The following is a 144,179-nucleotide window of genomic DNA, read 5'->3' as shown; positions in this document are numbered from 1 at the left end:
GGTAGCAACGAACAGTGTTTAAAGGCTAAGTCAACATTTATTTTGATTTGGATTGGTGTAGTACTATGGGTTCACTATCTTTTTGTGAATGCTATCTGCAAATGAGTGACAAAACACTGGAAAATCCAGTGCAACAAATAAAACGACGACAAGCCACCCTATTTCACAGAGCTTATATAGGATCACTTGAGTCTTGGTAGTCACTACGCAGAAATATTTTTCCATATTTCAACATTTTGGTGACAAAAATAGGTAACCATAGTTTCTTTTTCTTTCTCTGACAGAATATACTGTATGATCTGTAATATGAATATAATAAACAAGTGCATTGCCAAAATATAATTATAATCTGATTTGGAACATTTCTACAATACTGTTTACTTGAATACTAGAAATATACTCATAATGTTTTTGTTTTCATGGTAAAATATAATGTTCCGAATCCATATATATATTCCCAAATAATGGGAAGGTCACACTCATAGATTCGCAAACCTTAACATCCCGATCTTTCACCCCATTATAGGAAGTCTGAAATCTGCCTTTCACCATGATACTGCTAGTATGCAATTTCCTCATATTTTTTTGCAACTATCTTGCTAAAAAAATATCCAGCTCTTCTTTTCTCATTTAGAAAGAAGCCAACTAAGAGTACAGTTTAGGTTCAAAATGTAATTTTAGTGTCTTTCCTAATTTTAGTTAGGAAATAAAGAGCTTTTTTCCATTCCTGTGTCACCCTGTTGAGCATTGTGAATTTAAATTTAATGGCTAATCCAAATACAGCATCCCAAAACATAACAATGTGAACATGGCAGGTCAGACTCCTTAGTATGGTATTTGACCAGGTATATAGATAGCACTACCTTATTATTGGACGTTTGTATATTCCATACTGAATAGTGTTTATTTACTTGTGTGACTCCAGACACTGCTGTGTGCTTTGGCTGCTGTTTCTTTGGCACAAATGCAGAGTATCGACAATGCCACTCCCCCACGTATGTATTTGTACCACCATGGTCTAATCTATGCCAGGAAACAAGATTGATAAGCCCACTTTAAACTTATGTATTTGGTTAGCCAGTTACATGAAATTCTTTAAAAAAAAGCACATGGGACATGACAAGCTTTACCCCACATTTTCTTATGCTGATAATTGTCCTGTTTAAATACAAATATATATTTAATTTACATGAATTTCCTTTTTCTCTTAATAGCCATCTGCACTGAATCTGGATGCATGGAAAACATCAGTAAGTACCTTTTAAGCATTCAGAATGTCACTGTGTGTGTCAAAAATGGTGTGTGCGTGTATGTGTGCGGTGTGAATTTTGTACCAAAGATTCTGGAGCTCCACTCTGTGCATTTTTGTCATTGTGTTATTTGTTCTCCATTAGAGTGCTGGACAGACTGGATGACTGGACCGTGACAACCCAACTGGAACTGGAGACTGGGAGACTGTCAGTGACCTGAAGACGGAGTACCCCAACGCTATGTGCCCCAATGCCACTGCCATCGAGGTGGCAACTGTGGATGGCATCAGCCTGAATGATGCAGGCAATGTGTTTCATGTGTGAGTGTTTACCGCAACTATCATGTATTACAAATTAATTTCTCATGAGACTTCACTCCAAATGGTTAAGAATAGTTGGAAGACAATATCAAGTGTGCTGCATAGATAACTGGAGTGGAATCGAAATTAGCCCATTAGGGTATTTCTATGACATTAGCCAATGGAAGTTATTCCCATTGGTGAGGGAATTGTCATGCCTATGAGGTTGCTGTATAGGGTTAGTGTTATCAACTAATTATCTTAGGCAGGACACGGTTTTGCAGCGAGATCTGCCTTTTTTATGTTGTTTCATATGCGTAGTAAGTGTTTTGTGCACGGCTTATGCGCCCACAGTGCCTCTTGTTTTGTGTGCCTGCTGCGCCTTGCGTTTCTGCAGAGGCACCCTGAGCGCCTCGAATTGAAAGAAGTTCAATGAAAACATAGTGCACCTCGCGTTTTACAAGTGGCAAAGCGTGTCCTGTCTGATCGCACCCCAGATTATTCAAAAGGGAATCTAGTCTGACCAATAGAGGTGGTGATAGTGTTTTTACTAAGCTCACACTATGAAAACACACACACACACACACACACACACACACACACAAACACAAGTACTTGACATTGATTTAAGGATGCTATGCAGCTATTGTCCACTAGAGTGTAGTATAACTTATAACCCACTTGTTGAACACTACGTAGAGTGTAACAGCAGCTATATCACTACAAACAGTGCAGCATGCAAGACTATCGTTATTTTTTCCTCATATGAAACAAGGGTACACCTTTGGAACTTCCGGGAGACTTGGGATGTCTGCTCATAGCAGTGCAATATTAGTGTAGGCTATTATATGAATGTAATCACATAGTGTTACACGGTAAACCTTTAAGTTACAAGATCATGCATAATGTCTCAGGAACAGCATGCTGGACGATAATAGAGGTTTTTTTCTGTCACAGGAATGATCACATCACTGGGCTCATCTGTAATGAACGCAGATCAGGAGAAATGCTTCTGCCGGGACTACAAAGTCCGTTTCCTCTGCCACCCTCCATACTGGGCTGACCTGCAAAACAGTATGTGAATCTGCAGTCATTTCTTCACATTAGTGATTTTTTTATTTTTCAAAAGATTTTTAATAAAGGTAGACAAGTGTTCATGGATTCAAGGTTAATTAACTCTATTAATTCACTTCACATCCCAGAGTTCTGTTTTCCCAAGGCGCCTGCCTGTATGTGAACCAGACGTGAACGGTATTGTGTTTCTTTTTAATAAACTTTACATGTAGAGACCCTCATTATGCTACCGTGTAAGTGTGGTGCTATTTTGAGCCTTGTTAGTGGTATAGAAATAGCAATTACTTTTTACTGTACGTCTGCCCCGAAGGCTAGCGTTAAACGTTAATTAGCGGTTTGCAATAAAACTGGTCACATTCGACTAGCATGAAAATAAATCCCAGCGAACGGTCGAACTCGGTACACGTGTTACTAACCCCTAGGTTCATTTTGCGCCAGAATTGTCCTTTAATATTGTGTTGTCAATGTGGTGCAAACAAACAAGGCTAGAGTAGGCCTATCAGCCGTATCCTTTGTGAGCAATAACTGGCAAAAGGATGTTATGAGAACCGTTTAGACTCTCTTAAAGTGACAATGCACCATTTATCAATACTTCAAGTTAAACATCAAATTGGCAGCATTTCTTTAAAATATACATATATATTATACACACTAATGCACAGTAATAGTGTGAATTATTGGCCTTTTGTTTTGCTTTAGTTGTTTTTTTGTTTTTTTGGGGGGGGGGGGGCGGGGGGGCAATATTGTTGTTGCATAAAAAATGGGTAGCTGTGCCCCTGCTCGTACCTATGGCCAAATTACAGCTGTGGCGATATCCTTTACCAAACCCACTCTCACTCATGTCTTCTGGCTTAAATAGAACATGTCGATTTATATGTTGATATGTTTATATGTGTAGCCTAGGCCAAGATAAAAAAACAGTTTCAACCCCTGGCAGTAAGGTAAATTCAAATAAAAAACAGTTTCAACCCCTGGCAGTAAGGTAAATTATTATTTGGCATCTGTTTTTATTATTTTGCCCACGTGCAGTGTGCTGGACACCGTGGTTTGACCGTGACAATCCCGGCGGTTACGGGGACTGGGAGACGCTGACGGAACTGTGGAAAGAACACCCTGGTCAGATCTGCGCCAATCCCATCGCCATCGAGAGCAGGACTGTGGACACAGACACTCCTGCGACCATTACTGGTCAAGACTTCTCACAGTGAGTAGTGTTATTTTTCTTATTTTCATACAGTGAGTAGTCTTACTTTTCTCTTCAATTTTCTTCTCAAGTTACACATGTTTACTCCCCCCTCCCCCATACACACACACCATTTCATCATCCCAAACAAAGAACATACCCCCTCCCCACACACACACACAGGTACACCCCTCTCCCCCACACAAACATACACACACACCAACCCCCTCCCCTCCACACACACACACACACACACACACACACAAACAATAATACCTTTTTAATACTACTTTGAAGTTATTCTTTAAAGTTGAGCTGGCTCTTGATCACAAGAATTTCATTACTTATTGAACTTGAACTTGTTCCCAGCTTTAATCAGCAATGACTGTAGATGGCAGAGATGGGTCTTCAAATGACTTTTGATAAACATTTGAAGACATTTGAACAACAACAGTTGTTTTGGCCTATGAAGAAGAGGGCAAAGATATTGACATTATGACTTTTTAATTACAATATAAGGTTGAACGCATAGAAATGGAGTTCATCACAATACATCATTTACAGAGCTGCCAACTCTCACACATTGAGAGTGAGATTCATTCATTTGATTGGCTCAACACGCTTTTACACCAATCAAATGCGTGAGGGTTGGCAGCTCTGCATTTACGTCTTTCCTCCCTGTAGCTACTCTCTGACGGTCGGGTTTGTTTGCAAGAACGGGCCCAACCAACGCTGCCAGGATTACAAAGTCCGTTTTAGGTGTCCTTGTGTCTTTGGAAAACTGGCTCTTGAGAAGGACGATTCTGTATCCATTAGAGACCCATAAGGGCATGACTGCATGTTACAACATGTAAAAAATGGTGAAGCAATGATACGTGTTGATAAGGTTAGTTTTTTTTGTAAAAGCACTGACAGCTGTTGTTGTTGATGTCTCTTCAATTTTGCTGCTGTGATGGTTTAAACCTATGCAGAGAATAAAACTAACAAAATAAAACTGACACCCTGTTTTCATTTTCTTCCGGTTGCTCTTATTGAAATGATGTATTGGACAAGAGACTAGTAGTTGAATAGGATGCACTAGAAGTGTATGAACAATGCTATTTGACAAGTCAGACGTCCACTTGCAGTTTGGACACAGGCTGACTGCACATTTCTGATTGATAGAATGGGAGCAGAGTGTTTTATTTCACAAAAGACTTTGACCACCAATGAATGTGGATATTCCAGATGTCTTTGGTGTTGGAGTAATCACACCTGACTCTACTGAGGTCAACCAACTGAATCATGAGCTGTCTAGTTGGCGGTCTAACCTGTTCAGGTGAAGACGTTGCCCTTGGCAAAAAGACATGGATCATCGTCAGAGTGAGGAGTTTGTTTTTTTCCAAAATGACAGGGGAGTGCCCAAAAGAAAATGTCTTGTCTTGAAAATGTCTTTATTTTGTCTCACAACAAATAAATCAGCCCTTACTGATATCTCACCTGTTATTCCTAAATCCCCTTTAGGAGAAATGAGGAGCAATAAGAATAGATTGAGAGGAAAAACGGAGGAAAAAAGGAGTACTTCATGGCTGAAAAATCTCAAAATACCCCTTTGTTCTTCTCAATCTGTTTTTATTGCTCTTTAATTCTCCTAAGGTGGGTTTTTGAGAAACAAGTCAGATCTTATTTTGAAGTTTTTTTCCCTAAGGGATTATCAAAACAACGGCAAAAAAATTCACATACACCAAAAGCAAAGTCTATGTCTGTCTATTATGCAAAACCAAGAGTTGTGCCAGACCTTTGTGGAAAGTCCCAGGAGAGGCGCTGGGAGTTTAAGACGTTCAGAGCTTTAAGGGGGGATCCAGGGGCATCTTCCCCCAAGGAAATGTTTGAAATTCATTTTTACACGGTTTGAGACAGAAAGGGCAAGTCTAAAGTCAATCAATGAAAGAACAGTTAGCAATAGAGCAGAAAGATTGTTGATATTTGAACTCAACAGCCAAAATAGATCCCTCCCTTCAATGCTCCATAGGTTTGTGGGTGCAACACTGACTTAAGTTACCCTCAAATTTGCACTGAATGTAGAGAAACCATTTTGAGAGTTTTTAGACAGACATTTTGTGTAAATCAGTCTTGTGCAAAATTCCAGAATTTAATTGAAACTGGCTCTTAAATTCCAATTCAATTCTTGCATTTCAATTGAGGTAGCAAACAGGAAGCAGAATTGAAATTTGAATTGTGCACAACCCTGGTGTAAATGTCATTACATTTGAATATAAGAAAACATCAAAGTCATTGAGTCACACATCAAGTCAAGTTATTGCCTTTTCTGATTGATAAAGCAGGTTTGTAGATGTGAGGAGTGCTGCCTAGAGGACAGAGGTCAACTGAGACATATTAAAGTGAAGTGTAATCTGCTCCAATCATTTCTTACACCTTGTTCCCCAAATGATCAGCAGCAGGAGACAACCTTTCCTCCACACCCTCTAGCCTTGGGTTGGGCATATTTGGTGAGGGGCACAAAGGCCACATGTCAGGGCACCAAGGCCAAAGTTACCTATACAGTAGTAGCATATAAAAATGATCAAAGTTGTATTTAGCCTATTCACTGCAGTAGACCTGCATCACTGTATGAAACGTTACAAAAACATGAAACATGACATATTACATAGAACTGTAAATCATCTGATCATCTAATAATTACAGATATCTAGGCTATATATAACATTTATTCTATATTTGGCCTGCTAATCATGTATTGAACAATTTAAGCACAGCTCAGCTTTAAGAAACTCAAATAGCCTAAATGCATGCTTAGCATTTTGTGATCATTAAGGCTACTTTCACAAACTCTTAGTCAGCTGTCCTCTGATTTACCAATATCTAGGCGATATTTGTAACATTTATTTTGTATTTGGCCTGTTATGAAATCATGTGGAAAAAATTTAAACACATTGTAAAACTTCAAGCCCAAATTTGGAGACATCCATGCATGTCGAAATTTACTGCAAAAACGGCTAACTGTACAGGGGACTGCTTTACACCTTTGTGTTCGGTAAGGTCTGCTGTTTATTCTGATATATGGTTTGTCGTGTTAAAAGAAGGGTTCGTGAAGTATTCCACCGAGATGAATGGGTAGGGAGATCATGGACGCAAAACCTTCGGTAGAATGTATGATTAAATTGAATTATATTATTTACTTTTCTCACGAACCGTTCAACACAGCAATTATCGGCTAACATCATTTAAAAGCTGAGAAAAAGCTCTTTCATGTGATACTTGTGATGTCTGTGTGATGATGAGTAGGCTAGGCTACTTCGCGAGTAGTTCAACTGAGAAGAATGGTGGACGCACTTTCTTTCTTGCCTGTCACTTTCTCCACTGCTAAAAGACTACCCAGCTAGCACCGTTACATTGCCAGTACGTTGCTGCAATGTAACTGAATGACCCAAAATACATTGCCACAACGTCGTATCCAACGTTGCCACAACATGCATAGTGAAAGGTGAGAATTCGTAACCGCAACGTCACTCCCCAACGTTGCGAATCCGTAACTGCAACATTAAGTTACGTTGCAGCAACGTGGAATTGAAAGGTGCCGTTTCGTAACCGTAACGTAAGTTACCGACGCCACCAGTCCTGTTTAGCAACGTTGCCACAACATGAAAGTGAAAGGTGACAATTCGTAACCGCAACGTAACTCCCCAACGTCGCCACTCCGTAACCACAACATCAGGTGACGTTGCAGCAACGTGGAGTTGAAAGGTGCCGTTTCGTAACCGCAACGTAAGCTACCGACGCCACCAGTCCTGTTTAGCAACGTTGCCACAACATGCAAAGTGAAAGGTGACAATTCGTAACTGCTCTTTCATGTGATACTTGTGAAATGGTTTAAGGTATTGACAACAGACTGAACAATTAGCTAAATGAGTTCAAGCATCTGAGAACTTTCTTCAGCCAATGGAGTTTAGTGTTTTAGCAACTGAGAAAAACTGTAAGTACTCATATATTTTAGATGTTACATGTAATGTACATATACTGTATATATCACCACATATGTATTGTGCATACATTGTATGTGCATGGTCTCATATATACATATATATTGTAACATATATTGTGCATATATGTTACAATATATATGTACATATATCTTTACAAATATTACCAATACATTTCCCCATATACATCTGAATACATTATGGTGGATATTTCTAACTAATTTGGGGCAGTCATGGCCTACTGGTCAGGACTTGAAACCGAAGGGTTGCTGGTTCGATCCCCTACCAATAGGTAAAATGCTGACATGATCACGATGTTGTGGCACCATTCTTCATGGCACCAAATGGTAACGTCATCAGCTGACCAGTTCACAACGTTGGGTCAACATCACTCACGGTACTACATGGCAACGTCATCGGCTGATGTCGTGGTGACGTTTCCCACGGCATCAAATGGTAACGTCATCAGCTGACCAGTTCACAACGTTGGGTCAACATCACTCACGGTACTACATGGCAACGTCATCGGCTGATGTCGTGGTGATGTTTCCCACGGCATCAAATGGCAACGTCATCAGCAGACCCGTTTACAACGTTGTGGTAACATCACTCCAAATACTACATGGCAACGTCATCGGCTGACATCGCCGGTACATTTCCCACGGCATCAAATGGCAACGTCATCGGCTGACCTAATCACGATGTTGTGGCAACATCGCTCCAAATACTACATGGCAACATCATCGACTGACGTCGCCGGTACATTTCCCACAGCACCAAATGGCAACGTCATCGGCTGACCTAATCACGATGTTGTGGCAACATCGCTCCAAATACTACATGGCAACATCATCGGCTGACGTCGCGGGGACGTTTCCCACGGAACCAAATGTCAACGTCATCAGCTGACTCGTTTACAACGTCGTGGCAACATCACTCCAAATACTACATGTCAACGTTATTGGCTGACGTCGCGGGGACATTTCCTGATACTAAATGGCAACGTCATCAGCTGACCTGATCATGATGTTGTGGCAACATCACTCACAATACTACATGGCAACGTCATAGGCAGATGTCGCGGAAACGTTTCCCACAGCACCAAATGGCAATGTCACCAGCTGACCTAATCACAATGTTGTGGCATCAGCTGACCAGGTCACGACGTCGCTGCAATGTCACTAATGGTACCAAGTGACAACATTGTCTTGTAAAGTATCTGTGACGTTGCAACAACGTAGCCAGAAGGTAATGTCGCGGTGACCAAATGACAACTTTATGGCTGCAACGTCATGTGTTAGCTGGGTAAATTAATTTGCGCTGTGAATGCTAAGATTATTTTGACAGGCCACAGGCTAAATAAAAATCGCTATTAGTAGGACGGAAAGCAGAATATTGAAAGAAGGGGGCACCAAGGCCACCGTGGCCTGTAAACCTCTGATTTTCAAAGGGGCATCACGGCCAACGCAAGGGGCTACGACGGCCAAATTCCTACCCTGGCTATAAATAAATATTGTTGTCGTTAATATGAATGATGACGTTCACACATAAACTATAACGATAACGACATGAAGAACGATATCGTTGGGGATCACTTTCAGAGCGATTTTCAGAACGATAAAAAGCTACTAGCCAATCAGAACCCATTGAATTTTAACCGTCACATTCATTAACACAAGGAGACTTTGTTTATCGTTGTTCAGTGTGAACGCTTTTATCGTTATGGTTATAGTTATAGGGCTGTATTTTGGGTCACCAGCGCATGGCGTAATACTCGTTATTCACGCGCAAAGTTGAATTCGGTATTTTGCACGTTTATTGCGCCCAGGGGTGTGGCAATTAACAACCTAGGGAGGGGCCTAGTGCGTTGTCTAAAAATCGCTATCATACACCACCTAAACCTGGTCAGAAGTCAATGGCGAGTTGTTCATATGCTATTTTAAGAGCGCATGTCACCAGTCATATTGGCAGGTGCCCGCTCCATCCTTCTATCATTCATGAATGCACACCAGTGCACATCCATGCAAAGCATTACAAATTGCACGATTACAATGGGAAACATAATTAGAATAAAGATATTACGAAATACTGTACATCTCATAATGAGTAGTTATTCACCATCATTTGCAAATTGGTAATGATGGTTAAAAGTGATTAGGGGAGAGGCGAGAGACACGTATGGAGCACAGCTGAAGACGAACTGTCACGAGATATAAGCAACTCCTCTGCAGGATAAATGTTGTTTTATTCAGTCATTTGAGCAATATTGGTAAGTGTTGCTTTTTCCAGCCAATGTTTTCGGTGGTAACCCATTGTCAGTCAATAGTGAAAGTAACTGCATATAACTGTCTTGTCGTTGACTGACTCCTTGGTGAAGTTAGTTTCACTTTGCCAATGAGTTCAATTAATAGACGAGTGCAAATGCGTGAAGGCTATGCTAGGTTTTTAGTAAAGCATGGTTTTAGAATGACTATTCCATACGGTCTCGCAAGCAGCCTCCTTCAAATGCACCGTTGAATGCCAAATTACCGATGCATTTATTTGACATATTGCGCGTTGCGCCGTTAAAGGGAATGACAGATGTCATTCTCATTGGTTTAAAATGATGTTACACCCCAAACACACCCATATGCCTGATTAAAAAACCTAGGAACACCTTGTTGCGCCATGCGCTCCACGTTTGATGACGAAACCCCTCCCAATGTAAAATGGACATCCTACTAAATTTGAATAGACTTTTGACGAGTGACGATGCACTTTAGAATGTCATGATAAGGCCCATAGTTATTGTTCTTGGTGTGAATAGGACTTAATGCTCCTTTTGGCCATGTGGGGTCCTCAGTGTGCAGGTTGACTTTGTTTTGGACTGTAATGCCTCTTTTGCCCATGTGGGTAACTCTGTGTGCGTGCTTGATTAGTCACATGTCTAATTTTCAATTAGGGAATTATGTCCACCTGAGTCTTGTTTACCTTCCTATATAAGCTGCCTGAGCCTTTGTGTTTTGCTCAGTCTTGAATTGATACTCGATGACGGCACCGTGTAAGTTGAACGCTAGTTAAAGCGATCTGACTTCTGAGCTGTGGCCACTTACTAGGGATGGGCAGAACGAGGCTTTGTGAAACAACGAAACGTTCGAAGCAATTGCGCCGGAATGTGTCGAGGTTTCGAAACAATCCGACACACGTAACTCCATGGTGACATCTAGTGGCCAGTTTTGCTAACATTACATTTTGACCGTGAAGCACAACTGCTTCAGACGAAGAATATAAATAGCCAACATGGAACGCAAGATTTCGTCCACAGGTGTAGGCTATGCTTATGGCCCAGGGTTTTTTTTTGGAACATGTTGTAGGGAAATAAAGGATACATGTGAAGCAGGTTAGACTAATCAGGTACAACATGGGAAAAATAAACAACACATTTTTTGTATGTCAACATACATTTTTATTATAACAGTTGTTCTGCCGTCTTGGCATTTAATCTGTTTCTTGTTTTTGAATAAACCTCCCCAGCCTTGGAAAAAATTCTTTCACAAGGCACACTTGTTGCTGGCATGCACAAATATTTTTTTGCCATCACAGTTAGGTTTGGATAAACCACTCTCCTCTCCTGCCAGTATTTCAAAGGGTCAGCTGTTCTTGAAATAAAGGCATCAGTCATATATTTTTTTTACTTCTGCTACTATCTAAATATTAACGTCACTAGACTATCTATCTAAACTATCGCTCACTGTCTGTCTAGCCTGTCAATTAATCTATATCACTAACCTATAAATCGCTATATCTTTATATGTCTCTATGTCGCTATATCTCTCAAAATCTCTCTCCTCACAAAAAACCCACAAAGATAGGATGTGTTTGAATGACTTTTAAGCATTCTGGGACTGTAATTTAGATCAAACAGGTGTTTAGGCTATTCGGGTAATTGGCTCACGCAGCAAGTGTGCCACCTGTCCAAACCAAATTGAAACACCACGAAGCCTCACTAAGCCATGGTCACGTGACATGGGCATTTTGAACCACACTTCGACACACTGTTCGAAACACGTTTCGGAAGCTCGACACTGTTTCGAAACGTCAGCTTCGAGCGTCACATCCCTACCACTTACCTTTTTTCCCCCGTACCTTTTTGCTACTTCTCTGTTGGATTTGAGTGATTGATTGACTGCCTGGATTTTTTTCCCCTTTGTGCCTGGATTACTCTTACTTGTTTTTGGATACCTCTGCATAGCCTTAAAGTAAAGAACGTTTGAACGTAAAGAACTCAACTGAATTTGTCTCTGCACTTGAGTCTTCCAGTCACTTGTAGCCTAGGGGTAAGGTTCCTGACTCTCACGCAGGAGACCCAAATTCAATTTCCCAGAAATCCTTACAGAATAGACAAAGGAAGATCTTATTTAGACATTTTATTTCCTATGGGACAGAGCATGGGTGTTTTGATAATATATCATACGTGTTGTTTCCTCTGATTCAGTTGATATTAGGTAATTTTAAAATGTTTTAAACAAAAAAACAATCGCAACGACTTTGGGAAAAAATCCACTGCCATTGATGAAAAAAAATCAGCCAATTAAAAAAAATAAAACTCTGGCAATTGGCATTGAAGGACTTTGAATATAGTTCATATAAATGAAAAGACAGCTATACAAATAGTCCAAATTTCTAATAAAAAACAAATGTATTTTAACATGTTTTTTTTTCCTGATGTGCCTGTCAGATGACAATCTTCTCTTTACAATGTGAGTACTTTCCAGCGTCAACTTTTTGTCCCTTGCTTAACAGAGGATGGGTGGGGCTTACATAGCAGGGACAAGACATACTGTATAAGATTTGCATAGATCCAGCTCGCCTGGGGGTGTCCTGGCCTGGGGAATCTGGGGTTCAAATAACTCCAAGTAATTCAGCAGCTAAAATGTCTAAACTGGTCCAACTCCCCTAATGGGAGGGTAGTGTGACAAAGGGTTTTTATAAACAAACCTGCCCTGAGATATCCCATATACCAGAGTTGACCAAAATTCCCACAGGCCTCTGCAACATTACCGTAATTACACAACAGAATCCCCTACCAGAATCCCCTGTTTTGACTGTATTGGCATAGTCTTACAGGTACACAGTCCTTTTGTGAATGATAGTCTCAAATGGCTGGTGAAACAAAACAATCTTGAGTTATAATATCCCAGTCTATTCAGAATCGCAGGGTCTTACAGAGGGTTAGAGTGTCCTTCCCATGTCTCAGATTTCCCTATAGCATACTGTATGCACGCAGTCAAGGGCAGCTTTTAGTGTGTTGGTATTTTTGTGTGTCTGTGTTTGTCTTACAGTATGTTCAAACAAACAAGTAAACAAAATGTCCGAATGCATTTTTGTTACTAATCTCTGACTGGGTCACATGTGGATTCCTTTTACCTGAGTATTTTAAAATATCCTGCCTATCGCCTGGGGTGCGTATGTGTGTGCGTGTTATGTGTGTTATGTGTGTTATGTGTGTTATGTGTGTGTGTGTGTGTGTGTCTGCAGCATATAAAAAAGAACGGCAGTCCACTCCATTTCACAAATACAGGGTGTCTTGGGCAGTACATGTCCACACAGTGTCCTTATTCTGACTTACAGGTAAGCAATTTTCTTTCTTATATAAAAGAAAATTAATAGAATAGAATAGCATAACATAGAATAGAACAGAATAGCATACATATAATATAATAGAACAGAATAGAATGTCTTTAATGTCAGTGCACAAATAATACAACCTAATTCGCAGTGCAGTGGTGTAGACAAGGGTTAGATATATAATTGATATTAGGTAAATAAATAATTGATATTAAAGATGATAACTAGCTAAATGAATAAACATGGATCTTTTAACACTGATGAGTGTTAAACACATTATTGCACTTGGGAGTCCCTTATTGTACACTAAGAGCACAATAAAAAAAAATCTGTTATTTTGTCATTGCTCATTTGTTAAGCTCAAGTAAGGGTAGTGTAAAAGCCTTAATACTCTAGAGTGTACCAGAATATTACTCATAGACTGATATATTTACAATGTAACAAGAACAGTAATGTAGTGTAATTTTACTTCTGTTACTTGTGTTTCATATACCAGCATCTCAAATGATCAGGCCTAAATAATCGTGCAAAGCCCAGTTCTTTCCATATATTAGAAAGACCATTCTTATAGATTACTTTTATCTCCCCCACAGAGTAACTGAGATTTCACCTGCCTTTCACCATGATCCTGCTGGTATGAAATCCATCCCCTCTTTTTCCAATAGTCTTGCATTACACCAGTAGAAATGTATTTTAAGTCCGGCAAGTTATTTTCATTATTACAATAATCGGTAACGCTTTAGAATAACATGTGCTTATTAGGCGTTAACAGTGCATAATAAGCAGTTAACAATTCATAACTAACAGCTAGCTAACTGTTCATAACATTAAGTAACTGTTAACATGCAGCTTGTAAGTGTTTATAAGCAGCCTTTTAAGTTACTTACAAGCATATTTGTTAACAGTTGACGTGCAGCCTGTAACTGTTAACAAGCAGCATGTTAATGCTAGTTAATGGTGTATAAGATAAAAGGGTGGATAACTAATACGCTTATAAGACCTTTCTTAACCTTTTGTAGTAAATTTTGCAGCCCCCCAATCTAAAGCGAGGTCCACGTAGCCTATAGTTCCACAAGCCCAACCTTCTATCTCTATATATTTACTGTATCTATCTATCTAACTCGGTTAAGCTGTGAGAAATGCACCTTCAAAATTGCTGCAGCGAGCAGGATTTGAACCCCGATCTCCTGCGTCGTGAATTGCCGCGCTACTTACTGAGCCACATTCCTACCTATTATAACGACGAAATTGTTAATGTTGATTCTATATTCCGATAATGTTCTATATCATACAAGTTATGTTTTTTACAAATATGTTTCTGATGGAAAAGTGGTGTTTCATTTCCATAATCTTTATTGAGCGAACGCATAAAACAGTCAGTTTGTCAGCAGTCTAAAGATATTATGCCAGATTTGTATAGTTTGGTTACCTAGCAACCGAGGCTTATAGACGACAAGTGGGTGCGTTCAAAGTCTTGTAACGTTTGTGGAGAACTACGTTCGCAGACATTCATGGAAAACTGAAGGCAAACTGAAACATGTTTCAAATCCATCGCGAACGTTCGCCTAATGTTTGCGACTTTGAACGCACCCACTTGTCGTCTATAAGCCTCGGTTGCTAGGTAACCAAACTATACAAATCTGGCATAATATCTTTAGACGTCGTTCGAATAAACTAATTAGCTCTATCTCTTTTTCTCATCGTCAGTGTCGGTCAGAAAACTGTGTTGCCTTCTTAGCCTGACCGTCTCATGCAACCTAAGCACACGTATGCATCACATGACTTAGGCTACTTAGCAAATCCCAGTGCACCTCTCCCCTGATGGATGAACTGACGAATATAATTAAAGCACTTAATAAAAGTATTGTAGCGGACCGCTCCATATTCTTTATAATAAAAATGTATTACTTTAGGCTTATCCAACCGGGTTGCTTAAACGCCAATTAGGTTAACTTCACGCAGTCAGCTGACGATAAAAGGCTGCTTGGCCTAACCTGCGGGGAGAGAGCGCTAATTACAGGAAGCTCTATCGGAGAGAGTAGTTACCGAGGGCATGTGAGACATGGCGGGAGCATTTTAAAACAGAACATTCACACTGGATAAGTTACATTGGATTCCTTGGATCGTACCCTTGTGGATTAATCCCTTTGAGGAATTACTATGAAGCAGTGCGGATCCTGAGCAAAATAGGACCGGCTCAAACTACTTTGTGTTGCGCACGACGGAATGGATCGGCAGCATGGCAAGATGTTTTCCTTTCTCTTGTCGCGGTGTTGCGAAGATCCCTGGTTCAAGTCGTAGGCCTACTCTGTAGCTCCCCTGGCTAGTCTCCCGCTGGTAACTCAACACTCATCTCCGAGTTCACGTTTCCCTTCCACCAGTATACAACTAATTCAACATATTCCACAACTCACTTTCCTTCAGTGACTCAGACTCTCTCATACTTTCCCTTTTTGTTTAAATAGCATTTTTGTTTTTGATTGTATGGAGGGATATCGATTATTTAAGTTGTGTATGAATATTTTTGGTTTAATTTAAACTATCACAATATATGATTTGAAACTTATAAAACGTGTTTGGTGTTTGATTTGTGTGATAGTTTCGCTCTAACGGTGACTACATTTGAATTGGCAGCAAATACTGCCTGGCACCCCAGAGACAATTGAATCTCTAAATTTAAAAATAAAAGATTCAGATTAGTCACGTTACAGTATAATTATACACAACTTAAATGAAGAATTTACAGTAGGTAAATACAATATTGTAATTAACAAACAAATAATAATTTGCAACAAATAATAAACTCAAATTGGCTCTTACAGTAGAGTTTTTGTTACACGTCACATAGACAATGTATTGTATTTTGTATTTCAACCAATCCAAATACAGCATAGCATCCCAAAACAAATCATTGTGACCATAGCAGGCCAAATAAGCTTTTTACTATGGTATTGGTGAAGATGGTACTGCTTGGTTTTGTCCCACACTGAATGTTGTTTTAAACTCAGGTGATGATTTTGTTTGGTTCCAGGTAGTGTGTGCGTTGGTTGCCGTTTCTTTGGCACAAATAAAACCTCTGCCGGAACTGACCAAGCCTTCATGTATGTATCGTATACCACCATGGTATGATCTATGCCTAAAAGAAAGTTGGTCTGCAATGTGGTCCTGCTGAAAGTAGTAAAAAGAAAATGACTGTTTCATTTTACTTTTGGATATGTAGTCAATTAATGAATGCCTTTTCACATATATAATGGGTTATTAAATTACATAAAGTACTTCAAATGGAACCATGGAGAACACCAAAAATGTATTCTCAACCTACCAATCATTCCACGGTTAGTGTTGTTTATATTTGTGTTAACATTCATTTCTTTTCTTTCATCTTCACAGACAATGAACACATCAGTAAGTGATAAAACATGCAGTATGTGTGTGTGTGTGTGTGTGTGTGTGTGTGTGTGTGTGTTTGTGTAAAGTTCCACTCTCTGAGTGTATGCACACTACACAGTGCGTAAAACATATACAAGAGATGTGCATTTTTGTCATTGTGTGTTATTATGACCGCCGCGCAGCGAAGCGGCGGTCATATACTGTAGGTTTAGTCTGATTTTTCTTTTTTTTCGCATGCCCAAATTTCCGTCAATGATTCCCGGGACACTGAATGACCGGGGTACACGAAACTTGGTGGGCATGTAACCCCACATGGATAGCATGGAACCATCGTTTTTCGTTTTGATCTGTAGCCCCCCCGCTGGACTGGACCCCCCGAAAGGAGGATAGGGCAGACACAGTTTTCTGTGAATATCTCGAAAACCGTAGGGTTTAGGAGGACCATTTTTTTTTGTATGTTGATCTCAAGGGGCCATGTCAACCCATTCCATAACCACTCATTTCATGTATAGCGCCACCTAGTTAAACACAAAAAAGTAAAAATGAGGTGTTGTTATTAAGTATCTGTGACCTAACATAGTCAAAACTGCACGAAATTGGAAGTGTAGGATCATTATGACACCCTCTGTATGCACGCCAAGTTTTGTGGAATTCCGTTCATGGGGGGCCACACAATAAATTAATTTATGTTACTATACACCAACTGGCCTGTAGGTGGCCGGAGACAGTTTTCTGTGAATATCTCGAGAACCGTAGGGCCTAGGAGGTCCACCTTCTAGGAGGTCTTAAGGGGGCATGTCAACCCATCCCATTACCACTTATTTCATGTATAGCGCCACCTAGTTAAAAATTAAAAAGCAAAAAATTAGGTGTTTTCATCACAATATCTCTGGCTGACAAGGTCAAAACTGCACGAAATTAAAAGTGTAGGATCATTATGACACCCTCTGAATGCATGCCCCCACCCCGCCCCCCCCCCTGTGCTGGGCCCCCCCGAACCGCAAAAAAAAAACAGTTTTTCCTAAATAACTACCTGAACCGTGGCACTGAGGATGAAGAATCTTTTATGGTATGTTGGTCTCCCCCCGGTAAAAAATGAAAATGCAATATTATTCTGCTTTAATCGTCCCTATCTTCAGTTAAGATGTTCAGAACTGCACCAAATTTTATGTGTATGATTGACCTGGCATTCTCTGGAGGTCTGGGGGTATGCCAAGTTTCGTAGAATTTCATCCATGGGGGGGTCTAAAAAAATTAGGTTATGTGTACATTGTAATGGCGGTGCACACATATACACATGCACACACACAGGCACCCACATACTATCGGTATTAGAACAGCCGATACATAATTACAAATTCAGTAGGATTAAAAGAAAGCCAAAATAAATATTCATCATCATCATGGCTGCATTTTCAGTATTGGCGATAAGTAGTCGTTTGTCCACTAGATGGCGCATCGTTGCAGTGAGACGTAATTTTGTTGGAAGTTAAAAGTGGGTTGGAAAAACAATGGACGCTTCCTACAAGGACTGTAATTTACCGCAGCGAACATCTAATAAGGATAGGACGATGTTCACATGAAGTGTAATTCCCATTTCTTCTTGAAGCCGAAATAAATCTGAGGATGTTTATCGGACATGCTTGGTTTTTACTGCAGGTATGTTAATCTTGTAATATCAATAAGGACCTAGGTAATGTTACCGTTAGCGTTGGTTGAGTGATGGAGGCCTATTTGATTGCTTGCATTTGTAGAAAACTATAAATGCGGTTATACCAAGCAAATTGATAGCAGCACTGTTTGTATCTTTCGACTGTCATTTATTGCACGTGCTACAAAATCATTCTGTGCAATGGAAGATTTACCAACGTTACAGTCTGATACAGTTTTGCCTATACATGCGTGAGACTGAGACGCCTGTTTATTTTGTTTTAAGTGTGTGCAGGGTGTGAGAGGGGAATCGATGTGCTTTGATTCCAGCTTGGTAGTTGTAGTCTGTGAAATTAAAAAGCACGTGTGTGTCAAGTATCCAAACAATGACACCTTCATTTCATTATGGCTGCTTTAGCAACACACCTTAAGCTACTGTGTAGTGGGTCCCATTTAGAAGTGGCTACTTCATTCGCGCTTTCCTTGACTCATGGAGCTGCGTGAATGTTATTACAACTTTTCGCCACGATATGGCAGTTTAAGTCCGCTTGATACTGTAAGGCGTAAGCCATTGGTTTCCCAAGGAGATTCCCAATTTATGTTGTAAATAGGCCTACCTTATAATCCTACCTGTAGCTTAGGGAAGCTAACAGCTTTCTATTAGGATCTAGTTTGTTAGTTACAGTTTTGTCATAACTCCCTGATGCATTTTTGCATTTAGAATAGCCAGAGCGTGTATATCTCAATCGGAAAATTAAACGATATCGGGTGCCTATGGACTAGGCTGGGTGAACCCAGCCTGATCTGCCCGCTATTTATTTTTTGATTTCTTAAAAGATTGAGCTTGGTCTGATGAAAGCCAGACTAGCCATGGACCTGGAATGCAAGGGAACATGAATCAGCCTATATTTGCACGAACAATAGCGGACAAAAGCTCTTCAACTTTGGCCCGTTAAAATGTGTATTCAGTCTAGCGACGCATTTCATCAAGGCCCATTTGGACATGTCAGTTATTTGCACCACTGGTTAGATGTAAAACAGCATTTCGTTTCAGACTACTGTTACTTAATTTGTGCATTGACAATAAAGTATTACATGAACTAAAGATGACTAAAATCTTATGTAGAAGAAGAAACATTCACAAAAAATCCATCCAAAAATGACCTTTGTTTTTGATAGCTGTTGAAAACGGCATGGAACTGACAGAGATGTTTTTGTTTATAAATACATAAAAAATAAATAAATAAATAAATAACATTATGCTGATACCTTTTGCTTTTCCCAAATACAATGTAGCCTACAGGTGTAAGTGACCTTTCATCAATCCAGTTGCAATGGATGAACTGTGATGAACTGCCCTACTTGTGATTGTTCAGAGATTTTAAAGGTTTTATAACAATGCTACATCTTCTTTGGCTATTCTACAATCTATCCACCTTTTCAGCACCAGTAGGCTACTTTCTGTGCAGCCGCACACACACACTCAGGCAAGCCAAACAAGCATACAAAAGTTTCAAGAGTGGGGGATGGAGTAAAATATGGAGACAAATTGAAGTGTGATTTATTTTCACGGAACGGATGTACAGGACTGAGCGGCTGTCATATTTTGTACCGCTATGCGGTACATCTAGTTTGTTATGGTGTGTTATGGTTATGGGATTTGACAGACGCTTTGGTCTCCATTAGAGTGCTGGACAGACTGGATGGACCATGATGACCCAACTGGAACTGGAGACTCGGAGACTGTCAGTGACCTGAAGACGGAGTACCCCAAGACCATGTGCCCCAACCCCACCGCCATCGAGGTGGCAAGTGTGGATGGCATCAGCCTGGCTGATGCAGGCAACGTGTTTTATGCGTGAGTGTTTACAAGAGCATTGTAATACAATATATAATATAATGTAATGTAAGCATATGTATTCAAAAATAATACAATAATTTTCTTCGTACACCCCACCACAAATGGTTTGCTGAAAAGGGCAATGCCTTGTCTCAATTAAAAAACTATCGGAACTCCCCCTATTACCGTCGATCCTGTATTTCCGCCGTCTTTGTTGTATAGAAATGGATATTAAGTGCCACATACACGCAAGACGGCGGAAATACAGGATCGACGGTAAACGGACTCCTAAAGAAACGCAACCACCCACACCATAAGCGTATCTAAATTAGCTATGTACCAAAAAACAACATTTTACCGTAACATGAAGAGCTGTAAACAGTGTTGTAAGGCTGTGTGTACACAACCGCTTGGAGCTCCAGTGGCATTTTAATTTCATGGCTACAATTCTCGGTCTAACCGTTCATGTGCCATTGAAACGGCGTAAGTAGGCGACCCATCAGGCCAGCACTATAACTCAGAGCATGGTAAACAAAATCGGATATTTCAGGCAGTAAATGCTCCCGTTAAGAACCAAAGCAGATATTGTTAAAATCTACACATAGACAGGTGATATTTTTGAGATATGTGCTTCCTAGAGGCATTTTTTTAGTAAAAGTTGGGAACAGGACTTTTTAACATAATTAAGGTGTGCTGAATCCAGCTAGCCCTGTTCCCAAGCTGAATTTTGAGTTTATGACCATCGAATTAGCATATACAAAATGGTTGCCAAAATGGCGATTTTGGGCACTTTCATTGGGCGGATGTCATACCATGTAAATTAATTCATATTGTTCACAGAAATCTCCCTTGGCCAATAGATCAAGGATACAGGCTGTGAAAAAAAGAAAAAAAATCTAGTATTATGCCTATGTTAATTACCTGAAAAAACCTTTGAAAAATGTAATTGTTAAAATGTTATAACTGAGCAGGCACACGGTATTTGACGAATGAGACTTATGTTTTTTGAGGGTCAAGAAAGATGTGTAGTGATGATATGTAAAGTTTAAAATTGTGGCCTACTGGTTAGGTCTTCAGGCTTGAAACCAAAGGGTTGCCGGTTCGATCCCCGACCAGTAGGAAATATGTGGGTGGTGGAAAGGTTGAGCACTAGTCTCCCATGCCCACATCCACGGCTGAAGTGCCCTTGAGCAAGGCACCTAACCCCTCACTGCTCCCCGGGCATCACTGTAGCAAGGCAGCTCACTGCTCCAGGTTAATGTGTGCTTTAATGTGTGACCTGTGTGTTCACTAATTCACGGATGGGATACATGCAGAGACAAATTCCTTGTATACCCAAGTATACTTGGCCATAAAACCTGATTTACATTACATTTTACATAATTGAAGCGAATTTCTTGAATTTCCCCTGGGGATCAATAAAGTATCTATCTATCTATCTATCTATCTATCTATCTATCTAATTAGGTTGGTAATGTATGTAGGCTCGGATTAAGTTACACAGGCCTTTACCCATTTCGGTAACACTTTACGATAAGGATACATGAAGTAATTCATGATTTATGTATTACTTCATTCATTAATATCTAATTAATCATCAGGAATTTACTGAGTCCATAGTTTGTCATTTGTGACCTCATACATGAACACATTACTAAAGTATTAGGTACGATGGGCACATCATTATGAATTAAGATGTATTAACCATGATCATGACTTTATTTTTCTACCAAAAATGTGGTCATCACTGCTCAAATTCTCATAACTGGAGTTCTCTAAACACATGTCATTATTCACTACTTTAGTTGAGGGGCCACAGACATGATGAATGCATGAGCAATTATCCTAAAATTCATGTAATCATGATGATCATGCTTAAGAAATCATAAATCACAATGATATACCCATCACACCTAATGCTTTAGTTGATGTGTTGTTCATACGTGAGGTCATCATGAATGAGAGTATGTGAATTCATGTCAATTCCTGATGATTAATAGGATATAAAGGATAAAGGAAGTAATGCATAAATCATGAATTAATTCATGCATGAATTCATGATAATTCATGTACCTTTACCATAAAGTGTTACCCATATTTCTTCATAACCTTTGTGTTAGTAAAATGATTGAATGTCCTGTGAATTAATAGCTAGATTAATAACTTTATAACTAGTGCAAGTTCAAGTTCAAGTTACTTTATTTGTACCCAGAGGTAGATTTTGTTTGCAGTATAGAGTGCTTCAAGAGAATTTGCCAGAACAGGAGCACAGAGGATGCCATCTTTACATCATAACAGACCAAATAGAAAATAAATGTTAAATATACAGTAGCCTACATATGTATACATATTAAAATCAGATTATGTGCTACACAGTATAGATCAAGTTGGACAGTAGCACATTTTAATCATGGGTAGTTGGACAGTAGCACATTTTAATCATTTTATATATCTATAGTGGCTGGTGAAAGAGTTGAGTGGCTTTTCCTTTTTTTTCGGGGGGATTAGTGGGTAGTGTCCCCACCAAAGCTCAGACGAAAGCTACGCCCTTGGAGGTGTCCATGTCGATGGCAACCTTCACAGGGACAACAAGGAGGCGAACATTTTGCCCCTATCCCACCCATAGTATTCTATTTATATTTATAAATGTACACACTTTATTACACTTAAACATAGCGATATTCTACTGATATTTATACTGTTCATACTGCACATACACTTATATATTTTCAGTACTCTGCACAATGACAATGAAGTTGAATCTAAGATAATCTAATCAAATGAAACATGTGACTGCTGGCCATCTTTCCCATTTGGAATCAAGGATATGATGCTAGCTTGTTAGTTAACGGTTGTTCATGATTAGTTCAAAGGAACTCCAATGATTTTAAACTCCAAACATGTGTCTCCCCACGACAAAGAAGATGTTTACCAATGAAGTCAGGCCACACTCTTTGCCAAAGAGGACCGTAAACATAGTCAAGAGTATAATCAGGTGATAATAAGGTTAATTAGCATAATACTAGTTTTTTTTGCATTTTTATATTTTTCATAGCCTTTACTTTTTATTTATTGCCCACGGGAGATTTCTGAGATGCACAGATGTGAACAATATTAATTTATTTACATGGTATAATGATGCCCGTCCGAAGAAAGTGCCCAAAATCGCCATTTTGGCAGCATTTTGGCAGCCATTTTGTTTATGCTAATTAGATGGTCAAACACTCAAAATTCTGCTTGGGAACAGGGCTAGTTGGATTCAGCAGTTAATTATGATAAAAAGTCCTGTTCCCAACTTTTACTAAGAAATGCCTCTAGACCATATACAAGGACTTTTTCTTGAAATAGCACTTGTCTAACACCTATGGCTACTGAAAAATGTAAGGTTCATTAGCAAATGTTATTTTGAAGTGTTAAAAAACATCGTTGTTTCAGAATTTCTGAACAAAAGTGGTGATAATTGGGGGTGTTACGATTTATTAGTTGTTGCATATATTAGCTGGTATGGGTATTCAAAATTATAAACATAAAACATAATAAACACAGTAAAAATGTTCCTTATAATATATGTGGGAAGTGGGACTGGGGAAACGCTGCCATCACTAGGCACGTGTAGGAATAACAGGCCAACTAGGTAGGGGGGAAGTGATTGGCAACTAATCACCAGACACTGATGAATTAGGTAATTGATAGATTAGTTAATTGGCATGTCTATTTATACATCGGGGCCTTTACGTGCGGACTGTTTACTTCCGGTAGTAAGGAGCAGAGAATCAGAACGCTGGTGCTGCAGTGTGTCGGGTCCTAGGTTTGCGATAGCCTGGCTAGCGCCACCACTTCTCAAAGAGACGTGGTCTGGGAACCAAACGTTCATTTTCTCGTTTTTGAAAAAAATGCCCAGATCCATTTATTGGGTGCCACGGATGTCTATCAAATGCGTCTGTGCATAGCTCATCATCGTCTTGCTTTCCCACCTGTTCTGTGATTGGTTCCCTATCTCAGGCGAAAATTTGCTCCATGGTCTCCAGGCTGCCTTAGCAGCGTGAATCAAATCGCGCGCAATGCAGCATGGGAACACCCAGGCTAGGTTTGCGAGGCGACATTATAAATCAAGAGGTAACGTCTCACTGATCTCTCATATTGGGCCGCATCGCTTCTAAAAGAGGCTGGCTGCATGTACAAGTTACTTATGTGCAAATAAATCTCCCACAGCCTGAACCGAGTCAGCATTCCGTCTGGGAACGAGGTGTAGGTGGCGATCACAGCGGGGACATTTGAGGTGGATTGTGGACACTGATACAGACCCTTGGGCTGCAGCTCTGTGTAGCCACTGTTTTTCTCCTATTGAGTTCATGAGGGATTCCTGTATACTGTTTAGCGACTGTGCATGTGTGCGTATTTATATGGGATTGTGAGGGGGGATGTGGGTAATTTATTGGGCAACGTGCAATTGGTCAGTTACCAGCTATTGACTGGGGTTTCCTTGCGTTGGCATATAACATTCCATGCTCTATTCATATCATCGCTAGTTTCCTATTTAGGCGATATCTATTTATACTAACTCTTCTCCAGGTTCGTGGTTGGAGTAGGTCAGATAGGCTACTGGTATTCTGTTGCTGATAGGCTTTAGTAACTTGGTCCATTGTTGATTTGCAGTGCAAATTGCCTCTGGTGTGATATTGGTGTTGTTTAACCTATTTGATTAATTATTTTTATTTCTTTAATTTCTTTCTGGTTTAGGCCTAGTTTGATTTGATACCGGTGTGCTGTGCATGACTAATGTTATTTCACCTGTTAGTATTGATTACTATTTGGCCTATATTCCTCTCCTCCCATTCGCTGGGGAGTGTGGACGGTATTTAGGATTGCCTTTGCCTGTTTAGTCCAAGAATTGCCCATTCGCTACCACACGCTTGTATGGGCGCAAATGATGTTTTAAGCTTTTGTCTAAGAATATAATAAATTAAATTTTGTATCATCATCACCTGTGCCTCCTGATACCCTGTCTTGAACATTAGCCTACAGCTGGGGGGCTGAGTGGGTAGCTCCAGGGGTTCCTCTCTAGATATAGGGGGGTGGCGTAGTCACTATCATAGTCAGTAAGGACATATATAACAAATGTTTGCTGAGCTGGCAACGATACAGTTTAATGGTGGTTTATTTTTGGCACAGGAATGATCACATCACTGGTCTCATCTGTAAGAACGCAGATCAGGAGAGATGCTTCTGCCGGGACTACAAAGTCCGTTTCATCTGCCACCCTCCATTCTGTGGCACAGAGAAAAGTATGTGAACCTGTAGACAACCATTCCTATTAGTCCCAGTCTGTGATTTTAATATAGTACACCATTTGTCAAATTCTACATTCATCTGTGTTGTCCTTGTGGTCCTCTAGCTACCTGTCTCCTGCGTGTAGATGGGACATTAGACCAAATAAGTCACATACCATTCTAGCCAATCAACATGTTGCTCTACAGGTCTAACCATTGAGGAGTGTATTTTAACTGGCTATTGGAAACCTTTTTTCTGAATAGTGGATTATAACAGAAATCTTTATTTGTCCAAGGATTCTTTAAAGGGAAACTTGGCAGGATTAGCTATATTTCCCCCTGTGCTGGAGAAGTTGTGCATTATGCTATTTCAAACTCTGGAAAAAAAATAACAATAAAGCACATGGATTTGTTTACATTGTAGAACAATGTGGATGTTACAAGGTAAGAAACACGAGTTTAAAGGGACACCAGGCAAGCCTGATGCTTTTTCTCTACGAAACTTGCCCTCGCTCGGTCTGAAGCTCTTTTCCTTTTCTTTGCGTCTTCCGTCAAGGGTTTTTGCTGCTTCTTCGCCGGCTCTGCCATTATAGACACGTTTGCAACAATCTCTAGCGTTTCGTTAGCCTGCCTCTGTGCTGTAAACTGATCCTGCTTCGGTCGGCGGGTAGGATACACCGAACTTGCAAGTGGGATATTCTTCCAACAGGCAGTAGGGGCGGGCGAGAGAGCCTTCATTCGCCCCGTAATGAGTCATTTAACCATATACCAACTTCCGAAGATGATTAATTAACACAAAAACGTTGCCTGGTGTCCCTTTAAAACGAGTTTCTTGTTTCTCACTTCTCTTACTAGGACGGTAGTCCCAAAGTTGCAAGGTTGGTTTTCTGCCTGGGGACGCTAGGGGGAGCGGGGAAAGTCACCATTTTCACCGGAACGGGTCATTTAACCATCCAAATGATTTCTAAACGGGTTTATTAAGTTGAAATAGTTGCCAAGTTCCACTTTAAAGGGCGGATGTTTGCATTGATTCAGGGTCAATTGTTCAATTTCTTCACTGTTTTCTCGCATTTTGCTCGTAGTTTCTCTACAGAGCTCCCTCTACAGCTTCAGAATACACATTTTACGACACACCTCGCTAGGTCAGTCTGTCGTTTCCTCTTACCCAGTTCCTCCAACAACGGTGTACTCGCTTTGTGCTTCTATTCGCCAGCCAAGGGTGTCGTAGTGGGGAGACGAGTGGGAATAAATTACCCGGGCCCCAAGTGGGGGGAGGGCCCCTAAGGAGTTGAATTTTATTTTCCTTAATAATAAATAATTTCCTTAATTTAAAGATCTTAATAAATGTTATTAACTAATATAGATGCAAATATTTCGGGTAAATGCATCAGTTGATTGATGTATTAAATTGTGTTTCCAAGCCAACATTGTTTGAGGGCAGGCTCCCTCTCCCTTGCACGAAATGGTTCAGTCCGCCTTCCCCTGCTAGGCGCATTTTTGAAGTAACGTTCTGCCGAAGCGGCAATGCAGACGGTCACTGTGTGAAGATGTCTAAGTCTAAGAAAGCTAAATCCGGTTCCCAGAAAAGAAAAGAGAGGCAAGAAAGGGAGAAAAAAAGAAATGAGGGAAAACAAGTGTTAACAGCCTTCTTGGCCACCACTTGTGCATAGGGCCCAGAATTTGGTGCTACGCCCCTGTCGCCAGCTCTGCCATGACGAATGTCTGAGAAACTCTATCACTACCTTGTTATAGTGCCTGGCGTGTATGTGTGTAGTGCTGTAAAGCAATTTGTTACATCGAGAGATCACGAGACTTCTGACTCTGAGGTTGGCGGCCAGTCAGATGAAAGTTGCAAGGCTGATTTTTCCGCACACACCAGTGTCCTCCTCCAAGCTGTCTAAGGTCTCTCACATGAAGCCATAAAGATGTTTTTACTATCATCTGCCCCCTCATTTTAGCCATAGTCATAGCTCCCTAGCAAAGGGAGTGGTCCCCTCTAGCTTTAAGCATGCTATTGTCCAACCGCTGCTAAAGAAGCCCAGCCGTGACCCTGCTGACTTTAAAAATTACAGGCCAATCTATGCTACCCTTCATTTCCAAGATCCTAGAAAAAGTGGTATTTGAACAGCTCTCGTCTTTCTTGAACAATTTTAATATTCTGGATACATTTCTGTCTGGTTTCAGGGCTCCGCACAGCACAGAGTTTGCCCTGCTAAAGGTGCATAGGTGATTCTGGCTCCTGCACTCTGCTGGTCTTGCTTGATCTCAGTGCTGCCTTTGACCCGATTGACCACGTCATCTTACTAAAACGCCTGGAACATACAGTTGGCCTGGGGGGCCCGGTGTTAAGCTGGTTCACCTCTTATCTTGAAAAATCAAAAAAAGCGAAAATCTTGCAGGAAAGCAGAGCGCAAATGGAAAAAAGAGAAGCTTCAGGTCTTCTATGACCTTTTCAGAGATTCTCTAAAGACCTACCAAAACTCTGTTAAGGCAGCAAAGGTTGAGTATTATGCTCAGCTTATCAACAATAATGCTCATAGGCCAAAAGTTTTATTTAATACCATTAACTCTATTATAAATCCTGCCTCTGCGTCATCTACTCTTGCTTCTTCAACAGAAATCTGTGAGAAGTTCCTCAACTTCTTCATCGATAAAATTGACAAAATAAAATCTCAAATCTCACCTCCAGATTCGGATCCCTCAGTGATAGAACTTTCACCTAGCTGCCTCCAACAGTTTCAGGCTATATCTTCCTCCCAGCTTTCTGAGGTTGTCTCCCATATGAAATCTACATCCTGCCACTTAGATGTTTTACCTGCACACCTTTTTAAAGAAGTTTTTACCATCATCTGCCCTCTTGTATTGGCCATAATTAGTCACTCACTAACCAATGGAGTGGTCCCCTCAGGTTTTAAACGTGCAATTGTGCAACCTTTACTTAAGAAACCTAACCTTGAGCCCAGTGACCTGAAGAATTATAGGCCTATTTCTAAATTACCTTTTCTGTCAAAGATACTAGAAAAGGTTGTCCTCTCTCAGGTTTCTTCTTATCTGAGTGAGTTCAATATATGTGATAAATTCCAATCAGGTTTTAGATCTCTGCACAGCACTGAATCGGCCTTGCTTAAAGTCCAAAACGACATTCTCTTAGCAGTTGATTCTGGATCTTGCGCCCTCTTGGTGCTTCTTGATCTGAGTGCAGCATTTGACACCATTGACCATAACATCCTATTAAAACGCTTGGAGGATGAAGTTGGTCTCCAGGGTTCTGTTTTGCAATGGTTCTATTCTTATCTTAGTGATAGATCATTTTCAGTTAGTTTAGGCAATTTCTCCTCTTCCTCTGCCCTTATAAAGTGTGGTGTTCCTCAGGGTTCCATTTTGGGCCCTCTTTTATTCTCTCTTTATATGCTACCCCTTGGCTCAATTTTTAAAAAGTATAACATTCAGTATCACTGCTATTCAGATGACACTCAGTTTTACCTGCCTGTTAACACTAATGGCATTTGTTCTTTGGAGAATATTTTTAACTGTCTCAGTGACATCAAATGCTGGATGGCAAGAAATTTTCTTCAACTGAACGAAAGTAAAACTGATATAATTATTTTTGGTCCTCCAAGTGATGTTTCTATCTTGAAAAATGCACTAGGACCTCTCTCTGCAAACTGCCACAGTGAAGAATCTTGGGGTTTTCTTTGACTCCTCTTTAAATTTTAATAAGCAAATAAATAGTGTGGTCAAAGGCAGCTTTTTCCATTTAAGAACCATTGCAAAACTGAAGCCCTTTTTGTCCTTCTCCGATCTTGAAACTCTTATACATGCTTTCATAACATCTAGACTAGATTATTGTAATTCATTATATGCAGGCCTGACCAACTCCACTCTCAACAGACTTCAGCTAGTTCAAAATGCAGCAGCTAGATTATTAAGTGGCTCTAAGAAACGTGAGCATATAACTCCTGTGTTGGCTAAGCTGCACTGGTTACCTGTGGAGCACAGAGTTAAGTTTAAAATTTTACTTTTTGTCTTCAAAGCCCTCAGTGGTTTGGCACCTAGTTACATAGGTGACCTACTAATTCCTTACAGCACTCCAAGATCACTTAGGTCTTCATCTCAGAATCTTCTCTATATCCCCAAAACACGCCTTAAGACTAAGGGTGATAGAGCCTTCTCTGTTGTTGCCCCCCAACTCTGGAATAGTCTACCTGTACATATTAAGTCCTCTCCAACCATTGACTGCTTTAAGTCTAACTTAAAGACTTTCATTTTATCCCAAGCTTTTAATCTACCTTAATACCCCCCCCCCCCCCCACACACACACACATACACACTCTTTATTCTTTATTTTATTTTTGACCAATTTGTTTATTATTTCAATTATTTATTTATTTTCCCCCCCATGTTATATTGTTGTTGTACCATTGTCATTGTTTTATGTTTGTTTGTAAGCACTTTGGTTCAACTCGGTTGTTTTTAAATGTGCTATAGAAATAAAGTTGACTTGACTTGACTTATTTGAAAGATAGAACCTTCTCAGTCAAATTAGATGGTGTCCCTCAAGGATCAATTTTAGGTCCTCTTTTATTCTCTCTCTACATACTGCCACTTGGTTCTATCCTGCAGAAGCATAATATTCAATATAACTGCTATGCAGACGACACACAGTTGTACTTACCACTCACATCTGATGTAACCGGTTCACTAAAGATACTGTTTACGGTTTCTTCAACTAAACGGTAGTAAAACCAAAGTAATTTTATTTGGCTCTGTCACCAGTCTAAGTAATGGACTTGGTCCCCTGTCTGCCAGCCTGCAGTGTGGTCAGAAATCAGTGTGGAAAGAAGTTTTATTGGACAACTCACTTAATTTCAACAAACAAACCAGTAGTGTGGTTAAAAGCAGTTTTTATCAGCTCAGAACCATAGCTAAGGTAAAGTCCTTTTTAATCTCACAATGACCTTGAAATTCTTATCCATGCTTTTATCACCTCAAGGCTTGACTATTGTAACTCCTTATACACTGGCATGACCCAATCTAACATTGCCAGATTACAAATGGTACAAAACACAGCTGCTAGACTCAGGGCCGGGGTAAGGCAATCCTGCGCCCTGGGCGAAATAGGAATATGTCGCCCCCATATTCATAGACTGTGTGCCACTTTCGACTGTGTGCTACCTTCGCAGAAGCCCCTGGCTGCAGCGTGCAGATCGGTGCTGGTCTCAATGTATGTAGTTTACCTTTAATATTCAACGAGCTAAGTTGCTTGACTGTAATTGGCAAACAGCTAGTCGGTTTTGTCCATAACATTTCTGCATTCTGTAGCCATTTTCAGCTTCCGCGACAGGCAGTTTACACTTTTACCTCAGTGCGGCCTGTTTGTACATACCTGGCAATGATTATGCACGCATGCACGCACGCAAAAGTGTTCGTACATCTGGCCCTGAATATATTGTTTCTGCCCAACAGGGCAACTCTTTATTCAACTGTGATACATGTGAAAAACCTTCACATGCACATCTTAACATGTTCATCCAACCGGGTCCGTATAGGTACACTAAAACAATAACTGCTACAACACATCTGACGTTCTATTTAAACCAGATTTCCTTTCTTGTGCTCTCGTGCAGTGTGCTGGACAAAGTGGTACGATCGTGACGATCCCTCCGGTACGGGTGACTGGGAGTTACTCACCAACCTGCAAAATGCGAACCCTGGAGAGATCTGCGCCAATCCCATCGCCATTGAGAGCAGAACTGTGGACACAAACAAGCCCGCGACCTTGACTGGCGAAGACTTCCTCCAGTAAGGGATTTTTTTTATTTTCAAAATATAGTTATTTATGTATTTTACTACAATGTACTTCCCTTGTATATGTCAGCAAGAGTGTGAGTATTAATGTAAAATATATCTTGGAGTTTGAGTTTAAAACAGACAAACAAATAGTTGATTTTACCTAAGAAAGGCTTTTCAGGGCTGTAAGTGTAAAAATGGGAAATCCCATTACATAGGGTAAGATTAATGTCTCGCTCTATAAGTACGATGACTGGCACATGTCTATACCCCCACCCCTCTCTGTACAGCTACTCTCCGACGACTGGGCTTGTATGCCAGAACGGGCCCAAACAAGACTGCCGGGACTACAAAGTCCGGTTTGGGTGTCCTTGTTGAGGAAGAACTGGCTGTTGGAAGGATGAGTCTCCCACTGAGGACCCAAGGGTTTGATTGACCATTAGTACATGCATTAAAGTGGACTTCCCACACTGGTGTAGCAGTGATCTGTGTTGATGAGATGTATTTCTGTAACAGCAATGACAGCTGTTGTTATTGTGCTGTCTTGATCATTTAAAAGTCAACAAGCATGTGAAGTAAAAATAAAAGTAGCATGAAAAAAAAAAAACACGTTTGTAAACCTGTTTGTTTGTTGTGTTGTGTTCAAACTTCTCAAAGAAGGCGTGTTTAATATCAGAAAGGAAACATGTATATCATCTGTATTACGTGCGTGTAACAAGATATCAGTTGCTGTTGTGTGCATAAGTGTTAAGGGCTGTTCACACCAGGAACAGTAAAGATAACTATGGTGATAAAAGCTTCCACACTGACCAACGATAGGGAAAGTCTCTCCTCGTGTTGATGAATGTGATGGCTAAAATTTGATAGATTCTGATTGGCTGTCAGCTTTTATCATTCTCAAATCGCTCTGAAAGTGATCCCTAACTATATCGTTCTTCATGTTGTTATAGTTATAGTTTATCTGTGGACATCGTCATTCATATTAGCTAGAATGATAATTATTTTGCCGTTATTGTTATAGTTAGCGTTCTTGGTGTGAACGGCCCTTAAAGATGCCCTGCCACACAATCATTTTTACTTGTATTTTTAAAAATACATTATAGGTCCATATGTGTTTGTGCTACAGTATGTCGTGAATGTGAAAATGAACAGCTACCTCCTCTGTCAGCTCTAGCCACTGAAAAGAAATAAGCGGAGACATCAGACCAATTGCAATAGCTCTTCAGTTTGACGTGGTTGATAAAATTGAGTTGAGGATCAAATGGCTTCAGTTTATTTTTTGGAACAATACCACAGGCTTTGCAAAAACGTTGCTGCTGAAGCCTGGAGCAGTATAGGCTACCATCACGGCAGTCTACGACCAGTGCCCAGTCGTAAGTAAAACGTTATTGTCAACTCAAGTAAGTGCTATTGTTGTAAGAAAAATTGAGTGCAAACAGACAGAGGCAGGTTTGAAAACATGGTGAAACGTTTATTGGTTAACAATGGTGTTAGAACTACGAGCTCAGAGGCCAGCATAGCTCATCGCTTATGGCGGTGGCCAACTGAACCTCTAGAGCTGCGTCTTCCCTCTGCATTTAAAGCGTAGCCCACCCTCTTTGATTGTGTCAAGAGGAAAGGACTCATCATCAAATGATTAATAGAGTGGTGAAGTCCCGCCCCTTATACTTCCGGTCCATGGGACCTATCTTTCAAAAAATTATGAACGGGAGTTAATGGAGAGATTACAATTATTTTTTGGTCCAGTTTGAATTGTGCCACAAATTTCACATATGATGTGTGTGAATTTAAAAGATAATTTTTCACGTCAAGAAAGTACTGTTGTTCGATAGACTTCAAAAGTTATGTTGGTTTTGTGCGATTCCACTCAGTGGACTACATCTCTCGTCTCGAACGATGTACGTCACCAACGTAATGAAATGATAAGAGCTGTTATGCTAGTTAACGGTTGCATCTTGCTGCCTGCTATGTCACTTAACAGTATGTAATGTACAGTCTATGGACGAATACAACTTACTTAATTAATTAATCCTCTGACTCGTGGTATTTTCTTCGGCAAGGAAAGCCCAATTAAGACCTGTTGCTGGTATGCTTGTACAATCTAGTGTGGCTGTGAATGAGCTAACGTCACTAGCGCGACTGATGGGTTTGTAGTTGTTGGAATTACGATCTTTCACAATGTTGTAATTCAATAGTTACGAAACAAACTGCAAATGTCTTTACATGAAAAATTGTCTTTAAAATTGACAAACATCATATGGGTAATTCAAGGCACAAGTCAACCGGGACCAGAAAATAATTTCTTTTTCGCCATAGACTGCCGTTCAAATTTTTTTGAAAGATAGGTCCCATGGAGGCAAACGGAAGGGGCGGGACTTCACCACTCTATTGTCGTCATGTGTCCTCATGCGGTTCTCATGATCGTCTAGTAACAATGGGTCACGTGAGCATTTGATTGACAAAGGTCACAAGAGCAGTTTGGTCGACAAAGGGTTTGGCATAATCAAAGACTAGGGTGATGATTAAAATGAATGTTAAAATACAGTACATACACTCTGGAATTTCTCACTACACTATGTTATACAGGTTTAATAGACTTGCTAGCCTAGCAGGTTTTATGCCTATTTGGACAAGGCTAGCACTCGCAAGCCAAGTTCATGCAATAAAGCTAAAATTAGTTGATAACAGCTACCATCGCGGCAGTCTACGACCAGTGCCCAGTCCGTAAGTAAAACGATATTGTAAACTCAAGGAAGTGTTATTATGTTTAATGCACTTGCTAGCCTAGCAGGTTTTATGCCCATTTGGACAATGCTAGCACTCGCTAGCCAAGCTAAGTTCATGCCAAATTAGTTGATAGCTGTCATGTTATGGACAAAACCGACTAGCTGTTTGCCAATTACAGTCAAGCAACTTAGCTCGTTGAATATTAATGAGAAGTGGCGTAAATCAAGCGGGGTCTTCCTGCAGGCTTTCTATACAGCTAGAATGGCGTTAAACAAGGTAACCAAGGCATGTTTTTCACAAAAAATGTTACAGAATCTATGGTAGAACTTCAGACATTACCACAAAGTAATGAAATAAGTGTGGCAGGTGGCAGGGCACCTTTAATACATGCCGACTCTAGCGTGGAAACAGGAAAGGGAGGCCACACACAGAATTTAAATCATAAGTAAATTTATTAAAGAATAAAAATGTTAAAGGAACCATATGTCCCCCCCCCCCCCCCTACATACACAGCACATTGTCTTCAGGATCTTCTCCAACACACATCCTCTACATACTTACAGCACACTGCCCCCACCTACCCACACACACACTACACACACACACCACACACAGTCACTGCTCCACTCCCCTCCCGCCCACACACACATCTTCACTATCATCACTCACATACATCATACATACAGTACTCTGCTTGCAATAGTAAGTCCCTTCACCATACTTGCAGTACACTGCCCCCCCATCCCCTACATACACAGCACATTATTTCATCAGGAAGCTTCTCCAACACACATCCCCAACATACTTACAGCACACTTTCTTATCCCCCCCCCCCCATTAATGCACAAATAGGCTGACACCAGACATAATTTCACTGCATTTCTTACTTCCAGTAACTATATGCATGTGACAATAAACTTCCTTGTATCCTTGTATATGTAAGATTGTGGCCAAAACTGGTACTGCAATCACTTTCAAATTACTGTAGAGCGGTGTATGCCCTCCCCCTCCCCCCTGATTTGAGGTTGCCAACCCGGATGCTGAAACACAACTGACTTTGTGATTAGTAGATAGGTGGAGGGTGGCGCATCAGGCCAAAACACATGACATGACAAAACACAACATCAACATGAGTTGAGGGTTGCAACTTCACTTTTTAAATGACAATATCCTGGCCGGACTACTGTTGTCAGTGATATAAGTATTTGAAATTAGCATGATTTCTTAATGTCTAGTGACATATCAGGGCCATTTTATGATTAATTGAAATACATTTCTTACATATGGTTCCTTTAACCCTTTAGGCGCCAGAGGTTTTTTTTTTCGAAACGTTCGATTTTAGGCTATATCTTAAAAGTGATAAGAGATAGAGACTTTCTGTAAATTAGAGAAATATTAAGGATGACCCAAAGTTTATGTAGAGATTAAATGTTTATATCTAATTTGCATATTATGACGTCATATGGTGGCGGCCATCTTGGATTATAGAATTTTCGTGAAAAGTTGCATGTTTGAATGATAAAATGCACCACTTCTTTTCCCCCAAATGTCCCTCACCTTCTGTATGCTATATTGCACAATACTGAATGCTCAGGTAAATAGTAAGTAGTAAACAAACTGTATAAATCATTACTAATAAATGGCAGAAACAAACCAAATGCATGTAGCGGTAGGCTGGCCTTTTGCTGTAGAGATTTTCCATTTACTACATACAGTAGGCACTCTGATTCCATGTATGGGGCAAATATATATTATTCAGATGACACACAAACACAAGTAGACAAGACCTGTTTAGTTCAAAACCTCACTTGCCACGGCAAGGCACAGATCAGGAGTGAGATGACGAGACAAGACAAGAGACAATATTAGTATTTTTTTTCTTTTTGTTGTTTATGTTGATGGTTTTTTTTCTTAGCTGACAAAGACACACACATCACAAGGACATGAACACATAAAAAAAGAACACATAGGCCTAGTGTATGTCCTAAATGGTCAGGGAAATAGGTAGCAAATCAACAGTGTAAATCATTACTAATAAATGGCTGACAATTTTTTTTTTATGTAGCAGGCCTTTTGCTGTAGAGATAATGACTCCCTATCCTTATCCATACAGGGCCGGCATTCCCATCATCTTGTGATAGACTATGCATAGCCTAATGGCTCCCCTGCCCCGTGTCACCACCTCTCCTCCTGCTGCGAGCAGCATGGCCAGATCTGCCTCGCGCGCGCGCCGAGTGGAGAGAATTTGCGCAGCTCGGACTAGACCTACTGTCATTCTCATTGCGACTCCCCACACTGCCTCTACGTTCCTCCCTAACTATCCTATGAGCACTTCGACCTCGTCTAACATACCCAGTGGCATTAGACAAAGGCTCCACCACGTTACTGTCGCCGCGATTGCGGAGAAGCACACGGTCAGAAGACAGAAGCTAGCGCTACATGGACATTACCTCCAGCCTCGTTCGCCACACCACTAACACCCTGCTAACTTCCTGATGAACACTCCAACCCCGTGAAACATTATTCCCACCACTGACATTGGGCAAACGATTCAACGTTTGTGCTTGGTGTAAGCTAAACTCTCACTTTGTCCAGCTGCACCATTGCAAGGCAGGGACGCATCTGAAGCCTCACTAAACGAATCACCGTCATTTTCTGAAGGCAGATATTCCCCTTCAGAATCAGGGTCCGTGAATAGAAGACCCAACACTTCATTTCGGGTAAACTTTTGCTGCATGTTTTAAGTGTTTTGAGAGAGTAACAGCCTTTTGCAAGCTAAATGTGTCATTTTCAGCCTGTTTAAGGCTATAAAATAAGCCCTTATGGATTTTGTGTTCACCTATATGCCCATAACGTGCATTGAGGCTGTTTGATATTGTGCTTTAGTGGTGGTGTTGAAGCCTATATAATAGCCCAATGTTTTCTTGTCAAGTGCTCTGTTTGTGGCATTTTTTATAATAAAGAGCACAAAAGAACCTGTTATGTCCTCCATAGAACTTTATGTAGAACACATTTAGGACAGATATTGGGTTCTGCCCAAAGTCGAGCAACATAACGTAAAAGTAACGAGTAGCGTAAACAGCTACTTTCCATACAGGGTAACTAAGTCAAGGGTTACTTTTTAAAGAAGTAACGAGCAAACACTGGTCTGCATGAAAAAGTAACTTCCCAAACACTGGCCTGCGTGTGTGTGTGTTTACAGTATGTGTGTGCCTGCATGTTTGTGCATGTATCTTTTTGTGTGTTTGCATGTGTTCATGAGTGTGTGTGTGTGTGTGTGTGTGCATAGTGTACAGTCACTAAATGTCTCTGCAGGTAGCCTCCTCAAAGCTGGAGAAAAAAATTCCCATCTCTCTCCTCCTGATACTCTTTCTCCCTCTCTTTCTGTCTTGCCTTTTTCTTCACTGTCATTGCTCTATCAATCTCTCTTTCTATCTACCTCTCTCTCATCAAGTTCAAAAGAGCATACTGCACAGTTTTGCAGGGATGATGCATCAATCCTTCAGACATGCAATAAATACCAACTTAGACCTTAAATTGGTTGGCACTACCAGGTAGCCAGTCATGAGATGTAACAGCAATGAAAACAAGAGTAGCTTTCAAAGGTGTATATATTATACATGATTTGTCCACTGTTGCCAAACAATATATAATGATATTATTGGTTTTAATGATTTCTCTGAACATATTTCATTTTATAGTCGAATCACAGCATATCATGTGGTAAAAATGGACGACAAATAAATTGGGCATTATGTAAACAAATATGTATTTTTGTATATTTATTTTTATACCAAGCTGGACAATGTAGTTATACTTTAAATATTTTAATATAAATAGTGATACTTTGAAAGAGTAATACAAAAATAAAGGTGTTGATAAGCATCCATTAAATTACGTATTTACAAATTTCGCACCGAAATAAATTACCAAATATATTATGTCCCATCTAATTGTCATTCATAAATCTGTCAAGTACATTTCTTTCTCGTCCTCCTCGTCACTGTCCTCGTCGCTGCTGGAGTCTGCGTAAAGACAGACAGTCGCCTGGACGTGATAATTCCGAAGCAGCGCTTCGGCGTCCTGATACAGATAATCATAGCAGCGCGATCGAGGCCAGAATAACCTACCAAGGAAACAAGGTTTGTGTTAGAAACCACAGGAATCCAATACAATTGATAGCCTACGTCACGTATGATGAAAACAGAAACTCTGGCAACGTGATGTGATTGAGAGCTAAGACTCACTTTACAGGATGTGGGCTTCTGTTGGGCTTCTTTGCATCTGATAATTCAACTGGAGATTTGCCGTAAAACTGAGAAAGAAAGGAAAGAAAATAACGTTAGCGGGATCAAAGAAACAATGAGAATAACACGGTTTATGTTTTTTATATGAACATTACAGGTTTTTGTCCAGCCGTTCATTTATCTCTCTTAATCCATCATTTGATTAAAATAAACTCACTCCATGAGAGTCCCTTTGTTCCAACTGTCCTTGTGTCCACGGTCTCCAAAACAGAGCACGCGTGTATGTTGGCTCGTGTGTTGTATTTTCATTATTATATCCGGTATGTCCAAGGCAAGAATTAATGGTTATCTCCATAGTCCTAGTTTGACAAGTAGAGCACTCCATACGATTATTCCCGAGCGATGCAAGTCCTTAATCCTTCGAGTCTGTGGTGAAGTATGTTCACGAATCTGAGCGAAGGATCCATTTATAAAGGAGACGCAGCTCGTGTCAAATTGTGGTTTGACACCTTCATTTTGGCACGCTGCCAGGCAACGCGTGCAACGTAGGTGCGCAAACATGTGCCAGAAAGGGGTGTGTGTTGAGGTGACAACTGCACAAATGGTCGTATGCACTGATTTGCAATAGCATTCTAAAGGTGAGTTTATCTACTTGGCAAGCATTGCTTGCTTTGTAGAAATGTAGTAGGCTAATCTTGCACCACAGCAGTAGGCCTAATCACCAGTCAAATAATCTCATGCAATTGCAGGAACTATATAATATCAGTTTACCTAAACATCTCGGTGCTTTAGAACTTTTCCATGTGGTGTAAAATTACTTGAACTGTACCTTCTTCAACCGTCTTGAAATCATCTTTGGAACTGATAATGCTATCTGACAGAGAATGTTACAGTTACTGTTCAGTTCACTGCATTTTTAATGCTGTTGTTTTACTGCTTATGTTCATAAACTTACATTACATATGTTCATGAGTTCACCACAGACATAATTTATTTTGCTGGATTATGTAAGCTGTATTACATATGTTATTCAAGGACTCACACAGATAGAACTGTACTGAGAGGTCAGAGTTCAAGATACGGGTCACTCGTGTGAACATGAGAACCAGCAACCACACACCCCAGCCTGGCCAGACAAGCACCTTTAATCGTGTCAAAATTCCCACTAACTATTAACACGTGTCTCTCTCTCTCTCTCTCTCTCTCTCTCTCTCTCTCTCTCTCTCGCATGCATGCAGAGCCTACATTAAGCATAATAGTAATAATAACAATAATATCAATAACAATATAAAATATCAATAATGGAAATAATTAGTTTTATATTAATGAAACAGATGAGTCATTAAACCCCTCAAGAACACTAGGCAACTCATTCCATCAACAAGGACCAACAGATTAAATAGAGTGTTGGATGTGACCTCTTAGCATTAATGACTGGTCGACACAGCAGACGCTCTGAGGCTCCGTACTCAGAAAAAACAATTTTTTCTATCGGTCATCAATTGTGACGCCCAAGATTTAGTTGGGGTCAGTAAAGATGAGCCAAGCTGGATATTAATCTGTTGGGCAATAGCTGTAATAGCTGCCAACACCAACAGTTTCATTCTTGGAGAGATTAAGATAGAGGTTCCAATTAGAGATGCACCGATTGCAATTTTCTGGGCCGATACCGATTTCCGATTTTTCATAGAGTTTGACCTGCCGATACCGATTTTAGCCGATTCCGATTTCATTTCTTCGAACCATTTTACAGCACACACACAAATAGTTATTTTCTATCTTTTCTTTGATAGAACATGTTAATATAGACGTGTAATCAACTTATCAATGATGAAATGGCTGTTAAAAAAAAATGGAACCGGTGAGCAGACAGATTCTTTTTCAAGTCTAACTTCAGATGCAGTAGGCTATCAAATTATGGATTAAGTTAAGTTATGGAACACCCATTTTATGCTTCTCACATCCAAAAGCCAACTAAAGATTTAAGAACAATTTTCATGATACATTTGAACATACTACCATGTAACATATTCATCAATGCATATGAAAATATGCATTGATGAATTTATGGGAGGGCGAGGGGAAAGTGGTAGCAGCCTAGGCTATCACGCAAACACAGGGGAGAAGTGCTAATAGTGATTAGGTGCTCAACCATATGAAAACAGTGCACATCTGTTTTGCGGTGAAAAAATTAAATCCAAATTCCGGTTAAATGCATCAATTAGGCTATAGAAACTTTCAGAGACGACTGATTCAGTATTCAGAGCATCAGTTTTCTTCATTGTAGGCTACTATGTCAAAAGCAACTTTAACGTTTGTTTGCCTTTCTAATAGGCTATCGTTTGTTCACTTTCACGACATCCACTTCTCAATCTGCTAGACTACGGTATTTTAAGGCATAGCCGCAGTCTACGTGCAGTAAATAGTTAGAGTATTTATTTTTTTCAGTGGAGTAGAACTACTAGGGCTACTGTATGTCGCTGCTTGTTGACATCTTTGATTATTTTTAATATCGCAGTCGTTTATCTCCGTTCAGCAGGCTTGTGGTTCAGCTGTGGGCACGCAATTAGCGGCAGTGACGGGCGGTGATGAGCGATGTTTACAGTACGTAGCCTAATGAAGTGACAGCTTAGTAAATTCCACGCAGTAGGCCAATGGTAAAGCACAGCGTTTGCATAGAAAAACTCACTAGCCTATTAGCGCTTTATTTGTAGCCCTACATCCAGCCCTGAGTGTTGGCCTGGTTGCTAGCTTCTTCAAACTTTGCAAACTCAGCTGGGTGTTGTTACAATTGCGGCGCACGAGTGTATTTGACCGGCATAAAATCGGCATGTCTCAGACTGACCGGCCGGTCGCCGGTCATGGCCGATCACGTGAAAATCGGCCGATTCCGGTCACCAGCCGATCTATCGGTGCATCTCTAGTTCCAATCTTTAATTCAAACTGACATATCCTTAAGGCATGCTGAAATACGACCTGAAACGGTAGTCATCAGGTGAGAAAGACAGGTAAATTTCAGTATCATCTGCATTGCAGCGATAGCCAAATCCATGAGAGTGAATGATCTCACCTAAAGAAGTGGTGTAAATAGAGAAAAGGGGCCCTAATACTGACCGCTCATGAGAAATACACATTCAGTAAGAAGCTTACATGAACACCTGTTACAAATATCACTTACCAATAGGCTTGTTAAAAAAACACACGCACACAGAGACAAGTAAACTACAGTAAAGAGAAGATTCTGCCAAGACTTATCAGTGTGTCAGAGGAGTAAACAAGGAGGAATGGTGAGAGATGTTGTACTGCAAATGAGGCAGAGTAACTAAGCACACCTGAGAGGAGAAATGTGTCTTTGCCACTTATCTCCCAACTCCAATGACATTTCCAGTGGGGTCATAAACTGGGCATGAACTGGGGTCAAACACAAGGCATGTACTGTAGGCATGAGGCTATTCAAAATATTTAATAATTACTTAATTCATTAATTCATTCATCCATCCATTCATTCATATATGCATTATAGAGACAGTCTCCCTGGTTGCAAGTCAGGGTTAAGTGCCTTGCTCAGGGGCAAAACATTAGCAGGCCGGAATTGAATCCAAACCTTTTTAGCTTCCACTTCAAAGCCCAATTCTGCAACCACAATACCATCATCAATCCTTATGGAGACATCACCACTCAACATATCAAAACAATCCCACATAGGGATCTCTGGATTGTAAATCTACACCCTCAGAAAAGTCAGAGTTCAGGACAAGGGTCAGGAGTGTGTGACCATGAGAACGAAGAGCCACACACACCTCTTTGTATCACTGCTCACCTCTTTCAGTGTGTCAAAATCCTCACTCTCTGTTAGCATAACACACACACACACACACAATGTGTGAAACTGGGTTAGGGTTAGCCAAAGATGAATTATCCCACGCCAAATAATGGCTTAAGCTGAAATTCTCACAAATACCGTAGCTATTAACCCATTTAAGCCCAAATTTTTCCCAGACATGCAAATATGCAAATCATGTGCTATTAGCAACCCTTTGAAGTAATCAATAATTATTATTTTTTTAAAACTGTAGAAAAGTAGATGAAAAAGTGAGTTTTATTACCGGTCACAATTGTGACCGGTGGGATAATATGCGTATACTCAATTAAAGGTTGCTCAAATTGCTTTTTTGTTAAAATAAAGGTATTCTGACAGGACTTTTCAAACTGATATGAACACTGAGACCAATGGCAATAATAAATATGAAAAATATGTAAACATTGTTTATTTACCAGGAGCTTTGGTTCGTTAAAATAGAACCCTGAATGTGTATGTCTGCGTGCGTGTGAGAGTTAGTGTAGATGGTCTGCGTGTGTGTATCTGCATGGGGTGTGAGAGTTAGTGTGCATATTGTGTGTGTGTGTGTGCACGCGCATATATACATATATATATATATATATATATATACACACATACACGCGCACACACACACACACAATATGCACAGTAAAATTGACAGTGTTATTAAGTGTTAATTTTTCAGAGACATATTTTTCAGTGTTCATTAGTGTTAATTAGTGTAACTTCGGGAGTTGTTTGAACAAACATGTACACCCACGGTGTAATTAAAACTGGGTGTGAATGTACGAACTCTGGGGTGGAGTCATTTACACTTCCGGTCCTTCAGTTGAGATTTTTGAAAAGAAGATGGACGCCATTGAAGTACAGCGTGGGATAGTAAAAGGTAAATTAATTTGTTCCCTCTACTTCTGTAAGCTAGAATAAAGTTTACAAATGGATCTGTTGACTGACTAATTATAACAGTCTGTCGACTCATTGACGTTTGGTTGAACTGAACATTGCTTGGTTATAAAAAATTGCTGCTAGCTAACATTAGCTGAGACCACGAGGGCATTCGTTTAACTGTTAGGCATTTGTAGCAAACAGAGGTGTAAGGTAACCGTTAGCCTGGTTGGTTTGGTGCAGTCTCCATTCTCTGTATGGCACTGGTATTAGTTTCTGTTAGAGTCTGTTGGCTTCATTTGGGTTAGATCAATTTCTTTGTTTCCTAACTTATAAAGGGTGCAGGTAAGCCAAAGAGTATAGAAGTTAGCTAGCTGATACTAATTTTAGATATTTGTAGAAATTGTAAATAGCTTGCAAGCACGTGCATAAGGATATTCAGTCCATCAGGCAAAACGTTACAGCTGAGCAGAGTAAGAAATGTTTATTCTCTGAAATTATGAGCAGTTTTTTTTATGGATATGGTAAAATGTAGACGAGTTTACTGCCTAATGAAATTATTTAAATTATTACCAGTCATGTTGCTTAAAAAGTAGGGATTATATGAACATATTTTAAGACAAAACACTTGCGGTTGAAACATTTGGTAACCTGTGGTAAATAATGTCAGAATAAAGTTTAGAAGTCCTTTGCTGGTTAGTTGATATACTGCTGATAGTCAAATCATTGTTGTTCTTGTATTGATGTAATCATTTTCTTTGTTTTAACAGGTTCAGCAAAATGCTCATCAATGTCCAGTACCATGGAGAAAAAAGTACCTCAAACTGCAGCCTGGTTTTTCTTTTCAAAGTTTAATTCGAGAAGGTGAGGTTTTATGTGAGTTTAGCCAAAGTCCTTTTAGGCAAGTCCCTCCACTCGGCAGCCATATTGTAACTTTGTTTGTATTGTAAATTGTATGCTTTTTTTTTTCTTTCTTTTTTCTAGCTTGTTTAGACTATGAATCAGCCTGACCGTAGGCATGTTTCTTAATGATTTCACACGCACACTTAGTATCCTGGCTGGAGTTAATGCAGATCCTTATGATCCTTTTTAAGAAATACATTTGAAATCAATCAAAGTTCAAAATCCCTGTGCACAGCCCTTTTGCAGGTGCTGATGGTGTGCAGTATAACTATTAAAAAGTCAAAAACTAATATAAATCGCACACTGGAGGGTATATTTTGTTGACTTTATTTGGCGTGAAGGCTTTAGGTTCACGTTCAAACCTGATGAAGAAAATTGTGAAATGTGTTGTTCACGCCAAATAAAGTGGGTAAGGTTAAAAAAAAAAAAAAGATTTTGTCACCCTTTAGTTGAATTAAGTGAAATAAAATCGGAGACCGAATTTCTTAAAGCAGCCCTTTAAGATTCCAATTTTTCTTTTTCTTTTCTTTTTTCTTGTTCTTCAAACAAGGCACATCAATCCACTGGTGCAAAAGAAGAGAACACCTCTGCCATAGGAGATTCAGCAGAAAAAGGCCAAACAGGTGAGCATTTAAAATTAAAATATCACTAGGAGAAATCCTTGTCTGTCTCGTCTCCAAAATGCAGAAGCCTGGCTTTGTGTTCCAGTAGTGTCAAATCAGTGGGCACATTCAATCTTGCAGCGCTGCACAGATCTGGCTGAACGTAAAGTATGTTTATTAGATTCAGTCAGATCTGCTTGCAGATCCAGTGCTGCAAGATCAAAATCCCACTGATTTCATGCTACTGGAACACAAAGCCAAGCAATTTGCTTCCTTCAGATACAGGTCTTGTTATAATCTCTCTGTACACTTTCCAAGTTTACAATACTTCTGTTTGTCTGTAGAGACCCTCATCACACAACCACAGAAGTGTAATTATATTTTGAGCACTATCAGTGGTATTAAATAGCGTTTGTTTTTTGACGTTCTAGCTGCCCCCTTAGCTTTCTTGTTTGTACTCTGGATTTAGACTTTTTAGAGGGTGCATGTAAGTTTTCTCTTTACAAGTGCATCACTGTTATTGTTTCTTTTTTTACGCATAGATGGTCCAGGAGGTTCTGGAGAAGAGTTAAATGGGAGAGGAAATAATGGAGGAGTATAGTAGAGCACCTTGATACACTGTACAAGAAGGCATCTTCTGAATATTCTGGTCCATGGGTATGTTTTGTTTTGAATAAATTAATCTAATTGTATACAACAGTTAGGTCCAGTCAAACTATTAACTCTTTTCTGACTGAACGAGAGGGATTCCATGGGTGGGGTTATCTCAGGACATCCCTACTCAGACTTTTCAGTGGTAGTGCCATTTTTACATTGATCCAATGTTATCGTTCCATTCATTCAAAGTGAGAGAACATTGTAACATAACATCACAATTGACTGTTTGAGAGAGAGAAATAGAGTGCATGTAATAGGGTGAATAATGTAATGTGAAATAAAATGAAAAATCATTATTGTGCACATATAGCCTCACACAACCTGCCTGCAGAGTGACAAGAAAACCCTAAATTAATGTATTTTAATCCAGGTATTAGGCAGTAGAATTGCTGTGTAAAAACAATATTGAACTGGTGATTGTGGGGTTGATAAATGCTATAAGGTAGAACCTTAGCTGTAGGGATATCTATTACCAACTACACAGTGGCTCCATTTTCAAAAAACTCCTGAAGACCCAGCTCTTTAGAGAACATCTCCTCTCATAGCACTACTTACAACAAGTCTTGCTGATCCTAGTACTTACCACGTGTCTTGAACTGACACACAACTGTTTAAAAACAGCACTCACTGATGCACTTATTCTTACTGTACTCTACTGTTTTTAAATTGTCCTAAAATTGTTGAGAGAATTGCTTTAAAACTTAAACTGCTACCATGTTAGTCGCTTTGGTTAAAAATGTGTTAGCCTAATGTAATGTAATATTACTTAAGCATATTTTAGTGGCAAGAAGCGTTAAGTCTATATTTTATCCATAATCCATGTTTAATCACTCTTCCATTTTATAGCTTGTAATGTTGTCTGAATATATCTAATATAATTTTCCTATTGTTTTTAGAAGGATACCAGTACGAAGTCAAGGAAAAATATATGCACTCGGCATTGTGACCGTTTCCTAATCTCAGGGATCCTTACTCCACCAATGGTCTATGTAAGATTTTACTAATTTCCATTTAAAGTTATATATAATAATAATAATAATAATAATAATGTTCAACTATTGATCTGGATAATCATAGTTCTTGCCCACATTATTTTGCAGGAACACTTCTACGATGCTGGAAGAGGGACGGGCTATCTGGCATGGCGCCTAAAGCAACGAGTGTCGCAGCGTTTGGTCAAGAACAGCTCGGGAGCCTTGGAATACATGAACACCCTGAGCTTTTTAAGGAGGTAGACTTTCTAATGAGGAGACACAGCACTCAAAAAATCCTCCATAGAAATGCATGGGGTTAGTTTGTAACGTATGGTGTTGTCTACATATATCACACCCCCCTCTGTGGCAAAACGTGGACATGTAAATACATTGAGCCAATCATGTGGTGTGTTGTGAAGACATTGATTGTGCCAATCATGTGTTGTGATCTTGCCGCTGGAGCAAGATTGGTGTTGTGAAGCCTGCCGAAAGTGCCCAAAATGCGTTGCAATATGGCTGCTGAGTGGAGGGACTTGTCTAAAAGGACTTTGGGTATACCCACATGTAACATCACTTCATGGTGCAGGTGCATTATCTGTCTTGCTTATGAAAAATTGGCCCATTATTGCACATCTCTAGTAAAAGGTTTGAAGCAAAACACAAGTTTGTGAAATTGTAAAAAACTCTTGATTATATTGTTTTATTTCTTGTTTATGAAATGTTTACTCAGTGTTGCAGAGCATTTTCATGCATATGTGGTTATGGATTGTGAGAAACATTGTTTTATTGTTAAAGTCAATGATTTTGTATGAGTATAAGGCCTTTGCTCAACAAAATGCTTATGGACCAAACTTTGACATATATATACATTGATTTGAGCCATATCATGGCAAATGTTAATAAAAAAAAGAAAAGTAATTAATTTGCTGTGGTTTGTTTAATATGTTTATTTTGATAAATATATGGCTCTAGAAACTAATTCATTACTCCAATAGAGTTAATTATGAATCACTGATTGAGTTAATGATATACTCCAATAGAGTTAATTTTAACTCTGATAGAGTTAATTATGAAACACTAGGCTAGTGTTAATACGGCAACACTATGGCAAGTGTTATTTTAACACTGATGAGTGAGGATTATATAAACTCTGGAATAGTGTTAAAATTAACACCTGTAGAGTAAAATTAACACTGGCCGGTTTACTGTGTGCACACTAACTCTCACACCCCATGCAGATACACACACAGACCATATACACTAACTCTCACAACTACATGCAGACACACACGCACGCACAGACATACACATTCAGGGTTCTATTTTAACGAGCCGAAGCTCCTGGTAAATAAACAACACACAGACACAAACACACACACAGACATACACACTCACACAGACAGATACACACTCACACACACACACAGATATACACACTCAGACACACACACAGGCATACATACACACACATATATATATATATATACATATGTATGTGTGTGTGTGTGTGTGTTTGTATCTGCAGGTGGGTGTGTGAGAGCAGCAGGCAAAGTGCATGTCGTGTGCAATGTGAAGTCCCCTTGAGTGTGTATGTCTGTGTCTGTGTGTGTGTGTGTGTGTGTGTGTGTGTCTGTGAAAAGGTAGCCCCTCCTTTTCCCCCAACTCGCCTGACATTCCCCGCGATATTTAAACTGACTACCTTCTCCTACACGATCAAACACGCTTACACGCACGCACGCACGCACTTAGTTTCAAATGTTTGTAATTACACGCGGTGCCGGCAACCGCGACGCAATTCATTCATGCGCGATCGTTATTTACACATCTCTCTGTTACTCACCCAACCTCTGCAAACATCATAGCGAACGACGTGGTACCCGTCGATTCTGCTCCATAACCCATTGCATTCCGTTAGTCCATACATTGTGCACACAAACATTAACAATACACTGATAGCTCTTACTTTCACTTCCTGGTCCTGCATCACTTTGTTTCCCCAAGGAACACGAGCCCAGGGCAATGGCTATTTTATTCCCTGTGTGGGACAGGGGAAAGTGTTGTTTTGAGTGGGGGAAATGATGGTTGCAATATAAAGAGACATTCTACATTGTAGTGTAATTATTATTTAATTATACATGCATTGAAATGTTATTATTGTATAATATGGAAACTATGTAGAATTATGCTCCATGTATAATTGTGATCTATGCATAAGGGATGATTATCCTTGTATAGAGGAAATGACCCTGTTATATTGGTATCTACCAATTAGAGGTGATGGATGGCTTTATTTAAAGCGAGAGATTTTTTGCTCTCAGTGTGGGAGTCTGGAGAGTATCAGCTTGCTGAGAGGGTGGATACAGAGTATTGGTGAATTGTGCTTGAATTGTGCTTGAATTGTGCTTGAATTGTGCTTGAATTGTGCTTGAATTGTGCAACCGGTTGGTTGATTTTTTTTTGTTTATTTTTTGGAAAAGTATTTTTTGTTGGCATTGTGCTGGAACACATTTTTTATAGCACTGTAAATAAATCTGCACTTCACCACAATCCACATTTGCTGTTTGCTGTGTCTTCACCCCATCACCGCCCAACCTCAGTGTGTCCTTGTCGCCACCATCCTGTGTGGACGTGGGTTGCAAGGCCCATGTTTCACAGTGTGTCCGAGTGTGTATATTTATGTGTGTGAGTGTATATCTGTGTGTGTGTGTATGTCTGAGTGTGTATATCTGTGTATGTGAGTGTATATCTGTGTGTGTGTGTGTGTGCATATAAAAATGATCAAAGTTGTATTTAGCCTATTCACTGCAGTAGACCTGCATCACTACATCACCTGAAACATTACAAAAACATGAAACATAACATATTACATAGAACTGTAAATCATCTGATCTAATAATTACAGATATCTAGGCTATATATAACATTTATTTTATATTTGGCCTGCTATGAAATCATGTATTGAACAATTTAAGCACAGCTCAGCTTTAAGAAACTCAAATAGCCTAGATGCATGCTTAGCATTTTGTGATCATTAGGCTAAGGCTACTTTCACAAACTCAGTCAGCCTTCCTCTGATTTACCAATATCTAGGCGATATTTGTAGCATTTATTTTGTATTTGGTCTGTTATGAAATCATGTGGAACAATTGTAAACCACATTGTAAAACTTAAAGCCTAAATTTGGAGACATCCATGCATGTCGAAATTTACTGCAAATTCAAAACTGGATTACTCTGGAACGGCTAACTGTACAGGGGACTGTTTTACACCTTTGTGTTCGGTAAGGTCTGCTGTTTATTCTGATATATGGTTTGTCATGTGTTAAAAGAAGGGTTCGTGAAGTATAAGAGATGAATGGGTAGGGAGATCATGGACGCAAAACCTTTAAATTAAATTGAATTATATTATTTACTTTTCTCGCGAACCGTTCAACACAGCAATTATCGGCTAACATCTTTAAAAGCTGAGAAAAAGCTCTTTCCTGTGATATTTGTGATGTCTGTGTGATGATGAGTAGGCTACTTCGCAAGTAGTTCAACTGAGAAGAATGGGTGAATTTGGACGCACTTTCTTTCTTGCGCTGTCACTTTCTCCACTGCGTAAAAGACTAAATTCATTTGCGCTGTAAATGCTAAGATTATTTTGACAGACCACAGGCTAAATAAAAATCGCTATTAGTAGGATGCAAAGCAGAATATTGAAAGAAGGGGGCACCAAGGCCACCGTGGCCTGTAAACCTCTGATTTTCAAAGGGGCATCACGGCCAACGCAAGGGGCTACGATGGCCATGGCGGAGATGGACATATGTGGGTCAGTAATGCTCTGTGTGTGTGTATGTGTGTGTGTGAGATGTGCTCATAGTGAGCATTCATTTTGACACAGTGAGAGGTGAGCAGCGAGACACAGCGTGGCTCTTGGGTCTCTCTGCCCTTACCTCAATGTGAAAATATCTTCTGTTCTCTACTGTTATGGCACTACATGTTAATCCTTTTGTGTCCATTGCACACATTCCCATTCAACTGTTGTAATGGTTTATGCGGCTAGTGCATGGATATCACCAGTACAGTATATGAATAAATAAAATAAAATAGATTCACTGTTGTATTTAGTTCAAAGGCATATAGCCTTTTATCAGAAAATAAATGATTGTACATGCTGGGGAAATGTAATCCTGTATGGACAAACATCAGTGCAGCACTCCAACAATCAGGCCTTTATGGTAGAGTGGACAGATAGAAGCCATTTTTTGCCGGGAGTTTGCCAAAAAGCACCTCAGAATGACTCTCAGACCACGAGAAGTAAAGTCTTCTGGTCTGATGAAACAAAGACTGAACAATTTGGCCACAATTCCCAACAGTGTGTGTGGAAGAAACCAGACACTGAGCTGCACTGATGTTTGTCCTTCTTTACGCTTCTCTCATCTCAAAGGAACTCTAGAACCCAGAAGTCATCCAAATTCATAGTGCTGAAAAGAGTGTTTACTCCAAGTGCTGTTAGGCAGTCTTCCTGGTGAAAGAGAGGGTGAGCGTCTTTAAGAGTTTGCTTGTCCAACCAGCTAAAATCTGTACAGATTCAAAGATCTCCATTGTTTTTCCTTACAAGAACTAATGGGGTTGCATTGCATACTCAGTGGTGGACTTCCTAATGATTTCTCTCTCTTCCATCTCACTCAACACTTGTCGCAGCTTTTGATATTGACTTGGGGGTTTTAAAAGATGTACACCTTTTTCACAGAGTAAATGCTGGAGAGATTAAGACAATCCTGGGATAATTTGTAGACTATACCTCTCCCCTACCCAAATTGTTCCTTATCAGAATGTTGGTAGCAGTTGCCCTTGGAATTCTATCTCAGCTGGGCTCCATCTGGTAGTGGAGTGAGAGCATAGGCAACACAAAAAATCACACATGCAGGTCCTGCTTGGTGGCACCTGTATGGTTTTGAATTGAGTCTTTTGACCTGATCACCTTTATAGACAATAAACTTTAGACAGAAATGTTAAATTGAATCTTTGTTTATTTTTCCTTTAGAATTTCTGCTGCCGTTGGAATGTGTTCTTCGGTTTAAAGCTGAGTTGGCCCAACGCGCTGAAACAAGATGAATTTCCCAGACGAAAATGTCACTTGAAACTACACCAACAATTAGAACTTACCAATTCATCAACAATGGCCAATGCCATTGTTAGGGTACTAATTGTGACAAAGATCTGATCAACCTCTTTATGCCATCCTCATTTTTGCTTGTCATATGCAAAAAGGCCTACTCAGCAGTGTAACAAAGGGCACCTGGTTACTATCTTTCAGCTGTGGTTTCATGTCTATCATACCCCAAAGAGAAGCACCCATGTGCATACCTTTGAAATGAATCTTCTTTTTAAGGAAACTTAACAGAAAAACACTTTATTACTGGGAAAGAATGTGCAGCAATAATGTTCTGACCGCCCCAGGAATCCAGACCAACAACCCAACTTGATAGCACTTTCAATGACATTTTATGAGAGAGATACTAAAGTTGAGGTATCAGTCTGTCCCCTTTCTCTGAAGTAGATTATCTTGAATTTCCCTGCATTAATAGTTGTATGTGTGAAACAAAGACAGAATAGTTTTACCATTACAATTTACCACTGGAATGCCATGACACATAGTGCATTTCTTTGTTTACTTATTTTCCCCGAGTGTTGTGTGACGGTTTTATTGTTGCTGGGTTTATTCGTGTTTGCTCATAAAACTTCTTTAGACCACTCAAGGCATATCTCAGCAATCGTTGCATGTATCAAAACCAAACTTGGTACATGGACTCATGACCCCATCAGGTGAATGCCGAAGAAATTTTGTGACCGTTGACCTCTAGGGTCACTGCAATTAGCAAAAATGCATTTTGCCTTGTAACTTTTGACGTGCTAGACGTGAAACTTGCTTTGACAGCTTATGGCCATACGTCTGATTGCAGCATTGAGCTAACAGCATTTCGTTGCCATGGTTACTCCGGCCTATCTGCTTGGCCCCCTCATTGCTGCTTGCAGCTATATTTTAAAATTTGATTTGGTTTGGGGGCCCCCACCACCTTGACGGCATCAGTAATATTGAATATTGTGTGATCATTCACATCAGTGGAAATCATAGAATTTGATCGACCCTCCACAAACACACACACACACACACACACACACACACAGAAAGTGATGGTTGTCATAGGTTTCTATTTCATATTTTGGTATTCATATAAACTTTATACTGTATATTGTTAATTATTGATAGCATTTTATGATCTGCATAATTACTAATAGCTAAACATATTTAGTCATTTGAATACATCATAATAATTAGGGGTGTGAATCTCTCATGTAAAAGACGATACGATTGGGCACGATTCGATACAAGAAAAGATACATGTTCATAAAAAACGATTCAGTACGATTCGATGCGATTCGATTTGATGCAATTCAAGAATGAAAAGCATTCTGAAAGATTTTTTATCCTTTGCTCAAGGTGCACATTCATTTTATATTATCAATTATCATGGTCATGGTTGTCAATTAGGCAAAAAAAAAAAATGTGTGAATATGATTATCTAAACTGAGGTTTGTATCATATACTGTATTGAAAATGAAAAAAGAATAGTCTACATTTCAGTCAAACACAGCAGCCAAATACAACATAAAAATACATTTTTAGAGACTTTATAGATTTTATAGTTATATCTGATTGCTTTCAAGGAGCTGTAGGACAATACCGAAATAAAATAAAACAGTGCTAAGACACTCTTGGCCTTTTCTCATATAGCCTACAAGAACAAAATAGGCCTACAGGTCAATGAACTCTCTGGGCTTATTTTGTTCCAACGGTAGACCTAATATGCAGAAACCTATAATGCCACAAGTCTGAGTGAATATGAACAAAATAATAATAATAATTTGTGTTCGTTTTAGCAGCAAGGGCCAAATTATTCTTTAACATTAAGGAAATCCCTTAATCAAACGTATGGCTACTCTACAGACTACCATTGCTTTTTAGGAATGCTATACTAAGTGATTAATTTCGCGCTGGACTTTGAAAAACAAAAGAGTAAAAATTGTCAATCAAACGACCGAGTGCGAGTGGTCACGTGCTTAAGTTGCAGTAGATGTATGGGTAATGAGGTCCTTTGACAACTTTGGGCAATGAATGTAGCCAAAAACGAACTGCATTACCCACAAATCTGTGCCACGTGTAGCTTCAAAACAGGAAGTGGGATGAACGAGCTGCTTGCAACGTAAATGAGAGTCTGAGCGAGCAGAGGGGTATTTCACAAAGGCAGAATTAAGACATCCAAGATAAGTGATAAAGCGAGGTTTGACATAGCGTTGTCTGGTCATCCTAGCTCAACTCGTTTCACTAATGCCAATCCAGGATGAGTAGGAGCGACTATGTCAAGCCAGGTAAGTAATTCAGGATGTGTGCGCGTTCTCGTTTCTGCTCCAAAGTGCCCATGGTTGGAATAAAAAAGACACGGAAAATAGCGTCATTCACACAAAGTGAACCACCGCTTTTGATATAGACTAACAATGAAGTAAAGTTGGAATGGGGAATCATGGCTACTTCTGTAAAACAGCAGGAGTAGGCGTGGTAGACCAACTGAATGCAAATTTACGTATACACCCACGAGTGCTTCCTTGTCTCGGCACGCAACGTCATTAAGAAAGCGCTTGCCACTGCAAAGATGCACATAGTATGATATACCTAATATTATAGTTGAAAATACCTTCGAGAACTTGCCCCTCCACTTCCAATCAACTACAGTAGGCTATTCATCAAACATCTATCAAAATAAGCAAACAATAAGTACCTAGGCCTATGTTAATAATTATAAGGTTATCAATTAAAATAATAACTATATGGTAGTAGGCAGACAATCTGTTTTGTTTTGCGAGCAAATACATTTAGCAAATAGTTTATAAATGGAATAAAGCTCCTTAAAAATTAGCACGGAGGTCTGATGTGAATGACAGCTAGCTGAACCAATAAGACAACATAATTAATGATGTTTTATAAACAAAGTTCGGGTGGAGCCTTCGGGATGATTGACAGCAATTAACTCACCCACTGCCGCTGCAGGGTAGGCCTATTTAAGCCGACCTCCTTTTCCATACGTCACACGCTCCGACGTTCGCGAAATCATTCAGTCTGCGTATTGTTCGCATTGACAAGACAGCTCTCATGGAACTGGAAATCCACCCAGCGCCAGCAAGGCGTTGACCCTACCCACTGGACAGTGGCTCGCATCCGCAGCACTCTCCATTCCCGCGGCATCGCGATGCCGCATGTCGGATAGGAAGTTCCATCTCCTCCGCCTTCTAACGCAGTCGGATAACCCGGTCTGTTCGCCCTCCCGCTCCCTCACTTTGTTTTCCTCCCCAGACCAGGAAGCAAGCTGCTCCTTCTGGCATCCCGACGCGGTTCCTTCCGCCGGCCATTCAGCCGGACGAAGCACACACCACCAGCCACCTCGCGAACCGGGCACGCCGACAGCACTTTCCGGCACCACACGCTTCAGAGCGTATCATTCCGCTGCTTCAGCCACAGCCACTGCCACGTCAGCGGCTCAGGCCCATTCCCGCCGGATCTCCGCCGTATTTCCGGGTCCAGCCCCACTTTTCCAGACGGCCCCGGTAGCGACAGCGTCGCTACTCCCCCCCCCCCACTCCTTCTTTCCCTCCCCCATCCACCTCCCCTAGCCAGGACTCGGTCCAGGCCTGCCCCACCTCCAGTCGTTCCGACGACTGCTCCCTCCCTCCCCCCTCTCCCCCTCCCCTTTCCATCCCGGGAGCCACGTCTGTACAGCACGCCTCAACTCACGAAGCGTCAGCTCGAAGAGTCACCTCACTAGCTCCCCATCTCTCTTATGAGTTAGCGAGCACCTGGTCTTAGTCGGCGCCGATAGCGACAGCGTCGCTACTCCCCCCTAACCCTCTTTCCTTCCCCGTCCCACTTCCCGCGACCCTGTCCCAGGTTGCTCCCCTTCCGGTCGCGTCAGCGACCGCTCCCTCCCTCCCCCCTCTTCTCCCTTCCCATCTCTTCCCCGGCTCCGCGCTAGACCAGCCCGCAGCAGCGGGTCATCAGCACTCCGCGAGTGCTTCGGACCACGACGTCCCGTTCCGGCAGCAAAACTATTCTTTAGCCACAGCACAGGCCCTGCCACCGCCTCCTCACGCTGCAGCATTCGAACCACCACCCGTCACAGCGCCCACCAGGAACCTCATCTTGTCAGGTGCAGACGTAGACCTTTCTACCATTCTTCCCTCCCTTCCTATTCCCTCTCATAACCGGGATCTAGTTTGCGGCGAACTGGTTTTTCTCTAAAAAAAAAAAAAAAATAAAAAAAAAAAAAATAAAAAAATAAAAAAAATAAAAAAGATTCTGGCCCAGCACCAAAAAACCCTGTCATTTCCCGAGTTCACCATAGCTTTTGCCAACTACACAGAAGTCGTCTGTTTCGTGTTCTCCAGTCGACGCAGATGACTAAGCTAAATGACTACCCGGCCATCATCGCCGGCCTAGCCGTATCCTACGGTGGAGCTCATTTTCATACGTAGGCTACCACCGGCTGTTTTCAGCAAAATGCGCTGCCAGAGTCGGCCTCTGGAACTAAAACCCCTACTGGGGCGCGCTCGATATGGAGCTCCATAACCGCGTTTTCCTAGGACTTAAGCCATCTTGTCCCCTCTGCAATAGCCCCAGTCACGGCGCGGCCGAGTGTCCACTAGTCAACCCCGACCATCAATTCCCCAGCACCAGCTCCACAGCCCCTAAATCCTCTTCCTATGTTCCCCGCATCCCCGATGCTACGGCAGGAGAAGCCAGGGAAGAGGACGAGCGTTCCTGGAAAGGTCGAGAAAATCTGCCGAAGATTTAACTTCGCTCAGTGTCGCCAATCCTCCTGCCGTTACCTCCACGTTTGCAGCTACTGCGCAGGCGCCCATGCCAAGTCAGTCTGTTCCGCACTCAAGAACATATATAAAAAGTTTAAAAAAGTATCTCTCTACTCCAATCATTGTTTCTGCTCTCCATTCAGAACTTCAGTCCAATCCAAATAGGGGATTTTGCGATTATTTGACTTCAGGGTTGAAGCACGGGTTCCATCCAGGTGTTTTAGCAAGACCTACAGAGTCTTTCGTTTGTAAAAACCTACAATCTGCCGTCAAAGATCCGGAGGTAGTCACCTCACTCCTAAGCAAAGAGGTCGAATCTGGTTTTACGATCGGTCCGTTCACCATGCCTCCATTCCCAGTCTACAGGATCAACCCCATAGGCGTAGCTACGCGCAAATACTCAGGAAAAAAGAGACTTATCATCGACCTCTCAGCTCCGCACAATAGTACCACTCCCAGCATTAACAGTCTGATTCCACTAGAAGAGTTCTCGCTGCACTACCACTCTGTCGATGACGCTATCGCTCTGATCAAAAAGGCAGGTAGACGTTGCTGGCTAGCTAAAGCGGACATCACCTCAGCCTTCAAAGTCATGCCCATTGATCTCGAATTCTGGAGTCAAATGGCATAGGAGATACTATTTTGCAGTTCGCCTCACCTTCGGCTGCCGCAGCAGTCCCAAAATTTTCGATACGCTATCAGAAGCCCTGTGCTGGATTCTCCTAAATAACTATAAGCTCCCATTTCTCGTTCATCTTCTGGACGACTTTCTAGTAGTTATCCCCCATTCCTACCCACCGGCCCTAGGCATCTCTACGCTAACTGACGTATTCAACAAACTGGGAGTCCCACTCTCAGAAGAGAAAACGTGCGGTCCCTTATCCAGACTCGAATTCCTCGGCATCATTTTAGATACCGAAGAATTCTCTTCATCTCTCCCCAAAGAGAAAAAAGACAGAATCTCTTTACTGTTGAACGAGTTTATAACCTCACCATCTCACACCAAACAAGAAGTTCTCTCCCTTCTAGGCCACCTCAATTTCGCCATGCGAATCATTCCCCAGGGCCGCCCTTTCATCTCGCATCTCCTAAACTGCGCCTCAGCATCCCCATCTCTCGAAGACGTAGTATATCTAGATGCCCAGTGCCTGGCCGATCTCAAACTCTGGAGGATGTTTTTAGACGAATGAAATGGTTTGTGCATGTTCTACGACGACTGCCTATCATATCCAGAAGACCTCCAGCTGTACACAGACGCAGCCCCCTCAATAGGCTTCGGAGGCTTTTTCAAAGGGCGCTGGTTTGCATCCCCTTGGCCACTAGAGTTCAGAGCGCTAATAACGGAAACGAATCGTCAGCCGTGTTCGAACTCTACCCCGTAGTCATTGCGGCCCTACTCTGGGGGAAGGAGTGGACCTCCAAGAGCGTGCTAATCCACAGCGACAACGAAGCCGTAGTGCACGTCATAATTAACTCGCGCTCAAAATCGCCTGCGCTTTCCCCTCTTATTAGGCGTCTAATCTGGATAGCAGCCAGCTACCAGTTCATCATAAGAGCCGCGCACGTCCCCGGTTGCCACAATGAAATTGCTGACTCTCTTTCTCGTCTTAATTTCCAGAGATTCAGAAGCTTGGCTCCAGAGGCGGACCCGTACCCTACTCCACTCCCCAGCTTTTCGGAGACCATCTTCCTATAAACCACCCCCTCAGTTATCTTCAGCCCATCACGGCCGACCTAGCCCTCCAAGCCCTCGCACCCAGGACCATGCAGTCCTACTGGACTGCTTGGTCGTGCTTCAAACAGTTCCATGCAAAGCACTCACTACCATTTCCCAGTTTCGATGCAGTCACCATATTATCATTTATCACCTACGCCCACACTTCACTCGGGATCAAAGTCTCTTCCATTAGAGTCTACCTAGCTGGCATTCATTTCTTCTACAAACGCCCCCACGGCTCCGAATGCCCCTTCTCCGACACCAGGATAGGCTTGTTAATTAAAGGTATCCGTAGGCAACATCCAGTCCCCCAAGACTCCCGCCTTCCCATTACCTCAAGCATTCTCGCCACCTGCCTCGCTACCCTTCGCAAAGGGTTCATGTCACCGCATTCCGATTCCACCATCTCCGTTATGTTTCTACTGGCCTTTTTGGGCTGCTGAGATGTAGCGAGTTTACATGCCCTTCGTCTCTCTTCGTTCCCGATGTCCACCCGTGCATCGCAGATCTAGAGCAGCTAGACCAAGACACCATTCGATTTACCATCAAACAGAGTAAAACCGATCAGTCCCGAAAGGACACTCCATATCCATTTAACTCCGCCTCAGATCTTCAGCCTTTCCAATAACTATCTCACTACATCTCATATCGGTCAGCTCAAGCTTCGTCTACTAACCCGCCCTTCGTGTCAGACGAAGGGCTACCCATCACTCGCCACAGATTCCAGACACTCTTAAAAACCATTCTAGTCAAATCTGGTTTTCCCGCGGATCGCTACTCCGCACACTCCTTCAGGATAGGAGCTGCCACAACAGCTGCGCTCAACGGCTTATCGGAGCAACAAATTAAAATACTGGGCCGTTGGTCCTCGGATGCCTACCAGTCTTACATCCGCTCCATCTAGCGGATTTACGACTCGCTCAGCAAGCACTTATGTAGTTGGTAGCGGCCTTTCTCTGTGATCTTTTGGGGTGCAAGCGGTCATCGCTCTATCGCGATATCCGCTCCAGGCACTCCAGGACCACGGACAGCTACCTTGCCAAACACGCACTTCTCCCATACATTCTAGTCTAGCTGAAGCAATCATATAGAAGGGCGAACTAGTGAAATGATGTTTTATAAACAAAGTTCGGGTGGAGCCTTCGGGATGATTGACAGCAATTAACTCACCCACTGCCGCTGCAGGGTAGGCCTATTTAAGCCGACCTCCTTTTCCATACGTCACACGCTCCGACGTTCGCGAAATCATCCCCCCTCCTCCCCCTACTCCTCCATTTCACCAATTGCCCTGTTACTCATCCCCCTTACACAGGGGGGTGCAAGCGGTCATCGCTCTATCGCGATATCCGCTCCAGGCACTCCAGGACCACGGACAGCTACCTTGCCAAACACGCACTTCTCCCATACATTCTAGTCTAGCTGAAGCAATCATATAGAAGGGCGAACTAGTGAACCACTAGAATTAACTTAGCTTGGCCGTTAGCCTGGTCGGGACCAGTAGGTGCAGAGAATAAATCCCCATGGTAACTTATGTGCCATCTCTTTTGTGAAACCAAGTCAAGGCTAAATTCATCCAGGATAACCTAAAAATCCCAACTTAATCCCTTATCTAGGTTTTGTGAAATACCCCTCAGAAAAGGTTGTGAACCGATTCGTAACAAGTAAATCGATATAGCGACCGGTTCATTTCAGTTTTATTCCGATACGGGGCTTCACGTATCGATGTAGCTGTATCTTACATGTTAAAAACGGATACCGATACGTATCGGTTAATCTTTACACCCCTAATAATAATATTTAAATTACTGGTCAAGACTTCTCACAGTGAGTAGTGTTATTTTTCTTATTTTCATACAGTGAGTAGTGTTATTTTTCTCTTCAATTTTCTTCTCAAATTACACTTGTTTACTCCCCCCTCCCCCATACACACACCATTTCATCATCCCAAACACAGAACATACCCCCTCCCCACACACACACACACACACACAGGTACACCCCTCTCCCCCACACAAACATACACACACACCAACCCCCTCCCCTCCACATACACACAAACACACACACACACTCAAACAATATACCTTTTTAATACTACTTTGAAGTTATTCTTTAAAGTTGAGCTGGCTCTTGATCACAAGAATTTCATTACTTATTGAACTTGTTATCAAGTGGGCACCCTCATTCACCGATGTTTCGTTAAGTTAGGCCCACGACACCTCATGAAGGCTTAACAGTGAAACCAGCGTCCTGGAGACACTCCCCTCCATGCTGCCACCATATTACCACATTGAAATATCCAATACCCAAAATACTCTTAACCAGCCCAGGCATGGTCAAGGATGGCTAGGTTGGTCCGTCCCGTTGATGTGGACTGAACCATAGCCATAAAAACCTTGGCCAACCAACCATCAACCTAGGCACAGCCCATCACAAACACAAAACAAATTAGCCAGTTAGCTTAGCCAGTTAGCTTAGGCCCCATCACAAACACAAAACAAATTAGCCAGTTAGCTTACGCCCCATGCTGCCACCATATTACCACAACAAACATCCAAATACCCTTAACCAACCTAAGCATGGTCTAAGTTGGCTAGGTTGGTCCGTCCCATTGATGCGGACTGAACCATAAACCATAAAAAACCTTAGCCAAGTACCATCAACCTAGGCACAGCCCATCACAAACACAAAACAAATTAGCCAGTTAGCTTAGCCAGTTAGCTTAGGCCCCATCACAAACACAAAACAAATTAGCCAGTTAGCTTACGCCCCATGCTGCCACCATATTACCACAACAAACATCCAAATACCCTTAACCAACCTAAGCATGGTCTAAGTTGGCTAGGTTGGTCCGTCCCATTGATGCGGACTGAACCATAAACCATAAAAAACCTTAGCCAAGTACCATCAACCTAGGCACAGTCCATCACAAACACAAAACAAATGAGCCAGTTAGCTTACCTTAGCTTGCGCCCCAGGAAGGGTAACTTCTCCTTACCCACAACCATTCGCTTGCCCGTTCTGCTGCTAAAGACATGTTACTAACCACCAATTCAGACAGCAAGCCAATAGCAGATCTGGCCACAAACCCACGTGCACCGATTTTAATAGGCCTTAATCGTGCACTCCAACTTCGCTTAGCTGCCTCCTCAGCTATTTCAGTGTATTTAGCTCTCTTCAGCTCATTAGCCACTTCCACTCTGTCTTCCCAAGGAACAGTGAGTTCAATGAAGTAAACTATCCAAAGATTGTTAAGGCGGAGCAAGATACTTCGTCGTAGTTCATGTCTATGGGCGCGAAATGGGGATCGAATCCTGTCTGCATAAAGAGGCGTGTCGATGACGTATTGACGAGCGTAAGTTGCAACCGGCCAACAGCAGCGGCAGAAATAACCGGCGCACACCTGATATAAGGTTGATTTTCTCCAGACTGGATTGCTCAAAAATGCTAAAAATGTACCTGAAATGTTCAGAAGGGTTTGAGGATCATGAAAATGTGCCCGAAATTCACATTCCTAACTCTATAGAACCAAGACTTTAGCATATGTGGTGAAATTCTGAGCTATGCCCATAGACTTCAATGGAGCAGTCGCTGCCTCTGCTCTGCATAAAGGGGGATTTTGACCCCCCCCTCGTGCGATCCGGGTTCCCGGAAGTGGCTCCTGATGAAATATCTTGCTCCGCCTTAACAATCTTTGAACTATCTTCTCTTAATCCGACCATAGAATTACGTCGGGTCGTAGCTTAGTACTCACTATATGTGGAGGTACCGCCATCTGCTGGCCAAGATCAACCTTCATTTCCCAGCCCGCCCCATTTTTCAACTGGCCGGTTTTACACCTGGCCTTCGCGGAACAAGGTTTATCCCCCTGACCTACAAAGTTAATTTGCCTTACCCCTTTACTAGCTGCTAATGAATTGACTTCTCTCCTTTTATCCTCTATTGCCGCTGCCACACATTTCAATACCTGGTTATGACGCCACGTATACCGCCCCTGGGTGAGACTTACCTTGCACCATGATAGGATATGGTGGAGAGACTGCCCACACACGAGCAAAGTATGCATTTATCATCCTCACCAAACCATTGACTTAAATTCTTGGGAGATGGGAGCACATCATATGTAGCACCTAACATAAATCTGATCTTACCAGCTTCCATGCCCCATAGATCTTTCCATTTAATCCGTCTTTTTTCCACCCCTTCCCAGTTCACCCACTGCCCTTGTTTTGCCTGCGACACTACCTTAGTACATCTTACTGCCTCCTCCTGTCTATGCATTTCCTCCACTACCATTTTCCTCTTTTCTCCTGCAGAAGCCTTACTCCACAAGGGTTTACTTACACCCACCCCTAGACCCCCCCGCCCGTGCTGCACATGGCCCATTATATCCCTATGCTTCAATGCTGATTGAGCTTGCTTAACTGCCTGCTCTGGGTTCCACTTCCTCCCTGCATTAACTGTGGGTGCAACTTTCCTCACCACTGGGTCCTTGGACTGAGTAAGAGTCATTTCCAATCTAGCCGTAGCACACTTAAATTCCTCTGTCAGGCTAGATATTGGCAACTCTGCAATGCCCTTCCCATACAAGGCTATACTGCTTAAGCAGCGTGGGACTCCGAGCCATTTTCTGACAAAGGAGTTGATCATTTTTTCCAACCTCTCTACCTTTGACAGAGGAACTTCATAAACTGTCAATGGCCACATTAGCCGAGGCAACAAACCAAACTGCAAACACCACAGCTTGAGCTTACCTGGCAGCCCTGACTTGTCAATTTTTGCAATACCTTGCCTAGTGACCTGTCTCAAGTCTTCAACCTGTGATTTATCACTAAGGCTTGCATCATACCGCCTTCCCAGACTCTTCACTGGTTTCTCCAGAACTGTGGGAATCACCTCCTTATTTATAGCAAACTTCTTATCTATTACCTTCCCTTTAACAATTGAGAGACTCCTAGACTTACTTGGCTTCACCTTCATTCTGGCCAATTGCAGATTACTATTTAACTTATATATTTAAGGATGAGATAAAACACTAACCCGTTCAGGTGAAGGATTACAAAGTCCGTTTTATGGCCTCCTTACACCAAACAACTTTGACAAGATTGGGGAAAGATTCTTCAAAGACTGGAGTCTTTTGAGTAAAGCTTGAATGGGGGGCATTAGTTAAAAGACTACAATCTTTTAAGAATCTTTCCCAAATCTTGTCAAAGTTGTTTGGTGTAAGGTGGCCATTAGGTGTCCTTGTGGAAAACTGGCTCTTGAGAAGGACGATTCTGTATCCATTAGAGACCCATAAGGGCATGACTGCATGTTACAACATGTAAAAAATGGTGAAGCAATGATACGTGTTGATGAGGTTAGTTTTTTTTGTAAAAGCACTGACAGCTGTTGTTGTTGTTGTTGTCTCTTCAATGTTGCTGCTGTGATGCAGAGAATAAAACTAACAAAATAAAACTGACACCCTGTTTCCATTTTCTTCCGGTTGCTCTTATTGAAGTGATGTATTGGACGAGAGACTAGTAGTTGAATAGGATGCACTAGAAGTGTATGAACAATGCTATTTGTGCAAATTTGTGCTATTTGTGCAAAATTCCAGAATTGAATTGAAACTGTATATTCTGTTGAAATGACTGGGTTAATAGCAGCCCTTAGGTGGATCAAAGAGGTTAAGCCATTGAGAAGTGTAATCTGTACAGATTCCATGGCAGCTTTACATAGCCTAGATACAGGTCACTCATCAAGGGATGACTTGATTATTGAAATAAAACATTTACTATTGCAGCTCAGAAGTCTTGGAATAAGTGTTCAATTTTGTTGGGTTCCAGCTCATAAAGGCATCAAAGGAAATGAAGAGGCGGATAAGATTGCAAAAAATATGTTGGAAAACAAATATATAGGAATTAATGTTCCAATGGGAAAGGGTGAAGCAAAATCCATAATTAAATCTGAAATTATACAAAAATGGCAAGGAGAATGGGAGACAGAATTTAAGGCTGGACACTACCATAAAATTCAGAAGAATGTGACAGGGAAAAGGGTTACATCACTGAGTTTAAACAGAAGGGAAGAAGTGGTCTATACCAGACTTAGTTCAGGACATACAGGTTTGAATTCTACTTTACAGATAATAGGAAAGGGAAATGGTTTATGTATGGAGTGCCAAGACGATGAAGATGTGGAGCATGTACTGTTTACTTGTGAGAAGTATAATGATAATAGAGTGATCTGGCAGGACATGGAAGGGGAGAACTCAATTCATGACATACTTGAGGAAAAGGGCATGACAAGTGAGAGACTTAAAGCCTTATTTATTTATCTTAATAATACTGGTATAATGAGAAGAGTTTTTGGTTTTGTTTTGTTTTGTTTTGTTTTTTGTTTTGTTTTATTTTGGTTTTGTTTTGTTTACTTTGAATTAACATAAGCCTAGACTTTATGACGTTCATGGTATTACACACTCCTGTACAGTTGGTGGCGGTATACTTCAAAAAAAAAAAAAAAAGTAATCTGCCAAGAAACAGAAGAAGAAGAAGTGTTTTGCTCAGTCTTGAATTGATACTCGATGACGCCACCTTGTAAGTTGAATGGTAGTTAAAGCGATCTGACTTCTGAGCTGTGGCCACCTACCACCTACCAGATACTTCTCTGTTGGATTTGAGTGATTGATTGACTGCCTAGATTTTTTTTTCTTTGTGCCTGGATTACTCTTACTTGTTTTTGGATACCTCTGCATAGCCTTAAAGTAAAGAACTTTTGATCAGAACTAACTCAACTGAATTTGTCTCTGCACTTGAGTCTTCCAGTCACTTGTAGCCTAAGGTTCCTGACTCTCACGCAGGAGACCCAAATTCAATTTCCCAGAAGATCTTATTTAGACATTTTATTTCCTATGGGACAGAGCATGGGTGTTTTGATAATATATCAAACGTGTTGTTTCCTCTGATTCAGTTGATATTAGGTAATTTTAAAATGTTTTAAACAAAAAAACAATCGCACCGACTTTGGGAAAAAATCCACTGCCATTGATGAAAAAAAATCAGCCAATTAAAAAAATAAAACTCTGGCAATTGGCATTGAAAGACTTTGAATATAGTTCATATAAATGAAAAGACAGCTATACAAATAGTCCAAGTTTCCAATAAAAAACAAATGTATTTTAACATGTTTTTTTTTCCTGATGTGCCTGTCAGATGACAATCTTTTCTTTACAATGTGAGTACTTTCCAGCGTCAACTTTTTGTCCCTTGCTTTACAGAGGATGGGTGGGGCTTACATAGCAGGGACAAGACATACTGTATAAGATTTGCATAGATCCAGCTCGCCTGGGGGTGTCCTGGCCTGGGGAATCTGGGGTTTAAATAACTCCAAGTAATTTAGCAGCTAAAATGTCTAAACTGGTCCAACTTCCCTAATGGGAGGGTAGTGTGACAAAGGGTTTTTATAAACAAAGCTGCCCTGAGATATCCCATATACCAGAGTTGACCAAAATTCCCACAGGCCTCTGCAACATTACTGTAATTACACAACAGAATCCCCTACCACCACACAAACACACAGCTCTACAGGGAGGATCTTTGCATGTCCTTTTACGCGAACTGTCCTCCTTTGTTGGACTACAATCAGTACGCAACATGTGCAGAGTTCTCCCAAGACGAAGTGTAGAAACGCGACACAGCCCTTTGTGAGGAGAATAAAGTCACGTCCAGTACAAGCAACTCCATGCAACACGGGTGTTTTGACTGTATTGGCATAGTCTTACAGGTACACAGTCCTTTTGTGAATGATACTCAAATGTCTAGTGAAACAAAACAATATTGAGTTATAATATCCCAGTCTATTCAGAATCGCAGGGTCTTACAGAGGGTTAGAGTGTCCTTCCCATGTCTCACATTTCCCTATAGCATACTGTATGCATGCAGTCAAGGGCAGCTTTCAGTGTGCTGGTATGTTTGTGACTCTGTGACTGTGTTTGTCTTACAGTATGTTCATGTAATCTCTGACTGGGTCACATGTGGATTCCTTTCACCTGAGTATTTTAAAATATCCTGCCTATCGCCTGGGGTGCGTATGAGTGTGCGTGTTATGTGTGTTACGTGTGCGTGTATTTTGTATGTGTGTGTGTGTGTGTGTCTGCAGCATATAAAAAAGAATGGCAGTCCACTCCATTTCACAAATACAGGGTGTCTTGGGCAGTACATGTCCACACAGTGTCCTTATTCTGACTTACAGGTAAGCAATTTTCTTTCTTATATAAAAGAAAATTAATAGAATAGCATACATATAATATAATAGAACAGAATAGAATGTCTTTAATGTCAGTGCACAAATAATACAACCTAATTTGCAGTGCAGTGGTGTAGACAAGGGTTAGATATATAATTGATATTAAGTAAATAAATAATTGATATTAAAGATGATAACTAGCTAAATGAATAAACATGGATCTTTTAACACTGATGAGTGTTAAAAACATTATTACACTTGGGAGTCCCTTATTGTACACTAAGAGCACAATAAAAGAAAATCTGTTATTTTGTCATTGCTCATTTGTTAAGCTCAAGTAAGGGTAGTGTAAAAGCCTTAAGACTCTAGAGTGTACCAGAATATTACTCATAGACTGATATATTTACAATGTAACAAGAACAGTAATGTAGTGTAATTTTACTTCTGTTACTTGTGTTTCATATACCGGCATCTCAAATGATCATGTAGGCCTAAATAATCGTGCAAAGCCCAGTTCTTTCCATATATTAGAAAGACCATTCTTATAGATTACTTTTATCTCCCCCACAGAGTATCTGAGATTTCACCTGCCTTTCACCATGATCCTGCTGGTATGAAATCCATCCCCTCTTTTTCCAATAGTCTTGCATTACACCAGTAGAAATGTATTTTAAGTCCGGCAAGTTATTTTCATTATTACATTAATCAAGTAAGAGTAGAGTTTTTGTTACACGTCACATAGACAATATTGTGATGTGTTTGTATTTCAATTTGTATTGTATTTGTATTGTATTTTGTATTTCAACCAATTCAAATACAGCATAGCATCCCAAAACAAATCATTGCGACCATAGCAGGCCAAATAAGCTTTTTACTATGGTATTGGTGAAGATGGTACTGCTTGGTTTTTGAAAACTGTTTATATCCCACACTGAATGTTGTTTTAAACTCAGGTGATGATTTTGTTTGGTTCCAGGTAGTGTGTGCGTTGGTTGCTGTTTCTTTGGCACAAATAAAACCTCTGCCGGAACTGATCAAGCCTTCATATATGTATCGTATACCACCATGGTATGATCTATGCCTAAAAGAAAGTTGGTCTGCAATGTGGTCCTGCTGAAAGTAGTAAAAAGAAAATGACTGTTTCATTTTACTTTTGGATATGTAGTCAATTAATGAATGCCTTTTCACATATATAATGGGTTATTCAATTACATAAAGTACTTCAAATGGAACCATGGGGAACACCAAAAATGTTTTCTCAACCTACAAATCATTCCACCGTTAGTGTTGTTTATATTTGTGTTAACATTAATTTCTTTTCTTTCATCTTCACAGACATTGAACACATCAGTAAGTGATAAAACATGCAGTGTGTGTGTGTGTTTGTGTAAAGTTCCACTCTCTGTACTCTCTGAGTGTCTGCACACTACACAGTGCATAAAACATATACAAGAGATGTGCATTTTTGTCATTGTGTGTTATTTGTTATGGTGTGTTATGATTATGGGATTTGACAGACGCTTTGGTCTCCATTAGAGTGCTGGACAGACTGGATGGACCGTGATGACCCAACTGGAACTGGAGACTGGGAGACTGTCAGTGACCTGAAGACGGAGTACCCCAAGACCATGTGCCCCAACCCCACCGCCATCGAGGTGGCAAGTGTGGCTGGCATCAGCCTGGCTGATGCAGGCAACATGTTTTATGCGTGAGTGTTTACAAGAGCATTGTAATACAATATATAATATAATGTAATGTAAGCATATGTATTCAAAAATAATACAATAATTTTCTTCGTACACCCCACCACAAATGGTTTGCTGAAAAGGGCAATGCCTTGTCTCAATTAAAAAAACTATAGAAAAAACTCCCCCTATTACCGTCGATCCTGTATTTCCGCCGTCTTGCGTGTATGTGGCACTTAATATCCATTTCTATACAAACAAAGACGGCGGACTTCTAAAGAAACGCAACCACCCACACCATAGGTGTATCTAAATTAGCTATGTACCAAATGACATTTTACCGTAACTCGAAGAGCTGTAAACAGTGTTGTAAGGCTGCATGTACACAACCGCTTGGAGCTCCAGTGGCATTTTAATTTCATGACGAGAATTCTCGGTCTAACTGTTCATGTGCCATTGAAACGGCGTAAGTAGGCGACCCATCAGGCCAGCACTATAACTCCGAGCGTGGTAAACAAAATCTGATATTTCAGGCAGTAAATGCTCCCGTTAAGAATCTTAATCGATTAATCGGATATTTTTTTTTTTGCATTTTTAAACAACCAAAACAAATAATGCATAACGAAAATGACATGGCTGTAAAATGATCAAGCAATTGGCACAGAGGTATTTATTCTAACTCCAACATTTGGCTCCAAAACTAAGCCCATTTATTGCAATTTACCTATTTAGTGTTTATAAGTGCCAATGCCAACAATTAAATAATGTTCAAAATGCGCTCTGTAAAATTGCAGCCTCTTGTGCATGACTTAGCTGGGCGAACAAAGCTGTCCATACTATGTTGTGAAGTTCTGGGAGGGAGAAGAGTGAAAGCAATGTAATGTATTAATATGCACAACAAGTTTCATGCTGTAATCTAGACCTGACATCAAAGTAAATATCTGTTTTATGTAGATTTCTACACCTGCAGCATTTGCCATTAGGCTAACAAATAATTTTACCATTAGGCTACTAAAAAATAGCCTACTATTAGGCTACTAGCAAATAATTTTACCATTAGGCTACTAAAAATAATTTCTGGGGTGAGCCTATTTGCTATGGTAACCTAGCAACCTGTGTGTGTGTGTGTGTGCACGCGGTGCGTGAGGGAAGATGAGGGTGCATGCGTGTATAAGAAGGGATTCTTAAGCTTACTACTTAAAAACATCAAAGCTAAACATTACCGGTATATCACGACATCGCTACAAATAGCCTACAGTATGTGATTAAAATCAGCCAACAATCATTGTAGGCTATAGGCTACGCAGATAGGCTACTTTATTGACGCTTGGTGAAACAGCATGGAGTGGATGTTTTCGGTTCAGATGCCTTTGTTCTTTTCCTTTTTGAGTATGTAAAGATCCCAAAACTTTACTTGAAAACTTTAGACATTCTCTGCCATTTATGGACATCTTGACTCCGCCATCGCGCCAGCTAAATTCAGAATGTGTCACGATTCACGCGCTAGTAGTGTGAACGGTCCGTGTGGTGCAATCAAATCCCTGCGTGTATAGTGCGCGTCATAGGAATTTAACGAGGCTTCGAGGCAAGGTTTTTGCCTCGAGTAATTTTTGTAATCGAGTTATTCGAGTAACTCGATGAATCGTTTCAGCCCTACAAAGAGTGCACATATCCGATGAGATTTCTGACGAGGAGCAAGCTCTCTGCCTCACCAGAGCCTTACTGTTTATTAATAAAACAATGATATAGAATAGAAACATCTGGAATCTATTTATTTCATCTTAAAGTTGGCTACAAAGAGCATTCAGAGAAAACTATACATTTCTTCATCTGCAATGTTCCAGGAAGATAGGCTTACATTTATAGGCTGTCCCTGTTTGATCACAGGTCCAAGAAAACAACGTCAATGTATTCTAGTTATGTTCCATGTACACTGTAAACCCTAATTCGTTCAATAAACATAACATTTTCGAGGTAACACGTTGCCCTAAATATTTTATGTTATGTATTGTTCAATAAACAAACAAATTTACGTCAAGTGTACGACATGTGCCAAATAGTAATGCATGATGAATTTTAGTACAATAAACTAGTTTTGCATGTTACAACAACGTAAACTTGCGATGAAAGAATACCTTCAATGTATGTTTATGTAACTTATAAATACTTACTATTTTAACTTGAACTTTTAGTTAAGTGAGCATAAAATGTCTTTTTAATTTAATTAAAAGTTCATTAGACATTTCTTATAGTTAAATGTGTTTTAGGCTCACTGCTTAAGCTATGAAAGTAAAAGAAACAGTTTTTATTCATAACACTTGAGTGTTTATTCAATTGTTACTCAACTCAACAATCTTTTTCAGAGTTCAAAATACATCTGATCAATATCAAAATCACAGAGAATAGAAATACAAGCTCTATAGAAACTCTACATACACCCACAGATGTAGAATACACCATCAATACAATTTCAAGAACACAGTGTGTGTATATATATATATATATATATATATATATATATATATATATATATATATATATATATATATATATATATATATATATATATATATATATAAAGTGTCAGCTGATCTAGACCTTTCCCAAAGTGGCAAAAGGCTAAATGGGCCAGACCCCACACACATCCACAAAGGAATTATATTACAGCTAATCAAAATGCACCTTTATGCAAAAAATGACCATGGGCATTGACAAGGCAGTCAAAAAGTACCACTCTCAAACACTGAAGAGGTGCATACACACAAACACTGAGGTATTATTATAAACATTAACATCCACCACAATATACCACCCTGCAAACACCTGGGTACACAATACAATTGCTCTCTCCCCATCTCACTCACATTCACTCAGACACACTCACTCACATTCACACTTTACAGCTGATTTGTCACTGTTAATACTTTCCTTTTTAGCATCCCCACAATACCAGCCTGCAAACAGCTAGGTACACAATACAATTGCTCTATCCCCGTCTCCCACACTCACTCTCACTCTCACACACAATTGGAGTCCCCTCCAAGAAGATGGAGTCAGAGGATGCGGTGCAATATCTTCCTCATTGAAGCAGAGGATTCCTGTTCCAATGTGTCTGTATACGCCCTCGTCATTAGTGACCTAAACATAACACACACACACATATATATATTTAATTAGAAATACAGCACATTATTATTACTTTTAAAACCTAATCAAGTACAAATTACATCATAATTGGGCATTGTACATTGACCTTACCAAATACATATTCAGACTGGAAATACAAAAAGGTCCAGATTGAAAATTGTGACCAGCCACCCTTGTGGTCATGTTGGGCTTGTAGGTAGTAAGGAAAATCAGAGCACACAGTAACATATTTGAGTACTGACTTGAGATTATAAAGTGAAATTAAACCTGGTTTACATAAGGAATGGCATGCTGATTTCACATTTTATATTATAATATAAATTGTAATTTCGTGTCCCATTAGGATGAACCACAAATGTCTTACAGCAAATTAACTCACTCTTCATGGCATTATTGGCCTTAGTTATATATCTAACAACTGAAGAATTATACTTCAGTGATACTACTTACAAAGCAAGTCTTGAAGAAATCAGCTGAGTTGTCATCAAAGAGTATTGGAAGCCCTCTCAGGACAAGGCATCTGATGTCAGCAGTGTCCGATGTCTGGTTTGCAGTGAAAGCAGAGACATTAGAGACATTAAAACAGTAACATTAGAGACCGTGACATTGCAGGCAGCTATCATTCAAGACATCCATACACCAAAATCAGTAGTATCACTTCAGCTTACAAACCTTTGTTTGGCGCAACAGACCATCCAGAAGTTGTCCCTTTAGACCTCTCTTTGACCTGATGATTTCAACAAGTTTAGGGCAAAGACGATCCAGAGACTCAGAGAATTCCTGTTTCAGGTTTTCCCCTACCACTCTGCTGAATTCCTGGGAGACCTGAAACAGAGACAGATATAAATCATGTTTATCAAGACACTGTGAACAATCATTTATGTAGTTCGCTTGACACTTCATATTACAGGGCTGTCCCATCTACTCTGTTTTTTGTTTATTGTCATGTACTCATAAAAGGAATTGGGGTGATGAAATGATGGAGGGGGATGTAGCCTACCTGTGTGTGAGGGGGGGCCGAGGGCATACCTGTGTGTATGTGAGGGTGGGTGTGTGTGGGTGGGTGACATCAAAGGCTACAGTAATATTATGTTAACTTCACATGGCTGCATTATATTAGACTTTTACAGACATTAACAGAGACAATCAAACCTTACCTGATTTTCAACAAAGAGTGCTGGCCAATGCTGTATCATCTGGCTCACAGGAGGCTTGTCCATCACAACCTCCTTTCTTCTAAGCGACAACGTGAAGGGCAGATTGCTGTGATGGACCTGGCAAATGAAACCGGGACATGTGAGTCCTAAGCGTGCCAAAGGACTTAAACGTGCACAAACACTCATTGTAAGGACAACGAAACGGTTCGCTTCTAGTACAGCTACCATGCAGTCTGTAACTTAATGTTTTAATATTTGTCCTCTCTTCTCGCAATTAAATGTGTGATACTTGCATTTCCAGTTTATGTTCCTTTCTTTATTTTAATGTTGCTGCATAATTTAGCATGTCGTTAGAAAGACGGAACGTTATGTAGGCTAAGGGATAACGACCACCGAAGTGTCCTGTTATGCGGGCGAGGGGCAAAGAACTCCCCGACGCGCAGCGGAGTTGCCTCCACCCGAGTCCATTTGGCTACCGTATAACTGGACACACCTAGAAGGCCGTTATCCCGCTTATCCCCCGGTTGCCACTGTAAAGCCATGCCTTTATAGCACGCAAAGGAAACACACGGTTCCGTTTAAAAAGAAGCCCACTAATTCAGCTTGTTGTACAACTTTCATTGATAGCATGGACAGTTAGGTTGTTTACAGTTGATTCCTTTGTTGCAAAGCCTGCCTCCAGACTCAACCGCCGTCCTACTATGGTTGTTATAATTACCATTCATAAGCATTGATATGGAACGGCGATAGTAGGTTAAGTTAGCATGTTCACTCGTAGGCCTATGTAATAGCAGAGCCCGTTTGGTAATAGCTAATGTAAAATGGCGATTGAACTTATGGCGAATGAACTTATTTACAGTTATTGGCTAAACTGCTACTTAGCGGAGGCTATCTAATGACAAACTTTAGTGTAATGCATTCGGAGGACGTGATTTCATACATGCGTGAAAATATGAGGTGAGTGAAGTTGATTCTGTAGGCTAGTTGTAGAACAAGTCGTTAATGCGTGTTCATGCTCCTTCTGTCTTAGCAACGCTGAGACTTACAGGATGTTATAGCCTACCATACTAAATCACGCTTCATGTTTTTTTTTTTCTCTTTTTACCATCGCGGAAAAATAAACGTTGCACGCATAACGTCGCGGTGACCATTACAGGACGTCCTCTCAAAGTCTCGTGGACGTCTTTTAGACCTCCTGAACAGAGGTCCGCGGGACGTAAAGGGAACCCTACACAATGTCGAGGAGGTGACGTTCGCCAGGGGACCTTTAGGGGACGTCGCCAGGACTTTATTTTGTTTACTGGGTACCTATTGAATATGATGCCGTCTGTGAGGTGTGCATTTAAACATGACATTAGAAATGCATTTTGCGTGCATGTCGCTGTCTCATACCAACCCGTGATAGGACGGTATTATTGCGCAGAAACGAGGTAATTGATCCTGATTCGGTGACATGGTGAGATTCAGATTTTACCTTATTACATTGCCGCCCCCTCTGCTATGTTCCACTGCTAGCAACCTGGCGATTTAGGCTGAAGATCAGCACCCTCATCATATGTGGGAGAAAAGTTTTTCAATCTGTGCACTTTTCTGCATTCTGTAGGCTTTGAACGTCTCATTCATGACTATTATTTAACCGATGAAAACTGAAAATGAATTACTTGCTGCTCCCGCATAAACCGTCTATTATTTGACAATCAATGTGTTTTCAATGTTGTAGCCTACAGCTCGCCACGCTGTGGCGCCCCTGGTAGTTTGGCTCCCACTCTCCCCTTGACCCTCCCATGAATGCAAAAGCATGACACGGAAAAAACACAATTTGCCATTTCCAGCTTCCGCGACAGGCAGTTTGCGCTTTTACCTCAGTGCGGCCTGTTAGTACATACCTCGCAATGATTATGCACGCATGCAAAAGCGTTCGTACATCTGGCCCTGAATATATTGTTTCTGCCCAACAGGGCAACTCTTTATTCAACTTTGATACATGTGAAAAACCTTCACATGCACATCTTAACATGTTCATCCAACCAGGTCCGTATAGGTACACTAAAACAATAACTGCTTCAACACATCTGACGTTCTATTTAAACCAGATTTCCTTTCTTGTGCTCTCGTGCAGTGTGCTGGACAAAGTGGTACGATCGTGACGATCCCTCCGATACAGGTGACTGGGAGTTGCTCACCAAACTGCATAATGCGAACCCTAGAGAGATCTGCGCCAATCCCATCGCCATTGAGAGCAGAACTGTGGACACAAACACGCCCACGACCTTGACTGGCCAAGACTTCCTCCAGTAAGGGATTTTTTTATTAAAAAAAATATAGTTATTTATTTATTTTACTACAATGTACTTCCCTTGTATATGTCAGCAAGAGTGTGAGTATTAATGTAAAATATATCTGACTGGCACATATCTATACCCCCACCCCTCTCTGTACAGCTACTCTCCGACGACTGGGCTTGTATGCCAGAACGGGCCCAAACAAGACTGCCGGGACTACAAAGTCCGGTTTGTGTGTCCTTGTTGAGGAAGAACTGGCTGTTGGAAGGATGAGTCTCCCACTGAGGACCCAAGGGTTTGATTGACCATTAGTACATGCATTAAAGTTGACTTCCCACACTGGTGTAGCAGTGATCTGTGTTGATGAGATGTATTTCTGTAACAGCAATGACAGCTGTTGTTATTGTGCTGTCTTGATCATTTAAAAGTCAACAAGCATGTGAAGTAAAAATAAAAGTAGCATGAAAAAACCCACGTTTGTAAACCTGTTTGTTTGTTGTGTTGTGTTCAAACTTCTCAAAGAAGGTGTGTTTAATATCAGAAAGGAAACATGTATAGAGTGGTGAAGTCCCGCCCCTTCCGTTTGCCTCTATGGGACCTATCTTTCAAAAAAATTTGAACGGCAGTCTATGGCGAAAAATAAATTATTTTCTGGTCCCGGTTGACTTGTGCCTTGAATTACCCATATGATGTTTGTCAATTTTAAATACAATTTTTTAATGTAAAGATATTTGCAGTTTGTTTCTTAACTATTGAATTACAACATGGTGAAAGATCGTAATTCCAACAACTACAAACCCATCAGTCGCGCTAGTGACGTTAGCTCATTCACAGCCACACTAGATTGTACAAGCATACCAGCAACAGGTCTTAATTGGGCTTTCCTTGCCGAAGAAAATACCATGAGTCAGAGGATTAAACACATCAGGTAAGTTGTATTCGTCCATAGACTGTACATTACATACTGTTAAGTGACATAGCAGGCAGCAAGATGCAACCGTTAACTAGCATAACAGCTCTTATCGTTTCATTACGTTGGTGGCGTACATCGTTCGAGACGAGAGATGTAGTCCACGGAGTGGATTCGCACAAAACCAACATAACTTTTGAAGTCTATCGAACAACAGTACTTTCTTGACGTGAAAAATTATCTTTTAAATTAACACACATCATATGTGAAATTTGTGGCACAATTCAAACTGGACCAAAAAATAATTGTTATCTCTCCATTAACTCCCGTTCATAATTTTTTGAAAGATAGGTCCCATGGACCGGAAGTAGAAGGGGCGGGACTTCACCACTCATCTAGGGGTGTAAAGATTAACCGATACATATCGGTATCCGTTTTTAACGTGTGAGAAACGGCTACATCGATACGTGAAGCATAGACATAATATACATAGACGCCGCATCGACCGCTACTCCTTACTAGCGCTGACGAGATTTGGAGCCGCCATCTTGGACCGGTCATCCACTCCACTCAGTGTAATCTGTTTGGCCTGTGAGATGAGCTGTCAGCGCACTTAATTAATCATATCTCACTGAATACCGAACAGATTCTCACTCGGTTTTTTTTGCTGCAAAGGTCATACATGTAGCTATGATACAGGACACATGATTTAGCGTATTTTAATATTCATAGTGGGTTTAACAGTAATAGAATATTCTGATATATGATATAAAGTGACCTGACGTCCGATATCAAAACTGGGAACATAATCCATGTTTGACAGCATAGACAAAACTAGTTTGATACCAGTTTAATGAGTTAAATATAGTTCACAGTTGACAGAAAAGTTCCATCAACAGCATTATTCACAGAAAGGTTCTATAAACATTTAAGTGAGATCAGTGCCATTCAGACATCTGAGGGGTATTCCAAGTAGGCCTATGTGGTTTAGTGACAAACTTGGGTAAATTGACAGAATAAGTTGTAAACATATACTTGTAAACATATATGGGAACATAACTAATCCATGTTTGACAGCATAGACAGAAACTGGTTTGATACAAGTTTTAATGGGTTAAATTGACAGAAAAAATCCATTAACATTTTCAGTTCAGTGCCATCAAAAATAAAGTTTGATGAACAGACATTGGTGTGGCATAAGTAAAGGAAATGGAGTAACTGGGTTCAATATCAACAGCATTTGTTAGACAAGTTCCATAAATATTGTAAAGTGCAAGTTTGTAGGTTTGTTTCTGATCCTTAAAAAACAGACATTGGTTTGGCATAGTAAGTGTAACTTCATCAATTCAAGACAAAAAGGTGACTTGTCACTTGTACAGTGTCAATGGGTTCATCAACAGCATCTGTTATTTACAGTTCACAGAAAGCTTTCAGCCCCAATGAAGAGATTAAATAAATAAGAATTAAGAAACATTTTAGAAACTGCTAAGATCAGCCCCGTTCATTGCAATCAGTAAAGAATTGGGGAGTGTCTTCACAGGCTCAGTGAGACAGAGGTTACTGTCATGCAGTTGGTTCTATGATTTCGATAACTGGTGCATGTAATTTTGTATGTTCCCACCTTGCTAAAATTGCTTGGGTACACTTTGGCTAAGAAAAAAGTGCTTCAGACAGCAGGTGGGCAAATAAGATAGCAGTACATAGTGAAACTGGGTAAACTCCCTAAAAGAGGACTGAGTCAACCAGACGATGGGAAAATGGGACACAGAGTGGTGAATGCAGGTGATGAAGGTGGAGCTCATAAATCAAATATTCAGTCACAGTGTAGCAGATGCCCTCCAATACTGCAATGAAGAGCTGCACCTTCCTCAGTTCCAGGGATGTGAGGAGACTATTCAGTTCATTCACAGTCTCCTTGAGCAAGGCAGTTGTTCTGGGGAGATATAAAATAAATAAATGAATAAAATGAATAAAGGAATTTGAGAGGCATCTTATTCTTGTTAGGGTAAATGACATGTGAATAATACAGTGTTGGGCAAGCTACTTAGACATTGTAGTGAGCTAAACTATCAGTTACTCTGCTATGAATAAAACACTACACAATACTACCACCCAGTCAAATGTATTATTAACACAAACACAGCAGTAGGCTAGTTCTCTACATAGGAAGCTACTTTAAATTGTACCAATTACACATGACAAGAAAAGTGTAGCTTGTGTGGCTAAGCCACTTGATAAATAAAGAAGTTAAGCTATTGAAAAGTTACTTTATTCAGAAAATAGTGAAGCTACCAACACGCTTAGGCTACAAGTAGCAGCTAGCGATTGCCCAATAATATAGGCTACAGTCTGTGCCACTTGTGTAAAATTCGCCAGCCAAATCTAGTATGATTTATTTCTACAATAGCCTTTTGTGTCAGTTGTAATCTAAGTCAGTGTTATGGAATATGACTTATTAAGTCTCAGTTCATAGCCAGGTGAACACCGAGTAAACAGCCTAGCTAGTTGACTACGATTCTCATACAGTAATATCAAAGATCCTTGCTCCTTCTCAACTCTCTGGTAATATTCTATTCACAAAATACAACCATTAGTACGGTAATGTTAAATCTTACTTGAGAAAAGTAAATCTCCCGAGCCCTGTTTGCGATGGTTCGTCGATTTGAGCAGGAACATGCTGCACAGTACTGGCATCTTGTGTCTTCTGCTGCAACGCAACGAGGAGTATGACCGGTCCAAGATGGCGGCCGCATTTCTCGTTTCCAGCAGCCAATGCGGCGTCTATGTATATTATGTCTATGACGTGAAGCCCCATACCCTTTTCTGCTCGCTCAGACTGTCAAGCAGCGCGTTCATCCCACTTCCGGTTTTAAAACTATACGTGGTACGGAATTGTGGGTACTGCAGTTCGTTTTTGGTTACATTCACTGCCCAAAGTTGTCAAATGACCTCATTACCCATACATCTACTGCAACTTAAGCATGTAGCAACTTAAGCATGTGACAACTCGGTCGGCTTTTGTTTTTCGAAATCCAGCGCGAAATTAAAGACTTATAGCATTCCTAAACAGCAACGATAGTCTGTAGAGTAGCCTTACCTTTGATGAAGGGATTTCCTTAATTTTAAATAATAATTTGGCCCTTGCTGCTAAAACGATGCACAAATTATTAGCCAATGATTTTGTTCATACTCACTCAGACTTGTGGCATTATAGGTTTCTGCATTAGGTCTACTTTTGGAACAAAATAAACCCAGAGTTCATTGATTTGTAGGCCTATTTTATTCTTGTAGGGTAGGCTACATGAGAAAAGGCCAAGAGTTTCTTAAGCACTTTTATTTCGGTATTGTCTTCCCCTCAGCAGGGCTACAGCTCCATGAAAACAATCAGATACAACTCTATAAAATCTGTAGTCTATAAAAATGTATTTTTATGTTGTATTTGGCTGCTGTGTTTGACTGAAATGTAGACTATTATTTTTTCATTTCAATACAGTATATGAAACAAACCTCAGTTTAGATAATCATATTCACACATTTTTTGCCTAATTGACAACCATGACCATGATAATTGATAATATAAAATTAATGTGCACCATGAGCAAATGATAAAAAATCACATCGCATCGAATCGTACTGAATCGTTTTTTATAAACATGTATCTTTTCTTGTATTGAATCGTGCCCATGTATCTAGATGCGAATCGTATCGTCTTTTACATGAGAGATTCACACCCCTAATATCATCTGATATTATGTGCGTGTAACAAGATATCAGTTGCTGTTGTGTGCAAGTGTTAAGGGCTGTTCACACCAGGAACAATAAAGATAACTATGGCGATAAAAGCTTCCACACTGACCAACGATAGGGAAAGTCTCTCCTCGTGTTGATGAATGTGATGGCTAAAATTTGATGGATTCTGATTGGCTGTCAGCTTTTTATCATTCTCAAATCGCTCTGAAAGTGATCCCTAACGATATTGTTCTTCATGTTGTTATAGTTATAGTTTATCTGTGGACATCGTCATTCATATTAGCTAGAATGATAATTATTTTGCTGTTATTGTTATAGTTAGCGTTCTTGGTGTGAACGGCCCTTAAAGATGCCCTGCCACACAATCATTTTTACTTGTATTTTTTTAAATACATTAGATCCATATGTGTTTGTGCTATGTTGTGAATGTGAAAATGAACAGCTACCTCCTCTGTCAGCTCTAGCCACTGAAAAGAAATAGGCGGAGACATCAGACCAATTGCAATAGCTCTTCAGTTTGACGTGGAATTGATTGAGCTCATTACTATTCATGAGCTCGCCCAATTGAGACCATGCCCACAGAATTCGTCTAGCTCTGTATGTTAGGATGGCTGAATGTCAACAGGCTTGTGCGCTATGCACAAATAGAACTTCAACAATGCATTTTGCCCAAGAACTCAGTGGGTAAAATTAAGTTGAGGATCAAATGGCTTCAGTTTATTTTTTGGAACAATACCACAGGCTTTGCAAAAACGTTGCTGCTGAAGCCTGGAGCAGTATAGGCTACCATCACGGCAGTCTACGACCAGTGCCCAGTCGTAAGTAAAACGTTATTGTCAACTCAAGTAAGTGCTAATGTTGTAAGAAAAATTGAGTGCAAACAGACAGAGGCAGGTGTGAAAACTGAAAACATGGTGAAACGTTTATTGGTTAACAATGGTGTTAGAACTACGAGCTCGGAGGCCAGCATAGCTCATCGCTTATGGCGGTGGCCAACTGAACCTCTAGAGCTGCGTCTTCCCTCTGCATTTAAAGCGTAGCCCACCCTCTTCGATTGTGTCAAGAGGAAAGGACTTGTCATCAAATGATTAATTGTCGTCATGTGTCCTCATGCGGTTCTCATGATCGTCTAGTAACAATGGGTCACGTGAGCATTTGATTGACAAAGGTCACAAGAGCAGTTTGGTCGACAAAGGGTTTGGCATGATTAAAATACATAGACTCTGGAATTTCTCACTACACTATGTTATACAGGTTTAATACACTTGCTAGCCTAGCAGGTTTTATGCCTATTTGGACAAGGCTAGCGCAAGCCAAGCTAAGTTCATGCAATGAAGCTAAAATTAGTTGATAACAGCTACCATTGCGACAGTCTTTGACCAGTGCCAAGTCCGTAAGTAAAACGAGATCATAAACTCAAGGAAGTGTTATTAGGTTTAATGCACTTATAGCCTAGCAGGTTTTATGCCCATTTGGACAATGCACTCGCTAGCCAAGCTAAGTTCATGCCAAATTAGTTGATAGCTGTCATGTTATGGACAAAACCGACTATCTGTTTGCCAATTACAGTCAAGCAACTTAGCTCGTTGAATATTAATGAGAAGTGGCGCAAATGGAGCTGAGTCTTCCTGCAGGCTTTCTATACAGCTAGAATGGCTTTAAACAAGGTAACCAAGGCATGTTTTTTCACAAAAAATGTTACAGAATCCATGGCAGAACTTCAGACATTACCACAAAGTAATGAAATAAGTATGGCAGGGCACCTTTAATACATGCGACTCTAGCGTGGAAACATGAAAGGGAGGCCACACGCAGAATTTAAATCATAAGTACATTTATTAAAGAATAAAAATGTTAAAGGAACCATATGTAAGATTGTGGCCAAAACTGGTACTGCAATCACTTTCAAATTACTGTAGAGCGATGTATGCCCTCCCCTTCCCCCCTGACTTGAGGTTGCCAACCCGGATGCCGAAACACTACTGACTTTGTGATTAGTAGATAGGTGGAGGGTGGCGCCAGGCCAAAAGGCCAAAACACGTCATGTCAGGCCAAAGCACATGATATGACAAAACACAACATCAGTTGAGGGCTGCAACTTCACTTTTTAAATGACAATAACCTGGCCGGAGTACTGTTGTCAGTGATATAAGTATTTGAAATTAACATGATTTCTTAATGTCTAGTGACATATCAGGGCCATTTTATGATTAATTGAAATACATTTCTTACATATGGTTCCTTTAAGAAAGTCAGATAAAACAAAAGTGTAAAGGATCATTCACACCAACGATAACTAAAAACAAATATCATTCTTGTGAATATGAATGACAACGTTCACACATAAACTATAACGACATGAAGAACGATATCGTTGGGGATCACTTTCAGAGCGATATTGAGAACGATAAAAAGCTAATCGCCAATCAGAACCCATCAAATTTTAGCTGTCACATTCATTAACACAAGGAGAGACTTTGTTTATTGTTGTTCAGTGTGGACATTTTTATCGCTATGGTTATAGTTACCGTTATCGTTCTTGGTGTAAATGACCCTTAATGCCAGTCAGTGTCTTGGGGACGTAAAGCAAAACAGAAATCAAATATCGGGAAAGGAGGAGAGAACAGCCAGAATGGGGAAAGCAGAACTCTTACACCTGAGTACACCTTGGCTATTCACCTGCTGCAACTGAGAGGGAAAGAGACACATGGGCACACAAGATGGGCAGGGCCCAGAAAGACCTGGCAAGGTCATAACAGTAAGTGAGTGAGATTCCCATTATTGTCACACACAGGAGAACTCTGGCGATTTCTCACATAGATCTCGGTTTCTCAAGGTTACTGAGTACTGTCTGTACAAAGAAAAATGGAAACAGCTACAGTGCTACACTCTGGGGGCATGGTTTAAAGATGCCCCCATGGTGTAGCACTGTAGCTGCCTGGCTGCTCTAGTTGTTGTTGTTTTTTTACTACTTGGTGACCTGGAGAAATGGAGATCTGTGTGAAAAATCGCTGGAGTTTTCCTTTAATCCTTCCACTGTCTGCTACCCAATCCTCAAGTGCTTTAAAACATGCTACTGCGACTCATTTAAGCACACCCCTTGACTGTAAATAATTCTCTCACTTCTTTAGTCCACTTCCAAAAAGATCTTGAATATACAGGGCTCTACACTAAAAAAAAATTCCAGGAGCACTTGTGCGCCCAAGTTAAAAAATTTAGGAGCACAGACAAAAATTTGGGCGCACAGTCAGTTCTGTACTTAACTTACACATAATCTAACATTATACTGCAGCTAACAGTTAAACATGCCAGTGCACCAATTGTGAATATTAAGAATGACTGACAACATTTAGGCTACAGGAAACAGGATTTTAAAGATCAGTGCCTACTTTATTTTCAGTCTGTTCTATTTTCCTACATTTTGTTAATGTAAAATAATATAATACATTGCCATATTTGCATTTAGCCTGTATATAATATAAGTATCCTGCCAAATGTAGGCTAATTTATTTATTTGTGAATCCATCTGTAGCTAATCCAAATATGCCCATGGTGACCTATCTGACTGCATACTGCCTAATACTACTACTAAAACAGTCCATTTTCTCTTCCACAAAACCCAACATAGGCTAATCAAGGATATATGTTTTATACTTTTAGTTTTTATTTGAAATATCTGCATTGATGGGGGCAGTAGGCAAACGTTAGGCCTACTTTCGTTTTGCACTTCAGCTTGTATTCGGTGTAAACAAACAAGCATGCGTGGAAGCCTGGAGTTGTCAGTAGCGTTCTACCTTTGAATAAAATGGGAGTATTACGGGAGGCTACTTTTGTGCCGGTTCGCTACAGCTATATTTTGCAAATTGCAGCCAATACGTAGGTTACCTTTCCTTCTCTCACTGCATTCTCAGAATCTCATCCTGTTCCTCCTATATACAATGAATTCAGTGGATAGAAGAACTAATTTCTTCAATCTTTGCATCTTGGCTGGCTAGTCTAACTTTCTGTCTTTAGCTAATTTATATGTGTCACACTTTCTCTTCTAAAGGATATCATTGGCCAAATTAAATTCCCTGCCTATCCATCAGACTTTGTCCCCCTTAGGCTGTTTAAAGACATTTTTGAGACTTTATAGTTTTAGTTTAGTTTTTTTGTCATTCCACAGGCTCAAAGTGTTTCCCCTCAACTTCCACATGGTGGACTGTCAACAACTGACATGGTGCATCAACAACCACATGAGCTGCATCTCTACTGGGTTCATCTGGTGCACCAGCATGATTTCACGATATACACAGGGATGCTTTAGGTCATTTCTGATGCCAAATGTCAGAAAACCTCTATGGTGTGTGAGGCTCACACCCATTTTCTGCAAGCACAATCCCAAAAAGACATCATCGAGTGGGAACAGCTTCACCTTCTGGGCCGCCACATCCAGTCTCAACATAGTCTGCTGTGACATCAGATATCCACCGCCACTCGGAAAGGGTGGATAGAGCTTACCGGCTGGGTACATCTCAACAGGGACAAAATACTTTGAGTTTCTGTCTCTGATGGGCAACTCAGGGTCATGGATGTATCCTACAAACAGGTGATTCACAGGTTTGTGGTCTGTCAGGAACTCAACCAGATTCTCTGTGTTCACAAACACGTCATCGTCGCCCTTTAACACAAATTGCGTGCTGTTGCACATACGCGAGAACCAACTGAGGAATCCTACCTCCTTCCTGGTCAGGTTCAAGAATTTGTCCACAAAGTCCCACTGCAAGATGTCCCCATAGCGATTGCTCTCCCTCTGCAGCAGTGGCTGAAGGTCGTGACCCTGCACCAGGTCATATGAGCGGCCCATCAGGAAGACCAGCTTAACTCGTCGACCCTGGATCTTACCTGCGTTACCCCAGGTGTTCCGCACTGCAGCACGGCGGTCGACATGCATAGCTGTGGACTTCACGGCCAACAGTAGATAGAGGTCATCCTCACAAGGTGAAGGGGTCAATAGGATTGGGAATGTCCGGCAATGTCTGTAGCGTAAGAATTCCTGGTATGACTGGGGCAGGTGTGATGGAATGACCTCTGTGCTGTCATTGCCAGAGCATGGGGGGGGCACTGGTGGTGAGGGAGTGCCACTGTTAAATATGTTGGACAACAGAGGATGTGTGTGTGTCTGGTGGAAAGGTGATGATTTGGAGTCCAGTGGGACGACCAGGTAGTGGTACCTCTTGAATATCACACAGCTGAAGAGGAAGGCCACAACACAGACCAAGGCCCTACTCCAGCAGGACTGAACTCTTGTCATCTTCATCTTTATGCTGAGAGGCAAAGCAGATGATCAGGTCAAATGATAGAGGCAATGACAACAAAACAATTATTTCTAAGTGGCCATTACCATGACATCACATGGACATGTTAAGCACTACTGTGAAACAATGCACATCCAGCTGCACATCACCGTGCCCCCAGTCATACATCATTGCTCCCACCATCAACCTAGCTTAGCAGAGGTGGCCAGATCCAACTAGCTATCTCTCAAAAGTGTCAAAATAACTCCAACATTGTCCTATTTACATGTTGAGACTAGAATCATTACAATGTGTACAAATTTCAATCTAAAATGAGACACATGACTTTTCTAAGCATGTACAACTTAGAACTACATTCTAATTCAGGCAAAGCACTGCTAGTTGGGATTTGCTGAAGTAACACCGGATCTTTTCAGGTGCTACGTGCAAATCACTCCACCCAAGTAGTAGTTCTTTGCCTGAATGAGAACATAGAAAATCATGGTCTCATTTTACATTGGTATTTGTAGCCTATATTGTAAGTACTGTATACAAGTCAAAACATGTAAATGTGGAAAATGTTGGAGTTCTTTTATCACGTTTGGGAGCTGAAGGCTAATTGGTTCTGCCCATTTCAATGAGCTCAATGAGTATCTCAGTGAGTGCGTCATACTGAGTTGCTGCATGCCCAGAGACGAGAAGGATATGCATCAACTCTGGGGTAGACTCTGAATTAGCTAATTTCCCAAAATGTTGGCGTGTTCATTTAATTTGTCAAGCAAATGATGGAGTACTAAAAGGTTTAAATATTTCTAAGATTGAGGTACGCATATAGTCTGTGTATGATTCGTTCATTTGATTCAATTGAGAATCAATTTAAAATTTAAAAAAATACTTGTTATTTCATTATTTGTTTATGAATGTGATACAAACCTATTACAACAACGCTTTGTTTGTCAGACTTTAGATTTTAGATCAAAAGTAGAACACTGATTTTGAGATTTATTTTTTCTGATGAAATTCCTGTGAAATTAAAAATGCAAGGAAGTACAGCAGATTTCAAAGACACAGACATTTTAAGACACTGTATTGTAAACTATTGTAATGTTTTTATAATGTACAGTATGTTGTAAATCATTTTGGATTTGGATCTGCCAAGCAACTAAAACCATATCCATAGTCCATTAACAGAATGAAGTTCCACTACTAGAACATTGCACCTTTAGTAAGTAGATGGTTCTATAGGATGAAAATAACAAGAATGTGTAGCCCCGCAAAGCCTATCTTGGGATTCATCCACCTTTCAAATCAGTAAGAAATTACAATCAATGATAATACACATATCAGCAACATCCACCTAGTGTGTGAGAGAGAGAAAGTGAGAGAGGCTGTGAAGATGTTTGAGTCCTATAATCACTCCTCTGGTATCTAATGGAGAGTGTCTGATCATTTCCTTTGGAGATAGAGTTATATGACCCAAAGTGGTAAGAACTAAGTCCTGACAGTGGCAAAGCATAACTTCTAGAATGGTTTTCCCGTGACCTTCATTTAAGATGAACTTTTTACTGTCATAAACATTACCAGGATCCTCTTAATAGTGTTTTTTGTGGGAGCTTGGGCAACGCATCCTCTATCAATTCATTATGCGAGTGACTTAGTGACTGCGTTCAACAGTGACAGTGTTCAACTTCAAAATCGTTCATCTTTACCAAGGGAACCCTTCTCAGATAATAATAAATAATAATACATTTGATTTAAAAGCACCTTTAATGACACCCAAGGTCACTTACAAAAATAATTAATATAATATTAAAATAAAAAAATGTCAACTTATGCAGTCAAATCAAAAATCCAGAGTTTAGGGGCAGTGTGACAGAATGTTCATTTTTGGTGTATTGTTTAGACCTGCTGCGATGGATCGCAGTGAGTGGGCAGGGGCAGAGCCATATAAAGGTAGAGTTGCGACAATTTATATATATATTTATATGGCTCTGGGCAGGGGTATAGACCCTTTCAAGAGAGTTCCATTATCAGCATCATAGTTGGCCCCACAAGACTTCCTTTTTAACATTCCATATGTTATATTAATGCAGAGGAAGTAGATTGGGGCCCAAATAGAATGTTCAAGCATTGTTTTTGTTTACCTTGTTGAAAGGGTCTATAGTTTTCCAAGAGGTCAGTAAAATAGGTGGGAGCATGACTATGTAGGGGCTTGTGTGTGAGGAGCAGAATTTTGAATTGAATGCGGTATGCAACTAGCCTGGGTGCCAGCCAAACTTAGTCCCGCCCACAACATTTGAGGTTGGGAAGTTCGGTCTGGCATTGCTCCATTGTGGAGCAACTATGCTCACCCTAGATCGGGTGAACCAATCAAATCGGGCTTTACGATGATGGACAGGTGAGCAACAGCGCCTGGTCTATCACGTCATCTGAGCACGCTTAGATTAGGGACTGTACGATATTTAGCGGCGGGGGAGGGCCGGTCGCCAGACGATCGGGTTAAAAATGTTCTGCCTGGCCCTCCCCACTGATCAAATTTTTTTTTTCCAGGGGCTTCCCCCCGGCTCAAAAAAATTGTCCTAGGCCCTCCCCCCTACGTGAATCAAATAAAACTGGTCAAAAAATGACGTTTACATGGTTAAAACGGCCAGCAAATGTCATAAGCACACATACACACACACGGTTACACACGCAGCGCTGATCTTTACGATACTACGCCTCTCGTAGGCTATATAGATGCTTCGGAATCATACAGAACAACAAGGGGAAAACATGCCGTTTCAGTGTTTCCCATACATTGACTTATTTGTGGCGGCCCACCACAATATCAACATTTACCACCACACAATGATTTTGCATGTTGTACTTTAAATTGGATGGAATTCGTTCATTGTAAAGATATGTGCACCTTTGCGCAGCCTCCCCTTGTCCCTCAACAAACCTACATGCATGTTTAAAGAAAACATTAACAATCCTGCAATTGACTTAAACTGCATCATAACCACGCTGCGCTAATTTGTTAAAAACAGTTAATTTTGCAAACCTACCACCACAAATAGAATTCAATTCTGTGGGAAATACTGTGTTTTATGTGTGGTTAAGAATAATATCAGAGTGGGCCTTTTTCGACCAGTTTTTGTAGTACTTTACTGGCGAGAGAGTCTGAAGCTGTTCCTTTTAAACCTTTACATAGGATTCACTGTAAAACTAAGAGCAGACCAACAGAGTAGCCTACATCTCAGTTATTTCCTTCTATGTTTTGTTTTAGAGCAATCACGTAGGCTAGCATTCCAAGTTACAGAATAGAAACTAATGCGTTAGCTTATGGCTAATGTATATGAGAAATCCCATAAAGATGCTAACGGTTAGCATAATCGGCAAAGGTAGATATTTAGAGCGAACTTCAGTCCATTTACAAAAGAGTTACATGAGAATAGTAATTTGTTTACAACTGACTATTAAAATACTCAAAGGCTAATGTTTTCTCTCCATATAATACCGTGTAGCAAAAAACGTGACTGTCTCATCAGTGCTACTTGAACAGAAGTAGCCCCATAAAATCCCAAGTAACTCTCCCTGCACAAAATAAACATTAGGCTGCATAGGACAACGTTGTGACCCACTAGTGATCACGTGACACTTGCTCTGCTGCACTTCTCCCGCATAGCCTACCTCCTGGGAATGTACACTCAAAAAAATGAAAACTGGGTATTGTTTGTTAGAAATAAATGAAACATGATGAAATAACTAAAACTGATTAATTAGAGAGATGTAGATAGTTGTTTTAATTAAATCCAAATTAGATATCAGGAAATTTGGAGGAGTTTAATTCATTTCTGTTGAATAAACACGTAACAAGTGATTTGATGCAATTAAATCTCTCGCGCATGCTCATTTCACATCATCGCGTGACATCAAGGCGGAAGTTTTTGGTCACGCTCATGTCATGCTGTAGAGACGTTGGTAAACTGAACTGGAAGTGCGTTGAAAGCGACAAAACGAAGCTAACTGGCGAGTAACCTACATCTTTTATCATCTGCGAGTAGCATTTATAGTTGGTGCTAAGTAGATCGTAATTCTGTTCGAAACTGTCAAAACTTCGACCTAAGTGAGTATTTGAATGATATTCCAAGTATTTCGTGTGATTTGTTAGTATCAGCTAGTCACATGTCTAGATGGCTAACCGTGTTCACGCTGCTAATGTAGTCAAATCCATGCAGCCTTACAGAAACGGTAGTTGTAAGTTAAATAAAAAAAAATTGTCGGTGATATTACACGTCCAGTTAGGTTAGGCATGACTGCCGTTCTTTTAGACTAGTTGCTACGGTTGTGATTTTGCTGGCGTTTTGCATTAATGAATAGCTAATTCAGAAATAAATGCAAAACGTGTTGCAGCAGGTAGATGCCCTGCTATGTTGGTAGCTACAGTGTTCAAACACGTTGGGCATCAGGCTCTGTTTATTGTGACTGAGGAGATGTGAACACAGCAGCAGTTAAATGTATTTTTGGTGTCGTTTGTGACGTTCAAGTGTTGTTTATTCTATACTTTATATTTTATATTTGACCCAATGAACTCATCTTTTTTAATTTTGTTTTGAATTTCCCCTAGGCATCAATAAAGTATCTCTATCTATTTGTCTATCTATCTGGCGTATTTATCCTAATTAATATATGGTAATAACGCAAAAGTTGCTTTTGAAATCATTATTAATGTGCCCCACCCCTTTCAGATTTTACCAGTGTTGCCTTGCCTGGCGTTCAGGCCACGCTTCATGTGGTAAGTTGGATTCAGCAATGTTGTTGTTAATGAATATGATTGATATGTTAAAGATTAAAGTTTTTAGAGATTGTTTTGACATCTGTTTTGGTAGAAAAGTATTCAAAGCTTTTGGCTTAGCCTGAAGCACAGGGTGTGTGGAATAAACTGTTTATAACCTGTTGTCCTTTTCCTAGATCTTTCTTTAGGTGGTGTTCTATGCTGTGCTTCACAGTCTAGCAGGTACAAATTGTTACAACACTGTAAATTATGCCATGGTCATTATGGTAGGAATCCCTGTTACCTGTGCACTTATGCCAGTTGTCCATGTAGTTTCAGGACATGGAATAGCTTGAAAAACCATGTTTACCGAGCTCATTCATTACCCTCACAGACAGGAACAAAATTATTGACCTACAGTTGTCAGTTTTGTGATTTTGCTGAGCTTTCCTCAGAGAAAGATTATTTCATACATATCGGAGGCATGTACCAAGACAAGTTATGCCAGCAAATGTTATAACATTGGAGATGAAGGTTTTGGGTTTTAAGTGGTATTAACTTAGTGTTGATTTTGCCTTTCCATACTGTAGGTAACTAACTTAGTAGGCGTAGGAGGTGACCACCAAAGCCTTTGTAGTTGATAACAGAGGGTAATTTTTCTTTTTTGTGTGTGTTTTTTTCCCCCTAAAAAAATCCTGATATTTGATAACTTAGTTCTTTACTGTGATTGCATTTGCCTTCTCTTTTTGATAATTAGGGCAATAACTGAACCGGTGGAACTGAGAATAATTCAAGATGGCAAACTTGCGCACAAAGCAACAAAGTGTTGGGTGTTCTGAAGTGAGTATAAATTCTTTGAAGAACAAACAGCAAGTTCCACATCATGCTGCTTCAAGCATTAAAAAAAAATCCAGAAAAGCTGAAGTTAACTATTGTCCTCAACACCCAAAAGGAGAAACAGTTTACAGGAAATGTTTTGGAATTTAAATACTTACCTTGGTTCTTTTTGTTTCCTTTGCACTTTTACAGATCAATAATGAATTTGCTCGAGTCACAACAGTCCTACTGGAATTAATTAGTACAGTATACGGCTTTTAAATTGGTCACACACACACTTTACTTTCTCTAACACATACTCTTGACACACTTATACTTGGCCTCATGCCATCTTTTGCACATGCTGGTCAATAGTCTGACATTTGTTACACATTTACCACAGTTGCAACAACAACACACACACTTGCCTTAGCTTATACCCAACACTTCAATGTTTCCTTTGACCTTATGTCCATTGTTTTTAAAGAAAAATTTACCTGAACTGACCGTGATGAAAGTTAATGTAAATAAAAGACTGAAACATCAGCATGTATACTTATCAGATATGGTTGAAATATTATTTGGCCAATATTTAGACTGGTGGTGCTGTCACAGTAAATTTGTTCCGGCCAGGGAAAAAGTTCCGGATGACGCAACAATACCGTTCTAATCAGCTGTTCGGCAGCATTGCTACGCTGGTCGCTATGCAATATATCTGGTGAGGGCAGCTCGCGCATTAACGTGAAGTGCATCTTGTCACTGCGTCATATCACCTCAGACCAGCGAGAGCGCGACTCCAAATTTCCTTGGGATACCCACATCTACTGCCACAGGCCCTATTATTTATTTATTTATTTATTTATTTATTTATTTTCAAAATCGTGATAATTTACATTCGTTTTAGTACGATTCATTAGCTATACAAGTTAGAGTTGTTTAGTTTCTTAACGTTTAGTGTTTGTAGCATTAGCCAGCCCTAATTAACTTTTGTGTTGACGTTAGCTGTCAGTAGCTGACAAAGCATAAGTTGTTAGCGCATAATTATCTTTATTTAAAACATTTTGTGATTTTGATAGTGACAAACAGTTGTTAAGATGGTGTTGTTACACGACATTTTCTTTTATCTTTCCAGCAAAGAGAAGTACAAGCAAGGGGTCACTGAGTCTTCCAAGAGAGCAATCAGGAAAGCAGCCAAAAACTTCTCTCTTCAAGGTACGTTACGGTTGTGTAAATGCTTTAGCTGCGAACTAATTTACTATCTGCTATGCAGATTATGTCAGAAATCTGTTATGTTAACTTAACTGAATTACTTCGCTAACCATTTGTGTTATATTATCAAATAACTAGCTGGACTGCTAACTTGCTTCAAAGTTCGCCAAGATCAACACCTTAACGTTAGCACAATCACCTTAGCACAATCATAGCCTTCAAAATGTGTCATTCCCCAACAATTTGCCATTTCTAATCAAATGTTTCGCGTTTCTCGGGTTATAAAAGGTGTATATCTACTTTCACGGTTACATGCGTCATTATTATGACATTTTTTTGTATATTTACCTCAGAATTCACCTGAGGGACTAAAGCTAGATTGACAACTTCATTAATAAAATCTAGCCCAGAGGTAATGGCGACTGTAACGCAAGTTATTTGGTGTACCCACACTTAGTGTTGCTAATGGCCAGGTCTTCCACCTAGACAATGTAGTTTCTTTTATAATTATTTTTTATATATTTTTTCTTTTTCAGGTGACATCATGTTCTACAGAGGGACTGATGGACATTCCATGAGGAGGGTTGTTTTCTCTGAGGAAGAGAAGGTTACCATCCTAGAGGAGGTCCATGCTGGTCATTTCGGCAGGGACAGGATGATGGAGAAGATCAGGCAGAGGTTTTATTGGCACAACATCACAGCTCATGTCGACAATTGGGTTGGTGAATTTATATTAGTTCGGTTCTGACAGTACAACTGTTTCATTTTCTATGTACAGATGAATTGCTATTAACAGTTTCTGTTCATTCTTCATTTGCTGTGAAGGTCAGCACCTGCGAACCATGCCAGACGTTCGAGAGGGTGAAGACAGAGCCACCAGAGATGAAGCCAATTAAACCTGTGGCACCTTGGCACATGATCGGTGAGATTGCACTTTCACATGGATTTGCTAGAGACGTGACAGATCACTACAGCATTAACAAGATTTAACTCTTCTTTTCTTCTGTCTAACATTTATATGAAGGTGTTGACCTCATCGGTCCATTGAAGAAGTCGCGGAAATCAGGTAACCGATACCTACTAACAGCCACTGATTTTTTTTTACCAAATGGGTGGAGACTAGACCCATTAAGGCGAAAAAAGCAGTGCTGACATCTGAGGTATGTATATAAACTAGGGCTGTCAATCGATTAAAAATTTGAATCAAATGAATTACATTCTCTGTGTAATTAACCTAGATTAATCGCATGCATCCAGTTTTGCTATGAACATATCCTAAAAACAACTTTGGCAGATGAGTGAATCAATGAACAGCCAAACCAACATTATAGACTTTAGAGTTCAACGTGTCTCTCTTTTATTATAATTTTCCCTTTGGGTCAGCATAGTGCCTGGTTTCAGATGTTCAGAAGTAATGTGTGGAATAACACCTATGATTTATCCTTTTTTTGGCCATTCAAACATGTAGATTTTGATTCACATAATTACTAGGTTGTTGCCTTTTCTATCCAGTAGGTGGCAGTCCAGGATAAGAAATAGCAGTTCAAGAAAATAAACTAAATAGTAGGAACAAATATATTAAAGGAGCATATCCTACAAGTGCACACGGAAATGTAATGTGTGAAGTTATTGGAATGGAAATAAATGTAACCACCTTCCACATACTTTTGAAGACATTTTGTTCCAAGTGTGCAACAAATGTAGACAATTTATTAACGGAGTTTGTCGGTTAGTTAGTTATTCGGTCATAGGGTAGGCTCTGCAAAACGGAGTGTTTTGCACTGAGGTGCTACTTCAGACTTGACAAACTCCTATGGTAGGCAACAGAAATTTCTTACTGCAGAAATAGTACATTGATGCTCCTGTCAACAGTATTGGTCTGGGTGTTCTTTTTAAATGTAGGCCTAGGCTAAATGTTTCATTCAAAGCAGTGCTTTCTCGTCTGCCTCCTTCAGTCACGATAGCCAGACTGCACTGGGTCAAATGTCACTATGAAATGCGATTAAGCACATGTTAATTACGTGAATTTTGGAACAGGGTAACGTTTTACTGTAGTCATTACAGTTAACTGGTGTTATCTAAGTAATTGCTTACAGTTTTTTCTGATTGCTTAAGCACATTTTTTGTAGCTATTGGCTATTTTTGCAAAACTCGAATAGGAAAACCTTTCACCAAATCAGCAAAACATTGTAGTTGTCTTGCAAAAGCTTTTTTCTGAATGCTTAAACAAAATCGTGATTCTTATAGCACAATTTCAAAAACTATTAATACTTATAAAACCACTCACTGAGTTTGCAAAACTAAAAGCACTGCGTGAGGTGAAGCACACACTAATCCCAATGCAGTGAGCTGCCTGTAACAACAGCGGCACTCGGGGAGCAGTGAGGGATTAGTGCCATGCTCAAGGGCACTTCAGCCATGCCTACTGGTTGGGGTTTGAACCGGCAACCCTCGGGTTACAAGTCCGAAGCGCTAACCAGTAGGCCACGACTGCCCCCTGAGGAAGAGGACGTGGATGTGAAGAAGCGAGAGGGAGAGGACGACAAGGACAAGGAGGTGAAGTTAGAGGAAGAGGACAAGGAGGAGCAAGAGGAGGGGGAAGAGGAAGGGTAAGAAGGGTAAGAAATAGCCCTCTTCCCCTTCCTCGTCCTCCTCTTGCTCCTCCTTGTCCATGTCATCCTCTCCCTCTCACTTCTTCACCTTCTCGTTCTCTTCCTCCTACTTCTTCACCTCCACGTCCTCTTCCTAGGCCTCCTCTAATTCTCACTCTTCTTACTCTTCCTGCTCCCTCATTGTACTCCACACGGATGTATGTTTATGCTGCATTTTACAACGGCATTGAACGTGATTCAGCCAATCACAATCAAGGACCGGAACTATCAGTTTTAGAATTAGCAATCTCAAAGTGCTACAGAGCAACAGTTTTTTTTTTTTTTTAAATAATGTAATTTAATGTGTGTGTATGTATGTCTTTCTGCCTAAGGTTAATCAGAAGATGTTTGAAAAATGTGGGGTGAAACACCGAATGTCATCAGCATACCACCCACAGACAAATGGTATGCATAATTGTTGGTAGTGTTGTTATTGTAATTGACTACTATGATTGTTACTCTAAATGTAATTTATTTCTTGTAGGTTTGGATGAACGCACAAATCAGACCCTAAAAAAAGCGATTGGGAAAACCCTACAGTGGGCAGTGCTTCGAATTGGCCAGCTTCACTCGCGGTCCGCGCGTGGGATCACGCGGTATCACGCGACTTTAATTTGTATTTTTCCAGTGAGACACTGCAACAACCCAAACAACCGGTAGATGGCTCAAGTGAGCAGGGTGTCTCGTAAAAAGAAATGGAGCCTGGAAAACCCTACACAGACTTCACTACAGACTTTAGCAGACTGGTTTAGAAATAATGTAATAGCCAGAAATATGCCTGCCCTAATAAATAAATATTTGGTTAACTGCGAGTGAATCCCGTTTGCAGCCGTAGAGACGCAGGACAAATTAAACATTCTGGTTTTCTCCGAGTGCAACGATGATAGACAGACATCATTTGGACAAAATATAGAGTATTAACCTCCGTTGCTTTGGGGAGCATTAGTCCAAAAAGACGTGACCCTCCCTCGCCAGCAATACATTTTTCTATGACCCTCCAAAGTGATTATGAAAAAATCACTGTCAACTTTTTCCGGGTTTATCGCCTACTGTATTTTAACGTTTTCACATATTTGGCCATAAGCCGTTTATCATAGGCTATCACGAAACTAAACTACAAAGGCGAACACTTTAACGGGGAATTAATTGGGCATGAATCATGCTGAACGCTATTTCGCTACCTTAGAATAATAAGGTTCTATCTGCGTTTTGAGTAGGTACAACCGGGACGATTGAAACGGGGACGAATGAAACATTCCGGTTTTCTCCGAGTGCAACGATGATACAGTCATAATTTGGACAAAACATGGAGCATATTAACCTCCGTTGCTCAGCCAAATGCCTTCCTGTTACATCCTGGTATCACGGAGTTACAAGCGATAAACGATTTTTGATGGTCACAAGTTTACTTCATTAGCGGTTTATTTTTTTGGATTATTAAAGAGTGTTTTTTCATTTAAAGGTTTGACTTCGTGCTTATTCAGTAGAGCATTTAGTGCTCTCCCCAATCCCAGACGTTCACATTGCATGTGTGTTTGTAATGGATGCAACCGCGAGATAGGCTATGCGTTTGACAATAAGTTGTTAACAGAACCAAGACATATAGTCCAGCAGCAATCTAGGGACTGATCGTTATTTATTGAAGGGGCCACCGGAGGAATTTTGAGTGCTTCAGTTGGAAGTTGCATGACCCTCTCTTGCCTGCTAGAAATTGTTCAATGACCCTCCGACAGAATTGTTAAAAAAAGACATGACCCTCCCCTGCCAATTGTCTTCCGCCCGCGCCACAACCACACACTTTGTGATAACATTCTTAAAACAATCTTTCCCGTGAGCTTGCATGCTACCAGTCCTTCCTTTTCAAATGTGTTGCGCCTGTTTGCACAATTTCACAAATAATCATATGTGATTAATAGTATGACAAATAATCCCTGTGCACGGGGACCGAAACAATGCATGCCAACGTTTTCCGTGTTTATCACGTATTTTAACTTTCCCCGCTGTCTTGCCGTTTTAATGTTTTCCCGTAGAATATCCCATATTTTAATACTCTCATAACAGCCCTGCCATCGGGCCTGTCTCTGTGTTGCCCTGTTGCTACCCCTTGCCCTTCCAACGAAACAGATGTCTTCAAATAATCGTTTTCCTGTCTTGAAGGCGAACTCAGAGTGATGTTAACCTATTTAAGTTTAACGGCGCGATTGCCGTGAGAGCACGATTCATTGGAGCTTGCATGTTCGGCCTTATGTCTACGTGCGCACCTGAGTCTACTCAGCTGCAAGATAAATAATTTCCCCTCTTTGTATGTTCACTGCAAGTTGGCCTACCATAACTTACCAACTCTGCACTGTAGACTGGCTATTTATATTTTTCTGTGAAATAAGCAAATGTATTTGTTCAACTTTATGAAGCAGAATTACGCATAGGGTACTTGGAACATAATACATTTGACAAAGGACAGATGAATGTTGCTAGTGACAAAATATTAACTTTCAGTGTTTTACGATGTCTTTGTCATGGGGAAGTGTTTTACCCCATGCATTTATTCTAGGCTACTGTCAGTGACTGCCGTGAGAGAAGCGGGTTCTGTGTTTCGTTCATGTCAGTGACTGACGCGAGAGAAGCGGGGTCTGTGTTGTGTTGTGTTGCGTTGCGTTAATTTATTTTCATTGGGCATACCGTGCCGTGCCGTCCACAGCTCTTCAGTTCTGACAAAGCCAAAATTACTCCTTTTGAAACAATGAGTGCAGGAAGCGCGTTTGTATGGTTATATTGCTTGACGGGGGGGCATAAGGCTACTTTGAGAACATTTCAGTTCACCCGACACTAATATTCAAAATGTTGAAAACTATTTCGGCATAGCCTATAAAGCAGTTTAATTAAATGGAATGTTAGTTGTAAACAAACGAGCTACTTGGTGAGGCTTGGCCTCACAGATGCGCTCGTGCCTTAGATGGCAGGAAAAATCTTCACGATAGGCCTATTAACTAACCACCCGATTCACGTTGGCTGGGGGGAAGGGGGGCCATCAGACAACTGTGCCCAGTTAATCCAGCCCTTCCCCCAAAAAATCACACCTTCCCACCTCTGACAGCTTAAAAGAAGTCAAGAGGACTCCTTACTCACAGACCTATTCCTATGCAGCTACAGGAGCTTCCAATCGCGAGGAAGCAATTTTGCATTGTAGGCATAACTAACATGCAATAACGCCGCCAACAACAACCAAAACTAGGCTAATCATTGTCAACATGTAAATTAAATGTAACATTATTGTGAATCAAATTAAAATGTTCTCTTTTGCAAATGTAGGCATAGTAACAGAATAATTTAATAATGTTACAAGATACTACATCAATCCGTATGTTTCATTGGGCTACTAGGCTATTTGTTTTGCCTTGATTCATTTAGGCTAGGCCTTTTTATTCAGGGGCCATATTCACAAAGAATTTTAAGGCTAAAAGTAGCTCCTAACTGGCGAATTTAGGAGCAACTCCTAAAAATAATGGGCGTGTCACTCCTAACTTTAGGACTCCTAATTTGTTTTTAAAAAGTAATTCACGAAGCATTTTAGACCTAAAAGTAGCACCTAAGTCTGGGACAGCTTAAGTCGAGAGGACTCCTAACTCACTAAGACCTATTCATAAACAGCTTTTTTGTGGCATTTTACGTTGCGATGTTTTGAAATAGCCTATGCGCAACAGGAGCTTCCAATCGCGAGGGAACCATTTTGCATTCATAAAAGGGATGCAATAACGCCACCAACAACAACACAAACTACTCATTGTTAACATGTAAATGAAATGTAATGTTTCATTGTGAATCAAATTAAAATGTTCTCCTCTTTGCAAACGTAGCCTAGGGATATGGTGACAGATTAATTTAATAATGTTGCAAAGGTAGGCTACTGCATCAATCCATAGGCCTATGTTTCATTAGGCTACTAAGCTATTTGTTTTGCCTTACTCTTTATTCATTTAGGCTAGGCCTTTTTATTCAGTTATTAATCATCTTCCGTCCTTCGCACTACTTGTGTAGTGCACGCATTCTCCGACCTGTCACCTGTCAGTCATCATCGGAAGAGAGGTGTTTGGAATTCCCTCGTTACAATCGTCAGCCAATCAAGGTGGTCACTTCAGTCAAGCTCGTGCATGAGTAATGACGTCATCCATAGCCACGAAGACTCACTCCTAGTTTAGGAGTTGTCTGAAAGGCTTTGTGAATAACTTTTAAGAGAAAACTCCAATCTAAAATCTTTAAGTGCGATTTAGGAGTAGCCTACTCCTAGTAGTAAGATAAAAGCCTTTGTGAATAGCCTACGGCCCCAGTTATTCATCATCTTCCGTCCTTGTGTAGCGCACGCATTCTGAGACCTGTCACTCATCATCGTAAGGGAGGTGTTTGGAATCATGCCCACGTTACAATCATCAGCCAATCAGCCAATCAAGGTGGTCACGCTTGCCCATTTACCCAAATTAATGGTCGAATATTACTGATGATCATTGTTATTTAAGAACATGCAGTGTGCGTAGGGTACCAAAAACATCTTGCTTGTAAAAAAGCATCATAACGCACATTCTGGCGGGTCTGTTATTTACTGTAGGCTGCGCAAACCACATGCCTTTATTTTGGGTATATTTTGGCTTTATTTTATATAAAGCCTGCGCTGACAGTAATCCTCCTGCCCCTGATAGGCCTACCACAGCTGTGGATAGTGTGGAATGTTCAAGTAATAACACAATCCAATGTGTGTCTCAATTGTCCCCCGCTGACCACCTCACACTTTTCTCTAGATTTTGCAACGAACTTACATGACACAATGCCATAAAATATGCCAGTTTTAGGACACAGAATAATGTTTGTAATGATACCAGGTAGGCCAGGTATTGTCGAAGGTGCATGGTGAAGTGAAATTCTTACTTTGGAAAACAAACATTTGCCGATATCATCGCCGATCATCAGAATATTGCAATAGATTCTGTGTTCTGGACTGCAGGTAACTTGTTAAGCCAGTGGTTATCAAACTTTTATTTCATTCCCCACTTTGATCAAGGGGCATGACCGATGATAGTGGAGATAACGTGTTATTCCGAGGCTTTTGCAAGTCAGCATCTTCGACGGTAGTCTATTAAAAATATAAGTTTTCGATGTCCCAAACGGAGAGCCATACTTTATTGTTTTGAACGATCTCTATGCTACTCACAAAAATGTAGGCATGGGGACATGATGAAGTAGGTTATCCAACTGTCGTGTGTTAAATTATTGTGATTACGAGCCAGTGGTTTTCAAACATTATGTGTGACTCGGACATCTAACTAAATGCAACAGGCTCATATCGTCCTCGCATTCGCAAAATGAGGACCAGTGTTTTGTCAAATTGCAAATAGCTATTCGTTTTAACTATTTTTTTTTTATGATAGTAGCCTATACAAAAAGCACTTCATACTATCTTAATATTGGAATATGGGGAGGGAAGTGGCGCGTCTGCAGTCAGCCAAATATGAATGTAATTCTGCGGCATAAAGCAGATGTAATTGTTTATCGTACAGAAAAATAAAAATGACATGTCAAGCAGTCAATTGACTACATTGCAGTCAAGAAGTAGGGCAAATTAATTTACGAAACCAAAACATGGGTCATAGTTGTCTAAGCCTCTATTGCGTAGCCTGTTAAAAACGTCGCCAGATAGTATTAAATCGGCAACAACATTGTTTTCTGCAGAAGCCTACCCAAGGCTACAGATTCATTCTGAACAGTTATTTCTCTACTGGCTCAATTATCACACCACTGTTTTGATTTGCGTAGTTGCGTTAACCCCAACACTGACAATAATGTAGACAGCAAATTTCGATTTCGATTTTCGTGTAGTCAAGCCTTAAGCCATACCCAAGTAACCTAAATCGAGGTAATGTTTAATTATGCATGATTTATTTTGTTATTGAATTCGTAGGCTGGGATTACTCTCGGCAACAATTATGTAAAGGACGGCAGGCAGAGCGATGTACAGTGGCAGAGCGACGCACAGTGGCTGAAAGTGGTACTAAAGCTTCACGCAGCTTCACGCCGCGTAATGCGCGAATGAAGTGGTCATTTGAAAGCGATGCCCACTGTAAAGGGGTATCAAGAAAGTTGGGAGGACAAGCTGAAGGAGATTGTGTTTGCACATAACTCCTCTTTTCAGGCATCCTCCAAGTACTCTCCTTTTCGGCTAATGTATGGCCGAGAGCCACGACTCTTCTGTGAGGTATGTTGTAATGTATGTAATTCATTCATGTTTTGTTTGTTGCCATGTTTAACCTACTGAATCTGAAGTATCACTTTGTGAAATAGATTGTAGATGGTGACCCAGTTGGAGAAGTTTCAGCTGTTGCAGAGGAGGACATCGAGGCCTTTGTTCGAGAACGCACCGAGGCAGATGCGGATGTGTTCAACAAAGTAATGAATTTTATTACTGAAAACTGACAGAATGTCTAATTTCTTTCTGTGTAATCTTACAAAGTACATGAATCTGTCCAGGTGCTCGTCAACATCGAGAAGGCCCAAGAGAGGCAGAAGGCAGCCTATCGGAAAAAAAAGACAAAGGCCAAGCGCTTCACCATCATTCCTGGTATGGAGGTGCTGAAGAAAAATGAGCGGAAGCGTGGCAGACCTGGCATGGCTATGCTTCCTGACTGGCCAAACAAGTATAGGTATATTTAGCTTTTGAATGTTGTTGATTGCAAATGATCAATTGATGATTGGTGACATAGCATGTAATAACTTAAATTGTTTATGCTTGAAAGGGTCATCGAAGTGGAGGACAACCTTGTCCAGTTGGAGACAATGGAAGGCAAACCCCTGACTTCCAAAACACCCTATGCCTCAGTGAAGCCTTTGCTGAAAAGTATGTGTTTAAGTCAGTATATGTATTTATTTTATGATCGTGACTGTGACAACAAAGTAATACATTTAATTTTTTATCTTAGGGTCCTAGACTGACAGAGGTGCTGACTGCTCAGAGTTGGTGGAGGACACTCTCAAGGTAAGTTAGTTAAGCTTAGTCAACATTTAAAGAATGTTAGTGACTTAATGTTATGTCTGCAACCTTCATGATGTTGGTTATCTTACTACTTGGACAATGCTTTTACTGGAGTTGGGTTAGCGCAGAAGCCGGAAAAGTTGTAGGGGACAATGGCCCTTGTAATATAATTCACATATGTGTGTCACTTTAGATTTGTAAATACAAATGTACTTGTCTGTCTACAGGTGACATGCAGCAGAACCCCAAATGATACCAGCTCCAAGACTGAGCAAGACACACTAGAGGTAAAAAAAAAAGAGGTAAAACTGCTATTATAGTTTATATTGGAAGCTATGTCCTTACATTGTGAATTAATCATTATTTCTAATGTTTTAGGAGGATGGCATTGTCATCACTGGTGTCCAGTCAGGGCGGACTTTGCCAGCAGCGCTGAGCAGAAGGGTGGAGGACTTCAGGGCCATGCTACTCAGTCCACATAGCTGGCTTGACGATCGAGCAATTGATCATGCCCAGGCTCTCCTAAAGTTGCAGTACCCCAATATCGGAGGCCTCCACGCCACCACCTCCGTGGCTCTACTATCTACTGTGCCGTCAAAAACCCAGGGGTTTGTGCAGATTTTAAATGTTTGTGCAAACCACTGGGTTACGGTAAGTGACATTGGGTGTAAGGTGGGTGCTGTGAATATTTTTGATTCCCTAAACAGAGTGCATACGCAGGAGTTCGAGGTTCAGGTGACAGGTTTGCTCTGTTTTTCTGGGAAGAGTGTGACCATGCAGTGGCCCGTTGTCCAGCAGCAGGAAGGTGGCACCGACTGTGGGCTGTTTGCTATTGCAAACAGTCTCACCATCTGCAGAGGTGAGGATCCATGCATTACCACTTATGATCAGAGACTCATGCGAGACCATCTTTTTGCATGTTTTCAGAAGGGCTTCCTGACACCATTCCCGGGTTATGTGGAGAGCCCCCCGATGACCTTAGGCCACGCCATGGAGGTGGACATCCATTGCCTCTGCCGCCGAGCAATCCGATCAGGTAAGGATCCTGTTGTTGTCTGCAGGAGGTGCAGGCAACTTTTCCACCAGTTTTGTCTGAGCCATGTTTTAGATTTTGCAGAGTATGTCTGCCCTAGATGTACTGTTGTTGTGTTGTGTTAATCTTTTCTTTGAGCTTTTTTTTTTTCTCGCAGGTTTAATGCAGAACATTTAAATAAAATTTGTATGTATTGGCAGAATGTTATGAGCATAACTATACCATATTTAAGCTGTGTTCCATATTCTTAACTGTTATTTGTCCTAGATGTACTGCTGTCGTGTTCCTGTTGTGTTAATCTTTTCTCTAAGTTGGTCACTTGCAGATTGTATCCAGACACTCAGTTACAATCAGTTTAAATAATTAATTAATTAATCAATCAATCAGTTCTTTATTTAATCAGTTATTTATCTAATAAGTTAATTATTTAATCAGTCAAAAAAAAAAAAAAAAAAAAAAACCCTCTCTAAGGCCTGTACCTTGACGCTGGTGAGGGGGCTTTTCACTAAACCAGGCTTTGTCAAGTGTAGTTAATTAATTTGTGTACTTTATGTATGGTGTGCTTTCATTAATTCACTTGTGTGGTTTATACTTTAATTCATTACATTTTGTACAGTGTGATTGAGCACTGTGTGTCATGGATTTGCTGTGGACATTTCTATATCTGCCACTTTACAATTATGGCTACACGAGACACACCCCTCTTTGCCCAGATTTGGCGGTGTGCGAGATGTGTGGGGCTTGCGTTTGTTCTGTGTGATAAAAAGACAGGTTCAGTGGAGGTAGGGGGAGAAGGTGAAATGGACTGAGAGGGCATGGACGCAGGGGAGAGAGTAGCGGCAGAAACCGGGAGAAAGCAGATAGAGAAGAATCTGTGTGGACTGGTGTGGACAGAGCGCACACCAACGTGAGTGACACAGGTGGAACCGGAAGGACGGGCCAGCCAGACACGGAACTTGATTCAACGCCTATCTGAGCTAAGTGAAGGAAAGTTGTCCTGTCAGACAACTTTGTGTGTGCATGTGTGTGAGTGCGATCTGAAACTCTGTGTTCGCGACTGAGGGCTTTTTTTTTGTCTTTTAACAGTGGTGAAGCCATTTAAACGAGCCCGCAGAGTGGTGTAGAAGGCCACCAGGCGTCAGCGAGAGAGTACGATGACTTCACTTAATCCACTGTCTCTGGTGCTGTAACTAGGTGCACTTGCACTGTTGGACCCGGACTCTATCATTGTGGACTGTATTTATAACTCTACTCGTCACATTCCACACTGTTTTGAGATTCTCATCTACGGACTGGCTAATGAACTATGACTGAATGTTGATTAAATGCACATTGTCTATTTTGTGATTGTGATTTTATACTATTGCTATTTATAGTGATTTTATACTATTGCTAATTTACACTACTGTTTTTTACTGCTTATTTATTATAGTGGTTGTGTACTTTATTAAACTTGTTAAACTGTAAATCAGTGGTCTGCCTTTTCCTAGCAGTGGAGAACTTTAATGCTGGTAGTTAAGGACCTCACACCAAGTGTGACAGAATTTGTAGTCTATTGCAGTCTTGGGCAAGTTACTTCAAAAGCGTAATGCATTATTTATTACTTGTTACTGTCATCTCAAAGTAATTTGTTACATTACAATATTATTGTCTTTGAATTGTCAGGCATTACACTACATTTACATTACTTTCACCAAAATAACAGGAAATATGGATTTGGTGTTCTCAATAGATCTTCATGTGTTCAATGCAGCTCATTACATGGCAGGAGGTGATGTGGTATGGCATAATGACTGAGCTAGGCTTAAGGCTAACAAAAGAACAATATAATGGTTGCAATTATGGCTCATGGGACAATGTAGGCCCTAAAGGCCAAAGGTCACTCACAACTTAATATAGTAAAATATAGCCATAGTGAAATTGTATGTTGACTTTAAATGGTTCTCCTCATTGCTGGTTGCCTTTCCTTCCACTTACAGTGGTGTAGACTTAATGCAAATAGTTTGAGAATAATGGCTACGCTCATGTCATGCTGTAGTAGGCCTGTCAAACTTGATTCCTTTTAAGGATCCGGGTTATTCTGAGTCACTCACTAAACTGATCCGGGTTGAACGAGTCACTTGAGTCATTTGAGTCAGTATTGCTAAATCGCAAAGAAAGTCAGTCCTACGTTCAAGCAGTGCCGTGGGGTGCTTCATTTCGTTAAGTGCCTTCTCATGTTGGATGTGGATCCTCCATGATTTGAAACCAGGTTTTTGCAGCACTTGCATTTAGCCTTTAGAGTTTTGCTCTCCTGGTCAAAGTGCATCCACACATTGTTCATCTTTTTGGTGCTCATGTTCAGAAACGTTGATCTTAGAGAGACAGAGAGGGTAGCCTATATTATAATAATTAATTATTTGTTGTTGTTTTGTTAACAATAGAAAAGTTTGCCTAGGTCTAATGCTACTCTGCTACAATGTTTATTACCACTACTACTAATAGTAGGCTACTAGGAATTTATTCTAATAAGTATTATAGGCTGCTAATACTAGGCAACTAATAATACTATTAATCATAGCTATACTGTTAGGTAGCCTAATATAATAGCGTCAAAACCTCCACCCACTCACGGGAAAGAAAGCAGTTTGAGCCAGACTGTTTATTTATTGTCTTAACCTAGCCTAAGCAATTGACTTTCAATGTAGACATAGAAACAGGAACGTAGAAATGCCCTGCAGTGAATAAATTATTATTATTATTATTACTACTACTACTATTCTCATTAGGCCTATTATTATTATCACCTTGACACGAGTAGAAACTAGGCTACTCGCTCGTCTACAGATCCACTCATGTAGCCGGCTGATTCGACTGACTCGCACTCATAACAACATAACGTAACCGGTCCGCCCGGCTGATCCAAATGACCCAGGTAGGCTAGCCTACTCAAGCAACTCCATACAGAGCTTGCAATGTTTCGGACTGTCTTCGCGACCTAATTGCATTTTAAAGTAGGCTATGCGTGCAGAACATATGTTATTTCAGAAGTGAAAGCATGGCTTTTGTTGTGGATTTTCTTTTAATCTTGACGAGGAGTTACTCGCTCCTCTAAAGATCCACTCATGACAACGTAGCCGGCTGATTCGGCTGACTCGCACTCATAACAACATAACGTAACCGGCCCGCCCGGCTGATCCAACTGACTCAGGTACTCAAGCAACTCCATACAGAGCTTGCAATGTTTCGGACTGTCTTTGCGACCTAATTGCTTTTTATAGTAGGCTATGCGTGCAGAACATATGTTATTTCAGAAGTGAAAGCATGGCTTTTGTTGTGGATTTGTTTTTCACCTTGACGAGGAGTTACTCGCTGCTCTAAAGATCCACTCATGACAACGTAGCCGGCTGATTCGGCTGACTCGCACTCATAACAACGTAACCGGCCCGCCCAGCTGATTCGACTGACCCGGGTAGATACTCAAGCAGCTCCATGAGCGTGCAGTTCGGACTGTCTGCACGACCTAATTGCATTTTAATATGCTACATCTATACACCAAATCTAATTATGTCTAGGCTACATGCAGAACATTGAATGTTATTTCAGAAGTGGAAAAATGGCTTTTGTTGTGGAATTGCTTTTCACCTCGAGGAGGAGCTACTCGCTCTCGCAGATCCACTCATGACAACGTAGCCGGCTGATTCGACTGACTCGTACTCAACGTAGCTTAACCGGCCGGCTGATCCGACTAACCCGGATTGCTACTCAGCCGCTCCAATCTGAGTCCCATGGTCTGTGAGTCTGCAATGTTTCCGGTTCTGCGGGAAGTTAACCAGTTATCTCGGACTGCCTGCTCACTCAGTCGCTTGAGTTGATTTGTGGAGTTGTGGTTGCCTACGAAATTGTTACATTTTTGGCAGCTACGATGGCTAGGGCTAGGAGGCTAGCTAATGTTGCAAGAGGTTTGTGTGTGGCGCTGTTTATCGTTTTAGATTTAATTGTAGTAGGACTCAACTGATCCGAGTTAATGATACTAGAGACTCGCGACTCATGGGTTAATTTAAAGACACGGGTGAAAGATCCGAGTGAATCACGACTTAAACACCTTTACTAGCCTCATTCTTGTTGTACTGCTACCTGAGCTGAGCTTCTCGTCGCCTCTGTCAAGTTTTGGAGCCTTCAAAAACTTCGCCCTGAACTTACCGGGACTTTTCACACTACCACAAACGTAAGTTTTATTCTCTTAACGTTAACACAATAGCTGCTTGGTATTTTGGTAAGGTTAACAACGTTCTTTGTATCGATAGCTTAAATGAGCCTGGTACCTAACGCGACTATCTAGCTAACGTTAACTTTCGAGCTAGCACTACCGTTAACCTTAACCACCAAGTTAATTACTCTAATCATATCACTTTTATTCGACGTATATGTTGTCAAAAACAATGTTAAGGAATTGTTTCCGACAATTGGTAGGGTAGCTAGTAGCAGCTACCATAACGTTAGCTGACTCAACGTCTGTCATTTGGAAATTATCGAAACGTAGTTAGGACTTCTATACATTGCTCGCTATCTGAGGTAAAGTTTGGCTGCTAACGTGGCTAACTAACGTTATGTCTAGCTATTATTTACTTTAAATAGACATGTACTTTGTGTGACATTCATTACAACAACCTCTATGAATTATGTCCGACAATTGGTCGGGTAACGTTAGTAGTTAGTTGACTGGTGAAGTCTGCCATTTGGAAATTATGGAAACGTAGCTACACGCTAACTTTACGTTGTCTAGGAATGAAGTTTGGCAGCTAACGTTAACGTGGCCAACTGACAGGTCTAGCTATTATCTACTTTAACTAGACATGTACTTTATGTGACATTCATTATCACTTTTATTTGACGTATGTGTTGTAAAAAACAACGTTTATGAACTATGCCCCACAATTGGTCAGGTAGTAGTATAGTTGATTCGTGAAGTCTGACATTTGGAAACTATCGATAGTTATATGCTAAAACACTGCAGCAACACAGAAAGGTCAGGGCCACAACGCAAAACCGCGACCGAAATGAAGGCGTTAACGTCACACGGAAGCGTTTGACGGTATGCCTTGAACTAGGACGTTAACATTACATGACCTAAGGCCGGCTAGATGTTGCCAACATGCCTGTAATATGAACCTCCATAGACATATGGGTAATGAACAACAGGGTGATAAAAGACAAACATCTATCCTGAATCCAATGCTATCACATATTTTTTTTTTTACTTTTATTGTGGCGGAAAAATAATAGACTTATCTAGAAAATCTTAGCCTATCAACATACTGGCCCAATTCTTTTCTGATTATAATGTTACAGCAAACAAACCTATTTCTAAGTGTGCCCCTAATATTTGTGTTGAGTACATGTCATGGTATTTAACCTAAAGGTACTACTTGCTCACACAGATGAGAGGTTGTGCTGCATTTTGTTAATTTAACATAATTGTGTTGCATTGTAATGTTATAGCAGTGGTCACGGTTTCACACAATTTTCTTTATTCACAACAGAAAGCAATTGTCTTTTTAAAGACTTCCTCCATCTCCACCTTCCCTTGTGCTGCGGCAGTCTTTGACACAAAAATACTGCATCTCAAGACTCCCATCTCCCATCCTGTCTTCCCTTGCTGTGCTGCAGACTTTTAAGGTGTCTTTTTATTACTTTTTTACTGCTAGACCAGCTGCTTTTTTGCTTACACAAACATGTAAATTGTGTTTTACTTGATGGGGAAGAAAAATAGCTACTTCACCGATATGGTGTAGACCCACTGTAACCTATGGACGCAATTTGAATGACAGAACTAGCAAGCTAGTTAAACTAGTTGATTTGCAGGTTGTTTGTCTTGATGTCAGAATGCTCAGTCCTCCATATTTTTAAGTGCCTAGCATATCGGCATTGACAACTACAAATGTGTCCAAACTTTTTCTTTATCAATTAACCATCACATACAGTAAATCTAAGGGTGACGACAGACAATCTAATGTGCAGCTGCCTACAAAGTCTGGTCCTGAACAGTATAATATACAGCTGAATTTTGTATTAGTTTTCTTTGCTCCCTTCGCTTAATTCATCCTACGTCATTAAAACCAACCTATCATTAAAATTGATAGAACCAAGAAAGCAGCAATGTTGCCGTGTCTGTTGCTGCTTATTTTTGGAAGTGTGTAACGTGTGTTTTTTTTTCTTTTTTGTTTGCCTTTTAGGCTTGTTCCAGACCAGCCCTGTCAAAGTGGTGTCTGCGTGTCACTTGTGACGCTCATCGTCTGCAGCACCCTGCACTACACTGCACTGCACTGCACTCATATCCCACTAACGCCTACCTGCAAACATATCTACGACAAGAACCTAACACTTCCTGAGAACATATCTGACTGCACATACTATACTCTTGACTCCTTTTGAGATTGATTGATTGATTGAGATTTGATTGATTTACTGAACTCTTTTGAGATTGAAACCCACTTTGAATCATATCATATTGAGACTCTGAATCCCACTCATACACATACCTGCAAACATATTACCGACAAGAATTGACCACTTTCTGATCATACATACCTAGCTACACACACTGAATACTGCTCTGAATCATATTGAGACTCTGAACCAACAGAACATAACATACCTGCAGACATATTTCTGACAAGAATTGACCACTTTCTGACAGCACATACTCTGAACTATATAAAGATTCTGAACCATACTGAGAACTACCTGTGAACTATTCACATACAGAACTATTACTGTGATAGACATGGTTACTGACCCTGGAACTACCTGTGAACTATTCACATACAGAACACTCACTTGTGATAGACATGGTTACTGACCCTGGAACGAATTTGATTACGAGTAAGGAAAACATGTTTGTGGAAGCCACTAGTTCAGAGAAAACTGAGAAAAAGCTGCAGATGTGTGTGTGTGGTTGGCAGAAGGTTACAAGTTTAAAGGGCCTGAAAATTCATCAAGGAAAAAAGAAGTGCTTGGTAGAGGGAACACAGGGTCCCCGCATTGATAGCTATTTCTTAAGAAGTGCATCAAGTCAGTCGGTTGAAGTTCAGCGACAGGAAGAAACCCACAGTTCGCAGGACATCAGTACCCCTGTTGTTGAGGAAAGTTCTAGCACTGAGGCAGAAAGAGAGGCCAGTCAGCCAAGGAGGGAGAAGATTAATGGTCATAGGCCTGGGGTTAGATGGCCAGGCGCAGCAGAATGTAGAATGTGGGAAGATGTTAATAGTGATTTGGTCAGTATCCTGGGTCAGCTCAAGGGGACGGCTGAAAGCAAATTAGAGAAAATGGGAGACATTATTCATAGCTATGGTAAGGAAAGATTTGGGACTATTGAGAGAAGGACAAAACGGCAACATGAGGTAGTTAAATCTAGGCGCCAGCAGGAGATAGATAAACTTATCAAGGAGAGGAGGCAGCTTAAGAAGCAGTGGAGAAAAGCTACAGATGATGAGAAGGAAGGTATTGACTGTCTACAGGCAGATGTGAGGGAGCGGTTGGTAGTGCTAAGAAGAGCTGAAAATATTAGGAAAAATATGAAGAAGAAATCACGAGCTCGACTAGCATTCTATAAAGACCCATTTAAGTTTGTTAAGTCTTTATTCGTAATGCAGAAGAGTGGTAATCTTTCGGAACCTAAGCAGAAGCTTGAGGAGTATTTAGAGGGAGTGCACAAAGATGGGGAGAGGTTCAGAGAGATGGTACTTCCTGCTGATATCCCACCTATTGGTGAATTAAGTAGCCAATGCGACGATAGTCCACCAAGGTGGAAAGAGGTGCAAGAAGTAATAAAACATGCAAGGGCCACTTCAGCCCCGGGACCTAATGGAGTGCCCTACCGGTTGTATAAGAATGCACCAGATGTTTTAAGATTTTTATGGCAATTAATGAAGATAGTTTGGAAAAAGCAGAGTATTCCCAAGGCTTGGCGGAGGGCTGGGGGAATATTTATTCCCAAAGAAAAGGACGCAGTGGAGATTAATCAATTTAGGCCAATTAGTCTACTGAATGTTGAAGGGAAGGTTTTCTTTAGTGTGGTGGCACGGAGACTGACAAATTACCTTGAGAGGAATAAACTAATTGATACCACGGTGCAAAAAGCTGGAATTCCTGGCTTCTCCGGGTGCTTAGAGCATACCAGCATGATTTGGCACCAAATTCAATTAGCAAAGCGTGAGAAGAGAGACCTGCACGTTGTGTTCTTGGATTTGGCTAATGCTTTTGGGTCTGTGCCGCATAGTCTGTTGTGGGAGGCCTTTGATTATTTCAGAATCCCAGGTAGCATTAAAAGCCTAGTAAAAGCATACTTTCTGGATATTCAATTATGTTTTACTACAGCTGATTACACCACAGGGTGGCAACAACTTGAGATAGGGATCATGGCAGGATGTACCATCTCCCCACTTGCTTTTACAATGGCAATGGAGGTCCTCATTAGGGCCTCAAAATGGGTAGTGGGTGGGGAGAAGTTGCAGGGAGGGCCACGCCTCCCCCCGATTCGGGCTTTCATGGACGACATGACAACCTTGACGACAACCGTTCCATGCACCAACAGGTTGCTGGGTAAGTTAAATAGTAATCTGCAATGGGCCAGAATGAAGGTGAAACCAAGTAAGTCGAGGAGTCTCTCAATTGTTAAAGGGAAGGTAACAGATAAGAAGTTTGCTATAAATGAGGAGGTGATTCCCACAGTTCTGGAGAAACCAGTGAAGAGTCTGGGAAGGTGGTATGATGCAAGCCTTAGTGATAAATCACAGGTTGAAGACTTGAGACAGGTCACTAGGCAAGGTATTGCAAAAATTGATAAGTCGGGGCTGCCAGGTAAGCTCAAGCTGTGGTGTTTGCAGTTTGGTTTGTTGCCTCGGCTAATGTGGCCATTGACAGTTTATGAAGTTCCTCTGTCAAAGGTAGAGAGGTTGGAAAAAATGATCAACTCCTTTGTCAGAAAATGGCTCGGAGTCCCACGCTGCTTAAGCAGTGTAGCCTTGTATGGGAAGGGTATTGTAGAGTTGCCAATATCTAGTCTGACAGAGGAATTTAAGTGTGCTAAGGCTAGATTGGAATTGACTCTTACTCAGTCCAAGGACCCAGTGGTGAGGAAAGTTGCACCAACAGTTAATGCAGGGAGGAAGTGGAACCCAGAGCAGGCAGTTAAGCAAGCTCAATCAGCATTGAAGCATAGGGATATAATGGGCCATGTGCAGCACGGGCGGGAGGGTCTAGGGGTGGGTGCAAGTAAACCCTTGTGGAGTAAGGCTTCTGCAGGAGAAAAGAGGAAAATGGTAGTGGAGGAAATGCATAGACAGGAGGAGGCTGTAAGATGTACTAAGGCAGTGTCGCAGGCAAAACAAGGGCAGTGGGTGAACTGGGAAGGGGTGGAAAAAAGACGGATTAAATGGAAAGATCTATGGGGCATGGAAGCTGGTAAGATCAAATTTATGTTAGGTGCTACATATGATGTGCTCCCATCTCCCAAGAATTTAAGTCAATGGTTTGGTGAGGATGATAAATGCATACTTTGCTCGTGTGTGGGCAGTCTCCACCATATCCTATCAGGATGCAAGGTAAGTCTCACCCAGGGGCGGTATACGTGGCGTCATAACCAGGTATTGAAATGTGTGGCAGCGGCAATAGAGGATAAAAGGAGAGAAGTCAATTCATTAGCAGCTAGTAAAGGGGTAAGGCAAATTAACTTTGTACGTCAGGGGGATAAACCTTGTTCTGCGAAGGCCAGGTGTAAAACCGGCCAGTTGAAAAATGGGGCGGGCTGGGAAATGAAGGTTGATCTTGGCCAGCAGATGGCGGTACCTCCACATATAGTGAGTACTAAGCTACGACCCGACGTGATTCTATGGTCGGATTCAGAGAAGATAGTTTACTTCATTGAACTCACTGTTCCTTGGGAAGACAGAGTGGAAGTGGCCAATGAGCTGAAGAGAGCTAAATACACTGAGATAGCAGAGGAGGCAACTAAGCGAGGTTGGAGTGCACGATTAAGGCCTATTGAAATCGGTGCACGTGGGTTTGTGGCCAGATCTGCTATTGGCTTGCTGTCTGAATTGGGCATTTGTGGTCGAAGTCTAAGGCAGGTGGTTAGTAACATGTCTTTAGCAGCAGAACGGGCAAGCGAATGGTTGTGGGTAAGGAGAAGTTACCCTTCCTGGGGCGCAAGCTAAGGTAAGCTAACTGGCTCATTTGACTTGGTTGCGGGTAAGGAGAAGTTACCCTTCCTGAGGCGCAAGCTAAGGTAAGCTAACTGTTTAACCTTTAACTTAACGAAACAGGTTTTTGGCAGCATGGGGCGTAAGCTAACTGGCTAATTTGTTAGCCAATTAGCTAATTTGTTTTGTGTTTGGGATGGGGCCTAAGCTAACTGGATAATTAGTTTTGTGTTTGTGATGGGCTGTGCCTAGGTTGATGGTTGGTTGGCCAAGGTTTTTTATGGTTATGGTTTAGTCCACATCAACGGGACAGACCAACCTAGCCAACTTAGACCATGCCTAGGTTGGTTAAGGGTTTTTGGGTAAGGGTATTTGGATGTTTGTTGTGGTAATATGGTGGCAGCATGGGGCGTAAGCTAACTGGCTAATTTGTTTTGTGCTTGGGATGGGGCCTAAGCTAACGGGCCAAGCTAACTGGCTAATTCGTTTTGTGTTTGTGATGGGCTGTGCCTAGGTTGATGGTTGGTTGGCCAAGGTTTTTATGGTTATGGTTCAGTCCACATCAACGGGACGGACCAACCTGGCCAACCTTGACCATGCCGGGGCTGGTTAAGAGTTTTTTGGGTATTGGATATTTCAATGTGGTAATATGGTGGCAGCATGGAGGGGAGTGTCTCCAGGACGCTGGTTTCACTGTTAAGCCTTCATGAGGTGTCGTGGGCCTAACTTAACGAAACATCGGTGAATGAGGGTGCCCACTTGATAACCCCAATGACATGCCGCATACTATATAGGCTACTGCTGTTGGATGGGCCATTTGTATTGTGCTTGTGACCATTTGTTGGCGGATTTGTGGGTAGTGTGCTTTTTAAAGTTAAACTTGAGCAGGGGCTTCTGATTGTGTTTTTTACCTTGGATTTTGGCACAAGGGATTTTAACATCTAATCCTGTGTATTAATGTAATGAGACTGAAACCACCTTTGAATTCTGAACCATTTTGAGACTGAAACCTCCTTTGAATCCTATTCTGAACCATTTTGAGACTGAAACCTCCTTCGAATTCTGAACCATTTTGAGAGTGAGACTGAAACCGCCTTTGAATTCTGAACCATTTTGAGACTGAAACCGCCTTTAAATTCTGAATCATTTTGAGACTGAAACCTCATTTGAATTCTGAACCATTTTGAGACTGAAACCTCCTTTGAATTCTGAACCATTTTGAGACTGAAACCCCCTTTGAATCATATTCTGAACCATTTTGAAACTGAATCCTTCTCTGAATACTACTTTGAATAATATTGAGACTTTCCTACAAGAATTGACCATTGTGAACTATTTACATACAGAACTATTACTGTGAATTATACATACCTGTGAAACGTTTATATATTTCAATAATACCTGTCAAAGTTGTTTTTGCTGTTATACCTACTTTTAGACCTGGCCTGTGCTGCAAGACTGAACCTGAGCTGTGTGAGGACTTTGATATTCCATCCTAGAGCTTCATAAAACTGATCATCTCAAGGGCTTCCTCTCATTCTTCATCAGTCTCATCAACTGTTACCTCTACTTAACAGTTCCAGTGCCATATTCACAATTGCCACTGATAGACAAAATACGCATTAAGATAAAATTGAGGATAATTTCATAATTTAATAATTAAATTGAAGTAAATATTGTGTGTGAAGGAGAAAATTGTCATTTTGTACTTTTGACAGCCAGCTTGTTATTTATTGGGTGTCAAGCATATTCTAATCAATTAGTTTTAATTCTTTGCTTAGCAACATTTCATTTTTGGGCCCACTAATTATTGTAATAAACCACTGAAATAAATACTAGTGTTTGGATATTGAGTTTATTAACATTTTATCTCACCTGTTTTTGTATACTCAGATTAAGTTAATTAAGTAACCTGTGAGTAGAACAGTAAGTGCTATTGTATAATCTGATAAACAATACTTTGTACAACCAATATTAGACTTAACTAAACTTGACCAGTAGACTATATTAAGCGAAGATTGTAGCATTTTGAAACATGCCAAGGAAAGGCCGTCGCTCAGAGGCTCAAAAGAGACGTTGGCGTAAGTTGGACCTCTCTGAAGTTGAACCACATCAGTCTTCATTAGACCAGAGTGACTTGAATGGGAGAGAACAGGTAAATGAGGTAACTAGTGTTTTCTGCATGAACATGGAGCAGAGAGCCATCACATGTGTTCAAGCAACTCATAGCCAACGTGATGTAAGGTATGGGAACAACAGTAACAAGCAGTGCACCTGCAATTCCCTGGTATTTCTGGCAACTCCATTACAGAACTGAGCTCAACAGTGATGATCTTGACTACGTTTTGCAAAAAGGTAACTTGATGTACAGTGAAGCACTGGTAAGATTGAGCGCAAGAGGCAATGAAGCACCCGACCACTTGGCTCTTGATGAATTACCTGATAGTGTTGAGATCTATGGACAGATGTATCATATTGAAAAGTGCCCGTCACGGTATGGTTATCTAAGGCAAGATGGACCTGATGGTGTGGACTTCCTACAGCTCTCTGAAAGACTGCATTGTTTGTCAAATGATGTAAAGTTTGCACTGCTAACTGTAGGTAGCTCAACAATAGCTTTGTTTAGAGATGATGATAAATATGGAGTTTTTGATCCACATTCAAGAACACCTCATGGATTTCCAGCAAACAATGGCACTGCTGTGATGTTGACCTTTGTCAGCGTGAGTGACGTGACTGATCATCTGCTTGCATTCTGGACATTACTTGAATCATCTGATGCATGGGTTTATGAGTTAATGCCAGTGTTATTTACATCTGAGTGTAATAATGAACAAGGGAGCCACATAGACAATGTGCAACCTGCTTGGACTGCAGAGTTCCCAGCTCGAGCCATTTCCAATTCACTTGCTAAACGTAGTAAGGATCGCAGGCGCCGAAAAGTTGCCAAAGCACAAAAGGGCAGTGAGAACAACAGAATCAGACAGCGAAAATATTATGAACAGAATAGAATGAAAAAAATGGAATATGAAAGAAAGAGGTATGCAAACTGCATTCAACAGAATAAGAAATCGTACCTCAGAGACCGTTACATGCATGAACCTAACTATAGGTTGAAAAAAAAGTTATATCTCAACAGCAGATACTCCTGTGACCCGAGTTTTAGATTGAGGAAACAGGCTTACATACAGAAACGCTATGCCCATGATAAAACCTATCGAGTAAGACAGAAGAGTCACATGCAGAAACATTATTCTGAGAGTATAAAGTATCGATGCACCAAGAAGGCTTACATACAGGTGCGATACTTCCAAGATTCCAATTTTCGTTCAAGAAGTTGGCCATGAAACATCACTATGCAAATGATCCAACATACAGGCAGAAAAAAAAGGAAACCTATGACAGATACAGAAATGACCCTTTTTTCAGGCATTATCGTTCTATATAAAAAAAGAAGAATGCAGGTGTGGGCCTAAATAACAGTTTCCAGAGAATGATTCACAAAATGCGTTGTGGTTTACATATACAACGTAAATACCGTAATCTTACACGCCTGTCTGGACTTCAATCAGAGCATGAGGTTGAACAACAGAAAGCACCCTTTTGCATGATGCCATCACATCTTTTCGAATGGATGTACAGAACGGCCCTACTTTTGTCTGCACAGTGTGTCACAGAGCTTTGTTTTATAACCAGGTAAAGGAGTGCAATCATGAATGTTATCAAAAGAATCGAGCCATGGTTGATCGATGCTTAACAGGCAAATATGTACATACATGCAGCGAGCAGTGCAGTGCACTTGAATCATGTTGTGCACCAGATGACAAGACAGAGTGGATTTGTTACAGCTGTCATGAAAACTTGAAGATGGGGAAAATGCCGGCCATTGCTGTAAACAATATGTTAGAGCTATCACCAATTCCTCCAGAGCTCAGTAATCTTAATATACTTGAAAGACACATCATAGCACGGTATACCATTTGCAAAAATAATCAGTCTTCCCAAAGGCCAGCAGAAATTAATACATGGTGCAATTGTTTGTGTCACTTCGGAGATTGAGGCAACAGTCAACACTTTGCCTAGACCTAGTAGCCAGTCACAGCTTTTGAAAGTGAAGTTGAAAAGAAGAATGAACTATACAGGGCATTACCAGTTTCAAACTGTAGACATGACCAAAGTATTACGTGCTTTATCAAAACTGAAAGAGATGCATTCAGAGTACAAGGACATAACCATAACTAATGAAACACAAGCTTTTGGGGATGGAATAAATAGCTTGGCAGATGAAAATGACATCAGTGCTGCAGGAGCAGATGATCTAATGGAGACTGATGCAGTGGATGAGTGTGACATTACTGACCCAGGACATTCAGAAATAAATAGTGAAGGCAATCAGCCTAATAATGAAACCCATGAGTTACATGATAACCAAGATTCACTTGACACTGAGCAGGACACAAGTCAGCAAAATGGTGCATGCTCTATAGACTCATGCTTACAGCCAGCTGATATTGCACAGGAAATGATAACATTTGGTGAAGGTATATTCACTGTGGCACCAGCTGAAGGAAACAGACCAGTGAGTTTTTTCAGAGTTCCTAAACTAGAGGCAATGGCTTTCCCTGTGCAGTTCCCCACTGGAATGAACACTTTGGATGAAACACAAAGACCAATGAAATTATCGTCAAGCAGATATTTCAATGCACGTCTATTTTGTGTTGACAATCGATTTGCTCTCGACTCCAATTATATTTTTTTCTCACAATTTATCACAGAAATGCATTTGGCAAAGTCTTCTATGTCTATTCAACTGCGTAAAGGAAAACCTATGACCAGAGATGGACGCAAAATCACTGCAAAAATGCTCCAAGACAAACGTGAAGTGGAAAAACTGGTACGCAACAGAGATGCCACTCGATTCATGCAGCCTTTGAGAGGAACACCTGCCTACTGGGAAAAAACCCTCAGAGACCTCTGTGCAATGCTTCGCCAGCTGGGTACCCCAACATTTTTCTGTACATTTAGTGCTGCTGAAATGAGATGGCCAGAGGTCATACAAACAATAAAGGCACAGCAAGGAGAGCAGGTTGACTTTTCTGAGCTCGACTGGGCATCAAAATGTGAGATTCTACGTAGCAACCCTGTCACCACCATGCGCATGTTTGACAAGCGTGTTGATGCACTTCTCAGACACCTACTTTTGTCACCAGCACAGCCCATCGGTGAGGTCATTGACTACTTTTTTCGTGTGGAGTATCAAGCTAGAGGTTCGCCTCATATACATATGTTGGTTTGGTGTAACAACGCACCTGTATTTGAGGAGGACCCAGATGAGAAAGTGTGTGAATTTGTGGACAAGTACATAACATGCCAGCTGCCTGACCCAAATATAGACCCTGAGCTTTTCAAAATAGTGACAGAGGTGCAAACCCACAGCAAAAGGCACTCCAAGTCAGGGCTGTAGTACTCGAGTCCGGTCTTGGACTCGAGTCCGGACTCGAGACCGTTTTTCTATGGTCTCGGACTTGTCTCGGACTCGCTAGTATTTGGACTTGGTCTTGTCTCGGTCTCGGCCACTGGTCTTGCCAAATATGGCTTTTGGTCTCGACCGAGTCCAGGTGTCTTTAGGGCCATCAAAATTAACGTGTTAATCGCCGCGATTCATTTTGAAATACATAATGCGTTACAAAATATTAACTCAATAGTGTTTACCTTTGTGGGGGGCTGATATCACGTAACGGAAGCCGCAAAACCTAAAACCGCAAGCCTGAGAGTTTATTTTACTGTCTGTGGAGTTAGCTGAAGATAAAGAGGAACCAACATTTAGCCAAATAGTAGCTTTACTGCAAACTGCTTTTCATTCTTGTTTAGATAACGTTTACAATGTCAAAATGCACCAACTGCAACAGTTACATAAAGATGATACTTTTCGGCTCCTCTCCATTAAAGGAGAATTCCGGTGTGATATTGACCTAAAGTGTATTGAAACATGATACCGAGTGTGAACGTATGTCTCATAGCCCATCTCGACTTGTCCCCTGCACTCCAAAATCTGGCGCTAGTTAGCCGATGCTACCAACAACTTTTTCAGTAGTGGTGCTTCGGCATCGGGCTAGCCATGCAAATAAATCACTGTTTTACACCCATTTACGAGGCTCAATGTATCTCCACACTTCATTGGTAGACTTCCTAGGGCCCTGACATTTAAAACGAGACATTGAGAACTTTGAAAAAGCACTGGTAGTTTACTTACAAGACGATTTATACAGACAGTATCTTCACGAAGTTTAACGTTTGCAGCCATCTTGAATTTAGTCACGATAAGTCGAGCAACGAGTAAGAATGAACAGGTATAATAAGGGATCAGATTCCAAAAATAATTCAGTGGAAATGCATGGATTCCAGTTTCTTCCAGTAGCAGCAACTGGAATCCATGCATTTCCACTGAATTATTTTTGGAATCTGATCCCTTATCATAGCTGTTCATTCTTACTCGTTGCTCGACTTATCGTGACTAAATTCAAGATGGCTGCAAACGCTAAACTTCGTGAAGATACTGTCTGTATAAATAGTCTTGTAAGTAAACTACCAGTGCTTTTTCAAAGTTCTCAATGTCTCGTTTTAAATGTCAGGGCCCTCGGAAGTCTACCAATGAAGTGTGGAGATACATTGAGCCTCGTAAATGGGTGTAAAACAGTGATTTATTTGCATGGCTAGCCCGATGCCGAAGCACCACTATTGAAAAAGATGTTGGTAGCATCGGCTAACTAGCGCCAGATTTTGGAGTGCAGGGGACAAGCCGAGATGGGCTATGAGACATACGTTCACACTCGGTATCATGTTTCGATACACTTTAGGTCAATATCACACCGGAATTCTCCTTTAAGATCCAACTTGAACGTATGCTACTCCATTTAATTAAGAGCGCGTCTGAACGCACACGAGAAGGAGAGAAAACGATTGGCAGGCTCCAGCTGGCTTGTCGTTGTTGATGATAATTGATATCTCCTTTTTAATATAAGAAACTTATAAAAGGAAGGCAACAAAGACGAGGTTAGAGGAGATTGCGATTTATCCGATTTCCACTACTGACCAGTTATAAACATGTATGTAGGCTGCACTCACTGTGATTTGAAAAATGGACAAAAATATGAAGAGTTGTCTTTGCCTTTGTGTAATGGAACTGGTGAGTCTTGAAGTCTTCAATAATTTGTTTACATGAAGCACATATTATGCCGATTGAAACACATTCCATTCAGATAGCTAGGTGACTGGCTCAGGCTCATCATTCACTTTTAATTGCAAACAGAAAATGTCTAGCTAGCATCATGTCATTACATGCTTCTATTTCCAAAGGAATGAAAACTGTTTATACCAACTTAATATCATGCTTATCATTGTTAATATTGTACAATACATGTGGTACAAACAATATTAGAGCTTGTGGACTAGCTATAGGCTATATTTCAATGGAGCTGGTAAAAAAAAGATCATTATGAGAACGTGGCCACAATGGGCTTAAAGTAACAGTGCACCATTTACAAATGAGTTAAACAGCATCATATGTGTAGTATTTCTTAAGAAATGAATACTTTAAAACACAATTACTGTGTCAGTATTATCATTTAAATAATATAAAAGTGTTTTACTTTTACCTTTGTGGTTACTCATTAATTTTGTGATTTATGTTGAAGCTTTAGTCTTTAGGAACTTATTAATTGCGGTTAATCGAGATTAATTCATTTCAAAATATATATTTTGAATCGTTTGACAGCCCTATAATAATATTGGAGAAGGGGAATGGCTACACTTACAAATCCTGGGTGTGTTCACACTGTTTTTGCTTTTAGATAATAATAATAATAACCCAAAATGATTGTCTTGATACTGTCATGCACAAGACTTTTTTTCCTATCCTGGACTCGGTCTTGACTCGGACTCGAACCTTTTTGGACTCGGTCTTGTCTTGGACTCGAACCTCTTTGGACTCGGTCTTGACTTGGTCTCGACTAGTCCTGGTCTTGGACTTGACAAAGGTGGTCTTGACTACAGCCCTGCTCCAAGTCATGTAAGAAAGGAAATAAGCACTGTCGGTTTGGATTTCCGAAACAGCCTGTCGAGAGCACATTTATAACACGCCCAATGCCAGCAGAGCTCATGGACAAATCTGACGATGAATCTGATCATGACCACTCTTCCATGTCTCCTGAAGACGCCAAAACTAAGCTGAGGCCTTTATGGGAATTGCTGAATAATCCAACAACATCATTTGAAAGCATCCCACAGCTACTTGCCCAATGCAACTTAAGCTATGAGGAATACCTAAACTGTGTCAGTTCATTAACAACATCCAGTGTGCTAGTAATGAAATGTCAACCAAAGGACTGTTGGATTAATGGCTATAATGAACATTTGTTAAGGGCCTGGAATGCAAACATTGATATTCAGTTCATCCTGAACCCTTATTCCTGTCTGATGTACATCTTGTCATATATTTCCAAAGCTGAACATGAGATGAGTGAGTATTACAATAGAAAAGAGTTGTCTCTGATACTACACAATCTAATACCTCTGACTGTGAGGAAATGAAACAAATCATGCAAGCATACTCCAAAAACAGAGAGGTTAGTGTTCAAGAGGCTGTTGCACGAGTCTGTAGCTTGAAACTGAAGTCTTGCTCTCGAAACGTGATATTTATACCCACTGATGACAATGCTTTGAAAATGAGCATCCCTTTAAGGTACCTGAATGACAGAATCCCTGATTCAGAGAATGTTTGGATGTCCGGAATGGCAGACAAATACAAAAACAGACCAGATACACCAGAGTTTGCGACAATGTTTATGGCAGAGTTTGCTTCCACTTATAGAGTTGTGTATGGAAGGCAGAAACAAGGAAAAAAGGTTTTGCCACTTCAAAATGAAATGGGCTTCATTCAGAAGCGAACGAAAGGAAAGCCTGCCATTATCAGATACGCACGATTTTCTGAGAAAAAAGCTCCAGAGAAATTCTATGGCACATTGCTCAAACTGTACCTCCCTTATCGTTCAGATTCACAGCTGAAACCCAGAGGTTTTCCAACATATGAGTCATTTTACACATCGGGTTCTATACGTCTTCCTGGAAGAGACTATAATGAGAGAGTAGTTTCTGTTGTCAAGGAGAACAGGTCACAATTTGAAAAGAACAGTGATGCAATAGAGAAAGCTATTGAGAACATAGAAGAAAATGGACCTATGGAGGATGCATGGACAACACTTGCACCTGAGACAGAGCTTCTTCGGCTTGAGTGCATTTCTGAGCGTGAGGAAATAAATCCAGACGAAATGAATGAACGAGATGACATTCCTGAATATAGCTCAAGTACCACAGACAGAGGAAGTGCAGCACCAATGTTTGAGGCTCCTCAAATAGACCCTACTGTAGTCCGTAACATGTATCAAAATCTAAATCAAACGCAGGCATCTATATTCTATACAGTGCGTAAATGGTGCATGAGACGAGTGTGTGAACAGAGTGCCGATCAGTTTTTTTACTTTGTCACTGGTGGAGCTGGAACTGGCAAATCTCACCTTATCAAATGCATCTACGCAGAGGCATCAAAGATACTCCGCAAATTACCCCGCATCACAGAGGAAAGAGACATGTCCATGCCCACTGTCCTTCTCACAGCATTTACCGGCATAGCAGCTTTTAATATATCTGGCAAGACACTGCATTCTGTCCTGAAACTGCCAAGAAGCCTTAAACCACCTTACCAGTGCCTTGGAAACCGTCTAGATGAAGTGAGAGCAACCTTGTCCAATGTTGAAATAATTGTCATTGATGAAGTGTCCATGATATCAAAATCACTCTTTGCATATGTCAATTGGAGACTGCAAGAAATCAAAGGCAGCAAGAAACCCTTTGGCGGAGTCTCAATCCTGGCCTGTGGTGATTTCAACCAGATAAGTCCCCCTGGTAAAGCCAAACCTCTCTGTGTGTTTGAGGATCATGTTCTTGATATCTGGAAGGATCGATTCCAAGTAGTCACTCTCACAGAAATCATGCGCCAGAAAGACGATGTGCCATTTGCTGAGCTGCTCAACAGGATAAGGGTAAAACGCAAAGGAGAGGCATTATCTGAAGCAGACAGAGTTCTACTTGGCCAGGCCATATGTCAACCAGATGACTGTCCCAAAGACATTCTGCATGTTTTTGCAACAAATAAACAAGTAAACCAACACAATGCAAACACAACATCTGCTCTATACTCCGAACTGGTCAACATTGATGCATATGACTATAAGAAAGATCTACAAACTGGTCGGATGGAAAGGCAGAGAGCACCTTTTGAAGGACGTAAAGGGGATTTACCAGACAGACTACAAGTTGCTAACGGTGCGCGTGTGATGCTCATGAGAAACATAGATGTGGAAAATGGACTGGTGAATGGTTCATTTGGAAAGATCGGTAAAATTGTTTATCACGTCCAAGATGGGAGATCAATTGTAAAAATGCTTGGTGTTGAACTGGACAGTCCCAATGCAGGGCAAAGACATCGCAATAAGGGACCAGAAGGACCAGACAATTTGGTATATATTGAAAGAGTAGAGGAACCTCTTAGTAAAAAGGGTGTGGTTCGTCACCAATTTCCAATGACTCTAGCCTTTGGTTGTACCATACACAAATGTCAAGGCATGACGACAGTTTCTGCAGTGGTCTCAATGCAGCGTATATTTGAACCTGATATGGCATACGTTGCTCTCAGCAGAACTACCTCACTACATGGTCTACGCATAGTTGATTTTGATGAAAACCAAATATATGCTGATCCAGAAGTCACAGTTTCTGTGGACAGTATGCAAAAAGTTGAATTTGGAAACGCCATGCCCCTTCTTCACTGCCTCCCCACTCTGAGATCACCATCTTTAACACTGATCCATCACAACACCGAAGGACTGTCAGCCCACATTGATGACGTGAAGAGACATCATGAACTGTGCCTCGCAGACATTTTGTGTTTTACTGAAACACACCTTTTTGGCACATTTGTCCCAGAAAATATCCAGTTGGAAAACTATCAAATGTATAAGCGCAACAGACATGTGTCATACTCTACTCTTTCGCATTTTGCACAGAAAAATGGTGGGGGAGTTGCTATGTTTGTAAAAAACCACGTTCAAGCCCATCATGTGCCATACATACAGGGTGTGACTGATCTCGAATTCCTAGTATTGAAAGTTGTTGCTCCAGTTCCACTACTAATTGCAGTGATTTACAGACCACCAGATTACAACACAAACCTATTTTTGCCTAATCTCAGTCATTTACTGGAGTCTTTACATGTTATTGCTGATAGTCCAGTTATAGTCTGTGGGGATTTTAATGAGGACATGTTGACCAATGGAAGGAAGCCAATCTATGAGTTGTTCCAGTCTAAAGGATTCACAAATCTCATTACCACCTCCACCACTGAGAAGAACACATTGTTGGACAACATCTTTATCTCTGATCCTCAGCACTGTGCCCATTCAGGTGTTCTACAAACATATTACAGTTATCATGATCCTGTGTTCTGTATTCTTAATTAATTTCAATACATCATTTGACACTGCTCCAATCCGTTATATATCCACTTTAGAATGAGGGGGAAACATTAATGAAATATTATGTACATTTTTTGTCAAAAAGTGATTAACAATTGTGCAATGTAAACAGGTTACCAAAATCAGGGTTGTACCCTAGTCAAATATAAAATTCCATGACTTTTCCCACACAAAAAACTGAATTTCAATGACTTACTTTAGATCAAATGGTACAATATATCGACCAATGATTTCAGACTGTGTAGTGTCCAAGAATCTTTTACTTTTTTAGAGCGGGAGATGAACAAATGGACATTGAATAATTCAAAGTTGGGCTACTCAAACAATAAAGCTGTCCTCCAAAGAGGAGGGGTGGTGGTGGGTTAATATAAACCTGACTGTACTACTGAGACCACTAGCATGTCTACCTGGATCATAGCTAAGCATATGTAAGCTTCCCCATGAGCCTAATATCCACCAAATGATATTTTACCAGTCATTCTCCTCCAACTTCACCTAAAAGCTTTAAAGTGCTGGAGAGTATTTTTGTTACCTGATAGTAATATTTAAGACTGATGTTTATGTATACATATTACATCCAGACCTTGGGACAATGTCAGGTTTTATACTGTTTTTACCTGAACTGAATAATGAAATAGACCCTTGACTGCACTGTAAAAAATGGCTGTGAAATCTACAGTAATTTACAGTAGATTTCACAGTAACGGTACTGTATATGTTTTTTACAGTAAGCTGTTGTAAAATTTACAGTAAAACCTTGAACACAAGACAAAAACACAGTAGTCCAAGTGTTACTGTAGAAATCACAGTAGTCAAAGCATTACTGTAAATAAATCACAACACCGCCACTATAGTACTGTAAAAAGTAAAGTAAACTACTGTATTTTCCTTTTTTTTCTTATATTATCTTTATTTTTACTCATAATGATGCACATGCAATTAGGCTGCCATGCTATTGTTTTTATGTTATTGATTGAATGGACATTATTACTTATTATTGCCCCCGCCCCCTCATTTTCATTGTTTATTCCATTATAGGCTATTGATTGAATTGGCATGGCATTTAATATTGCTATTCTCCTTATTATAGTCTGACCAACATTTTAATTTGTTCCCTGTTAAATTTAAATAGGCTATTATATTGTTTTGTGTATGTCGCTTTGGACAAAATCGTATCCATAAATGCATTATGCCATTTATATAGCTAGAATAATACATGTTTCCAATTATATGTTTCTATTGTAGGCCACAAAATGTTATTTCACTCTGTTTTTAAGTGGGTAAGGCCACCATACATCCAATAAGTGCCCTTCATGACCCAGTCACGTGGCCATATGGCATGGCAGAACTCTTTTTTTTTTTTCTAAAACTGCTTTTCCATGTTTCACCTGCATAAAAATATAGCATAAACACAGATATGTGTGCATTTACTTAGACATGGGGTTGCCTGGCCGGGAGCTTTATTCGTCGCTCCATAGACGGAGGTTACCCTTTAGCCGCCAGGGTTAAAAAAAATGGATTTTTTGGCCATGGCTTGCAAGTGGTCAGAGATAATACTGTAAATGTGAAAATCATTGAGTATGAACAGAAGTTTATAAAGGGGGTAAATTTACTCATCTAATTAGCATATTATGACGTCACTGGATGGTAACCACCGGGAATTATGTACATTTCAGTAAATACTAGATGTTGAACATATTTGAGCAGTTTTTCTTTCTTTTTTGTCATTTCACCGACATAAAAAATGAACAGGAAGACAGTCACATGTAAACCAACAATAGTAAAGTATTAGGCTACTAATCACAAACCCTATGCTACTATACAATAAATAAAGTAGCCTGGTCAAATCAGTTCCATATCGTGGGTGACTTTGTAGTTCTTCAGAGCCCTATTTTTACAACCCCTGCTGTCTATACCACGTCCATATCGGACACTATCATCACTATTGCCACTGGCACCTCCAGCTATGTTGGGCAGAGGGTAATAAGCATTGTATGCTTAGTGGACACTGTCGCAAAGACGAACCTCCATTCACAGATGCACCGTGACTGCAGTCAATAGACGATCGATCATATTCTCCAAAAGGCAGATATTCTCCTTCAGAATCAGAATAGGTGAATAACAGATCCAAGACTTCATCACTCGTGAATTTTTTTTTCAACATTTGGTGTATTTCTGCTTCAATTTGTGCAAAACTATGGCCCGCATCGCTTCCGCGTTATGGAGGAAATGCACGTCTTCTTCGTGTGTTTCTCGCGTGTTTTTCGCATTCTCTGGTGCTTCCTGAAAACTTTGGGGGAAAAAAGGTTGAGCTTGAATCGAAGCTCTGGGTGTCTGCCAACTAGTGGTCAAGAGTACAAATGAGATTTTACACTGTACTCGCGTCTATCGTCTGTTTCATAGACTGGTTTTATTCATTAATGACGCTTGTCGCAATACTGCGACATGGGCGGTTTTAATATATTCTATGTTTGTCCAAATGATGTCTGTCTATCATTGCACTCGAAGGAAACTGGAATGTTTCATTCGTCCTCATTTTTCAATCGTCTCAGTTGCTACCCTTAACCAGTCGTTCTCTCTCCAAACTAGTTATGATGGATATCAAGATGAAATGTCAACGTTATTCTCAAAATGTTGAGTTTAATGTCGACACGTCGAGATTAAAGTCGACATGATATTTCAACATTATTCTCGAAATGTCGAGTTCAATATGTCGACTTTAATCTCGTCTTGGCAAAAATATGTTTTTTTCAGAGCCTTATAAGGCTCTGTTTTTGTGTGTAGAACTAGGCACGTCATCGCAAACCGCAGAAAAGCTCTGGAATCTTTGGGAAAAACCGCGAAACCATCACTTGGAATTCTGACTCCGTAGTGAGTAGTTGACAGAAAAGCTCCGTGAATTGTCAGAAGTATTTAGGTTTATTTACGCAAGGCTTTATCCTGTGTTTTCCCCCCGTCTTTGCCTCACTTTTTGCCTTGCCTTGACTTGACTTGAGTTGACTTTACTTGACTTGAGAGGGAAAACGAGGTAGCTCCTAAGCTCTCCACAACCGTTGCTAAGCGGGAGGTAACGTTAGCTTATAGCTAGCTAGCTTCTAGGCGGGAGAAGATCCCATCCCCCCCCCACCTTTGCCCTCTGGACTCGCGGATCATCTGTGGACTTCCAGAAAATAATGTGAGTACCTTTACCATTACTACGAGCAAAACAAGTTTTCTGTGCCACCTCTGTCAGGCTGTGGTGTGCCTGAGCCACAGGTATCCAGCTACTTAGGAGTATACATGAATTACTACAATGAATTACTCATGCAAACACTGCAGCTTCACCACCGCTTCCATTTCTATATTTGTCCGGCATGTGAATTTACATAGACATTTAGCTAACTATAGATTTCCATGTGGTGTAGCAGAATGCTTTGCCACTTTTGTGACACGTAGCGCCGTTCAAAGCCACATGTACCGTTTTCACAAGAGAGCTAGCTCTAGACGTGTAAGGCAAATCAATGGAGTTGATGGAGCTTGCAATGTTAATGGCTGTAGTTTTGTGTCAGATTTTTCAAGCTTACGTTAACATCTCCATAGGCACATTAAAGATGGCACAAAAGTATCATGCCCTTATGTTAACTGTGTAAAACATTTTCGTGTCCGCTCATCATTAGCCTCACACTTGAGTCGGAAACACAAGAGAGCTATAGAGCTGTGTTGGGTGTGGAGGAGAAGTGATCATTAAACAAAAAGGTTTTGATGTGTTTTGAAGAAAAGAAGAGGTTGGGGGAGGGAGTTCCAGAGTTTGATTTAGTCATAAAGAGGTTGGGGGAGGGAGTTCCAGAGTTTGATTTATGCAATATGTGCCCAATCCATTTTTCAGGCCATCTGATGTTAAAAATATGTTTGAAGCAGTGGTTGGTGAAGACATGTAGCTTGTTCAGGAGGTTCCTTGTTGTTTTCCACATCTCAGATCTGTAGAGCAGTATGTTTTTTCTCATGCTTGAATTGAATAGCTGTAGTTTGGTCTTGAGTGTGATGTTACCCTTGAGCACTTTTGGTCTTCTGTGTGCTAATGTGGAGACCTGTCTGAGGTGCATTCTGGTCTGCCTCTCTCAATTTCTCTTGCATTTGTTGGTGGTTTTGGGATAGTAATGTGATATCATCTGCAAAGTCTAGGTCGTCCAGTTGTGTAAACAGGGTCCATTGGGCACCTATTGTCAGTGGCTTGCCGCATGATCCAGTTGACCGCTTAGCGGAATAGTATGGAGAAAGTAAACAGTACAGCCTTGTCTAACTCCTGTTGTGATGTGAAATGCCTGTCAGCTGGCCTTCATGTATGATTCTACTTTGCTCATTACTCTTACAGTTATGCATTAACATTTACATATTGTCCCACTCCTATACTGTTCATAGGTTTTTAGTCAGGATCAATCCTGACTCATCCAAGTGCACTGCCAAGGAGCAGATCAGCAAGATGACTGGGAGGGTGGTGAAGAGGAAAACTACATACATGAACCCCAGTGTCCTCTCATTTATTAGGGATTTCACAGAGTTCTACTTGCTTGACTAGATGAAGGTGAGGTTCTGATAATAGCTTTAATAATAATAACAGACCTGCCAACCTCTACGCATTTTCCTATTTAGAACTTGTCTCCTCAAGTTAGAAAGTGTAACAAGACCAACGAAAAATCAAATGTAGCGATTTTCTAGGCTGATTTGACATGGAACTATACTCTCATTCAGGCGTAATAATCCAGTCACTAACCGATTCGTCTGCTGCAGCTCAACCTTGTTGCTGGAAGTTAGCCTGTAGGGACTGTTTTCAGGTGCTGCATGATATCATTGTGCTGCTGTGCCCATGGTGTTCCTTGATTATTACGCTGTAATGACAATATAGTTCCATGTCAAATCAGCCTAGAAAATCGCCACGTTTTTGGCTGCATGCATGAAGTCCGACGTGATTTTTTTTTTTTTTTTTTTTTTTTGCGGTTCAAGGTGCTACCCAAAAAAAATTCTTCAAGGTTGGCAGGTGTGTAATAAAAATAATGATAATATAAGTATATATGGGTATAATAAAAAAAATAATCATACTTTGTATTATTAATAATAATAATAGTATAAGTATTTTGACACAACTCCGACATCACCATCTTAGACCCTCATCACATGTGGCGCAGTACAAAGTAATTGTAATCAATATAATTATTAATGTGTTTTCTTCTTTAATTTCAGGGTTCCGACTGATTCTGGTCAGGGCATGCAAGGTTTCATAAGGTTTCATGTAAATTTTCTATTTGTTATTTTATTTGAATGTTCTAAATGTTATATTTTACTGTTCAATGTTTTATTATGTTGTACCTGGTGAGGACCACCCATCTAAGCACCAACCCACTGTTCCACTGTTGAGGTTGAGAACTGTACTGACAACTGTATTAGGCCTATATATCATTATATTATATTATATTATACACATATTATATTATACATATATTATATATTATATTATACACATATATTATATTATACACTATGTATTATTATATTAGTCTATATTATTCAATATAATATACATATACCATTATATCATACCTATAATAGGCCAATACATTGAGAATTGTATGTATTATTATATTATATTATTAGGTATTATTATTATTATTATTATTAATTTTATGTATTATTAATATTACATACTATATATTATATCATACATAATAGGCCAATACATTGAGTATGTATTAGGTGTATGTAGTATTAAATTATATTATTAGGTGCATGTATTATTATATTATACACATAATATTGCATATACTATTACATATTATATCATACCTTGTCTTGTTCCTATTGTTAAATAAATAACTGTTAACAATTTTCTTGCTTTTTTGCAGTTAATTTAAATATTTTAGAATATGGTTGATTCTATTAAAGATGGCTAGTGATACAGTATTTCAATTCTGTAAATACAATTGAAATCACAGTATGTAATTTATATTTCTTCTACAGTAAAACAATCAATACTGTAAATACAATAAAATCAGTGTTTAATTGTGTTGTATTTTACAGCAAATGCATACTATACTGTAAATGGAAGTACAGTACCTTTACTGTAAAATGAATTCACAGTAACTTACTGGCAACAATTGGCCAGTAAGTTACTGTAAATGGAAGTACAGTACCTTTACTGTAAAATGAATTCACAGTAACTTACTGGCAACAATTGGCCAGTAAGTTACTGTAAATTTCACAGTAGTTTTTTTTACAGTAAATACAAAAAATACTGTAAATGGAAGTACAGTAGCTTTACTGTAAAACGAATTCACAGTAACTTACTGGCCAATTGTTGCCAGTAAGTTACTGTAAATTTTACGGTAAATTTTTTACAGTGTGCTTGTTTTCAATATCAAGATTAAGATCAGGATTATAATGCTATTTAATCGAAGGTCAAATACTTCACACTCTACATCCAGTGGCTATTTGACTTGTATAGATTTGTGCTCTATGAACTGTCTCTGCCTGAATTTGAGGCTAATGATTTTGGAGGGATCTAAACATCAAACCTTTTTACATGCTGACAATTTGAAACAGAAGTTTGTCTAAAAATCATAACCTTTAAAATCATATATTGCATTAATCAATTAAACAAACAATCCATATATTTTTTACTGATCTCTTGTCATGAGCCCTCTCACTCCACCGTGTTACCACCTTAATTGGTTTCCATTATCTTCCACTCTGCTCACCACTCTCTCTACTCAGCCTAACTAGCTCCACCTGTCTCTGCTCTGCTCTGCTCTGATTACTCTGCCAGCTGCGCCGCATTACCCACTAACCTCTCCCAGTATTTAAAGCCCTGTCTTTCAGCTCTCCTTTGTCAGATCATCTGCAAAGTTCACACCCGGAACCTGTTTGTTCGCACTTCTGGCTGACTCCTGTTTTGTGACCCCGGACCTGGCTGAATCCTGACTACTCTTCTGCCCCAGAAGACCAGACCTGCTTTCTGCCTTAACGACTCCTGAGTACTCTTCGACCCCGGTAACTCTGACCAGCCTTCTGCCTTTGCAACTATGATTTCGGATTTCCCTTGAACTGTACTTCTGCCTTGTTTCATCCGCCCTGTTGTGCCTGTGTTCCCCCCCCCCCAGGACTTCCGGACCACCCACCAACCGTCTTCATAGGATGCCTCGCTGCCACTGGGGGAGACAGACACGGCACATTGGACGGAACCCCGGGAACCCCTGGAGCCTTCACTCACTTCCTACTTCCCTTTCCCCTGAAGTTCAATAAACTTTCTGGTGTGACTCAATTGTGGTCGTCTGTCTGAACCGTGACATCTCATTTAATACCATATGAAGGAAAATGACCTTGGATGTTTAAACTAAATTTCTCTCTCTCTTACTCCCTCATTGTGGTGCATGAACTATATTATAAATCTAATTGCTCTTGGGTGCTCCTTGTTGGTGCCCCCTCCTCCTCCTCCCCAATTCCTATCCTCCCTCACCTTTCTTATGCAGCCCTTGCCACTTAAAGGCCGTGTTGCAGGGTTCATTTTCCAACGAATTTGCACAATTTGCTTGTTGATAATAAACATTTAAACTGTTACCCAACAACATCAAATACAATGGATATCACAAAACGGAATATAATACGAAAAAGCAGGTAATATTTCACAGCATTTGAAGTGATTCTCCTTTCCCCCACAATGCATTGCATTACGTCACCTTGGGGAGACTACAGACCAAAGCCCACCTTGTGACCCTTGAGAATAACGAGAGAGGAGTAGAGAGACGAGTAAGGTATTGTTCAGCAGTAGATAGCGCAGATTATAGATAAATATATAGGCTATAGATAGCCTAGATATGTATATAGATAGCTAGATAGATCATGTCATTATGCTGGTCACAGGGGAGCTCCTCGACCAGCGGCCAAAATGCACTCGCTTCCCTAGTTACTGCAACTCTCCACCACAGTTTCCATCGGGACGGCACAGCCCACACAAGCACCTGCAAAACTGCGACTTGCCCATATTATCTCCCTCTTTGGTAAGCCGTACCCTGACGATGTCAATGGCAATCAATCACGAGCAGTAGTTATCGAAAATATTCATGCTGAAGACACGACCAGCCTAATCGGCGGCGGCTAGAAGCTAAGTAACTGGGGTGGCTCACAGGTGGGACTAAAAAGTTAGCCCAGCTAGCTATCATGATGCTTCATATTCTGATCTTCTGACTAAGTTTGCCCGGTAGCCTACTTATCTGAACTAACGACATGATCACTATCACTAGATATAAAGAACATGTTGACTTTCATTCGGTGCTGTTCACTGACAGTAACAAAAAAAGTGTCGTAATGTTATAAGCATAATACATTGAACTGAATAGGTGCATTATAGCCTCATAACGAGGCCTCTCAAATTCAGAAAATTGCATTAAACTAAAATCGGAAGACATTGTTATCTTTGTTAGACCATAGGGTCGTTGTCATATAAATGCTGTAACGAAATTCGAAGTGTAAATATACAAAACTTTATGTTGAAAGTGTAACCGCGACCGTTTCCCATAGGAATGAATGTAAAACATATACCCTCCAAAACGAGACCTCCCGAAATTCAGAAAAAATACTAAATTGATATCAGGCACCGTTATTACCATTGGTAGATCATAGGGTAGCTGTGATATAAATGCCGTGACGAAATTCGAAGTGTAAATATACAAACTTTATGTTGAAAGTGTAACCGCGATGTCCATTGAAATGCATTGAAATGAATGAAGCGCAGATCAAGTAGTCCCCAAAGTGACGTCATCACCGAATTGCGTACAAAAAACCCGCTAATGCTAAAAACAACAAAAACTGGCATTTAACACCATTTGGAGACATTTTTAAAATGATATACATATATTGAGTGCTTTATGTACCCATTAATCAACAGTGGTGTTTAACCTGCAACACAGGCTTTAATCTACTAAACCCCTCTTCTACTGCACTTTTTACCCCCCCTGCACAAATAGGCTGACACCAGACATAATTTCACTGCATTTCTTACTTCCAGTAACTATATGCATGTGACAAACTTCCTTGTATCCTTGTAATCTCTTACATTAAGTGTGAATTCAATTTCACGTCTTTGCTGGGCTGATGACATCACAATGGACTATAACTTGATTTGCACCTGTATCATCTTCTAGCTGCTCATCTAGGCCCCATCAAAGAATCAGTTCAACTGATTGCACCTGTATCAACTGCTTTCTACTGAACTAGACCAACTCTCTCTGTGTTTCTCCATTCTACAAGGATATAAGACACATTTCATCCAACTTTCTATCCATTCATCCTCTTCAAACCATTCACTCATCCACCCATTAAACTCCATCAACATCCATTAAACAATCTGCCTATCAACATCCATTCAACTTTCTGTCTATCAACATCCATTACACTATCTACATTTAACTTTTAAACTATATACTCTGTCTCAGGCTTTAAGCATACAATATGGCTCTATTAAGACTGCCGTTAAGCAATTAGAATCCTAGGCCAGGTGGCCAGGCCACCTGCACCCTATCAGTTTCTCAGGCTAACCTTTTAAACTATCCACCTATTTGACTGTTCAGTCAGTCCAACTATATTAAACCTCATCTACCTAGTTCAGTCATTCCAACTATATTAAACCTCATCTACCTAGCAAATAATTTAACCATTTAAACTATCCACCTATTTAACTGTCCAGTCATTCCAACTATATTAAACCACATCTACCTAGTTCAGTCATTTGAACTATATTAAAACTCATCTACCTAGCAAATAATTTAACCTTTTAAACTATCCACCTATTTAACTGTTCAGTCATTCCAACTATATTAAACCTCATCTACCTAGTTCAGTCATTCCAACTATATTAAACATTATCTACCTAGCAAATAATTTAACCTTTTAAACCATCCACCTATTTAACTGTTCAGTCATTCCAACTATATTAAACCTCGTCTACCTAGTTCAGTCATTCCGACTATATTAAACATCATCTACCTAGCAAATAATTTACCCCTTTTAAACCATCCACCTATTTAACTGTTCAGTCATTCCAACTATATTAAACCTCGTCTAACTAGTTCAGTCATTCCAACTATATTAAAACTCATCTACCTAGCAAATAATTTAACCTTTTAAACTATCCACCTATTTAACTGTTCAGTCATTCCAACTATATTAAACCTCATCTACCTAGTTCAGTCATTCCAACTATATTAAACATTATCTACCTAGCAAATAATTTAACCTTTTAAACCATCCACCTATTTAACTGTTCAGTCATTCCAACTATATTAAACCTCGTCTACCTAGTTCAGTCATTCCAACTATATTAAACATCATCTACCTAGCAAATAATTTACCCCTTTTAAACCATCCACCTATTTAACTGTTCAGTCATTCCAACTATATTAAACCTCGTCTACCTAGTTCAGTCATTCCAACTATATTAAAACTCATCTACCTAGCAAATAATTTAACCTTTTAAACTATCCACCTATTTAACTGTTCAGTCATTCCAACTATATTAAACCTCATCTACCTAGTTCAGTCATTCCAACTATATTAAACATTATCTACCTAGCAAATAATTTAACCTTTTAAACCATCCACCTATTTAACTGTTCAGTCATTCCAACTATATTAAACCTCGTCTACCTAGTTCAGTCATTCCAACTATATTAAACATCATCTACCTAGCAAATAATTTACCCCTTTTAAACCATCCACCTATTTAACTGTTCAGTCATTCCAACTATATTAAACCTCGTCTACCTAGTTCAGTCATTCCAACTATATTAAAACTCATCTACCTAGCAAATAATTTAACCATTTAAACTATCCACCTATTTAACTGTTCAGTCATTCCAACTATATTAAACCTCATCTACCTAATTCAGTCATTTCATCTATATTAAACATCATCTACCTAGCAAATAATTTAACCTTTTAACCGAGAACAATTGAAATCTAATTATCTTAGTTTTTATACTAATTTCTGCTTTTGTACTGTATGAGTACTAAATATGGACACGTTGAACATACTAAATGTCAAACCAACATTATTTATTTTAAATCAATCTAAAATCTACTCACTTACCTGAATGAAATGATGCCACTGTTTCAGATTTTGCACAATGAGGAAGAAGGAAACTAAAGCAACCAGCATATGCAAACACAAGATGGACTTTGCACTTTTGTTCCTCAGACTTCACTGTTAAAAAAGCTAGAAACCAGCTTTTACATTACATTACATTTAAGGTTGCCAACCGTTCCGTAAAATACGGAATCATCCTGTAGTTGAAAGGAAAATCAGCTCAGTGCAAATTCATGACAGTGCAGTATTAGGCTATACATCAGACTATGAATGAAGACTGCAGTGGCATTGTTATCACCACACAGTAAAAGATATGGACAGAGTCATCACGTAGACGTCAATCGAGGCGGGTGAAGCAAATTTCAACCGTTTACTGTTAGTCGACGAGTACGACGGAGTATTAGGGCCACACATGAAGGAACATTTTTTTTTGCCATGACGAGATTAAACTCGACATGGCGACATTAAACTCGACTTTTCGAGAAAAAAATGAAATGTAAGATCGACTTTAATCTCGACGTATCGACTTTAATGTCGCCCTGTCGACATTAAACTCAACATTTCGAGAATAAAGTTGAAATATCATGTCGACTTTAATCTCGACGTGTCGACATTCGTGGTAGTCCTTGAGCAAGGCAGTTGTTCTGAGGAGATATAAAATAAATAAATGAACTAGAAAAGCATTTCCTGAAGGAATACAGTGCATGAAAATGCAAAAATAGCATGCTAACTATGCTAACCATGTGACTTAGCTAACTTAGCTAATCATTTTTAGCAGTTATACTTACTATGCTAACTAGCATGCTAACTATGTTAACCATGTTACTTAGCTAACTTAGCTAATCATTTTTAGCAGTTTTGCTAACTATGCTAACTAGCATGCTAACTATGCTAACCATGTGACTTAGCTAATCATTTTTAGCAGTTTTGTTAAAATGCTAACAATGTTAACAATGCTAACATGCTAAATATATTAACCATGCTAACTAGCTACAGTGGGTAGGAGTCATAGTTGATGACAAGTAACAGTTACAATGGCTGATAAGTTAAAAAGTTCAGTAGTTTAAAGGGTAAAATTGTTTAACAGTGAAATGTTGTAGTGAGGACTTTTATTTTGAAACAGTTTTTGGCAGAGGAAGCAGTTGAACAGGATGTGTAGTCTTAATAGGGCCAGTTTGTATGCTTAAAGCCTGAGACTGGCAGTTGATGCAGGTGGCCAGAACACCTGCCATAGGATTCTAATTGCTTAACGGCCATATTGTGATGTCATAATCCTAATGTTAAATCAATGGGAAATTTTGATTAGTTTTTAATTAATAGTTTAAAAAGTATAAAAGTTACAAAGCTGAAAAATACATAGCACCCATGTCCTAAGTAAGACCTACGTAACATAGTTTGAATGAAGTTTCTACGTTAAACGGTTGAAGCTGCATTAAGTGCGTTAGAAGAAGAATAAGAACTAGAAAAGCATTTCCTGAAGGAAATACAGTGCATGAAAATGCAAAAATATGATGTAAAATATCATACAGAACTAGAAAAGCATTTCCTGAAGGAAATACAGTGCATGAAAATGCAAAAATATGATGTAAAATATCATACAGAGTAAAAACAAACTATATTGGTTGCTAAGTAGATGAGGTTTAATATAGTTGGAATGACTGAACAGTTAAATAGGTGGATAGTTTAAATGGTTAAATTATTTAGGTAGATAGTTGACGATAACTGACAGTTGGAATGGCTCTAATGTTTGCTAGCAGTTATGCTAACTATGTTAACAAAGATAATAATGTTAACCAAGTTACTATGCTAGCTAGCATGCTAACACGCTAGCATGCTAACTATGCTAACCACGTTACTTAGCTAACTTAGCTAATCATTTTTAGCAGTTTTGCTAAAAATGCTAACTAGCATGCTAGCATGCTAACTATGCTAACCACGTTACTTAGCTAACTTAGCTAATCATTTTTAGCAGTTTTGCTAAAAATGCTAACTAGCATGCTAGCATACTAACTATGCTAACCATGTTACTTAGCTAACTTAGCTAATCATTTTTAGCAGTTTTGTTAAAAATGCTAACTAGCATGCTAACTATGCCAACCACATTACTTAGCTAACTTAGCTAATCATTTTAAGCAGTTTTGCTAAAAATGCTAACTAGCATGCTAACATGCTAGCATGCTAATTATGCTAACCACGTGACTTAGCTAACTTAGCTAACTAGCTACAGTGGGTAGGAGTCATAGTTGATGACAAGTAACAGTTACAATGGCCGAACAGTTAGTAGTTTAAAGGGTTAAATTGTTTAACAGTAAAATATTATAGTGAGGACTTTTATTTTGAAACAGTTTTTGGCAGAGGAAGCAGTTGAACAGGATGTGTAGTCTTAATAGGGCCAGTTTGTATGCTTAAAGCCTGAGACTGGCAGTTGGTCCAGGTGGCCCAAACACCTGCCATAGGATTCTAATTGCTTAACGGCTCTATTGTGATGTCATCAGCCCATGTTAAGTCTATGGGGAAATTTTGACTAGTTTTTAATTAATAGTTTAAAAAGTATAAAAGTTACAAAGTTGAAAAATACAAAGCCCACATGTCCTAAGTAAGACCTACGTAACATAGTTTGAATGAAGTTTCTACGTTAAACGGTTTAAGCTGCATTAACTGCGTTAGAAGAAGAAGAATAAGAAGAAGAAGAAAAAGCCTTGGAAGAACAGTACAGTGCATTTTCATGCACTGTAATAAAAACAAACTATATTGGTTGCTAGGTAGATGAGGTTTAATATAGTTGGAATGACTGAACAGTTAAATAAGTGGATAGTTTAAATGGTTAAATTATTTAGGTAGATAGTTGACGATAACTGACACTTGGAATGGCTCTAATGTTTGCTAGCAGTTATGCTAACTATGTTAACAAAGATAATAATGTTAACCAAGTTACTATGCTAACTAGCATGCTAACAATGTTAAAATGCTAAGTATGCTAACCATGTGACTTAGCTAACGTAGCTAATAATTTTTAGTAGTTATGTGAACTATGCTAACTAGCATGCTAACTATGCTAACCATGTTACTTAGCTAACTTAGTTAATCATTTTTAGCAGTTATGCTAACTAACATGCTAACTATGCTAACCATGTTACTTAGCTGACTTAGCTAATCATTTTAAGCAGTTTTGCTAAAAATGCTAACTAGCATGCTAACTATGCTAACCATGTGACTTAGCTAACTTAGCTAATCATTTTAAGCAGTTTTGCTAAAAATGCTAACTAGCATGCTAACATGCTAACTATGCTAACCATGTGACTTAGCTAACTTAGCTAATCATTTTTAGCAGTTTTGCTAAAAATGCTAACTAACATGCTAACTATGCTAACCATGTTACTTAGCTATCTTAGCTAACTAGCTACAGTGGGTAGGAGTCATAGTTGATGACAAGTAACAGTTACAATGGCTGAACAGTTAAAAAGTTCAGTAGTTTAAAGGGTTACATTGTTTAACAGTAAAATATTATAGTGAGGACTTTTATTTTGAAACAGTTTTTGGCAGAGGAAGCAGTTGAACAGGATGTGTAGTCTTAATAGGGCCAGTTTGTATGCTTAAAGCCTGAGACTGGCAGTTGATGCAGGTGGCCCGAACACCTGCCATAGGATTCTAATTGCTTAACGGCTCTATTGTGATGTCATCAGCCCATGTTAAGTCTATGGGGAAATTTTGAGTAGTTTTTAATTAATAGTTTAAAAAGTATAAAAGTTACAAAGATGAAAAATACAGAGCCCACATGTCCTAAGTAAGACCTACGTAACATAGTTTGAATGAAGTTTCTACGTTAAACGATTGAAGCTGCATTAACTGCGTTAGAAGAAGAAGAAGAAGAAGAAGAAGAAGAAAATGCCTAGGAAGAACAGTACAGTGCATTTTCATGCACTGTAATAAGAAGCCTAGGAAGAACAGTACAGTGCATTTTCATGCACTGTAATAAGAAGAAGCATAAGAATAAGAAGCCTAGGAAGAACAGTACAGTGCATTTTCATGCACTGTAATAAGAAATTTTGGAAGAACAGTATAGTGCATTTTCATGCACTATAATAAAATGCCTAGGAAGAACAGTACAGTGCATTTTCATGCACTGTAATAAGAAATTTTGGAAGAACAGTATAGTGCATTTTCATGCACTATAATAATAAAATGCCTTGGAATAACAGTACAGTGCATTTTCATGCACTGTAATAAGAAGCCTAGGAAGAACAGTACAGTGCATTTTCATGCACTGTAATAAGAAGCCTAGGAAGAACAGTACAGTGCATTTTCATGCACTGTAATAAAATGCCTTGGAAGAACAGTACAGTGCATTTTCATGCACTGTAATAAGAAGCCTAGGAAGAACAGTACAGTGCATTTTCATGCACTGTAATAAAAAGGGATTTGAGATACATCTTAGTTTTGTTAGAGTGAATTACATGTGAATAATACAGTGTTGGGCAAGCTACTTGGGAATTGTAGTGAGCAAAACTATCAGTTTCAGAAATTGAAACTAAGTGATCGTGTATGTGTAGGGTGTATTTCATACACAATCTGGCAACCTGAATGCATCAATGATTTTAAAATGAAGTTTGATGGCCATGCAAATTACGGGAGTTTTCCAGGAGAAATAACAAAACGGGAGGGTGCTGGGAGATGACCTTGAAATACGGGAGAAACCCGGGAGTGTTGACAGGTATGTAATAGGCTACAGTCTGTGCTACTTGTGTAAAATTCGCCGGCCAATGTTATATTAGTAATATTTGATTAATTTCTACAATAGCATTCTTGTGTCAGTTGTAATGTAAGTCAGTGTTATGGAATATGACTCATCAAGTCTCAGTTCATAGCCGGGTCAACACCTGAACACCTAGCAAGTAGCCTAGCAAGCTGGCTACGATTTACATACAATAACAAAGATCCTTGCTCCTTTTCAACTCTCTGGTAATATTGCATTCACAAAATACAACCAATTGTACGATAATGTTAAATCTTACTTGTGAAAAGTAATCCCCCGAGCCCTGTTTGCGATGGTCCGCCGATTTGAGCAGGAATATGCTGCACATTGCTCTGGCATCTTGTTTCTTCTGCTGCAACTATAGCGGCTGCATTTCCTGTTTCCAGCAGCCAATGTTGTGTCTACTCTGGCACAAAGGCTCTGGCATTGCAGCAAATCACCCAGACGTCATTTTTTTACCTCTGACGTCAGACGCAAAGTTTTTGCGCGTGGCACACGTAAAAATTTGACGTCTGACGCTCAGACGTCTATTTTTTACTCCTGAAGAGGTAAAAAATCAACACATGGAGGCGTTATTTTGACAGACGTTTTGTCTTGAACGGCTTGCCATAGTTTTGTAACGCCAGGTGACGTCTTTTTTTTGACGTCCACTGCACATCTAACGTTCACGTCGGTGGGACCTCCATATAAGGTCTATTTATAGTCCAAATTAGAGTGTGGCTACCCGACCCGAGCCCGACGGGTCGGATCGGGTTCGGACAAATATTTAGAAATTGTAGTCGGGTTCGGTTCGGGTTCGAACACATCGTGGCTATATGCATTGGAAGCTTTACATTTAAAATTCCTTATTATGTTGGGTAACAAACAGGTCTGCTTTACATGATGCAAACGTTTGTTTTTTGAGAATAAAGTAAAAAAGACCTAATAGCTTTCTTCCTGTGTGCAAGATTTGTTTATCGTGACAACGCATTTCAGGCGCCTCAAATGCACACGCGTTGTCACGATACATAAACAAATGGTTATGCACATTTCGCACATATGCACATAAGCACAGTCTTGGGTGACGTTAAAAAAAGTTTTTAGCCTATCAGGAGATTTTGAGATTATTTGCGTTGCATACTGTGGTAAAGACATAGGCTACCGGTAGGTCGTCTCGTTCAACTGGATGAGGATTTCCTCGAGTTGCCCCAATTAACGAAGCTGCATATGGATCAGTGACAGAGGCACTGTAGTTTCAACGACTGTTGCAGTTCATTTTTAAGACTTTTTGTCAATGGTAAGACAAGAATTCTATGCTTGCTTGGGCCTCTTGTGTTAATGTGCGCTGTGTGTGACCTGCGTGCGTGCACGCTCATCTGATTCTGTAGACAATTTGTTGTGTGTTCCGTTTAATGGGCTAAAAAGACAGGCTATCCACGAACGTGAACGTTTAATCACTAGCATGGGAATAACTGAGGCGTCATCTGCGTCGGGCTCGGACATAAAAATGAAAATGCCTCTCGGGTTCGGACGCAACTCTGTCGGACGCGGGCCGGGTTCGGACAGAAATTTGCGGCCCGATCCGCACTCTAGTCCAAATGTGGTCGTTTTAGACGTCTTTTCAACATCAAATTTAGACGTTGTTTTATACTACTTATATCACTTTCAAGAGGGTGGGGGACATGTTTTCTGTACCAGTTAATTTTCCTGTAGCTTTGTTTAGCTCAGCAGCTAGTTTGAACAGGGAATGGATTACACCTTTGTGTGCATCTCCAATTAACACCTAATGCTGGGACAATCAAATGGAGTTTTTGGACAATTATCTGTAACAGTATGCCACCTTCTGAAATGGGACTAGATCATTTTCCAGAAACTCCATTTGATTGTCTCAGCAGCAGATAAGAGAAGCATACAAAGGTGTAATACATTCCAGTTCAAACTAGCTGCTGAGCCAAAGCTAAAAGAAAATTAACTGTCACAGAAAACATGTCCTCCACCCTCTGGAAACATAAGACTAAAGATATAAACATACACACACAAATAAATCACAATTCAATACCCATTTCCATCTTTATTCAAAAACAAATGGCCCTGAATGGCATCAGGGCACCAGACATATCAAGCATAATACAGTTGAAGCAGAATTATGAATGAATTTCTTGAATTTCCCCTGGGGATCAATAAAGTATCTATCTATCTATCTATCTATCTGATAAAAAAGATTTTAATTGAATTGAACTCTTTAAATTTAACTCTTTAAAAATCCTGTGTAAGTGAGTGTGTGTGTGTATGTATGTGAGCCATCCAGTGACTTATTGTAGCTCCAGTGTTATAAAAAAAACTTTCCAAAAGGGAAACACAATCTTGACTAAATGTCCACGCCTCTGTCGCCACAACACTGGTGAGGTGGAGGCCGATATCATTTAGGGCCGTCTCGGAGTGAGGGCGCTGGCTTATCAGGGCGTTGTAAATCCTCCACGTCTGCGGCGCGTGCTTCAGGTGCTCGGACACGTTCGCTTTGATGTTCTCCTCGGTGGCTGTGGGATCGGATTTCATGAGCCCTTCTACACAAGCAGAAAAAGACAAATGATTATGCAAAGGCAATCTGCAGTCATACACCCAAGTCCCCAAATTTGTTAGCAAAAATATGTTTCCTGTGTATCCACTACCAATACTGGATTAATACAAAACTATCTAAGCAACTATTAACTGTAACACTAAGGCTGTCCACAAGAAGGGACTAAGCAGACTGTACTTCTTGAGAAAGCTTAAATCCTTTAAATCGTTACTCTCACCAAAATGCAACCTAGGTTCTTTTTGTGAATGTTCTCAGGTCAAACTTTTGTTTAAAAGCACAATTATGACGGAAGCGCCACTTAAGATATTACGTATTGTCATTTTTAGGTCTAATGGCATTTTGAATGGGAGTGATAGGATGTGATCATACTATGTTACATACTATGCATTGCTTTTTTAAATAAAGACTGACCCACATGAAACTTGGGCTTACCTTGTATTGCTCTATAAACCTTTGTTCCCTCTAAAGGACGTTTCCCCTTTTTACCCTTGCCCTTCAAATTAAATTTGGCCATGAGGCTGTTGGTGAAGAGCCTAAAGAAAAATACATTTCAATAAATGAATGTGAAGGATATATGTAGGAATAACATTACAAATGCAATAAATCCTTTACACTAGTTGATCAGTGTCCCCTAGGGTGGTCCTCCTTTTATCCCTCTACTTATCTCCTTGTCCACAGCTGGTCTACAGTTAAGCTCATAAGTTTACACACCCATGTTAAAGTTAACTAAAAAGAGGAATAAAAAAAAAAATCTTTTGTAAAATGATCTTGATGCCTTAAGCAAAAACATAGGACAAATCCAACTTGTCCTATTTCCAACAAGGACCCCAATTTTCTTTATGAATGAATAATGTATAGCAAATAAATAAATGTTCTTCCTTAAAATACAGGGGGCATAAGTATACAACCCCTATCTTTAATTCCCATAGAGGCAGGCAGATTTGTATAGTTATTTCATACTGTGTATTCTGATAAAGGTCCCTCGGCCTTTGGAATTAAAATAGCACACATCACATACCCTTAAACATACCTAGAGATTGACATGGTTTTATTTCAGTTAGCCTAATAGCTGGTTTGATTTGCATTGAAAGATGATCTTATGGAAAGCACCCCATGTCAATTTCTAGGTATGGTGAAGGGTATGTGTATGTGGGGCAATTTTATTTTTTTATTCCTCTTTTTAGTCAACTTTAGCATGGGTGTGTAAACTAATGAGCACAACTGTATAAACGTCACCTATTCTGACATGCTCATGTAGATACCTGTCCAACCCAGCACAGTCCTTGGTGTTCCGCCCACCAATTCTTGAAATTTGCAGCACCTGTTGAAATAAGTCCATAATAAAGTTGACCGACACTCCACAGAGGAATCTAACAGTGTGTGAGTGCACTGTATTATTTTATTCTAGGGAATCCATTACTTCGAGACTTGTAAAACCTACTAGGGTATCAAAGGTCTGTGCATCAGAGAGGCGTTGCTCCTGTAACTCAAATCCTCTCAATATGGACAGCTGAAGAGGCAGGCTGTGTTTCCTTCAGACGATTGCCGATATCGACCAGTAGGCTCAGGACTTTTCTGGAACACTGAAATAAATAAACACATTTATTGATTATAACCATGGTCCAATTAGAATAAAAAGGTTAGCTAGCTCACAATTATTTTCGTAATCAGCTTCAGTGTTAGTAGAGCAGTGTTGAAGAAAGAAACCAAGCTACGGCTATAACTGAAAAGCAGTTTCTGTGGACAGAGAACAGTGAAGGAAGAGAGAAGGTGGTACAATTAAAAGGGTCTTCTCCACTGCCAATAGATCAATACTTACCATCCCAAGGCAATGGAAAGGCCCATCTCCCAGTCTCAGTCACTGCATCTGAACCACAAAAAAAAAATCTGTTTTAAAAGTTATCATCCAATGAATTCTAAATTACATGATTTCTTGTTCAAAACCATGTGTGCACTGTGTAATGTGAACAGACAGCCTGGGTGATAGGATCACCACCTGAATAGCAAAATAATCCTAACTGAGAGTATTATGCATGCAGCCCGCAACTCACCATGCCTGTCATAGGGGGGGCTGCTGAGATCACCATGCCAGGGTCTGTCATGTCTGGACCTGGCCGGGGGACTGGGGGCATCACTACGGGATCGGGCATCACATCGCCGCGATCTAACATCATGTCTGGACCTGGCCGGGGGACTGGGGGCATCACTACGGGATCGGTCATCACTTCGCTGTGCTCTTTCATCAAGTCTGGACCTAGCCGGGGGCCTGGGGGCATCACCACGGGA

At 40.3% G+C, this 144,179-nt stretch overlaps 3 protein-coding genes and 3 long non-coding RNA genes across 9 annotated transcripts; 4 read left to right on the top strand and 2 right to left on the bottom strand.

The window, feature by feature from the left end:
• Positions 1–195: 195 nt before the first annotated feature.
• Positions 196–31,929, top strand: LOC121712187 (cartilage intermediate layer protein 1-like). 4 transcript variants are annotated; one of them, XM_042096285.1, is made up of 12 exons: positions 1,218–1,250; positions 1,395–1,570; positions 2,507–2,623; positions 3,653–3,827; positions 13,304–13,396; positions 13,987–14,027; positions 16,425–16,494; positions 16,784–16,798; positions 20,120–20,291; positions 25,446–25,558; positions 31,171–31,345; positions 31,624–31,929. In XM_042096285.1, exons 6-12 carry the CDS (start codon positions 14,016–14,018, stop codon positions 31,709–31,711), a joined length of 645 nt encoding a protein of 214 aa, XP_041952219.1. In that variant the 5' UTR covers positions 1,218–1,250; positions 1,395–1,570; positions 2,507–2,623; positions 3,653–3,827; positions 13,304–13,396; positions 13,987–14,015; the 3' UTR covers positions 31,712–31,929. The 4 variants fall into 4 exon arrangements, with proteins under 4 accessions (XP_041952223.1, XP_041952219.1, XP_041952220.1 ...); XM_042096286.1 differs by lacking the exons at positions 1,218–1,250; positions 1,395–1,570 and adding an exon at positions 2,300–2,385; XM_042096288.1 differs by lacking the exons at positions 1,218–1,250; positions 1,395–1,570; positions 2,507–2,623 and adding an exon at positions 2,786–2,800.
• LOC121712202 lies at positions 23,847–24,542 on the top strand. The gene is made up of 3 exons (XR_006032536.1): positions 23,847–24,081; positions 24,361–24,389; positions 24,486–24,542. It is a non-coding gene; the product is annotated as an uncharacterized LOC121712202 (long non-coding RNA).
• Positions 31,930–37,939: 6,010 nt separating the features above from the next.
• LOC121712193 (protein ripply2-like) lies at positions 37,940–38,837 on the bottom strand. Its single transcript, XM_042096296.1, has 3 exons — positions 38,525–38,837; positions 38,308–38,375; positions 37,940–38,186 (listed from the first exon to the last, which is right to left on the bottom strand). Exons 1-3 carry the CDS (start codon positions 38,690–38,692, stop codon positions 38,021–38,023), a joined length of 402 nt encoding a protein of 133 aa, XP_041952230.1. The 5' UTR covers positions 38,693–38,837; the 3' UTR covers positions 37,940–38,020.
• A 4,965-nt stretch (positions 38,838–43,802) lies between these two features.
• Positions 43,803–45,420, top strand: LOC121712198. Its single transcript, XR_006032530.1, has 3 exons — positions 43,803–43,897; positions 44,487–44,559; positions 45,081–45,420. It is a non-coding gene; the product is annotated as an uncharacterized LOC121712198 (long non-coding RNA).
• A 37,494-nt stretch (positions 45,421–82,914) lies between these two features.
• On the bottom strand, positions 82,915–134,655 carry LOC121712175 (N-acetyllactosaminide beta-1,3-N-acetylglucosaminyltransferase 4-like). The gene is made up of 2 exons (XM_042096271.1): positions 134,587–134,655; positions 82,915–84,254 (listed from the first exon to the last, which is right to left on the bottom strand). The coding sequence occupies exon 2, from the start codon at positions 84,245–84,247 to the stop codon at positions 83,153–83,155; it is 1,095 nt and encodes a 364-aa protein (XP_041952205.1). The 5' UTR covers positions 84,248–84,254; positions 134,587–134,655; the 3' UTR covers positions 82,915–83,152.
• LOC121712212 lies at positions 130,303–130,760 on the top strand. Its single transcript, XR_006032550.1, has 2 exons — positions 130,303–130,493; positions 130,604–130,760. It is a non-coding gene; the product is annotated as an uncharacterized LOC121712212 (long non-coding RNA).
• Positions 134,656–144,179: the final 9,524 nt, after the last annotated feature.

Source organism: Alosa sapidissima, chromosome 6, assembly GCF_018492685.1.
Source record: "Alosa sapidissima isolate fAloSap1 chromosome 6, fAloSap1.pri, whole genome shotgun sequence".
Taxonomy (NCBI): Eukaryota; Metazoa; Chordata; class Actinopteri; order Clupeiformes; family Clupeidae; genus Alosa; species Alosa sapidissima.
The sequence above is the reverse complement of the archived record's forward strand: the minus strand, read 5'-3'. Positions and strand labels throughout refer to the sequence as shown.

What these genes read in the sequence shown, in the direction of transcription:
- LOC121712175 (XM_042096271.1), bottom strand. Translation starts at nt 84,247, where the DNA reads ATGAAGATGACAAGAGTTCAGTCCTGCTGGAGTAGGGCCTTGGTCTGT.
- LOC121712187 (XM_042096285.1), top strand. An exon ending in GCAGGCAACGTGTTTTATGC is followed by an intron (nt 20,292 to 25,445) that starts GTGAGTGTTTAC and finishes TTTTTGGCACAG; the next exon opens with GAATGATCACATCACTGGTC. An exon ending in ATTCTGTGGCACAGAGAAAA is followed by an intron (nt 25,559 to 31,170) that starts GTATGTGAACCT and finishes GCTCTCGTGCAG; the next exon opens with TGTGCTGGACAAAGTGGTAC.
- LOC121712193 (XM_042096296.1), bottom strand. Translation starts at nt 38,692, where the DNA reads ATGGAGTGCTCTACTTGTCAAACTAGGACTATGGAGATAACCATTAAT. An exon ending in AACAAAGGGACTCTCATGGA is followed by an intron (nt 38,376 to 38,524) that starts GTGAGTTTATTT and finishes TTTCTTTCTCAG; the next exon opens with TTTTACGGCAAATCTCCAGT. An exon ending in AGAAGCCCACATCCTGTAAA is followed by an intron (nt 38,187 to 38,307) that starts GTGAGTCTTAGC and finishes TTTCCTTGGTAG; the next exon opens with GTTATTCTGGCCTCGATCGC.